This window comes from Lonchura striata, chromosome 6 (genome assembly GCF_050655825.1).
Source record: "Lonchura striata isolate lonStrDom1 chromosome 6, ASM5065582v1, whole genome shotgun sequence".
Taxonomy (NCBI): Eukaryota; Metazoa; Chordata; class Aves; order Passeriformes; family Estrildidae; genus Lonchura; species Lonchura striata.
The window spans coordinates 22,730,696-22,858,895 of record NC_140708.1 but is presented as its reverse complement, the minus strand read 5'-3'; the positions used below and the strand labels follow the sequence as shown (position 1 = coordinate 22,858,895).

General features: G+C 40.1%; 7 protein-coding genes across 22 annotated transcripts; 2 read left to right on the top strand and 5 right to left on the bottom strand.

The window, feature by feature from the left end:
- Positions 1-11,065: 11,065 nt before the first annotated feature.
- Positions 11,066-24,616, bottom strand: NPY4R2 (neuropeptide Y receptor Y4-2). Its single transcript, XM_021539993.3, has 2 exons — positions 24,406-24,616; positions 11,066-18,853 (listed from the first exon to the last, which is right to left on the bottom strand). Exon 2 carries the CDS (start codon positions 18,735-18,737, stop codon positions 17,604-17,606), a length of 1,134 nt encoding a protein of 377 aa, XP_021395668.1. The 5' UTR covers positions 18,738-18,853; positions 24,406-24,616; the 3' UTR covers positions 11,066-17,603.
- A 13,792-nt stretch (positions 24,617-38,408) lies between these two features.
- Positions 38,409-42,226, bottom strand: LOC116183117 (beta-microseminoprotein-like). Its single transcript, XM_021539035.4, has 4 exons — positions 42,067-42,226; positions 40,940-41,048; positions 39,607-39,712; positions 38,409-38,900 (listed from the first exon to the last, which is right to left on the bottom strand). Exons 1-4 carry the CDS (start codon positions 42,067-42,069, stop codon positions 38,771-38,773), a joined length of 348 nt encoding a protein of 115 aa, XP_021394710.2. The 5' UTR covers positions 42,070-42,226; the 3' UTR covers positions 38,409-38,770.
- Positions 42,227-47,701: 5,475 nt separating this feature from the next.
- On the bottom strand, positions 47,702-57,045 carry LOC144246602 (beta-microseminoprotein-like). The gene is made up of 5 exons (XM_077784621.2): positions 55,403-57,045; positions 50,021-50,580; positions 49,254-49,353; positions 48,760-48,862; positions 47,702-48,607 (listed from the first exon to the last, which is right to left on the bottom strand). Exons 2-5 carry the CDS (start codon positions 50,021-50,023, stop codon positions 48,475-48,477), a joined length of 339 nt encoding a protein of 112 aa, XP_077640747.2. The 5' UTR covers positions 50,024-50,580; positions 55,403-57,045; the 3' UTR covers positions 47,702-48,474.
- On the bottom strand, positions 53,069-55,003 carry LOC110475131 (beta-microseminoprotein). The gene is made up of 4 exons (XM_077784618.2): positions 54,851-55,003; positions 54,083-54,182; positions 53,587-53,689; positions 53,069-53,434 (listed from the first exon to the last, which is right to left on the bottom strand). The coding sequence occupies exons 1-4, from the start codon at positions 54,851-54,853 to the stop codon at positions 53,302-53,304; spliced, it is 339 nt and encodes a 112-aa protein (XP_077640744.2). The 5' UTR covers positions 54,854-55,003; the 3' UTR covers positions 53,069-53,301.
- A 128-nt stretch (positions 57,046-57,173) lies between the features above and the next one.
- On the bottom strand, positions 57,174-61,354 carry LOC146767051 (beta-microseminoprotein-like). Its single transcript, XM_085583636.1, has 4 exons — positions 61,203-61,354; positions 58,817-58,916; positions 58,397-58,499; positions 57,174-57,536 (listed from the first exon to the last, which is right to left on the bottom strand). Exons 1-4 carry the CDS (start codon positions 61,203-61,205, stop codon positions 57,407-57,409), a joined length of 336 nt encoding a protein of 111 aa, XP_085439762.1. The 5' UTR covers positions 61,206-61,354; the 3' UTR covers positions 57,174-57,406.
- Positions 61,355-67,658: 6,304 nt separating this feature from the next.
- WASHC2C (WASH complex subunit 2C) lies at positions 67,659-103,263 on the top strand. 6 transcript variants are annotated; one of them, XM_077784617.2, is made up of 30 exons: positions 67,659-67,794; positions 68,210-68,374; positions 69,859-69,924; positions 70,604-70,777; positions 71,441-71,534; positions 71,909-71,967; positions 72,734-72,781; positions 74,036-74,140; positions 74,405-74,492; positions 75,686-75,754; positions 76,120-76,232; positions 78,374-78,446; positions 79,198-79,254; positions 81,110-81,277; positions 81,905-82,038; positions 83,791-83,883; positions 84,391-84,495; positions 85,414-85,530; positions 86,935-87,098; positions 87,526-87,637; positions 88,379-88,564; positions 89,580-89,762; positions 91,412-91,540; positions 91,742-91,837; positions 93,877-93,993; positions 95,549-95,611; positions 96,292-96,504; positions 98,261-98,863; positions 99,487-99,661; positions 102,785-103,263. In XM_077784617.2, exons 2-30 carry the CDS (start codon positions 68,345-68,347, stop codon positions 102,919-102,921), a joined length of 3,771 nt encoding a protein of 1,256 aa, XP_077640743.2. In that variant the 5' UTR covers positions 67,659-67,794; positions 68,210-68,344; the 3' UTR covers positions 102,922-103,263. The 6 variants fall into 6 exon arrangements, with proteins under 6 accessions (XP_077640743.2, XP_077640739.2, XP_085438614.1 ...); XM_077784613.2 differs by having other exon boundaries at positions 67,659-67,835; XM_085582488.1 differs by lacking the exon at positions 79,198-79,254.
- A 2,657-nt stretch (positions 103,264-105,920) lies between these two features.
- ZFAND4 (zinc finger AN1-type containing 4) lies at positions 105,921-126,184 on the top strand. 11 transcript variants are annotated; one of them, XM_085582498.1, is made up of 11 exons: positions 105,931-106,061; positions 106,723-107,025; positions 108,005-108,127; positions 114,119-114,194; positions 114,278-114,345; positions 114,870-115,056; positions 118,931-119,078; positions 119,912-121,090; positions 121,703-121,757; positions 123,133-123,247; positions 125,293-126,184. In XM_085582498.1, the coding sequence occupies exons 2-11, from the start codon at positions 106,842-106,844 to the stop codon at positions 125,426-125,428; spliced, it is 2,271 nt and encodes a 756-aa protein (XP_085438624.1). In that variant the 5' UTR covers positions 105,931-106,061; positions 106,723-106,841; the 3' UTR covers positions 125,429-126,184. The 11 variants fall into 11 exon arrangements, with proteins under 11 accessions (XP_021394630.2, XP_085438617.1, XP_085438624.1 ...); XM_021538955.4 differs by lacking the exon at positions 108,005-108,127 and having other exon boundaries at positions 105,921-106,056; XM_085582491.1 differs by lacking the exons at positions 108,005-108,127; positions 125,293-126,184 and adding an exon at positions 123,949-124,350 and having other exon boundaries at positions 105,921-106,056.
- The last annotated feature ends 2,016 nt before the right edge of the window (positions 126,185-128,200 follow it).

Below are 128,200 nucleotides of genomic sequence, written 5' to 3'. Positions count from 1 at the left end.
AATTATATCAGACAAAAACTTAGAAGAACTGTGGCTTTGGGTTTTGGTGGAAGATAGGGTGAGTAATGTCTTTTTACATCAGCCACTAGGCATTGCAACTTTTTTCTGGTTTCCTGGTGAACTTTTTGCATGGTTCTAATGATAGGTCATAACTACTTCGTTGAATGTTTCAGTGACAGTAAACACAGCAAAAATAATTGTCTAGAATACATTGTTCCTTAAAACTCTCTTGCTAGTTTAGGAAAATTGTGGCTAGAAACTGTGGCATTTGGATGACCTCCCTTTTGCTGTTCTCCAGCTAATACTAACACTCCAATCTAGTATAAATAAAGGCAAACATTAGTGATAATAAACTCTCAAACTCAGTCACTGGTTTGTTTATAGCTAGGTTGGTACTTGAGGGATCCAGTGAAATTCAAAAGGCAATAAATTGAAACAAGCTCACTTGTTTTGGAGGCTGTTTATGAATCCTTTTAATTTGGTGTCATATTTATTTGGGGAAAACTAGATTATCCTATTCATTAGATGCTGTGGCCAGTGATGAATGGAACAACATTCCACATCAATGGCATTAATTGAATCCTCGCAAGCACAGATAATACCCCTGCAGGAAACAGGAGAAGATGGAAAAGTTCTCCAAAGTAGGTCTGCAAATACTGCAGGGACGAGGGAGCACTACTGGAGAGCCAAGATAGTTGGCAGCAGTTGAATGCCTTTCATTTTTATGTGAGACTACTTAAAGGGTGGTTACGCTCTTTGGGCATACAGTTAAAATTGATCTCCGTGGTGCTATGGGCACCACATATCTGACACAGGACCAAGGAGGGAGTACAGGTCTCCTAAGCTGCAGGCTTGTGCCATAACTAAAGATTTTGCCTCAGGGGAAATTTATTTCAGAGAGAAACATAATCAAAAAGACTGACAGGCCTTTCAGCAAAACTTGATTTAAATCTTGGGTTTGTAAAGATACCCTGATGATTTTCTCCTAGCTCACCAATAATACATGCTTGGGTCTGTTCAGGATTTCTCAGAAATGTGTCATTCTTCCAGGGAACATGTCCTATTGATAGAGCCATAAGCCACTGCCAATTAATCAGGGCATAATACACTGTTCAAAAAGGAGCATGAGCTTTTCATACCAGTCCTCTTTGATTCATGCCTCTGCTCTGATTCATGCCAGTCCTCTTTCAGATGAGCAGCTGTTTGATATGAGCAAATTACTTTGTTGCCCATGAAAGGTGAAAACCAGCCTGAGACATTGATGGGCTTTGGTGCAAAGAGAGTAGAATCTTCATCAAAATCTCAATTTCCTGCTTGCTTCCTATGGAAGAAGCTTTGCTCTCTCACATCTCAGTGGTACAAAGCAGTGAACAGTGGTAAACTAGGTTGAAGCAATAGTGCCTGGAATGTATGGGATCTCCCCAAGACCCCTGATATGACCTGTGAAGTCCCTGTATTACTGATGCATCCTTCCCATCACTGATGTGCTTCCAGTCAACAGGCAAGGGGCAGGTGTCCTCAGCAGTGTGTGCACCTGAACAGTTCTCCTGGGAAATTCAGGAACAGTAGTTGGAGGCATTTTTCCTAAAGATTCTGATCACATATCCCAAACAATCTTGCTGGTAAAAGAAGAGCAGGAGGGCAGCACATGTCAGGAATGATGATTACTGATGCTTAAAAAAGGAGGTACCAGAATAGGCCACTGGGAACAGTGGTCACTCTGAGCTCTCCCACAGCATGTCTTCTGCCACAGGCAGAGGGCTGGAAGGCAGAAAGCAGTACCTCATTTTACTGAAGCAGAAACACTGGGGAGTGACCAGTTCAGGGTCAGCAGTGGAACAGCTGGGCTTAGGATGCAGTTCATCAGAGACCCAGACAAATCACCCACTTGACAGCTCCACGTCTTCTCACTGCTTGTGCTGGGCTATATATTTTTTCTGACCTGCACTCTCAATATTGCAGACCTAAGAAAGTGATCTCAGCCAAGGTCCCAAAGAGGTTCAAGCAGTAATATCCAGAGAGGGAGTAACAGGGGCATCTATAAAACTAACCATTTCAGAGCACTAATTTCATCAGCAAGCTAAATGCAAATATTGTATCTAAGAACATTTCCAGCCATCTGCAGGAAGGGAATGTCACAGTGCTTGAAAGGCATCTTGTATTTATGATTGTGTCTTGCTGATACATAAATCTGCACAATGAATTTTGGATGTCATTATGATAATCATGCAGAAGAAACGGACCTTGCTTGGGAGATATTTACACACCACCTTTATTGTGGTATCTCAATAATTCCTTGTGTGTGTAAAATCCTGCTACATTTCACCTCTGTTTTTGAATCTTGAACTGAGTGAATACAGAGACTATTGCTAATCCCTACAGCAGGACTTGACTGTGCCTCTTTTCATATGGTAAAACTGTGATCCTGCAAGGAACAAAACTACTGGGTCCAAGGCTGATACTCTGCCAAATGTATTTCCTTCCTATTGTGGTTCCAGGTAAATATTTATAGTCTCAAACCACTTTCATCAGACTCACTCCTGAGGTGACCTGAGTGTCAAAGGGACCAAGAAAGGGTGTGTGTCTGTGTCCCATTCTGAGTAAGAACAGCAGCAATGTCAGGAAAGTGGAAGTTTGAGCTGTCCCTTTGCTCTCTGTATTCTGTGTAAATTGAAATTCTCCCTTCCTAGAGCTGGAGATTGTGACAGGCATCAGATCTGCTTTGCTGGAAGGTAAATAATTTTAATAAAATATACAGGGCAAGATTCACTATCGGGTACAGTTTGTTTTGGTTTTTGATGCTCCCTGAAACAAGCAATGATGTTTGATCTCTAAAGGAATCTACCACCCCATTGGATAGAGAATTTGCCCTTCAGTCTACTTGGAACCAGCTCTTGATGCTTGTTGCTCCTGGGAACCAAGTTTTGATGTTTTGACTGCCTCACATAACTCTAAACCATCTGTATCTGTAACCAATGCTTTTCAGAGATTTGCATGTAGTGAATAAATAAATTTAATTTGCTTACCTTTTTCCTCCTGTGAAAAGGTGACTTATAAGGACCTGACATGTGAAGCTACCTGATGAGGTGGGAATGTAACAAATAACATGCAAGCTCTCCCTTCCACTTACCTGTTAAATTGTTACATGTGTGCATAGAGACTGGAGGTTTTGTGAGTTGTGAGCCAAGGAACTTGGAATCTGACACCAGCACATATCCTACTTTGCAACAGCTAGCAGCCTTTTAAAGAGCAGCCAAAATTATTTTTAAAAATACATGTTTGTGAGTCAGTTTAATGAAGGACATTGTCTCACTAATCCTTGTTATGACACTTCCCTCACCTGATGATCAGTGGAAACATTATATTGTGAAGTCTTAAAAAATTTGTGCTGAGACTGACATCTTTCCAAGCATAACATTTCTGTCTTGAAGACAGGGTGAAGTTATTACATCCAGGCTTAAGGCTAAATAATCCCAGGGGTCAAGACTGAGTTTGCAATGTAATTCTTAAAATATTACCCATTTGCTTCTTCTAGAATAAACCATTTGAAGAAAACAGACTTCTGTTTCTTGATAATTTTAGCATGCAGCTATCAGTGAGACCTTGATCTTGTGTGTGAAGAGAACAGAAACCTTACCCCAGAAATAGCTTACTTTAGAAGCACTTATTAACATAACAGTCTGGACTCCAATCCTGATAGACTATTTGGACAGATTAAATGCCAGGACTGAGCACTATGGATTTCTGTCACAGCAGCAGGAGGATCAGGGTCCAATTTTCTGAAGGTGTATAAAGCAGGAAGAAAAATTTGCCTAGAATTATGAAGCTCTAACAGAAGTCTGTTAAAGAAAGGCCTGTTAAAGAAAACAGGCATTACCTTTTCTATTGTAATAATGAAAATGTTAGCTTTTGTCTGTCCTACAAGAGTGCTATTGATAGGACAATACTTTGACCTTTATACTGTGAGACAAAACACTGTTTGGAGAAAAAACCAGCAGATTCACCTGATTAGTGGACAGCATTCTTAAGGTTAATTCCAAATTATGAGGTTCCTTTGAAAACAAGATCCTGAGTGAAGGACAAAATTCTCAGCAGTCATGGAATCACTTAGCAGTTAAAATCTAAGCAGAACAGTAAGTGGAAAAGGACCACAATTTTGACAGAACAAGGGTCATTTGTAACACAGATGCCCTTGCTGTTTGTAGAAAAAACAACCTGCTTGTTCGTGCCTGAGCTCACAGTTCAGAATGCCTCAGTGAAATGAAGAATGAAATAACCTGCTGAGTGAACTTCAGGATGGTTCAAAATTGCTGAGACCTGGACAGGGATGGATCTTTGGCCCAGCTTCCCCCAGGATAATGAATTGGCAGAGTTTGCACAAGGGAATCCAGTTTCATTGACTCTGATGGTGCTCTGCTGCTTTGAAGCAGCTAAACATCTGCTTTTAATTTAACCAGATGTTAATTCCCTGAGGCTGGGCAAATCCTTACTGCCTGGAAATAGGCTTTTTTACATAAAACATTATTTTAGCCTCCCCTGCTGGGGTAGCTCCACTTCATCTGTTATAATCTTTGCCCTACATTCAGGATTGTTACAAGGTTTTATTATGGCTTGCAAAATACTCTGCTATGTTTCACCAAAAGTAGTTTTTCAATAACACTGATTGCAGTTTATTGTGGACACCTGGGTATAAAATCACCACCTGAAGTATCAGGCCATGGAATAATGTAACTTTGCGTAATTCTATCTTAGGTAACTGATTTAAGGATGATAGGAAGGGTCCCAGATGACTTCTCCTTGGTTTCTTTTTTTTTAAGGAGGTGGACATGAGACTGACAGGTAAGTTATTTGGGAAGATTAGTCTGAAAAGAAGCAGGGATAGCTGCCACATAGAAATTAGTTTAGCCTTTGCTACTGAAGTGCATTTCACCATGGTTGTTATTGTTGGAGATCTAACTAAAAGTTCTTTAATGTGTTGTTAATGTTCTGTTGATTTGGGTTTGGTTTTTTGGGGTTTTTTTTTGGTTGAGGTTGGTTTGGGGATTTTTTAGTACTCTATACTGAAACATTTGTTACTTATACAATTATTCATCTTGTGATCTGGAAACATCAAGGTGTATTTCTATATAAAAATGAAAATTTTCTGCTTTTACCTGAAGGGAACTGGAAGCAACTGTTGTGAGCTGTGTGAAGACTCATGTTAGTTCCTTAGCCTAGGCTAGTGATATCCTAGGGAATCTTGACTGCAGGTAGCTTCTGCAAATGTGTTAATTTTTTCTCTGTAATATGTCATTGAAGGACATATTAAGGTATGGCGAGTTAGTGACTTGGAGGCTGAAATAAAGGAAGGAGACTTCAATCAAGGCTGGAATTGAGATTGCAGCAGTCAGCTAGATATGACAACTACCTGGCAGCAGAGCACAGGACTTAAAGAGCTGGTCTATTATCTGTCATCTTCTAGAGAACCAGGTAAGTTTGTTTACTGGCTAAAAAGGCTTTTATTCTGCAAGGTTAACATGGTTAGAAGGTACCTCAGTGAAAGCCTTTCAGTTTCAAGTCCAGACTTAGCTTGTTTTTTGTCTTAACATTGCCCTTTTACCTCAACTGCTTTTTCTTTCTAATTTAATTTGCCTGGTGCAGGTACAAATGTCAATTGCATCCTGAACAGTGAAGCTCTTTTAATCATTTTTGGTTTATAGATTGGCTGTTTCTCTGGTGCTACTAATCTTACTTTGCAGCCTGTACTGGTTTCTGTAGATATTTCCTCAATGTGGGTCTCTGTGTTCTGCCTTACGTCCTTGTACAGAGTCACTCTTGGCAGTAATTGCAATTATTTTGCTCTACAACACATCCTCAGGTTGCATTTGCACTTCTGAGAGCAGACTTGTATTGGAAGCTTACTGTAATGCTGAGAGGACAACATGGTCATCCTCCTCCAGCAGTGCCAGCATCCCTTGGTTTCTTCAAAAGCACTATTGTGTTTTAAAATGGTAGCTCAGAAGTACCATAGATGGGCATCTCTCTTGATGTTGTGGAGAGCAGTACCTCAGTGCAGCTTGTGCACTTACCTTATACAAACTCTTGAGTTTATGCAAGGGCCAGATTCTGCTCCTCAACATTACAGTGTCTAGCATAAAAAATCTACGTCTCCACAATATTGAACTAATATTGAATCATTAATAACATAATATCTCTATGCCCTCTCTATAGCCCTCAAATGCTCAGACACAACTACAGCAGGACAATAAGGAAAGATGTAGAGTTGTTTTATGTACTTTCTGGAATAATGGTTTGTAGTGGTCTTCACCAATTTTCCTGTTCAGTGATAATTTACCCTGTGCTGATGACTGCTAACATTTATATTCATTCCGTTATTGTCAACTAACACTTAGGGGTATGGGTTTCATGTTAATTCCTTTTTTCTGCTCTTTTGTCATTAGGAAACCAAAAAAGGGTAATTTTAATAAGTAATTTTTTTTTATATTTGTTTATTCTACTCTTATTACTTACCAAGAATTACTCAACATCTTCTCTACAGTGCTGTGTAGGACAAACTAAAAATAATGAGGTTGTCCTACTCCAGTGTGATCAAGAGAAGAACTAAGCCAGACAAATACAATTAGGCAATCTGGAGCATGAACAGCATCCAAACCACACGATCGGAATTCCCTCTGGCACAGCAGTACTCAAAAAACATGCCATACATTCACAATAACTACAGAGGGTCAGGAGCTCAGCTTTACAGCTTGTTGGAGAAAACTGACTTTTCACTCTAGTACTTCTACCAGACTCTATTTGGCTTCTTGTTCTGCACTCTCCTTGGTATTTTAAGTTGATAAAAATTCCATTGTGGCAGTATAGGAATGAGATTCCTTTTTCAGAACTTAGAAGGCAAAAGTTCAATGTGGGGTACTTTTCCTCCGTTTAGTATGGAGCTTAAATATTTGTTAGAAGCTTCTATAAAACACCCTCTTTGGTGAACTTGTGATAATGGGAAGCAATTGTAAATACTGCAGCAATTCTGCTAAGATCAGTCAAAATACTTCATCCAAATTATATACTAAGTACCTTCTGCTTTATCATAACATTGTCTGCATTGTCAGTATGGGGCAGAATTTTTCATTTGTCTGCTCTGAAAGCCTGTCCAGTTCTACTGCACATTGTTAAACAGATGTTGCATTTCACCCAAGAGCTGGTTGTGTTTCAATACTGGATAAAGTGGTTCCTGTAAATAAGGCTTGCAAAATGCTTTCTGTCTGAGCAGAGCTATGGGCCAGTTTTTATTACATGCTATTATTATAATTATAGGATCTTTTGCTTAATCAGGATGTGCTTAATTAGGATAGCCATTTAATTGGGACATCTCCCAAGGAACCAATTTAGCTTAATGGTATTAGTACTATCTAAACAGGGCAGCTTAGGAAAAAAATTGCTTTTAAAAAATAAGACCCCATCAAAAGGAAAGATAACCTGATGTTTTGCTGGTCCAGTCCATTTCTCAAGGAGCTGCAGGGATGATCTCCTCAAAGTAACACAAGACAACCATAATCCTTTTGTTGTGAAAGTATCAGACGTGACCTTCACTCCTTCGATTGGCTTCCACCTCCTTTTCCCAGAATACTCCAGCAAATGAGACCCATGAACTTCATATTGTATCCAACAGGAAAAAAAATCTGCCAGATATAAATGGCAGAATGGAAATGCTGCCAGATGTTAATCTTGAAAGTGTTTGTAAGGATATGAAATAAAGAAACAAATAACAGGTTTTGAAAGGACAGTTGTTCAGATATTCCTAATAAAGCTGTTGGTCATTGAGGTGTTTTATTTATATTTTAGTAGAAAAAAAAATCTAATTGTTCTATCTTAGATTTTGGAGTTAGTATCATTGTGGTTACACATTCAACACTATCCAATGAGATGATTCCACTAAACAAAATCTACTGTTTTAAGGAAACAGAATCATGCAAGTTAGGTCTAAATTTCAATAAGTTCAAAGACAGTATATTTGGTAATAAAATTTAAAACTCCACAGTTGTCAGCAAGCTAGTGTGATCCTAGATAGGCAGTATGAGCCAGCTGCTGAACTAGGGCTGAATTCTCAAAGTCAAATACTAGTGAGAAGCTTGGACTGAAAGAAAGCTAAGTAGTGGACAGACTTCCAGTAGGTGTAAATCAGTCACATCTCATTGCAATTTCTGCAGACATTGCAATTGCTGCTGGTTTTCATGTGCTGAAGATTGTAGCTGGAGACAGTGAGATGAAGCAGAAATACAATTTGCCTGTGCACAATGGCAGCACTGGAACAGAGTTGGCCAGGGCAGTGATGGAATTTCCATCCATGCAGATATTAAAAACCCCATCCAAACATAGTCCTGAGTATCTTGCTTGTGGCAACCCTGCTTGAACTCAGGGGTTGGACAAGGTAGCATCAAAAGGTCCCTTCCCTCTTCAGCTGCTTTGTGTTTCTGTGAAGTTTCTGATAACAGGCCCCTCAGTATAGGTAAAGTACAAATCCGGACACTGTGCATTTCCTTAGGCAGAATGTTGACTTTGGTGGTAAAGCTCATCAAAGGAATTCCAGTCCCCAACATTCCCCTCTGCTTTTTTTATTGTATATAAAGTCACTGTTTCTTTATTTGTGATGATAAAATTCTTTATAGGGTCACTGATTAAGTGAATCAATGATAAGACAAAGTGAAAAATAACAAACCATAGTTTTAAAATAATATATTTTAAGTGTTATTTTTAAACACGTGCCAGTTCAGCTATGCAATTCCCAGCTCTGCTGGGCTGTACTGTCCCAGCACACAGGATAACGAACAAGTGAGTGAAGGGAAAGCTGAGAAGAGACTAACATGATGCCTAGATCCATGTGTAATTGCACACTGACTTTTGCTGTCTCTTGCAGAAAGCAGGACTATGTGTTATCTGATGTTAACTAACTGAAAAAATCAGACCTCTGTCTTTAGCTCACTGTACATATTGGGTGCTTTTCTTATGGAGATAGAGCATACAGAACCTTTGCTTTCTTTAGGTGCAGCTGAGGAGGCCTAATGGTTAACCAAATAAGAATTAAAATTGCATGAAAGCATATCTATCAAGTTCTGCAAAGGTAGGTGTTCCTCAGGGGCTAGCAGGTTCATTAGTACTACAGAGCCTGCAAGAAATAAACTCATTCAAACCAAGTTAATTATAAAATCAAGTGACTCCCCAAGAAGGAGAGTAATTTTAATTGTTCCAGTTGTGTGATTGCCCATACTTATTTAGGTCACCTTGTACATCCCCATATCTTTTCCAGTGCTCTTACCCCTGAGTCTATTCTGGATTGAACATACTGGAGCTGCAGTTTTTCAGAGATCTAGGTATGGCTAAGGTGGAAATGGATTATTGATTAGTGTTCTGGTGTAGGGCTGGGTTCAACAGCTGCTCAGGTACAAGCTCCCTGTGTGACTTTAGCATGTCACCTTGGAGCTGAATTTAATATTAGATTTAATGGAGCTTGAGCATCTACACTCCAAAAAGGATCCTCAAAGCTCTGCCTAACCTTAGACTTCTGCTTTGTGTCACTTGGGAATACTCTTGGTATTGTCACCACTGATGAGCCATTCACCTTCCCAGAACCTGCTGCTGCCTACAGAATGGGAGCTGCCCAGCCTGTGCCTCCCAAAACCCTGCTCCATCAGGTGTGCATCAGCAGCTTGGGCAAGGCCATGCCCTTCCCTGACTGGACTGCTGAGCAGCTGATGTGTAACCCCTTCCTCACTTCCTTGCACAGCTTCTGCAGCAGCAGAAAGCTGTAGCACACATAGGTGAGCAACATTATCACCCTGTGTCTTCAGGGCTCTGAAAAGAGAAAGGTAAGGCATGCACCTACTTAATTTGTTAGTGTATTCTGTTCTCAGAAGTTAGTTATCTGCACATCCCTGCTGTCTTGTGTGTCAAAAAGCAGGTCAGTGGCTGTGGCTGCACTGAGCCTGTGTGAATGTCCATGCATGTCCTTGTGGCATACAGGAAAACATCCAGTGGTGTCCAAGCTCATGTGCTCCTGTAGGTGGAAATTAAGAGTAGTTGCCTATACTTAGATTCTGTGTATCCTCATGGCACTGGGAGGCCTGGAGTTTATTGTAGGAGATAACTGCTGATGGCAGTTATTTACAATTGAAGCATATTAACAGAGGATGCAACACAGACATTCTTTCCTAACAAAGCAGTGATTTGAAAACCTCTATTAAAACAGTTGACAGTGTTTTCCTGAATGGATATTATAAATGCTATTAAAAAAAAAAAAAGTTTGATAAAGAATGGATGTTCCTGGAAGCTGGTACCACTTATTGACCCCATACCACTTATTGACCCCTTAGTAATTTGTATTTAGTTATAAAAGGATATATTAAACATTGTTTGCTCTTAGTATAAAATAGGTGATTGCTGCTGATAAGTGTGCTTAAAATAATCACCAGCATGGTTCTTTTCATTCCCTACCTTTAATAACAAACTATACAGACAAAAGTGAATGCAGCCAGTCAAGCTCATGGCTGAATCATAGCAACAGCATCAATTGATTTGTTTCCAAGTCTAAAAAAAAAACTAATAAAGAACTTTGCATGATCTCCTAGATACAAGAAGATTATGGTTAATGTCTTAAACCTGTCCTTTAAACTCAAATACTCTCTCTGTGTGCTCAGATGCTGCCTTCTAGCTCTTTCAGGTGAATTCTATTTATAAAAATTGATACTGAGTTAAGCTGGTTGAAACAAAGGCACGTTCCTCCTTATTAAACTAAAGAGAAGCTATCAGCAGCTCAGAACTGCCACCAGCCATACCATTTACCAGTCACAGCAGTGCACTCCTGTGTGCTTTGCAGTGTTTATCATTGCTGTTCCTTTCTGTTCTTTCTAGTGAAACTAATATGTTGACCTAGGAAGTACTGCACACTAGAAAATTTAACACCAAACCACTCTTCTTCCTCACATAATTTGAAGTAAACATTTTTTTTTACTTCATTCAACCTGTTTGCAAAACGAGGGACTATTTTGTCCTTGTTAGTTGTTTGAAATTTAAAAAAAAAACAAAACAAAACAATTTTCTTAAAGACCTATTTTTAAAATGCACTGTGTACATTTGTTCCAAGGCCCAGATCCTGAGAAACTGTGTGTTTATGATAGATCATTTGTACATTTTAATCCTGGAATGCTGTGCATATTGTAGTTCTAACCAATTGTGGTTTATGGAAAACTGATCAGTGAAAATGTTATGAGACACAAAACCTCAAATTGTCCTCGCTTAAACCTTAACCTTTGCAAATCTGTAATGTAATATATTCATTTTGCAGTACAAATAATTGAGCATGAGCTGGAGGGGTTTGTTTGCAAATACTTTGCCTGTTGCTCTAAATACAGGTAGAGCACTTCCTTTTGTTCCAGCCAAGTAATTCCTTGCTTCCTTCCCACAAACAATGAGATACTCCCTTATTTAGGAGTGTCTGTAAGCAACTCGCCCAGATGCTGAATGCAACTACAATGCCATGAAACTTTTCCTTGCTGCGCATGGGAAGCATTCATTCTCTCAAGAACCACCTTTCATAGACTACTTCTGAGGCAGAGGAGCTGTATTAGCAGTTTGTAGGTTTAGCAGAAGGTCCTTTTGTCTGCTCAAGGGGATGAGCTTGGCTGTGGGGAGGCTGTGCATGCCTGTGTGTTGTGTCATATGCAGCGTGGGGCTTGTGGAAATATGGGCTATTATGAAAGGACCTTGCGCAATGTGGGACCGTGTGGCTGCATTTCCCTGATGGATTTCAGCACACGCTGAATTTTAAATGGGACTGGTGGTATGATTTCATTTCACCAGTTCTAAAAACCTTTACCACAGTGCTAGTCAGCTTCTGCTATTTTTATAGCCTGGGATCCTTCCTAAAACATAGCCCTGGGGGTACGTGTGTGTTATGCTCCTGGAGCAGTCTGTGTATTTGTGAGTTTTAACAAAAGTCTTTGCTTGACTGTGTAAATTCCTTTGAGTTTAACATAGATGCTGAGAAGAACATAACTTTCCTGCATTTTTTAGCTCTCTACTGTGAATGCAGGGTCTTTCAGAAAGTGGTTATATTGGTATTTAGGACAACAGGAACTTTTCTACAATCTAGCTTTAATATAAAGAAATATATGGTGCATGTAATTAATTTTAGTCATTAAGTCGGCATATCAATCACATGAATCAATGCTCATTAGCTTACTAAAGGCATGGCATTGGACAAGTGCATTTTACATGCATCACCTTGTAGAAATAGAATCAAGACAAATACTTCTGAATGATGAAGGTATTTGCCCACTAGCTCCCAACAGGGAGGATTCATATTCCCATAGACTGGATAAGGGACACAGAAAATCATGAACTCAAGTTAATATATTCAAAGGACAGAATTTTTTATCAGTGAATTTAATAGTGAATTCTATTTTAAAGACTTACAGTGCAAGTTCCATGTTCTCTGTTAGCATACCTTTTGGCTGAAAATCCAGCTTTTTGCTGTCAGTTTGCATCTTGTGATATTCTTCTGAAAGTACTTATTCATATTACTATTATGCCGTCATTTTATGTGTATCATGGCTATTTTTTTAGTATTATCTCTGGTAATCTGTGTTGCAATTTCTATTGAACAAAATACTTCCTATCATATGTGATGAATCCTATGGCGCTATTTAACTGAGTATTGTTTTACCAAGGGGTGATGGGTGTCATCAACTAAAGTTCTATAAAGAAAAAAGAAAAGGTAGACATCTCTGGAATTAAATTTCAACACAGGTTTCCATCATAAAATCTCTGTGCTGCTACTGGGCTTTATATAAGCATTTACTGGAAGGACAACAAAACAATTCTGACTAAGGCCTAATGAGCATTGTCTGGCAGGAAAGGCATAGTACAGAAGTATAAATCTCAGGCTTATTCTACTTATGACTTCCTGAATTCAAATAAGTGACTTCATAGAACAAACTGAGAAAGGGAGGGAAGATCATACAGGCTCTGTGGATTTTGATGCTCGTACAGTACAAACCCAGATTACACATCAACAATTTACATTGAAATCAATACTGATATGAACATCAGGCCAGTGTTTGATGGATAAGAAACTTGAAGAGAATGGCCTGTAAACTGAAATGCCAGGTGATCTTGTGAGAAGACACTTGGGTCAAAGCAAAAGCATCTCTGAAGGGGTCCTCAGGGTATGACATCTTATTTCACAATAATCTCTCACTGAGTGTCAGTCCTCACATGTGTGTGCACTCTCTGTTTGCACACAGCAAACCCACACTGCAGATTGACTGATGGCTGTCACAACATTGCTGCCAGCCCCTGTGGCAGCTTATGCCACACGCCACCAGTGCAGGCAGACAGATACTGCTATTGCACTCTTCCTTGTGTATGCAAGTGTACTAAACCAAACCTGGTAACAGCATGATCTGCAGTTATTTCTAGTACCTTGGTTTACTTTCTGTCAAGCCAGGTAACCCAATCAGAGAAATTTACCAATACTTTTAACCCAGTCAAAGCATTTTATGAAGTTCAGTAAAATTTTGTTTAATGTCCCACATTGGTTTCCATCCTAGCAGTGACAGTTACTTTCTGGCTGTGCTTCTGGTTGGGGTTCAGGACACTGTACCACATAGGACCCAGCTTCCTGTGCAATCTGAAAAGTATGTGAAGATGATTTGAGCTCTGGCATCAGAATATTCCAATGTACCATGTTGAATTTTTGGTACTTGCCTGTCCCCCATTGTCAGCTGCACTGCACCATTGTCCTTTGGAATAATGTGTCAAATTATTAATCCTTCACACATCAGTGGTTCTTATCACACCATACAGTTTTTTTCTCTTGATAAACACTAGTTGAGGACTAAATCTTATGTATTTTATACTGTGGAGAGTCTTACATCATTTTACAGAAGAAGGCACAGAGAAGTAACACAGACAATATTACTTTATTTGTTATTATAAGATTTCCTGTAGTGTGCTATTTCTATCACACAATAAGTTGTTCTCTTGCTCTGAAAACCTTACTGACTTCTTATAATGTGCCACAAGAGGCAAGATTATGAACAACTTTTTTTAAAAAAGGCAGTGTAAGGTCTCAAAATTGTAGGAACTCATGATTTGCACAACTCCTGCCTATTTCTCCATCATTGCTTTTGTGACTCAGTAGCAGAGCTTTAGAGAGTATACCCAAAACAATCACTGTATACTATGGACACAAAAATGCTCAATGCTTCTTACACATTAACAGTACCTGTTATTTACAAATCGATAAGAGGTATGTAAGCTATTTCTGTTCTGTTACCTTCTGCTGGGACCAAAGAAACCTAGCCTCCCTTGGCTGCATAAAGCCTCAAAGTCACAAATAAAATGGCTCTATCAACTATGCAGGCATAATTGCACCCAGCCTTGTGACTTTGCCTTCAGAGGGAACAGGGAACAGTTGCTACAGAAGTTCTTAAAAAACTAACAGGGTAGTATCCTCTACTGCATCTGTGCACAGCAGCATAAGCCTTGGTGTATGCACAGAAGCTTGGTACAGGCAGCTTTCCTGTTACATATTCAGTCCTTTGGTACCTAGATATATTTATTTTTGTATGTTTTCTTTAAAGTTTATTTAGTTACTTAGGAAATTCTAGAGGTTGAAAAACATGTATCTCAAGATGTTAAGTAGATGGATAGACTGCAGCTGGTTGGGAGTTCTGAGGATCTGCATTTTTGCAGTTAGATGTATGGGTGCAGTTTGGTGGCTTTTAGTGTTTAAATCCTGTAGTTTATCAAGTCCAAAGTCAGTTAGCAATAAACAGTAGTTGACTCTGAACTTGACTCTTTGCTTAATCACGAGAGGAAAATAACATCCATTTGTGTTAGTGTAAAGTTGGATCTGCTTGCTTTATGTATCTACTTGTGTTCATGGAAACAAATGGCCACGTGAATTACAGTTAAACAGTGTCAGATCCCGCCCATGTTTCTACCCTTTACAGGAAGAACTTGGATCTGATGCACAATGCCAGTGCGCTGCTCTAGTGGCAGGTCTCTGCTATACTGTAAGCACTGTTCCAAAAGTTTTCACTTAGAATTAGTGACAAAGACAGGTTTATGGAAGTTCAAATGCTAAAAGTAATTGTGTTTCTGTTTAAGACACTGGTGTTTGAAAAGTTATATACTTAAGACCATGTATCAGGTAATTTTCTGTGTGTTTAGCAGACTATTCTTAAAATAGCTTTACAGACACCTTAGCTAAGTGCTGGAATTCTAACAAGTGCAAAAACTGGGCAGAATTGCTCAATTACTTAGATTGATTCTAAATACAAAACAATGGCAAAGTTGAAATAGTATTTAAGCCTTGAAGTAATAAAGCACAGTTTTGAGGTAACTCACGATGATTAGGAGGAGCTGCTGTATTTTGTGCTACTCAGCAGCCCATGGTGATTTCTGCTACAGTAGCAAATTTCAAGATGCATCTAATATAAGAGTCCTCTTATTCTGTATTTCTAGTAGACTCAATGTCCAGTCTAGAAATCACATTGCATGCAAACTAATCAAAAGAAACAACTTCTCAGCATGGCATAGCAAGTCACAAAGAAAATAAAAGAAAGCTGGAATCCATTTGAAAAGAGCAAAAATGTCTTACCACATAGTTGAGGAAGATATAAAGGGTAATCACACACAAAGTATCTTACTAAGATACAGAGGTTCTGGCCAGAATTAAAGGGTAGTACACAAGAATTCAAGGCCAAACTTCAAGTTTTACCACTGAAATCTGTGCACCCAGCTCATGGCAAGGGGTTAACTTTTATTTCTGCCAGCTGGGTTTATGATAGCTCTTGCTGCCTTATAACATAGGGGTTAGCTCTTGTCCTCAGATACTCTGCTCAGAATCCATATTCTTGTCAGTTCACAGCATGGGAGGAAGTCTTTTCCTCACCTATCTTTATACCAATTTGTCTAATTAGAGATCTGCCAACAATTTCTAGTTGTTTGCATAATTATACACTGGATATCTTCAGCTCCATGCAAACCTGCAGCAAGTAACCACTGCTTATCAGAGCATAAATCATGTTGAAATTACTTCAGCTGGCCACCTAGTCCAGTATTCTGCTAAGGTTAGTTTAGGAAATCAGGACAGAATATGCTTAAGTATTTCATTAGCATTGAGCTGGTTGATCTCCTTTTTGCACTTGCTACCTGTTGTGGTTTGGTTTTTTTTTGTTTGTTTGGTTTTTTTTTGTTTGTTTGTTTGTTTTTTGGTTTTTTTTTAATCTGTAGCTCAGTATGGCCTTCTCGGGCATGCCTTGGTTTCTCAGTAGTCACTGAGCAATTTCTCTGGCTCCAGAGGTTAAAAAGAGTTTATAGTTTGTAGGTTTCATAAACAAAGGCTACAAATAACACGCTGTGAAAAAACATGACCTTCATTTTACTGGAGCAATTGACAGTACTACCTATTTGGCTTGGCTTCAGCCTGACCTGGATTCCACCTGTGTATTTTCATTGACCTTCTATTGATTTGTTGGAATTTCAGATTCACTTGTGTTGCTGATGCCAGTGAGTGGGACTGATATCTTATATCGGGTTTTATTTTTTAAGAAAACTCTAATTCTCCATGCATATGCTTATTTCTTTGGAAGTGTAGCCACTCTGGAAACATGTGATTTCCACAAACAAGTTTTCATGCTCATTTTGACCTTCTGAATTGATACGTTGCAATTAAAGTAACAAGAAGATGCTGAAGCAGAATGTCATGTTACTACCAAGTCCTCCAACAACTCCTGTAATTTGGCCATCTTGTACCATCATGGCATGAAGTTTTAGCATTGCAGAGCTTGGTGATTGACAGCAGCGGGAACTGACTCATTTCTCACATGCTTTAAAATAGTTCTCAGTAACATCTCAATGCATTTTGAGTTTAATCCATCAAATAACATTTTCATTTGCTGCCATCCTTCATAAATGACTGTCTTCTTTACATACCAGCGTCATTGTTCCTTGATCCTACTTGCAGAGGCAATGACTATTCTCAAGCCTATGGCAGAGAGTGAAGTTTCATGGAAACAGGCAGTTGTTTTATATGAAGATCTGAAAGATTACTGTAACTTTATGGGCTGCGAGAGGTGGTAGATGAAATTGATATTTACATATCTCTGTTCTACTGGTGTGTCAGCTGTGCATAAAAATCTTACTAATACTGAAAAACTGAGAGAGACTTCTCCAACACTTTTGGCAGCCTGCAGTGATGAAACTGGAAATCTGGTTTTCTACTGCAGCCATGGTAGAGATATGAGTTTCACTGATGAACCTGTGTCAGTCTCTATGCAGCCACAGCTTAGCCACTGATCTTAGAGCAGCTGCTTATACATCAGCCCAGTCTCCTCAGTGTCTGTACGACCTCAGTAACACAAAGACTTGTGCACCACAGCAGCAACTGTGAACATTTACAACACTACTGGGCTTGTTCTTCCAAAACTCAGGTAGTGATGGCTTCCTGTTCACATCCCAGCTGTGGCATCACCAGTTGCTTCATATACCCGCAGGTAAAAATTGGTGTGTGGTGTCAGTGCACCTTCTGAAATATTTTCTGCTCATTAAATAGAATTGTGCCTGCAGTTCAACATCAGTGACCCCTTGGAAATTTCAGTCTGCATGGTGGATAAAGGCAAATGATCATATTCTTCCATTGAGGCAGTTACTGAATTATGCTGGCAGCTCAGAATCAGTGACTTCACTTCTTTTTTGAAGTTGCTGTTTAGGAAACCATAGATAACAGGGTTGACACAGGTAGAAGCCATAGCTACCAGGTGACACAATGAGAAGATCAGGTTGTGGTGGCAAGGCGAAATGATTTTGTAATTCCAGTCCACAATGGTGTTGAAAACATGCAGTGGTAGCCAGCAAACAGCAAAAGCAGCAACCATGGATGCTAGCAAAATGTTTATTCTTCTCAGCTGGACTGCTCGGTTGCTGTACTCGCTCTTCTCAAACATGTCCTTTCTCTTCTGCAGGCGTAAGTAGATACGCAGGTAGCAAAGGATAATGAAGAACAGAGGGATGCAATATTGCAAGAGGAGTAAAGTGGTAGTGTAGATAAGTTTGTGCTGCTCAGAAGGCCACGAGTTGATACATATTGCCTTATCAGTGGAAAAATTCATGAAGTGTGAGAGCTGCTCGTACAACTCATTAGACAAGATGGATGTGGTCAAAAAGGGTAGGGACATGAGACATGCTAAAGTCCAAATCACTCCAATTCCTAGGTAGGCTTGGGAGGTATTTGGCCTCCAGCCAGTCGGGTTTATGATGAGCTGGTGTCTTTCCAGAGCAATAAGGACAAGGGAAAGGATTGATACTGTCACAGTTGTGCACTGAGTGAAAGAGGTCATTTTGCACATGACTTCTCCAAATATCCAGTAGTCCATCATGGTGTAAACAACGGTGAAAGGCAGGCAGACAAGACACATAAACAAGTCTGAAATTATTAAGTTGGAAATTAGGATATTGGTGACATTTGCCTTTTCCTTCTGCCTGGCAATGACAGCAATCAGACAGATGTTTCCCACAATGCCCAGAACAGTCTCCAAGCTGTAAGAGGTGGCCAGAAAGACAGTAAGGTCGGTGATGTTCATGCACTGATTAGAAATGTTCATAGGAAAGCTTCGGCTTGAGCTCCAGTTCTTGTTGATCAGGAAATGAAAAATATCATTAACAGCCCTTGTCTTATTCATCTTGAATCCCAAAATATTTATCCAAAAGGGTGGCAGTCAAACAGAGTCTGAGTCTTCTGGAGCCAGCCTAAAAGTGTTATATCTGTTCTGTCTGGCTGTGGAAGGTCTGGGTATATCTGGAAAGAAAAAGAAAAAATATGTTTAGTTATGCTGCAAGAAATTAGTCAAAAGGGTAAAGAGGGAGACAGGGAAGCAAATGCCAGGGATTTTGTGTATATTCTGCAGCTCCCTCTTACATAGTTTATTAGATCATAAAATGGAGCCCTTTGCTAACTGTAGTATGAAAGTCTGTGCAAAGTCTATTGAATTATGACTATGTTTATTCATTGTGAGGTTGTCCCATGGATTTAAGGACATCTTAACTTCATTATTTCGCTCAGTGTGGTATCTTGAACATCACTAATGCAGCAGAGTAGTGCTACAAGAAAACCAGATCAAAACCCAACCAGGGTAAAATTGTGTGCAATTCTGGTTTTGCGAGGTTCTGATCCAAAACTGGACAGAGGACATTCTGAGTCTGCATTTACCTTCAGCTGTGCTAAATATCAATGTGCAAAGCAAGGCATATTAGGTACACAAAGCCAACATTAAAATACTTTCTGTGAAATGCATTTGTAATTGCAGCCAGAACTCACGTTTGTGCAAAACAATCACCATGCAAAAATTCAGGCTCATTCTCTGGAGGAATATCATGGGAAAATTTTTTAAAAGTCTAAAATAATTCAAAACAATTTCAACATTTCCCAGCTTCTATACAGCTGTGACAGGTCATGGGAACTGCAGTCCAAATTTCTTGCTTCCTCATTCCAGATGAACTCCAGTGCCCATGAAGCACTGATATCTCCTCTAATGTGACCATGACAGGGTTTATCAGAAATACAGTCCAGTTCCCTCATCTTGGCTTTAAAAGTGACTGATTTTGATAGTATCTTTTAATTCCTTCTGGGAAGATTTTTACTGATTCTTCCTCAGCATAATTTTGTCTTCTTTTTTTTTTTTTTTTTTTTTTTTACAAATTTGTTGTAAAAGCATGTTCTATCTGCTAGATAGTGTTCCTGCACAGACAGGTCTACTTCAAACTCACTGCTGCAAGCCATGAGCTGGGTCTTTCAGTGGGATTCAGGGAGCCAAACACATGGAGTTAATTGGTGCTGCATACTTTTGGAAGTCTCAGTCACAGAACTGCCTCGACTCTCCCAGATGACTCCTGTGAGCCATAGCAAAGGCTACTTTACAATCCTGACCCTCGAGTCCAAATCCTCTGTGTCCAGGAACCAAAGAAAAAAAATCTGACTGGTGGGAGCTCTCATCAGGCCAGAGGCAGTTCTGTGCTGTACAAGGGCTTGTAGTATGAAAAGTAAATAAATACTTGGGGAGTGACACTATTTAACCACTGCATGACACTTTCCTCAATGATTAAACATCGCTCAAGTTTGTGGGATGGTGAAAAATGTCTGAGATTCAGAAAAAAACAACTGATCATGGTATGAATACATAAAAAACATGGTATAGTGAGCTTAACACTTCAATTAAGTAGCATTTATTGCTAAACAATTGCATGCCTAAAGATAACCAGTACTGTACAAAAAGCACCTGCTATCCTATATCTTTTTCTTTGCCTTGTCTTCCCCATTATGAATTCTATTGTTTTCTAGAGATGTTACCTCTCAGGAACTAAAGAAATCAATAGTGTGCAGTAAATGAAAGGATGCTTTGGGATCATTGTTTGGGATCATGAACAAGTACAGTAAATTCTTTTATTCCTTTGCTAGACCTGTTGATCTATCTAACTTTATCTCTCTTTATCTTTCTGTCATCTATCCATATCCATCTGAGGTAGTAAAGACAGTCACACAAGCAAAATATAGTAGCCCTTTCTTTCTCACAGTCTTCATTTCCTCAGTAGTTTAAACTTAATTAAAGAGGGGCAAAGAAGATTTTCCAAATTGAGGATATAGACATGACTCCTTCTGTCCACTCATTTTTGTGTTGTTGCCGAATCCATGTGAACAGATTGATACATTTTCTGGAAGAAAAAGAAGCAGCAATGGTGATGTATGGATTCCATTTCCACATATGAGGAGGGTATGGTGGTCTGTGAGAAAACGGATATACAATGAAAAACCTTCAACCAGCCCCATTGTTTTTAATGATTGCTGGCCTGTGGAGATGCTGCAAGCAAAATAGAGCTAAGGGATGGGCAGCTTGCAATAATATTTTGTACCAGTCAGAAGAGATAAGTCCTGGCATTTGGACAGGACAAATAGATTTTGCTGTAAACAAAACACGTGAGCTTTTTACTATGGTCCCAGCCTCATGTCCTTAGCTACAGTATCCTCAACAACAAACACATGGTTCTCTTTTGTTGCTTCAAAAATATGAAAATATGTGCAGTTATTACAAACATCTGTGTCCACAGAGTAAGCCCTCTCAAGGGTCCCAGACACTTGCATATGCTGAAGCAACAGTGAGAACTAATAATGCTGAAGGAAAAAGGAAGGTGGTGGAGCCACCTGAAAAGCAGAAGCCAGATCCCACAGGTTTATTTCCAAGAGAAATACCAAAGACTGAGTGTGGCTGTGTGTTGGTCACCGATGGTAAGTGTGGTGGGGATAAAGAGCATCTCTGAATGTTCTGCAATGTGTCTTGTTGGATTAGGAGCTCCCTCTCTTCTAACACCTTGCATTCTGTGGTATCCCCCACCAGGTGACTGGCAGGCACTTCCTGGGCATTCACTCTTATGGTACTGCCCAGAGGTAAATAAGGAATTATCACCTTCTTGTCACAGCTAAGGGGACTGTGAGAGGGAGATGGGACATGAGTTGTTCACTGTCTCAAGGGAATCTGTGATGCACCATGAGGTGCTTTAAACCACCTGCCAACATGATGTCTTGGGAAAAGTCAGTGCATAGATCACCTATGTCTGTAGACCTCTTTAACTCTTGTTCTAGCAACCATAATGTAAAAAGCAGTCCCAGAAAAACAGAAAAAAATTATTGCAGTGACCTTACACCCATGCATCCTATCATGGTATCCTTGGGTGGCGGATCCTCAAGGGTAGTCACTCCCAAGTGATGTGTTTGGTTTTCAAGGTGTTTGGTTGCCGTTCAGTTTATTCTAAACCAAGAGCCAGTAAAAAGCAAGGTGTGCATATTCTGTTTAGACATTTGAATCAAAGGTGAGCTAATACAGCGAATCACCAGTGCAGTGGGAACAAGGGTCTTAGTTGCCTCATTGTATTGAAGGTTTGTTATTACTGCAGAAAACATACCAATGAGATTATGGTCTAAGAGAAAAACAGCTTTTTTTCCCCAGAAAGTGAAGCAATATTTATTTGGCTTGTACGAGTAAGAAGTATATCTCCTAAATCTGTTTGTTGAGGGAGAAAGATTTTTGCCTGTTTTTTGCTCATTTGTCTTTAAAGAAGAAAGAGGAATCCTGTTCAGTACTCTTAATGAATATTGGGAAAGAGTTCAATAACAAAAACTAAGATGTTTATGAGAGTTTCTTCTCTACTTAATGCAGAATGAGACAGCTTCTCTAAAAAGCATCACAAAAATCTGCAACAAATTAACAGGATACAGAAGGAAGAAAACAATGAATATTCAGAATTAATCTTAGTCTAAGTTCAATTCCCCACATACATCTTTTGTAGACATTTATCACTCTTCTATTTGTGTTGGAAGCAAGGAAGAAGAACAGGCAAAATTTGCAGGGTTTGTCATGGACAGCCTTCTAAAGTAACAAATATCACTCAGCTTATCTCAAAAAAAAAGAAACCAAATTATCACTTGTCAGCTCAAAAGTCTTGCCCCAGAGCATTATCCTGTAACCCCCAGAAAAATTCATTAAAGGAAAGGGAATTCTGCATAAATGAGTCAGGGAAGAAAATAAAACCCTCAGTTTCAAGGAGACTACTAGACCCTAAGTGGCTTCAAGAAGTTAATGCATGACTGCTCTTTTGAGAAACCTCTGGACTCAAAGACATCCTATGAAAACCCCTAGAAAAACTTTTTTCCTGGAGGTAGGATAAAGCAGGGGACTGCTACAGATGCTGGTTCTAGTGCCCACTGGAAAAGGGTGGGTCATTTTTGCAAAGCTGATCGTGATCATCCACTGCCTGTAATCAAATAACAGTCTCCATAGTTGTGATGGACAGTGGAAGCCAATTTCCACATCAGACATTAGTCAAAGAAAAAAACATGCTTGCAGTGTCTGGCTTCATTATCTGGTACTTAGAAGCTCTTGCTTATCTACCTCAGTTGCTCAAACAACTGGCATTCTGAGAGAAACAATTCCTAAAGACATGCAGTGATTGTATTATTTATTTAAGGAGTTGCAGCAATTACTGGGAGTAAAGCTACCTGTTGTCTGCTAGGAAGAAATAAAAATAACAAAATAAAAATAAAAAAGGAGCAATGGAAAGGTTCAACAGATTACCAGAATTTATAGTACAGGTATTAACTGAGGTAGTGGGGACTGACTGACAGTGGTATCCCCTTTTGGCTGCCAATGACAATATCTCAGTAAAGCAGATTTGGCCTGTTTAGCCTTACATACTAAAGAAAAGTTAAAAATCACTTGGCTGTTATTAGCCAAGCTTCCCAGGAAAGCAACACTTAACTAGAAGAGGAAACATGTCACTGAGTTTGCAAAGACATCCCATAACAGTGTTAAATCCATGAGGGACCCAATACAGTGAAAGTTAATGATGGTCTCTTCGCCTCTTTTTAGCTTTTTATTGAAAAAATATTGGGAGAAACTATCTTAGGTCATTAAAAAAGCTATACAGGATAAAAAATTCTAGAACCTGCATAATTAGGGTATAGAAAAACTTGTGCATATTAACATGTTACAAGTCTATAACATAAATATCAAGGAAAAGGAATTATTTTTCCCCCCTCTCAAATCTGCATGTTTTCTGAGGGGAAACATCTGCATGTTTTCTAAGCTTTTGGAGTTTATGAAATTTTGTTATGAGTTAATCTTCTCTGATCCTGTAGAAAACAGGGAAGTTTTACAAAAGCATTTACTCCAACTTTTTATTTTCTGGTTAAATTCATAACAACCGTACCAAAGACATGGAGCCAGTTCACAAAGGTAAAATGTGAATAGCAAATCAGCAGACTGGAGAATGGTAGTTAGTCCCAGATTTCTTAAGAGTAATGGCCTTTGTGACATGTTTGCTACCCAAGACAAAAAAATATATATTTTTACACAGGTGATCTTTACCAAAGCAAGTGGTGAATCTATAAAACATTGCAATGGTCACCTCAGCAGACAGTCAGTCAGGATATCTGGAGAGTGATGTGTTTTATCCTGCCTGCATCTGCATTGTTTGTGTGATGACCAAGAAATCTCAGGGACTAGGAGATAAGAAATGTTTTCCAGCGATCAGAGGCACCCAGGAAGGTTCTTTCTGTCACACCACAGGGTGGCAGTGAGCACACTGAAATGCAAAGGCCCCCAAGAAGCTGCCATGTCCCTCCTGCACCCCAAAAGGTTGCAAAGCTTTGCTCAGTAGATACAAGGGCTGGGCCTTTCATGACAAGTCAGTCTTCATTTATCAAACATAATCACCTGCTTTTTTAACAATAACAGGTGATAACTATAGTAAAGAGATGTGAGCTCCTGACAATCTGATATAGATAATTTAGAAAATCCTTACCAGTTACTGATGGAGAGAATCGCTGCTGGTGGTGCACATTTCTGTTCTGGGAGAAAGCAGAAATGTTGTAAGAGTGAAGTAAGATCTTTTGTGCCCTTGCAATCCAGGAGAGAAGCCGTGCTGGTTGTTTCTGTAGGTAATTTGGATGGCATCTCTCTCCCTCTCCCCCTTTCTATCCGCCCTCTGTCCTTCCCTCCCTTCAATTTAGCCAATGAATTCTGCCTTATGATTATGGTCTGACTTTAAAGTTCTGGCTCCCTCTGCTGTTGTATAAATATACAAATTCTAGGGGTACTTGAGCAGAATAACAATTTCAGAAAAGAGCTGTGTAGTATCTGGAGCACAGCATGCCCCCGTGCTGCACATGAGTGTGATCTCAAGTGAAAACAAAGAGACAAAATACAGACATAGAGCCTAAACCTGTTCTCCTTGCTGAGGCAAGATTTCTGTAGGGCTCCAAAGAGAATTTTGCCTCATACTAAGGAGGCCAGTACCAGTTTTCTCAGATTTCCCATTCCATCACAGACAGATACTGAAATTTTCTTTTAGAAGGGTGCACACTAAAGTCCTTAGATTCTGAATGGGGAAGAGACACACTGTTACACAGGAAAAGAACTCAGAAATTAAAGACCACTGAGAAAGGTGGAAATAAAGTGGAGAAAGGGGTTTGTAGAAGTGCCAGATTTCTGTGTTTTGTTTTTTTTTTTTTTCCAGGTTAAAGCCAAGGTGGAAATCAGAGTTGCAAATTTTTTCTCTTGCATTGGGAAAATACACAAACAGAATATTTCCAACAGCTATACCAGAATAACCTAATTTTGGTCTTTATATAAAAATGGTTTTAAGCTATAGTCAGCTATGTAATTAGTCCAGTGGCTAATGCTGTTCTGGAGCCTTTCTTAAGTTGTGATAATCAGTGGTAGCAAAAGTGTATTTTTATTTGTAGGCATGTAGTATGTTAACAGAAATAAAAAGTATCAATATTAAAATAAGTGCAAGCTCATGTGAACTAAACTAACAGTGAAGACAGTTTTTCATTTGTACTGTACTTTTTCCTCTAATTTTTTCTGGTAACAGCTATTACAGATGTGATCTACTTCAAGAGCTTAGGGGACAGCTTTTCTCATTAGAGAAATAAGCAAAGCAGAAGTAGGGATATAGAGTGTTTTGGCATTTCTTATGTCTTATGGTGCAGAGAAGCATAGACCTGGAATATATATAATGAATGGTGTAAACTGGACAGTTGTCCACAGTTAATGATTTTTAAATCAGGGGTTGCTTCAGCTGCTTCTTATTTTGTGTTATTTTTTTTTCCCCAGCCTCCTTTTCAGAGGCTTTGTTTACCAGCTAGTTTAAACCAGCAACCCATATCCCAACATTTCCCCTTCACCCAGGCACCCCTGGAGATGCACTTTCCGATCTGGTGATGGGAAAGGACATGCAGGCTGTGCTCAGCATGAGAAAGCATCACCCACACAGATCTCGAGCTTCTGGCCAGCTTTGCAGGAAGTAAAAGATTCTTCCTATCTTACTGGAGACAGAGAAGCTGAAATTATTTATTTGGCTGGCTTGTACACTTCTGTTTCTTCCTTAATTTATTTATCGTATGTTTATTTGTACTGCTGTTCAAAGCATTAAAGAAAGGGGAGGAAAACCATTAGGAAACAGACAGGCCTTTTTCTGAGGGATATTTGGATTTGCAAAGCTGTTCTTCTGTTCCCCTCAGCTGCAGCATTCCTTAACCAGCCATGCCTCCACACCTTCCAAACATTTAAAGATATATTGCACAACTTTTATTCTCTCAATTCAGACTTTTGGGCAGAGTTTGCAAACTAGCAAATAAACATCTGCTCTCTTTTTAAAGTCAGTAGAGGACAGCTATATCATGGTTCCTGAAACACTGCTTGGGTCTCTGCTGCCCAGGGACCAGGAAACAACTTAGTCACCCATATCGTGCTATGGCATCTGGGATGTGACAGATTTTTGGATGAACTTCTCTAGCAAGATCCTGTCCATTCTGGTGAGGTGAAAGGGGCTGCATTAGAGTCCTGCTACACACATGCTCTTTCCATATCGCATCCAAATTGCAGGATGAAAATGCTCACTATTCATATAAGAGCAGCACTTAAGTCATTCCAAACCTGCAGACATTTGTCGATCTGGGACTTACACTCAGTGGCTGCTGTTGCATGTAAGCCAAGAGGTGCAATGGGGCTGGAGCTGCCAAGAAGCAGCTGTCCAGACTGTAGCACAGAGAGGGCAGTACTGCAGTTACCCTGGAGTGAGAACAGCAGCAGCAAGACAAAGATGCTGACGCAAATTTCCTCAGGTGGATCTGGGCTCAGCACCTCGCTAAAAGGGGTTCTGGTACTTGAGCTGGCTGGTTTGTATCTGGCCATGGCTGAGTTCCCAGTGGGAGCTATTGAACAATAGTCTGTAGAGAGAATCCGTGAGGATCCCAGCCCATTAAGACTTGAGAAATGAACAAGAATATTTGTATGAGGGTGCATAATAAAGGAAATTCCACATTGGGAAGCAGTGTGGAAGTACTGTAGTGCCAGCTATTGCTAGTTAAGTGCTGTCAGTGGACCAGTCCCATTTGTTGTTGAAAGTGTAGCTGGCATGGCATGGGGCTGTCTTAGTTCCTAGAGAGCAATAAGAAGTCTTGTTCCCAATCTCCACCCACAGCACATGCTCCTGTTATGAGAAGGTATTGAAGAGCTGTCCTGCTTGCACTGCAGCTGGTTACAAAACCAGTAGGACTCCATGGAGACAGCACCTTTCAAAGGGGTACAGGTGCATGAAGAAATAGTCCTCTCTGCTCTGGCCAAATAACTCCTTCCTGCAAGTGGTTATGGTGACAGCAAGGTCTCTACCAACCAGCATTGGGTGCAATTGAGCATTTCCCTGCAGTGACAGGATTGTCACTGACAGCAGTGGGATTAAAGCTGCTCTCTGGATGCTTTGAGGGTCTCCTCCAGCAATCCTGTGTCAGATCTTCAGCCATATCAGCCTTCCTTAAAGGAGTCCTGATACTCTGTCTCCTTCTTTCCTCTGAGCATGAAATTTCAGAGGCCAATTCTGCTACAGTACATTTAGCAAATCTAATTGTGTTCCAGCATCTGGAGTTCTGCTCTCTCTGGCACTGCTAAACAGTGAGCAAACAATATCCATAAAGAATAGTACTAGGCACTTGATGACAAAAGCATGTGGAGAAAATGTACTATGGAACAGTACATAGTCCATGTGTATACTAAGTTTATTAGGGCTACCTGGCATCCTTGTAGATATTTTACAGAAGTTTGGTTTGGCTTCATTTTGTGAGAATCTCTACTTCTTTCTGAAGCAGAATTGCTATTTCAACCATTATCAGCCATTCTCAATTTGTTCGTAACCTTCATTCCATGGGGGGGAGCTATGAAACTGATGTATCTTCACATGAATTTTTCTGAGCTGCTTAAATGATGTTCAGAGAAGTAAGCCTATTACTAGGTGTCCCTAGACAGGCTCTTATAAATGAATCTAGCATTTAGGAAGCAGATATCATAACCCCTTTATATATATATATATATATATATATATATCTGTATCTACATCTACCTCCATAAATACACACACACACATATATATATAACTGAATTAGATCCTCTGAGTCAACCTCCTCAAGTAGAGAAGTGAGGGCCCCTCTGACATCTATTCCTCCCAGACTGGTCATAGCCAGATGCAGGGATGTCCATGGCATTGGTCCCAAGAAGGCACAGGGGGATATCATCAAAGGGAGCTGTTTTTTCTTCTAACTGTCCCTGAGCTCCAAAAATTTAAAAAGAGGAATTGTGTTTCTCATTTTACCTGCTTTCTGAAATCACCTTCTTGACTGCCATAGATGGGTTTTTACTGATAATTGGCAACTGTTTTCCTTACATGCAGGTTTTCTGCTTGTATGTTCTCAGCACCACACTTTAAATAGACCATGTGATTGTGGTTTTCCACAGCAGATATTGAAAGAAGTTGTTGTTTGCATCAGATGAAATATTTAACTGTAATACACTTCAGGAAGGTAGAGGAAAGGCAGATGAGGAAAAGCACTATGACGTTAGTGTTGAATAAACTTAACACACTCAAATTATTTGTCTGGGTCTTTTAAGCTGTACAGCACTCTTTATAATTGCTCTTAATATTGTATAAATAGATTTTATAGGATATTTCTCATAGTAACTACTTTTATGGACTTTGCACCAGGTACAGTGTAATGCCTGAAGTCTACAGGCTAAACATGATTTATAGTCTAGGTTTCCTATAAAAACAGCTTTCATGGGGTTGTTTGTCAGTGGACTTTGATCTAGGCAAGATTATTGCAGGAAATTCTACCCTGGTATGGAAGGCTACAGAGCTATTTATATGGCACTTTTTTGCAGGATGTTGGACTCTCAGGCATGGGATTGCCATTTTTGTAATGTACCAGTCATCTCCAGGAGAATATGTTCCCTTGTGCATCTGCATTAATGGATTGACCTACACAGGGCACCAAGGTGAGGGGAGGATTTCAAGGGGTTGTGTTTCTGGTTTGTTTCATCCCATTCTTCTAGTACACATGTCATTGGGTGAATGTCAATAAGTGTAATAGCATAATGAGTCCATGTGTCTGACAATTTATATAATGCCTGTTACTTTGAAAGCTAGATGATTTCCAAACCAATAATTAGATTTACAAACATTTATAGACACCATGAATTCTTCTGTTTTCAAGGAGACCAATCAGTGACTACAGTGATTTAATGTATGAGAAAATGTATTTAACTCTGGATCCCAACAGGAAAAAAGCCTATGGTAGTTTGGTTACACAAATGTGTGTAAGACAAACCAACTAGCATCAGAAATGAAATAGATATGGCGCAATTAGAGCTGTGAAAGGCACGAGGCAAACTCATTTCTCTTGAAACCATGCTGCTTGCTGATGCAGAGCGTATTCAGCTTCTGGGATAGGTGTGAAAGAGGAGAAATGCATCATGTGGTCTTATCCAATTCCATTGTAGACTTTGCAATTTATCTCAGGATTAGTCTTCTTCACCACGCGGATGGAACAGCTTTTCTTATGGAATAGGCCAACACAGTTCACCCTGTCATACTTCTTGGGGACTACAACCCTGTAATTGAGAAAGACAAAGAGAAAATAGGCAGCTGAGGCATGGTTTGAGAAGGATACTCACTGAGCTACATCCTGTAGCAACCATGGATTGACTTGGCCTGTGGATATACATAACAAGTACTATGGGCTATGATAGGAGGAATACAGAGCCCAGATTGTGCCTGTTAACAGATGAAGTGATTTCCCAATGTTTGTTCTTGTTTAAATGCAATTCTCCCTAGTCATTCTCTTAAAGATTAGTATAAATTCCCACACAAAGGCAAAATACAAATTAATTCTGTCTTCCCCAATCAAACTAAAACTTTCTTGATAATAAAAACAATTTACAGCATGCTGAATCATTTCAGCATGAATGATTCCCAGCTGGGCCTCTTCTCAGCACAGGCCAACTTCCTCCCTCTTCTGGCTGAGAAAAGCTGGGAATATTTTCCTCCAAAAGTTCCTTGGAGTGTAGTCTTCCTCACGGATCACTTATGGGGCTCTTTCTCTGTGGGAGGATGGATTGCAGGAGAATACAGATAGTGCTGAAGACAACTTGCCCCTGAGGAGTTGCAGCTGTGCTAATTACCCAAGAGTAGGAACAGGCCTGCCCTTAATAGATCACAGCTATGTCCAATAAGGATGGTCCAACAGGGATGGGTGTTAAAAAAGAGGAGAATTGGAGTCAGTTGGCTGCTGCTGTGAGGAGCAAGGGTTTGGTGGTCATGCTAGGGATAGAAAGGGTTAGTATGTGCTGCTAGGGACAGAAAGGATTAGACAGTTGTGATAGGGAAGGAAGAAGTCAGACAGCTGTGCAGAAGAAAGAAAAGAAGTCAGTGTTGCAAGAAGCTACCTGTGAGAACTCTCAGAGATAAGGTATGAAAGTCTTACAGTGGAATGATAAATTGATGGTCAGTTGATTGGTGTCAAGCACCGATGCCAACAATTGGTGGCCTATAGGGGGATGGATCCTGACATTTCTCGAACCTCCCCACCACCCTTAAAAAAAGTATTTTTCTAGTCTCCTGGGGAGATAATCAGTTTACATCACTATTCTGGAAGACACAGCTCTGCTTGATGAGATGCTGTTATCCATAGGCAGAAACACACAAGAAAGCAAATTATTAGTATGTATGTCCTGTTTTGATAAGGAGGAAATTTGGGATCTTGACAGAATGGCAAGGATGTTAGAATATCTGAATAGATGGATCTGCTTGCAGGCAGGTCAGTGTTTGGTGCAGAGCTGCAGAAACCCACAGGTTCCTGTTTTGTGGGGTGTTTAGGTATCTGGAGACAAGCTGATGAATAGAAAGAGCAAGAAAACAGAGGCTAAGGGGAACCACATACCCAGTTACTACCAGAATCAAAAGTAGGACTAGGTGATTAGGAAGAGCTGTGTACTGGGAACACCCTGTGTTTCATTATGTTTTTTCCCCAAAAAGTATGTGTGATTGACTGATTATTCTGCTGGCCATGATTAGAGCTAACTGGGAAACAGGAAAAGGAGTTTCGGTCTCATGAGTATGACATGTCACTATATTCTTTCAATGAGGTTTTGTGAGTCTGAATATATCAATCAGTTTCTGAATAAACAAACAATAATTCTGGTAAACTTACAAGCTACAGCAAGTCATCGCACCCATCTTACACCTGCACTGGAAACAATCTTCATTCTTCCACACCGCACCAAAAACATAGAGGTTTCTGTCTGACAGGCACCCTGAATGAACACACCAGAAAATAATGGTCAGTAAATCAACAGATGTAGACCACAGTCTTATATTTGTGGAAATCAAAGCACTGATTTCTGTAGATTCACACTGGGGAAGAGCCTAACCTGTGCTTTGCCCAAAAGGTAGCCTGTCTTTGCTCCTGCAGTGTGCGTGAGCATGTGACACAGTATGATCAAATGTTGCAACCAACATAGCAGATGTGTATTATTCTGCTGTTGCGATGCATCTGAAAAACACCTTCGCTTATGGCTACAGGAGAATATTTCTGCCCTGTTTTGTATGCAGCACACAGGTTTGATTTTATTTTCTCACCCCTTCCTCCTCCCCAGTTCTTTACCTTGTGCTACTAAACCCTATTTAAACAACAGCTGTGATGTCTTTGCTTTGATTATAGTGTCAGATGCCCCCTTCAGATTAATCAATGCTGCTTAAAAGTTCATGGGCTTTCGCCACATAGGCAAGTACCTCAGTCATACATCAGCCCAGAGTGTAATTATGGAATCTGTCAGTCCAGAGATACCTCTGGGTGGTTGATTCCTGAGTAAGCAGCTGTTTGGATCATTCCTCAGCAAAGAGCATGCTATTCCAACATTTCTAAGGAAAAAAACCCTTTACATCTCTGAATTAATGTTTCAGGGATGTCTAATATATTTGCCATTCTTACCATATTTTCTGGCTGGTCTAAGGTAACAGCGAGCAGGAATACACAGAGTTCTTGAGAAGAGAAGGATCAAGCAAAAAACAAGCAAGTATTTCTAGAAAGAAAACAAGGATCTTTTATTAAAATTAAGTGGGTTTTTTCAAAGGTCTAGCACAGAGTTATGGATGAGTCCTACTATTCCAAATAAAATCAAATTTAACAATACTTCTAGTGTAAAAATATTACATAGATACACACACACAAAGCTGATAACTTACCATACTTGCATGGGCTGGTCACATATAATAATGAGTAGTGTCGATTTATATACAGTGAGGAAACAATGGTCAGTGCAAAGGGATGGTGCATGTGTTCCCAATGGACGCTCTAACCTGTTCCGATCATCGATCAGAAGGTGGCACCTCAAAAAGTCTTGCATAGGCTCATTTTGGGCACTGGCATACTTTGACATCTTGAACTCCATTGTGCTGGTGTAAATCTGAAGAAACTCCAGTAGATACACTGGTTGCTCTGCATCAGCACTGGTGTCAGTGGAGAATCTGACCACCAGAAAGCAGTGCCTCCAGAACTGGCAGGCCATCAAGGACCAGTGGGGACAGGACACTATTGTTCAACTGACCTGCTGTGAGGAGGTACAGGACAGGTAATTCATTCAGTGCAGTGGTGTGGAAAGTCCAGTGTTCTCAGCCTGATTTATTATATTTTCAATTATTTTATACAAGACATATTACATCCATATTTAGCATTAGCAGCCTTGCAGGAACTAGCTGTAGCTATGTGTCTCTCAGCTGTTGAAGCAAAGCCAGGCCTGGGGACTAGAGGCAGATCAGCTTGATGAGGTAGCACTTTTCTGGCAGCAAAAATGAGATGAGATGTGTATTGTCTCAGTCCAGAAGCAATGCTAAGGACTGAGGAAGGCAAAGAAAGAAAAAGTTACAGTTTTATTTCACTGTATGCATGTCCTGCCTCAAACACAGCTGGAATCAGACACCAAAAGCAGTGTGTTTCTGCAACAGTAAAATGAGGGCATTTCCTTCAATATATATCTTACCATAGGTGTCCAGGTCTTTGTGACATTAGACTGTTAAAACACACAGTATATGAGGCTGCCTCTCAGAACCAGCCAGAAAAATTGGGACATATCACTGTGGCTGCAGGGATTCACAGCTTTACTGCATTGGAGCATAGACATAACAAGTTTCAAAAGTTGCCAGAGCATTCCCAGCCTAATGAGTTGCATTAATTCCATTGGCATGGCTCTTTTAGCACACCTGGCTTTAATTAGGCACTTGATTGGTATGCCTGAACTCATTAGCTTCCACTGATTGACAAACAGCTAGAGGAAACAAAGCTGCACTGAAAGGGCTTTTGGGACAGAGGGGGAAATGGCAGAACAAGTGTGGTCTCCTGAGGGATTTGGAGTCAAGTAACAGTTGAGGAGGAGGTGGCCACTGTTTGTTGTGACAGGACATCTGAATCATTCTTTATTTATTTGCATGAACTTACCAAGAGATTTTAGAGCTCCTGTTGTACCTTACTTTTAGCTTTGCAGTACAGCTCTCAAGTTTTGTGTTAACCTTATGATTTTGGTAGATCGTGCCCTCTGTGTGCAGTTCTGCTGCAGGAAATGGTTATGTCTAATGAAGTGCTTTGAGGAAATACTCTCTCTGATAGTTTTTAAATAAATGAGTTTCTCTTTGATGGGAATTATCTGCTCAAAGTAACTTGTTAGCAAAGGCAACAAGGTGAAAGCATAACAAAGCTCTTATACAAATTTGGTTTTATTTTAATTGAAACTAATTTATTAGGGTCTAGTATAGCAAAAGGCCAGAAATACTTCTTCTCTGTCCCTGCTATAATTCTTGATAAATCTTGTGCTGTATCTTGAAGAGAAATAACTGTTACAGTGGATAATATCTCCAATAAGAATATAATTGCAGGAAAATGTAATAAGCAATTCTGACTTGAAGAGCATGGTGGGTTCCAAATCATTCTCTTAATTAAAATTATTTTTTAGTTAGTTAGTTATCCTTCTCTCCTTGGAGAGAAATTAACTGTATTAATAACTTTCATATAATTGTTGGTCTTTCTCAGATAGGCAAATACATTTATATGTAAAAAATATACATATAAAATAGGAAACTGAAGTGTGACTGAGGCTATTGCTTCCAGAGGTGCCTGGTTAGCCTTACCTCTACCTCCTGAAACTGAAGTGTATATTAAAGTGTTCTGTGTGCACTGTGTCCCACTGTGTCCTAAAAAAAAAAAGAAAAAAAAAGGACAGCTTAAAGCATCTTGGATGAATTGAGAATAAAAACCCAAATGCTTATGGAAGCCTGAAACATTGACATTGAGTGAGTTGTCTGTGGGATCTGGAGCAAAGACTGAGCCTGATTCTGTTCACCTTCTTGCTGGACATTTCCTCTTGAGACAAACAAGATTTTCCATGTCAAAAGATTAAAACAAGGGGGAGAGAGGATTCTCTGATGTGCAGTTGTAAATGAAGTCGTTTTCTGGGGCTGCTTTGTTAAGCACAGATCCTCTTTTAAGGGTAGGATAAGTTCTCTCAGTCTAGGAGCAGGCTGAGTACCTCAAGACACAGTGACTATGTCAGTTTGCTGCTTTCCCTCTGTACCTTCTCCCTTGAGCTCGGTTGTGCTAGAAGTGCTTGAAGCCCAGTTCTAGATACACTGACTTAAGTCAAACAACTTCCTTTACTGGCTTGTGGGGGAACAGCAACAGTTAATGTGCCTCCCCTGCTTGTGTTCCGTGAAGCAAGGAGAGGAACATCCAGCACCTCCTTTCCCCATTTGTCTCGCTCCTGCATCTGTCCGGGCAGTTGCCAAAGTAAACTGGTCAAATCATGGAATGGTTTGGCTAAAACAGGGACTTGGAGCCAAGCCAAAGAGGCAATTCTGTCCTGGGAAGATTTTGACAATTAGAAGGATCCTGTGTTTTCTGAGGAGAGGCCTGGAGCTGGAGGGACTGGGCTGTGATTCCCCCGTGAATCAGAGGGGTGGTGAGATGGTGGCTCCATATCACCGAGGCTCTGACTAGGGTCAACTCTATAACTTTATTACAACTTGCCCACATTGAAAACATTTCTTCTGAAGACTTTAATGGCTTTAGACATGATCTACTGGATGTCTATTACCTTACCCTGTGTTTTAAAACTACATCTATGTATTATTTAATTACTAAACATTATGGTGGGCCTCAAAATTGGGTTAAAGTACAAAAAGAAATTTGACCTGACCTCAAAACAGTTTGTGTTAATCTGTTTTAGAGAAGTTAATAAAGGAAACTAATATTCCTGCTGGTTCTGACAACTGTCTGACTCCATTTTTAGCTAATCTCATGGGAGTGAGTCATTAGATAGGACCCTACACCTAGTCCTCATGCAGCTCCTGGGAAATCAAATGAAATTTATTATTTTCCCAAAAACTACCTGTATGAACTGGCACTTTTCAGTGAGAAGATGGTCTGCTATTTATTTGGGGTGCTGCAGCAGCAGTCTGGCCACCACTTGTGCTGTCTTCCCTCTGTAAATAGGATTCAAGATTGACTTCCTGATGCTTTTACGTTATGCAAAAAGCACAGTGCAGTTTATCAGCAATCGTTAATGGAGATCTACTGGAATCATTGGCTGTGCAAAAGCACTGAAGCCCTGGAGAAGTGTAAAGAGCATGGGTCAGTGCTTGAGACCTGAGATAAATAAAATGTGAAAACAAAATTTTGAGTTATGGAGAAAAAGGTTAAAGTAACCCAAGCTTGCTGTGTGTTTTAGATCGGTCATATGACTTGTGTGTTCTACAGTTTCATGTATATACCCCTCATAAAGCATATCAATTCCAATCAGTTTCACCCTTAAATAAACCAAGGGAACATGCACACAACATTGGATTTTAATAGAAACTTTCAGGCTTTGAAAAGGTGCTAATGCAAATTTTCCTGCATACCAACAGAAGAGTTAACTAAGAGCAAAGTAAATAAGCAAAATTCTAATGAATTGAATTTCTCTGAGATTTTAAAATTGGCATAGAACAGAATGTGAACTGAAAATCTATGGCTTCCTTGGTATGCACAATGCAAATGAGATATGCGCTTTCCTTGTTTAAGTTGGATTTTCATTCAAGATCAGGGCAAAAATCTTATTGGACACAAAATATGAATGGGTACAAAGTCATTAAGCTTCAAGTGATAAGCATTGTTTAATAGGAAAACTTGCATCAGATTTATATGTGTGTTCTGGTGTTTGATTTAAAAGCTTTGGTAGGCTAAGCACTGGATTTCATTTCTCAAATAAGAACACCTTTCTAATATTTAAAAGGCTTGCCTTAAAAAGACTTACTGGAAGAGGAAGGCCAGCTATCCAAAACTGCCTCCCCTTCTAGCAGGGAAGGTGTGCACTTTTAGGAGATAAAAGGGAAATTTAGGGTGAAGAGAGCACACAACCTGTTCTGCTCTACCTGGGATTTGCCCCTCAAGGTTCTGCAGAGCCTTCTAAACCTTTAAACTGACAGGATGGTGGAGGAAACTTCCCTGTGAGTATTTTCTTTCCACTTCGTGAATCTAGTGGTGTTATGTTCTAAAAGTTTTGAGGCTAGGGGATGTATTCTTTGTATGGCACTGTAGCTGTGAATGCTGAAGTAGAGAAATATCAGGGCAAAACAACTTGGCAAAAGTGGGAAGTTCAAAGCAGAATTTTGTATGCTCTGTTTGTTCTTCCAGGTTTGAGGGTTTTATTGTCTTCCCATAGCTAGACTCCTTGCTAGAGAAGGGAGCCAGGTCCCTGCTGTGCTTCTGGTGTTCCAAAACTAGATGCAATAGGTAAAATCATCTGTTTCCATGTTGAAACTTGGAGCAGAAGAGAGAGCAGAGTGCTCTATGCGGTGTCTTGGGTTAGGCAGGAAATGAACCTCTCCTATTTTGTCGTAGTAAACGGGTAGATCCACATCAAAGAGGACTTGGCAGATGGTGGAGAAAGGTGCTTGGGTGGATTTAAAATGTGATTAAATAGCTCTGGATTGTATAGGAGTGCTGCTTCAGGCTGGCTTTTCTGGAATTTGGGTTCATCTGTCTAGTCAGCCTTAAAAAAGGAAAGTAAATCTTTGGTCACAACTTACTTATGCCTGGATGCTCTCTATAGAATTTCCTTACGACTGCACCTGGAAGTCTGTTGCAGACAGAAAGATGTCTATAGAATGGTTTGGGTTGGAAGGGACCTTTAGAGGTCATCTAGTCCAACCCTCCTGCCAAGAGCAGGGACACCTTCCACTAAACCAGATTTTTCCAAGCCTTGTCCATCCTGGCCTAAAACACTTCCAAGGATGGTGCATCCACAGGTTCTCTGAGCAACCTGTTCCAGTGTCTCTCTATTCTCATATTAAAGAATTTCTCCCTTATTTCTAATCTGAATGTACCCTGCTGTGTTTTAAAACCTTTACCCCTTGTCTTATCACTACCTTCCCTGGTAAAACATCTCTCTCTGTCCACACTGCTCCCCTTTCTGTGTCACCTCCTCTGGTGAAAATTAGAAAGAGCAATCTTACAGTTTCAATGCACCAGGATGGAGTAGTTCCTCAGAAATTATTTTCGAGTCCTGCAGCCTCAAGCCTGAACTGTTGGAGTCTGTGCTAGGCATGGTGTCATTAGAAGATGCCTTCAATTATGCTTTATCATAGAACAGGCTTGCAAAGGGTAGTAAACAGGTTCACTGCCCAGCTGCGGTGGGGACAGTGTCTCCCAGCAATGTCACTGAATGTGGATAGAATCACAGAACTGCAAGGATTCAAAGGGACCTCTGGAGATACTTGGTAAATCATGAAGTTAAAGCAAATACAAGCTGAGGTTTGCCTTTACCCTGCAGACTGCAGGACTGGGCACTGCTCATGAAGTATATGCTCATTCTGTAATTTGAAACTACAAGCTATGGAGGCATTGACACACTTTCTGAAATAGAACATGGAGATGTAGGATGCTCATAGTCATGTGTGGAAATTGAATAAATGTGCTATAAAGATTATGAAGCTGTGGTCCAAAGGAGAGCTCATACTGGCAAGTGTTCCTCTCTCAGTTACTGTCTGTGGATTTGCTGAGCTGCTTCCCTGTCTGAGTCCAGTACAAATCAGCCATTCTATGCAGCCACAATGCTGCCCATAGCCCAATTAAAAGCCTTTCATTTTTAAAGGGTTAATCTGAATAAAAGACTCTTTTTTTCACTCAAAGCTCAGGCAGATGATTGGGTCTGCTATGCTCTTGGTGTAATAGAAGAATAGCACTGGGTTACACTGGATAGCTGTAGATCTTGCAGTCCATAGGTTAGGCTCCAGGAAGCCATAAAGGACAAAAGTTAATAGTCTAAGATGTTACAGAAAATAGAGCATTCAGAAAAGATTTTCAAGTAGCTTTTCATTTTTACCCGTTGTTTGTGGAATTTTTAAGTCTTTTGGTTTTCATCCTTAAAGAAGAAAATAAGTCACATGAATTTCTGATGCTTTATTTGATTTTATTTTAGCTTTAAGATACAGGTTTGTATAGATTATAGAATATGCTTCTTGGCACTGGAACATGACCAGAGAAGAACACAGATTAGCAGCTACTGGGAATGCTTTAAAATGTCACCTTTAATGTCTGACCTCAAGGAAGGAACAGGTCGGTTCTTTGTTCATGGTGAAGCACAAGGCAGGGAAACCAAGGGAAATTTTTGTGAGTAGATACTCAGTTTCATTATATGTTGGGCTTTATGAATAGATTTCACTTAACTGTTGCATTTTAAGTGTTTTTAAATTTGTGAGAGAACCATTAGAACAATAAAAAGAAATATTCCCTCAATCCACCATTCTTCTGTTACCCCACCCATGAATGGACAGGACATTCTTTTGAGTGATCATCTTTCTCCACTACTTTATAAGAGCAAGTCTCCTTGTTGAAAATGCTTTCACATTTCTCTTCATCATAGTCAACTGGTCTCATATAGCTGTGGTTGGGAAAAGAAAAAGAGGTGATGAGACCAAGAAATAAGAAGCTTCCACTTCAGGTGGTATCTGCACCTTTGATATGAAGAGGCTGTACTGAAGAGACTTTTGGGAGCAGAAAAGGGAACTTGCACAAAGGTCCTAGCTCGAATGTTACCTAGCCTGCTGTGTAAGCAGGATGAAGGGAGGGTTGTAGTTTTCTGGTCTGATTTACACCCAAGGGATGTTTGTTGTGCTTATTTGCTATTCCAATATCACTGCTTCTTCTCTTCATCCATGGTATGGAATTAATATTGCATGAGTAGTTGGGTATCACTATGGGAAAAATTACAACCAAGGTACCTTGAGCTGCTTCTCAGAGGAAAGTGAGGCAATGTGTGGCTTTGGGAAGATCTGAACTAGGATCAATAGAAATTTCTGAGAGTGTTCTCTCTTGAATCAATAACTTGCCTGATGTTTTAGCTCTGAGAAGAATTAAATTCTCCTTTTATTTTAAATCAATAATTATTTGTTAAATACAACCTCTGTTTTTCAGAAGAATTTCTTGCATGTTCAGTGAGGATGGTGTTGGATTAATGCATAACTTTGTCATAGGACATGAGTGGGAGAAGGATTGTTGTAATTTCTCAGGAACTCCTGTGTGAAGGGAAGTATTTTGTGTTGTATCACGGCAGCAGAGGAAAAATCCCACTGCTGCTCTGAGCTCACCTAGTGCAGCAGCCAATTCCAGTCTGGGAACAGGAGCAATCATTGCAGTCCTCAGTCCTCCAGTGGGAATCAAATTCATGGACATTTCCTTCCTCGTCGAGGCAGCCTGAAAATGTAGTGTATCAGCAACTTTCAGTGTCAGACCATTGCACTAACAACTGTTGCATGTACAAAATGGGTGGGATCTTTGCTGGCTTTTTGCATTAGCATCCCTATCTGCCAAACTCAGAGGTTCCCCAACAGAGTAGGGTGTGCTACCCTAATGCATGGAGAAGAGAGACCTGTGTCCTTCTGTCTCCTGAGGTTCTTAGCAGGTAAGGGGCTTCCTGGAGTAGTTAATCTTCAAGTATGGAATTTGAAGAACCTAGCAGAAAGACAATTAGACATGGACCTGGCCAGAATTAAAAAAGGGTTTGACTTTCCTATTAACACCATCTCTTGTTGATGCCTCCTTTAAAGCAAAACTACATCCTATCAAAAAGCTTCTCCCAGTCCTCAGCTGCAGGAAGAAAGCAAATGCTGGATGTAAAGTTCCTGTTCAACAGCCACAGAATAGACCATAGGCCTCCTAAATAACTGATCTGGAAAGCAGAATCTTATGAGAGCAGAACAAGAGAGAGTGGTGAGGCTTCTAGGTTGTGTCTTTGCCTATAAATGTTCTTTACTTTGGTGATGTTAAGTCATTTCTTCAAGTAGTAGCACCTTCTTTCCCAGGTAAAGCTGTATTTTAGACCACTTAGGGTTTTTTTTTTTTTGCATATTGGCACACATCAACTCTTGTTGTGTTGATAGCATGCTTTTCTTTTGGGAAATTTTTCCTGCAGCTCCACTCATCTGTAGACTGACAGACTAGCTGTGTTCAGGAAGGGCAGATGCAGACTCAAGGGATGCAGCCATTCTGCTTTTAGGAATTTGCTTTGGGATACAAAAACAAGACGCGAGTAAACTTTGTGGTGCTGAATCTGAATTTTGTAACAAGTCTGTTTCCTGTTTTATACTGACTACATACACACACAGGTCCTTCTCCCTTCTCTGATTTCTAGATGTGATTCCATAGTGAAAATATGAGTTAGTACTTCATGCAGATGACTAAACAAAAACTGTGCTACTTCCCTGGAAAAAGATAATTTGTAATTTGGTCTGTGTTCAGCTCCCCAAATAACTTGTTCTTTTAATAACATATTGCTCTCTACACCCCATTTCCTTCCCGTTTCCCTTTGATTCCTCTCCACTGTTTCCACTTATTTCTAAATTGTGATGAATTGCACAGAATGGACAAATCAAGCAGTGATTCTGATTATGTCTGTCAAGTTGAGGGCAGTTGACTTCTTACCTACAACAACACCATTAGACATCCCTGGCTCGAATGGCAAAAAGACACAAGAAGCATCAGACAGTGGCGTGCTGATGGCAAGAGCAAGAAGGCAGACCAAGATGGTGTTCTGAACAAGAAAACAATTCATATCAATCCTTCAGTAACTATTAAGATGTCTTGGTGGTAAATAACAGGAAAATACATTGTGGTTTCAAATTAAAATCCATTTGTCTTTTGCTGTTTAGATGCTTTAACACACTCATCAGGAATATGAAACCATTTTGAAGAAGCAGATGCAGAGCATCACATGGGAGGGGAAAAAATGTCTGTCTTTCCAGGTTTTTAAAATCAAGCATTGACTGCCAGACCCAGCTACTGCTTGTGAAAAATGCGTGTTCTATTCCTTTCCATTACCCATTACATTTTCTAGTCTTTTTTTTCTCTATAGGCTCAGTCCCCAGCTGTTTTTTCCACTAACCTCACAGTTGCAAAAACTTCTTTACTGCAGTCTGAAGAACTACAGAATGTTTCACCCTAATATTGAAGGATTAGCAACAAATGAAATAACTTTAGGTGAAGTTAAATACTCAAGCCTTGGCTCTGTATCTTACTTGCAGATGTCACTTACAACCTAGATAATTCGATATTCTGTGACCATGGTTAGTGAGTTTTTTCTGAAAATTCAGCTGAAGTTTCAATATTAGTTTGAAATGTTTGAAGGGCAAGAGAAGCAAGGTAGACCAGGAATAAAAATCACATACACATACTGTATGCAAGTGTGTCGTTTTAGAGTAGGACTGGTGACTTATAAAAAGAAGTCACTCCTGACAGATAAGAGGAGAAAAATTTAGCATTTTATTTTGCAGAAGTGAGGTTAAAACTCAGAAAACTGCAACAGAGTGACAAAGGAGTAAAAATCAAGATACCTTTTTTTTAGTTCAGCAGTGTTCAGATGTTATCCAGACTTTTCATTCCAAGTTCTTACCTGCCTTTGACTCTCTTTGACTCTTGCTCTCATAACACAGAATTTGTACATTCTCCAAGTTTCTTAATGTGCCAAGTACTGAGATAAATCCAACAGAAACTCCTTTAAAATCTATAGCAACATACCATGTTATTTTACAGTACAAGATGTAAGGACTCACCATTCTTGCAGAATTATGAGACTTCCCGAAGGGAGATGGCCTGTACAAAGCTCATCTTCTCAGAGACCTTATATAGAGAGGGAATTTGTGGTAACAGCCCTTGAGCAAACTGACCACGATGGCTAACACCAATGAAGTTTCTGTGGAATGACTTCATGGGGTGGACATTAAGATGAGGTGATTACTCACAGGAAGAAAGGTTTGTTCTAACAGACAAACCTGTTTTCCTATTTCTGGAGAAACAGGTGTGGCTTTTGTGCCACACCAGAGTTGGGAGGCAGTTACAAGGAAGCACTTTTCAAACCCAGAAGGAGTATTTAGCACTTGTCCTGAGAAAACCATTAGAGACATGATGGTTGCCAATCACAACAAAATTGCATGCTTAGTTTCAACCATCTAGGGTTTAAAACATGGGTCTAAGATACCATTATCTTCCTTCTTCAGCTTTTCATCATGTACAAGATCCATATGCTCATGTTTTCTATGAAGAAATAGGCATATATTTGGCATATATTTTATTTTTTAATTCTTATAGCCAGTGAGAAACTGTTCCTTTTCTGCAGAGGCTGGATATGTCAGGGGCAGACACACTTTCCAAGGACAATAATTTGATAGCAAAGAGGTCCAGTATGGTCCTTTTTGCTTAGCTTTCACCTACTAGGTTCAAGTATTTCAAACTTTGTGGCTCTTCTTGGTGATGAAGTTTATCCCTTATTACCAGAGCTGCACAGGTTGCAATACCTAAATTAATAACTCTGACTGCATAATTGTGGTGATTTCTTGTGTGGTTTTGGGAGTAGAGGCTGAACTCCAAGTCTACTCCACATCTTCTACTCAAACTCCAGAGTTGAAAGGTAGCTCAGGAAGTCCACGAGAGAAGGCTAGAATTAGTGCAATGCAGGTCACAGTGAGACCACTACTTCCAGTGACATCTCAGCTGGCTTTCAACTCAGTAAGTTGGGTAAATTGGTTTTTCTTTGGTTACTAGACTATCGCTTTTCAGGATGACAGAAGAGATTGTGCTTGCAGGTTTTTGATAAAGCTGTGACAATCAGCTTGTCTGTAGTAAGTTAGACTTGGCAGTGCTCACTTATGCCCTGCCTTGAAATGGAGGATAACTACCATATCCCTGACTCCTAATCAGTGGACATATCAGCCCTGGGAATTTCTTGAAATCAACAGTCCACATATCCCCTTTGAATCTCTCAGAAATATGTATGAAACCAATTGAACAGCATTGTGGTTTGGGATACTGTTGGTGTTTCAGACCATGTTCATTTTCCAATTAAAGGAGAGGGAGAAAGGCACTGCAAGATAGTGAAGTACTACACCCTGATCCTAGGCCAAAGCTGCCTTTTGTGCTGGTTGCAGTCAAGATGGAGAGAGTTCACAGTCTGCCTTCTCACATCCTGCTCCTGTGCTGCCTGACCTAATTGGTGAACATCTGTGAGATGCCTAAGCTGTGCCCCAGCTTTTCAAGCTGGCTCTTTGTAACTTTTAGGTATTGAGAAGTAACAATTTCCTCTCGGCTGATGATGCTGTGGGAAGCAGCATAGAATCCTGTTCAAGGTATTGGCTCCTCCATGTCCTCAGTGGCGATCTGGAACAAATGTTCCATGATATTTTGGAAAAAAAGACCATCAAATTGCACTGCATTTATTCTAAAATTACTGAGCTATTAAAAAAAATTAATAGCTTCTTGTGTGTTACATACTTGACATGCAATATTTTGATTCTCAGGCACCCTGCAGCAGTTCTTATATGTGAATAAAAATTACCAGTCAGGTGGAAATTTGTGATGCATATGTACTGGAATGAACCTTAGGGAATTTGTCACAGCCAAAATGAAAGAATACACAACTTTCTGGGTTGGTGTTAAGTGACAAAGGATGCACTTGTTGCTCAGCTCTGAAAACACTAAATATCCAACCAACATGCTTGTGTATTTCCTTTCTCAGCCTTCCAGACTACCCAGCTGCACCCAGTGCAGGACCTCCTCCTGCTTTCTAGGTGCAAGATATGCAAAGAACTATGCAAGCTATGGAGGGAACTTGCTAACAGTTTTCTTTGGACCACAGCAGAGAGTGACCTGCCTAAGCCTGAGCAGTGTTAAGGGACAATGAAGAAGCCTTTTTGCATGATCTGTGAATTCAAAGGAACCCAACAAAATGCTATGGTGCTGAAAACACTTACAGCAGCAAACTCTATGAGGATAGTCCATTCATGTATTGAGTATTTGGATCCTTTGTGACCCACATAACATCACATTTCTTCATATTGTTTGTGTACAGGATGATAGGTGCCTTGTGTGGGTGGGGAACAAGTTTGTTTAACAGAGATTTGTTGAAATCTTATGTTGGCCTCCCAACTGGTTAATTTCTTACTAAAAACATTCTAAGAAAATCATTGCTCTGCCTATTTCTGTGCCTTCTTTCCACTTATTCTGGTGGATAGAATATCCTCTTTCTTTCTAAGGCAGAAAGAAATCTTGGAGACTTTCTGGAAGATTTACCATGCTATTTTACTCTGGTCCTTCTTCAGCTGGAGTTTTTGGTTACATCTGGATAACAACAGAGATAATCTGAGTAATGCAAGATGACCAACTCATTTTGTTCTTGCCTGTTTTAGTGCAAGGCAATCAACAGAGAGAAATACAGCATGATTTCAGAGCAGTTATTAAAACAGCCCAATAATCTAGCTAATATCTATGGACAATTCAAAGCTAGGAGAGGTGTGCTGAAATGAAAGCAGTCCAAGAACTTTTTTCTTAGACCAGCATTTCAGTACTACTCTCACATTCTTGAGAGGAATCAAGAATGTGAGATTTCTGTGTGGGAGAGTAAATGCAGAACCCATTACAACAGTTTGTGTATCCAGTCACTTAATCCAGTAGTTTATCATTGCTATTAGAGGGGAAGAACAAGAGGAAGCATGAGACATTTCAGCTCACAGATCATAAGTAAACATGATTTTACAAATAAACTCTTCTACGTATAATGTACATTGGCTTTACTTTATTAAAGTCTGTCCCATTTGTGTGTGAGAAAGGACAACTGTGTTAAGGAAAGGCACATGCAAACACTGGAATATACAGTGTACTGTTTACACAAGATCATATGGTAAAGGTGGGGACATATTTTGGTGGGGACACTTTTCTTAAGTCTAAGGTTCATATACCTGCAAACCTCAAAGCCTAGGCCCTCAGATCTCTCCCAGGACAGGAATTATCAAAGAATTGTACTAATTTTATAGCAAGGTACACAGGCAGTGTGAGTGATTTGTCCCAGGTAACAGAGGACAGTAACAGAGCAGTAACCTGCTCTCTCCCAGGTGGCAGAGCAGAAACTTGAATTGAGACCTCAATTCAACATGGGGAGACCCAAGCTTGAGACAATAATATAATTTCTTCTCTGAACTGAACACACCTGCCTTCTTCCATGTGTAGCCAAGTCCCCATCCATGAGTCCAATTTCAGTTTTAATTCAATGCAGTTTCAGTGGGATGAGAAACACCTTATTTTTTATCTTGGTGCAAATGTATTTTTAAAACGTGATAATTTCTCAGCTAGCCTGAAAAATCCTATCAGATCATGATCCCAGGAAAGAGGATCAGTGCTAAGCAAGGGACATTGAGACAGACAAAAAGATCTATAGGGACAATCACAGATACCAGACCAAGCTTGCAATGAGGACACCTCCATCTCTGAAGTGTGGGTAGAACTGAGGGAGATGGCCACAGATGCTGTACCAGCAAGAACAAAAGTCCAGAGGCAGTAAATCAAAATGAATAGGAGTGGCAGATTTGGCAAAAAAGGTATCTCCAGCTTATGGGAAAAGCTAAATATCCTGTACTTCTACCTTCTGTCTCAAGATGTGTAGTAAAAAAAAAAGTCTTAGAAATCTTCAGTGAACCAGAAAAATGACAGAAAAGTTTATTCCACAAATTCAAAAAACTGCTGTGATTCCAAACACAGCTTTTTATCTTTACCTGCAGCTGATTAAGCAAATAAAGAGCATATGTCTGTAAAAAGACTTTCTGTAGAGCCGTGACTTAAGGAATTAGCTATAGGAAGGGTGGCAGGTTGGAGCATTGCTGTAGTTCTGTAGTTCTGTCCACTAGTGCCTCTGCTTTTGTGGAACTTACAAGGTGCAACAGTGGACACTGCTCTGGCCACACTGGCATTGAGAGCATGCCTTTGGTCCTCCAAGTGGTAGAAAATTATCTGCTCTTATGTCTTGAACACAAGCTGCCCATGTGTACACAAAATGAAAGAAGGCTTAATTTCAATTTCATACTTCAGCATCCTTTGTGTTTATTTCTGGGGAAATTCAGTTAATTTTGTGTATATCCCACCTACACTATACTTCAGTTCTATTAAGAGAGCATGAGCTTTTTTCCATTTTTAGAACTGTAAATTGCTGATTTCATGAAGACTAAATGCCATGGTTGGAAGTTATTGCTGCAGGACTCGGACTGGGATGGTGAAGGCAACCACAGAATTCTTCAGCCAAATCCAAAGGATATCTTGGCTTTTGGGACCTCTTCTCTTTTTTCTTTTCTGTTTTCCTCTGTAATGTAAAAAATCCTGCTTCCTGCCATTTCTTGTCCCACACCCTTCCTGTCTGATTGAGAGGGGCAGGAAATAGAACAGAACACCATGAGAGATTTTGTGACTTGCATCTCTGGCAGGTTTCACCAGAATTATACTTAGGCTGTTTAGTTTGTAATAATGTATGCACTATGCAGTCATGTGAAGAAGTAAGCCCAGGAAACCCTGCTCTAAAACCCCCACAATGTCTTAGAATAATTCTTGAAAGTAATTTATCACTTTCTGAGAGCAAACTTGAGCTAGGAGAATTGCTTTCCCTCTCCTTGAGAAAGCAAAAAGGAATGGCCACCTGAAAAGGGGTAGAAAATACAACAAATTTCATGTAATTTTTTTTCATAAAATGACAGCTAGCATTTTATTTTTGAAATACTTAGAATGTGAAATATGCTTTAGATTAAATATGTGGTATTGCCATGATTCTCTGATCATATAGGTGTCAACAGATTGAATTTGAGTGCTATAAAATCTTAAATTCTAGAAGACTTTAGAAGCTGACGATAATGGATTGTTTCTAAGAAGCTTTTGTATGGTATAACCTGTGGATATGAAAATGGGAAAAACTTGTCCTCCAGTGTTTTACCAACATAAAAATATTTCTCCTTTGGGGAGGAAGTTCTGATGGGATTTCTGAGGAAGTTACCAAAATTCAACAACTTTTTCTTTAGTCTCATTGCTGTGACGAATGGAAAACAGAAGTAGTACCTCTCTCTTTCTGCCTTACACAATTCATTAATTTTTGGTGGTACATAAATAATAAAAAAAATTCATAACAGAGGATGAGTGATGTATTAGTCTGCTTTCCTGCACATGGATAATCTCATGAATAAAAAGTCCCAAACCAGTAAAAATAACCTGTGCAAATGTTCTTGAGCATTTCCCCACTCTGAGCAAGGGAGGTTAAAGACTCCCGAGTTTCATTGCTAAATTAGTTTTATTTAGAGGGGAAAAAAAAGGGAAGCTTCAATACTGGCAGCTACTATGATAATAGAAAAACCAATATAATTGGACACTGAGACTAAAAAAATATCTTTTTGAAAACATTTATATGCAATTTCTGGGTCTCAGTGAACACAGTCTATTCTCTGGAGCCTATGAGACAAGGCTCTACATTTCCTTGGCCTCGTAAACCCATCAGAATTCATTTTCTTTCTTGTCCAGTGTCAGCTCTTGTTTATGCTGAGCTGTTCAGATTCTGCTTTAAGTACAAGTGGTGGAGGTGGTACTTTTGCAGTGGAAGATGGGCTTTCCCACCCACAGATAACTTCTGGAAGAATGTGATAATCACAAAAATGTGCTGGTTCCTCCCAGTCCCAGAACCATAAAAAATATATTCTCAAGAGATTCAAAGCCTGTGATAAATTTCTTGTTTTGGTCATTAATTTACACTTCTGCTGGTGCTGTCAACAAATCAAAAATCTTCTTGCACTGAGAAAGTCATCTTCATCTGTAAGAAAACTGGCACCAGATTCTACAGAAATTCTTGGGACCTTAAATACAGATTGAACAAAGGAAACTAGTAGAATAAAATCCTACTTAATTTAAAAGTTAAAAAAACATCTGTAAATCACTTATAAGAAAAAGTCTTAACTAAAATTAAGAACATGAATATGACCTTTTAATAGAAATGTGACACTCTGATTATGCATCTTGTATGCTGAATTAGGACAATTAGGAGGTTAAAAATGAGATACTGAAGTGCTCACTTTTATGAGATTTTCCGTATCATCATGCTTCTCTGTGATGGCAAAGCATCTGAAGGAAGGAGAGGAATTCCTCAGTGCAGAGGTTTGGAGCAGGTGTTAGCCTGCACGGGAATAGCCAGAACGACACGGCTTGGTGGGGTCATCCTTCTGCACCACATCATAGTCACAGCGCTCCTTGTTGAACACCAGTTTACACTCATTTTCATTGTAAGAAATGGTATTATAAGAGCTGTCAGTGGCAAAGAGAAGGCAAATGTTAGCTTGAGAGCTTTCACTAGTTCTGTGACATGGGTGAGAAGAGGCTCTCTGCCTTTTATCCCCAGCAATGGAAAGCTGTGGTCATCCTACAGGCAGTGATGATACCAAGAAGTTCAAACTTACAGGGTACAGCATTCCATTCCACTTTCGTGGCAGTAGCATTGGAAGCAATCTTCTGTCCTCTCAATGTGTCCAAAGGGATACAGTTTTCCTTTCCTCATACAGCCTGCATAAGACAGCAGGAAAACAGAACAGGTTCTTTTAGCCTCCACCTAAACGCAGAAGAGTTTAAAAAATATTTCAGTTTTTCTGAAAATATAATTCCAGGCAATAATAAAGTACAAGGAATTGGGCTTTATCAACTCCTGAATAAGCTCCATGTGCTGGAATAGCAGTAGCAACCTACCACCAATTGCAATAACATTGCTGCAACCATACGCAGCCCAGGGGAAGAACTTTTTCCCCTCCTTTTGGCATATTTGGCTGCTGGAGTTCCCTATTTGTGTTTTTCCAACATCTTCCCCCTCCCTTCCTGTATTTTGAGCCCTTCCTGGCAGCTCCACATAGAGCCAAGTTACCACAGAGCAATCAGGTCAGAGGATCTTCCTTGTTTCTACCTCTGTAGGGCCACCCTGGTTCTCGATCTGAAGTAATGCAGTTTGCATCGCTCAGGGTCACTGTGATGCCCATTGCAACAAGGAAAGCCAGAAAGCTCTTCTGTAGAGAGAAAGAAGGAAATGGTAATTTCTCCCCTGTTTATGAATCAACATCTGCTGCCTCCTCTGTAGAACCTATGCCATTCCTGAGATGCTCATCAAACGTACTTCTTGATGTATGTGCCTTTGGGATTATGTGAGCACAAATTACAGGAGAACCAGGCCATAGGACTTTGTCAGTCTATCATTACTTAACTGTTGATCTAGATTCTGCAAACACCTTTGGAGGCTTGAAGAGCTAGAACAGGACACAATTTGAGGAATCAAAAGTGAAGAACAGAAATTAATACATGCATAACTTATACACACTTTTGTCTTTGTAAAATGACAGTATTTTAAACTGTACTTCAGATTTACAAGTTTTAAAAGCATGGTCCTGAATGATTGCAAAACTCACAAACATTTCTGAGGAAAGGGTAACAGTAAATGAAAGATTAAGAGCTATCTGTACAGTTTCTTGCAAAGAATTACAATGCAAAGAATACAATTCAAAGTAATCGTCACACAGGTGTCTTCCTGTCTTTCCATCTTACAGGTTTGAAATATGGTATACCCACATTTAAAATGTGTAACTAGATGATTCTCTTCAATGTTGCAGTTTTAAAGCAAATACCTATCTGTATCCCCATTACAAAAAACCCCAAAACTAATCTAAACCTTTGACTTACCATTGTGGGGTGTTTGGCTTCCAAAGAGCTTTAAGTTTCCAGAGAAAGCTGAAGTTCTTTATGTGGAATCAGAGAGCAAATATTTTATGCTGCCTTTATGTTGTGCAATTCAAATCTAGGTGGAGGGGGGAAAGCCTGCTCAATGCAAATGCAGTTATTTTGTAATACTCAAAGAAATCTGTGAAATTTTTCCAGCTGGCAATGAGAAAAATGTTTGGTTTTGTAGAGCACTGACCTGGGTAAATTGCTGAGTCCAGAACTTTGCATTCCTTGGAAGCATTATGATTAAAAGAACTGCCTTTCTGATGGAATACAAATATTGATAGCTAAGCTGTAGACAGTATTATCCAGCTAGGTGATTTTTAGGTGGGGCAGAAATGCATGCAAAATCCTGTCTGCTATCAGGGGGCTGGAACATGCTGGGTAGTGCATTAGGTGTTAATAGCAATTGGAGCTTTTGCCAGATCTTTGCATACTCACTTTTAGTGCTGTGGTGTGCACTGAAAGATAACCAAAGGTGCTTGGCCACTACCAGGATCAAAACCCCTTAATATTGAGACCTCAGCCTGAGCTGGATCCCATTACAACATCTCTCTCATCTCCACTATAATAAGAGATATGGTAATAAGCTAATTTTCATTAATTTTACGAAGTGTGGGAACTCAAAATGTCTCTCAGACATTTTTAGAGGTTCCAGGCTGTGGTCAGACGCAGTCTGGACCCCGGCAGGCAGCTGGATTTAGCTGTGATTTTGAGTTTGAACCATGGAATGAATTACCAACTTTGAAGTTGGAACAAGCAGTCACAAAATGCTAGATAGTATAACAAATGCAGTCACAAAGTAGAGGGAAAAATTTTTTGGTAGTGTACAGGGGGGTTTTAGTGCATGTACAGGGGGGTTTTTACTTTGTACATGGGGGTCAGAAGTTCTAAGATGGAGGAAAGTGGGCTGAACCCATCCTTCTTCTTTCTTCTTCCTTACCTCCATGTTCTTGGTGATGTTGGCACTCACAGATTGGTTTAGAATAGAAAAACACTTGGCAACGTAGGTAATAGGTATTGGGGAATAATTGTAAACATGTTATACGTAATATATCTTATAAAAGACAGCAGCAGCCCTGGGCGGGGAGAGAGAAGAAGAAGACACCAGACAGTGAGGGTGTCAGGAGTGTGTGCCTCTCCGCCTGGGCCACTGACCAAAGGGCCGCAGCCCGAGAACCTAATCTGTTAGATAACTAGCAATAAATCATCTTGAGACCGAACAAGAAGAGACTGCGGAGTTTTTCTTTGGGAACAGGGGTTGGAGGAGAAGCTCTACCACCACACGAGACCCCAAACCAATCCCGGGGTTCTCACAAGGAGGAATCTTTTGTCACTTAAATTGTGACTCTTTGCTAGTGAAAAAATCTGGAATTCTGAAATACTTCAGTTTCATATGACACAGTTCCAGGCTACAACAAGCTGGATATTAATCTTGATGTCTGCACATCTCAATGCTTCAAATTAAAAAGTAATCCATTAGGAAACTCCTAGTTTTGTTATTCATTATAGTCTTTGGTTTTAGAAATGAAATTGTAATAAACCCATAAATTCTGAAAGCCATATTTTCTCAAGGAGCAGTTCTGTGAGCTACTTAGTTAGGAAGTCTTCTCCATGCTAAAAATAGTACTTCCCTCAGAAGCTGTGGCTGTTTTTTCCTCCAAGCAGGAACATTCCTTCAGGTGCATCAGCTGAGGCTGTGTTATGTGTAATTTTTACATGAAGCACAAAAGCAGAAAAGTCATTCAGGACAAGTTTCAAAACTGTTCCTCTCCTGCAGAACACAAAAACCTTTCAGGCAAAACTCACCCTAGAACATTAGGTAACGGGAGAATGTTTGTTTTCACATGCTCGATTTAGTGGAGTGATAGGATGGAACCAGTGAATGGGAGTCAAGATTTTAATATGGAATTTGTGAATGTCTATAATGGAAAAAGCTGAGCTGACTCTTTATTCTGGCCCCTCACATTTTTCATCTTTATATGAAGCAGTTGTACAGAAACACAGAGCTATTGACTGATATCCAGCCTGCAGTACAGAGAACTTTAAATGGTGAAGTATGCAATACCAATGCCTGCAAAATACCAGGATTTTTCCCCCAAACCAAGGTGTGATACTTGCAGGTCTTAGAAACCTTTGAAAAAAGTTCATAAGCAAATTACCAAAGCCAGAGGAAATACACCACGTTAAATCTTTCTGATTTTAACAATGGTTCACAGAGTTTGAGACAGATTGTCTTGTGAAGGAAATACCCCTGCTGAATAAATGCAGAGGCAGCATTTAACAGGGTTTTGTTGTCTGGTCTCATATATGTGGGCAGATTTAGGACACTAGGCATTGCCAGGGGGGAGATTTGATTTCCAAGCCCTGCTTTGAAGCTGAACTTCATTTCCCTATGGATGTGGGCAATAGTTGTACTGAAGAGAGAGAAGATGCCTGCATTATTAGTACCTCAAACTCTGCTGCCATGAGGAAGCATGTCTCCAGGGGCTGATCTGGATCTCTTTTTCAGAGTGTACAAGAACCACTAAAGCAGCACAGTGTGTGCAGACTTTCAGGATCAGGGCTTGGCAGAGGACAAGCCAGAGTACCAGAATTTAAAGTTTAACATTGCTTTACTTCAGGTCTGGTCAGAGTGGGCAATGGACATGAACAGTCACTGCCAATGTTGGGTGATGACATTGATGAAAATAAGGGAAAAATGGGAGAAAGAGGATGATGATCTCTCATCCTCACTTACTTTTCTGACGTGTTAGCAGCACAGGTCTTACCGAAAGTTCATGCATCCTAAATTGGAGCCATTTTACTGCATGTCCCAAATAGAGCATCACTTCAGAATGGTAATGGATTTTGACAACTGGCTAGAAGAGAACCTGTAAAGCATGACAGTGGCTTCTGCCAGGGTACTGGTGCACAGTGTGTCAGGGTAGAGAGCCAAATGCATTTCTTTCCCAAAGAAAGTATCATTTCCCATGTCACTGCAGAAAACAAAACATCAATATGAAGCACTTATGGATGTTTCATCACAATTTATTATAGTCAACAAATGCAGTAATGACACAAATGAGACATTCTATCTGATTATACATCTTGTATGCTGAATTAGGCCAATTAGGAGGTTAAAAATGAGATACTAAAGTGCTCACTTTTATGAGATTTTCCGTATCATCATGCTTCTCTGTGATGGCAAAGCATCTGAAGGAAGGAGAGGAATTCCTCAGTGCAGAGGTTTGGAGCAGGTGTTAGCCTGCACGGGAATAGTCGAAACTACATGGCTTGGTGGGGTCGTCCTTCTGCACCACATCATAATCACAGAGCTCTTTGTTGAACACCAGTTTACACTCATTTTCATTGTAAGAAATGGTATTATAAGAGCTGTCAGTGGCAAAGAGAAGGCAAATGTTAGCTTGAGAGCTTTCACTAGTTCTGTGACATGGGTGAGAAGAGGCTCTCTGCCTTTTATCCCCAGCAATGGAAAGCTGTGGTCATCCTACAGGCAGTGATGATACCAAGAAGTTCAAACTTACAGGGTACAGCATTCCATTCCACTTTCGTGGCAGTAGCATTGGAAGCAATCTTCTGTCCTCTCAATATATCCAAGGGGATACACTTTTCCATCCCTCATACAGCCTGCATAAGACAGCAGGAAAACAGAACAGATTCTTTTAGCCTCCACCTAAACGCGGAAGAGTTTGAAAATAATTTCAGTTTTTCTGAAAATATAATTCCAGGCAATAATAAAGTACAAGGAATTGGGCTTTACTCTATCAACTCCTGAATAAGCTCCATGTGCTGGAATAGCAGTAGCAACCTACCACCAATTGCAATAACATTGCTGCAACCATACGCAGCCCAGGGGAAGACTTTTTTCCCCTTCTTTGGCACATTGCTGCTGGAGTTCCCTATTTGTGTTTTTCCAACATCTTCCCCCTCCCTTCCTGTATTTTGAGCCCTTCCTGGCAGCTCCACATAGAGCCAAGTTACCACAGAGCAATCAGGTCAGAGGATCTTCCTTGTTTCTACCTCTGTAGGGCCACCCTGGTTCTCGATCTGAAGTAAAGCAGCTTGCATCGCTCAGGGTCACTGTGATGCCCATTGCAACAAGGAAAGCCAGAAAGCTCTTCTGTAGAGAGAAAGAAGGAAATGGTAATTTCTCCCCTGTTTATGAATCAACATCTGCTGCCTCCTCTGTAGAACCTATGCCATTCCTGAGATGCTCATCAAACGTACTTCTTGATGTATGTGCCTTTGGGATTACGTGAGCACAAATTACAGGAGAACCAGGCCATAGGACTTTGTCAGTCTATCATTACTTAACTGTTGATCTAGATTCTGCAAACACCTTTGGAGGCTTGAAGAGCTAGAACAGGACACAATTTGAGGAATCAAAGGTGAAGAACAGAAAAAAATACATGCATAACTTATACACATTTTTTTTCTTTGTAAAATGACAGTATTTTAAACTGTACTTCAGATTTACAAGTTTTAAAAGCATGGTCCTGAATGTTTGCAAAACTCACAAACATTTCTGAGGAAAGGGTAACAGTAAATGAAAGATTAAGAGCTATCTGTACAGTTTCTTGCAAAGAATTACAATGCAAAGAATACAATTCAAAGTAATCGTCACACAGGTGTCTTTCTGTCTTTCCATCTTACAGGTTTGAAATACGGTATACCCACATTTAAAATGTGTGACTAGATGATTCTCTTCAATGTTGCAGTTTTAAAGCAAATACCTATCTGTATCCCCATTCCAAAAAACCCCAAAACTAATCTAAACCTTTGACTTACCATTGTGGGGTGTTTGGCTTCCAAAGAGCTTTAAGTTTCCAGAGAAAGCTGAAGTTCTTTATGTGGAATCAGAGAGCAAATATTTTATGCTGCCTTTATGTTGTGCAATTCAAATCTAGGTGGAGGTGGAAAAGCCTGCTCAATAAAAATGCAGTTATTTTGTAATACGCAAAGAAATCTGTGAAATTTTTCCAGCTGGCAATGAGAAAAATGTTTGGTTTTGTAGAGCACTGACCTGGGTAAATTGCTGAGTCCAGAACTTTGCATTCCTTGGAAGCATTATGATTAAAAGAACTGCCTTTCTGATGGAATACAAATATTGATAGCTAAGCTGTAGACAGTATTATCCAGCTAGGTGATTTTTAGGTGGGGCAGAAATGCATGCAAAATCCTGTCTGCTATCAGGGGGCTGGAACATGCTGGGTAGTGCATTAGGTGTTAATAGCAAATGGAGCTTTTGCCAGATCTTTGCATACTCACTTTTAGTGCTGTGGTGTGCACTGAAAGATAACCAAAGGTACTTGGCCACTACCAGGATCAAAACCCCTTAACCTCAGCTGGAGCTGGATCCCATTACAACATCTCTCTCGTCTCCACTATAATAAGGTAATAAACTAATTTTCATGAATTTTAGGAGGAATCTTTTGTCACTTAAATTGTGACTCTTTGCTAGTGAAAAAATCTGGAATTCTGAAATACTTCAGTTTCATATGACACAGTTCCAGGCTACAACAAGCTGGATATTAATCTTGATGTCTGCACATCTCAATGCTTCAAATTAAAAAGTAATCCATTAGGAAACTCCTAGTTTTGTTATTCATTATAGTCTTTGGTTTTAGAAATGAAATTGTAATAAACCCATAAATTCTGAAAGCCATATTTTCTCAAGGAGCAGTTCTGTGAGCTACTTAGTTAGGAAGTCTTCTCCATGCTAAAAATAGTACTTCCCTCAGAAGCTGTGGCTGTTTTTTCCTCCAAGCAGGAACATTCCTTCAGGTGCATCAGCTGAGGCTGTGTTATGTGTAATTTTTACATGAAGCACAAAAGCAGAAAAGTCATTCAGGACAAGTTTCAAAACTGTTCCTCTCCTGCAGAACACAAAAACCTTTCAGGCAAAACTCACCCTAGAACATTAGGTAACGGGAGAATGTTTGTTTTCACATGCTCGATTTAGTGGAGTGATAGGATGGAACCAGTGAATGGGAGTCAAGATTTTAATATGGAATTTGTGAATGTCTATAATGGAAAAAGCTGAGCTGACTCTTTATTCTGGCCCCTCACATTTTTCATCTTTATATGAAGCAGTTGTACAGAAACACAGAGCTATTGACTGATATCCAGCCTGCAGTACAGAGAACTTTAAATGGTGAAGTATGCAATACCAATGCCTGCAAAATACCAGGATTTTTCCCCCAAACCAAGGTGTGATACTTGCAGGTCTTAGAAACCTTTGAAAAAAGTTCATAAGCAAATTACCAAAGCCAGAGGAAATACACCACGTTAAATCTTTCTGATTTTAACAATGGTTCACAGAGTTTGAGACAGATTGTCTTGTGAAGGAAATACCCCTGCTGAATAAATGCAGAGGCAGCATTTAACAGGGTTTTGTTGTCTGGTCTCATATATGTGGGCAGATTTAGGACACTAGGCATTGCCAGGGGGGAGATTTGATTTCCAAGCCCTGCTTTGAAGCTGAACTTCATTTCCCTATGGATGTGGGCAATAGTTGTACTGAAGAGAGAGAAGATGCCTGCATTATTAGTACCTCAAACTCTGCTGCCATGAGGAAGCATGTCTCCAGGGGCTGATCTGGATCTCTTTTTCAGAGTGTACAAGAACCACTAAAGCAGCACAGTGTGTGCAGACTTTCAGGATCAGGGCTTGGCAGAGGACAAGCCAGAGTACCAGAATTTAAAGTTTAACATTGCTTTACTTCAGGTCTGGTCAGAGTGGGCAATGGACATGAACAGTCACTGCCAATGTTGGGTGATGACATTGATGAAAATAAGGGAAAAATGGGAGAAAGAGGATGATGATCTCTCATCCTCACTTACTTTTCTGACGTGTTAGCAGCACAGGTCTTACCGAAAGTTCATGCATCCTAAATTGGAGCCATTTTACTGCATGTCCCAAATAGAGCATCACTTCAGAATGGTAATGGATTTTGACAACTGGCTAGAAGAGAACCTGTAAAGCATGACAGTGGCTTCTGCCAGGGTACTGGTGCACAGTGTGTCAGGGTAGAGAGCCAAATGCATTTCTTTCCCAAAGAAAGTATCATTTCCCATGTCACTGCAGAAAACAAAACATCAATATGAAGCACTTATGGATGTTTCATCACAATTTATTATAGTCAACAAATGCAGTAATGACACAAATGAGACATTCTATCTGATTATACATCTTGTATGCTGAATTAGGCCAATTAGGAGGTTAAAAATGAGATACTAAAGTGCTCACTTTTATGAGATTTTCTGTATCATCATGCTTCTCTGTGATGGCAAAGCATCTGAAGGAAGGAGAGGAATTCCTCAGTGCAGAGGTTTGGAGCAGGTGTTAGCCCACACGGGAATAGACAAAACACTCCTTTGAGGGGTCGTCCTTCTGCACCACATCATAGTCACAGCGCTCCTTGTTGAAAACTACTTTACATTTCTTTTCATCGAAAGCAACAGGAGTGTGAGTGCTGTCATTGGCAAAGAGAAAGGAAATGTTTTCTTGAGAGCAATAGAAGTGTCAATACTTTAGTGATTATAGTTTGAACTACTGCTGAGTAAGAGAGGTCTGAAACTTTGGCTAAGGGCAGCTGAGCTAGCTTGAGTAGCACACAGCTGCAGCTTCCAGAGCCTGAAATGATGCCCTGTGCACTGCACTGTGAAGATGTTCCAGGATGCTCAGGACTAGCAAAGGTATTTCTATCATAGCACTTTGCAGTGACATAAGCATGGTTTTGGCATCTTTTCTCTTTTTTCCTTTAATTTTCATTACTTCCAGTTTGCATAGGATGTGGTGGCTGCTCCCTGATTGACTGTGCCACCTAAATTAAGACAAGGATCATCACTGAGGTATTTTCGGCCTTTGAGAAAGCAGGAGGAGGAAAGGAGAGTGCTGGAGAAATACTTCAGAGCAAAGCCTTGTCATTCTATGTTTGGCATGTTAACTGGTGAAAAGCATTTCAGGAAAGGGATCCAGATCATCATAGGCTCTTTAGGGAAACTTCACTTAACTCACTCCTCCCTACCCCCACTTTCTCAGCTAATGAAAGACAGCTGCAGTGAAAGAGGGTTCACAAGTTCCTTAAAAATTTAAGGCAAACACCAGCTGGATGTGCCTGGAAAGGCTGAGTCCACTCCCAGTCAGCAGAAAATGAGCTAAGGCAAACACAGCTAAGCACCCAAACAATCAAGAGCTATAAGTGGCTTTCACTAACTCTGTGACATGGGTGAGAAAAGGCTCTCTCCTGCCCTTACAAACCCATTTATCCCCAGCAATGGAAAACTGTGGTCATTCTACAGGCAGTGATGGGACCAAGAATTTCAAACTTACAGAGAACAGCATGACACTCCATCTTCGCTGCAGTTGCATGTGTAGCAATCTTCTGTCCTCTCAATGTGTCCAAAGGGATACAGTTTTCCATTTATCATACAGCCTGCATAAGACAGCAGCAAACCAGAACATGTTCCTTAGGCCTCCACCTAAAAAGGAGGTGTCATCTCCTGAATAAGCTCCATGTGCTGGAATAGCAGTAGCAACCTACCACCAATTGCAATAACATTGCTGCAGCCATACGCAGCCCAGGGGAAGACTTTCTTTTTCCCCTCCTTTTGGCATATTGCTGCTGGAGTTCCCTATATGTGTTTTTCCAATGTCTTCCCCCACCCTTGTATTTTGAGCCCTTCCTGGCAGCTCCACATAGGGCCAAGTTATCACAGAGCAATCAGGTCAGAGGACCTTCCTTGTTCTTACCATTTTTGGCCTCCTCTGGCTTGTGAATTTTCCTCCAGCAGTCTGCATCACTCAGGGTCACTATGATGCCCATTGTGACAAGGAATGCCAGAAAGCTCTTCTGTAAAAGAAACACAGAGCTTGTGCCATGCATTTTAATCCACATTGATTAGCTCTCTTTTCAAAAGCTGTCATTGAACCTGAAGCAAAATTAGAAGTAGCCTTATATGTACATGAAAATAGTGGAAATGTACACTTGAGTGTACTATTACTTGCACTAAAATGCAGTACTCCCTGCATTTTTCATTTAGGTGGGGAGATACAAAATGGCATGATATTACCGTGTCAGCAGTATCACTCCCTGCAAAATAGTTTCTAGAAATCACACAAAACTTCAATAGTAGTATAAACTTGAAAGCCCTGCCAAGCTCTTGTCAGTGCTTTATTTATTGCCTTTGAGTCAGCTTTAGCTATTTCTCTAGCAAATCTTTGTTGAGCATCCCACTGCTTCCCTTCTGGGTACAGCAATTGCTTCACATTTTGCAATGGAGAGGAGATCTCAGATCTAAATCTATTCCAGTAGGTTTTTTGACACAGGTAGCTGATCAGGGGAGAGAGAGATAAATGTGTGTCTTTAGGCAAAATTTGAATGCTGTACATTGTACTTAGCATCACCTGAGCCATCCATGCAGACACAGGCTGGGATTTGACACAGGACACACCTCCTTTTTTTCTAGTGGGGACAACAGCTAAGCATCAGTAAGAGGCCTTCAGATATGTCCCCTGTGGCCTGCTGAAAATCCAGAACTTTTTTTTGAAAAAGCCTGCATGACTTTGTAATGATTGTTTTACTGGAGTAGAGGGACTAGAGAAGCAGGAGAGAGCACAGGTTTATTTTAATGGGTTGCTCCAGCTGAATAACTGAAAGGAAAAGTTTTGCAATAGCCAGAGGCTGAGAAGCAGTGGAGGAAATTATTTAAATTTTCTTAATAGCACTTGCAGACTAACAGGAAAGGATTTGAAATGAGTAGATCTTTCCAAGTTACTGTTCTGAATTTCAGAAGATATTGGTGAGACTGTTGCTGTTTGAAACTGGGTTTAAAGCAGCAGCGAGAGTCTTGGTTTACTTGAATCACAATGCCATAAGATATTGAAAGATTATAAGTCTCAGGAAGAAGGTGAGCCAAGGAGAAACTCCTCTGTCTGCTCTGGAAAAAAATTGATATTTTAATCCTTGATGTCCTGCTTTGTTATGGGACTGAGTGATATTTAAGAAATAGTGAAAGGAAGGAAGAGGGTTTATGGAGTGGTCTGGGAAGGGTGTAATGCTTCATTTTCATTGTGGTTCTGTGATGTGGAGTTCCTGAGGCTTTAGGCTACAACAGAGACAATTGTCATGCTGAGCACCAAGGCCAGAATGAAAGAAGTTAAAGACTGAAACTCCTAAAATGTGCTATTCCATGGTGCCTGCATCAGGTGTTTGCAACAACAGAGATACCCCATGCCATGTCACTCAAGTCTTTATAGAAAATACAAAAATCCTTCATGTGTTGTGCTGTCTTCTGTTAATATTTTATCCCTTCTTCCCTCCAACATTTTCCTTATCAGGCTACTCCTGGAAATGCCAGTCACATGAGCTTGGGCATGCTCTTCTCACTAAAGATCAAAGTTTAGAACCTTCCACCAAAACTAAAGAGAAACATAAGGGGAAGTCTGTGGTGTTCAGTGAGGAGTCTGAATGTGCTTTAGGCTGCAACAAGCAAATGATTTGTCAGCTAAGTAACAGAAACTTGGCAATAAAGCTTAAACAGAGAAAGAAGGAAATGGTAATTTCTCCCCTGTTTATGAATCAACATCTATTATAGAAACTGCTGCCTCCTCTGTAGAACCTATGCCATTCCTGAGATGCTCATCAAACGTACTTCTTGATGTCTGTGCCTTTGGGATTACGTGAGCACAAATTACAGGAGAACCAGGCCATAGGACTTTGTCAGTCTATTTATCATTACCTAACTGTTGATTTAGATTCTGCAAACACCTTTGGAGGCTTGAAGAGCTAGAACAGGACACAATTTGAGGAATCAAAAGTGAAGAACAGAAAAAATACATGGACAAAATATACACACTTTTTTTCTTTGTAAAATGACAGTATTTTAAACTGTACTTCAGATTTACAAGTTTTAAAAGCATGGTCGTGAATGATTGCAAAACTCTGAATGTTTTCACAAATATTTCTGAGGAAAGGATAACAGCCGGTGAAAGACTAAGAGATTTCTTGCAAAGAATTACAATGCAAAGAATACAATTCACAGTAATCTTCACAGAAGAGTCTTCCTGTTTTAAAGCAAATACCTATCTGTATCCCCATTACAAAAAACCCCAAACCTAATCTAAACCTTTGACTTACCATTGTGGGGTGTTTGGCTTCCAAAGAGCTTTAAGTTTCCAGAGAAAGCTGAAGTTCTTTATGTGGAATCAGAGAGCAAATATTTTATGCTGCCTTTATGTTGTGCAATTCAAATCTAGGTGGAGGGGGGAAAGCCTGCTCAATGCAAATGCAGTTATTTTGTAATACTCAAAGAAATCTGTGAAATTTTTCCAGCTGGCAATGAGAAAAATGTTTGGTTTTGTAGAGCACTGACCTGGGTAAATTGCTGAGTCCAGAACTTTGCATTCCTTGGAAGCATTATGATTAAAAGAACTGCCTTTCTGATGGAATACAAATATTGATAGCTAAGCTGTAGACAGTATTATCCAGCTAGGTGATTTTTAGGTGGGGCAGAAATGCATGCAAAATCCTGTCTGCTATCAGGGGGCTGGAACATGCTGGGTAGTGCATTAGGTGTTAATAGCAAATGGAGCTTTTGCCAGATCTTTGCATACTCACTGTTAGTGCTGTGGTGTGCACTGAAAGATAACCAAAGGTGCTTGGCCACTACCAGGATCAAAACCCCTTAATATTGAGACCTCAGCTGGAGCTGGATCCCATTACAACATCTCTTTCTCCTCCACCAAAAGAAAAAATTCTCCTCATATCAAAACCCTGCTATTACTCCTGTGGAACTGTTCCGTCTTTAACCTGATTAATTATAGTAGAGTATGTGATCTCTTTTAAATATTCACTTTCCCAAGAAGTGATAAACTTCAGAGTTTTGATCACATACTCTGTTTTCTCTTGCTCCAACAACCTCTTTTCAGAAAGCACTATCCACTTATCCATTTAAAATGCTTCATTACAGATACAGCCAAACAATTTGAAACTCATTCCTGTCGAAGGCCTATCATCGTCTGCAGGAAATTTAGCCTATAATTATAAGGTTTAGAGACTGAAAAAATAAGCTGAATCATTTGGGACTTTTTTTAAAGAGTAAATTAAATACATAGTTATATGCTTTTTAATCGTGGCAAGAAAAATTGTCATTTTTTCCTATGCACTATGTATTGCTGCATACTGTAATAACTTATGTGACCCAAAGAATTCAGCAGGAGCAAAAGAAATTAAAGTACATCACAACAGAATTCCATGACCTCCATGGAGGATATGCTAAAGCTGAAGTCTGTGCAGGTTTGATAATTCTTCAGTAAGAAAGACATAATTGATGAAAAGTTCCTAAGCATTCAATTGTCCGACTAAACACCTGGCTTTTTGGGGTTTTTTTTTCTGATACAGTTACTACATTTTAAAACTTCATTTTAGTGAGTGTCATATTTTCATTGAAAAAAATCAGTAAATATCCTTTCACATCCTTTGCTTCTGAATGGTACTTTATCATCCTGCTCTTCCTCTTGTCCATGTTTACAGAATATTGAATCAGCTTACAACTTTTCTCACCTGAGAATAGCAATTTTCATCTTCAGTTCTGTAGCACAAATTTATTTTCATTCATGCCACCCATCTCTGCACAGTCTCCAACCTGACAGTATCTCATTTCAAATATGAATATAAAACAAGGTATAAAAGCATGAAAGCATTGTGGGAACAACCTCAGATACTTTGAAGGACATGATGCCTTTCCTGTATATGTATCCAGACTCCTCATCAGCTGTCTTAAGCACCACATTGTTCTAGATAGAAGACACTTGCTTTCCATCCCTAATTCTTCTCAGGGTCACTGTTGTTAATACAAGTTTTATGCTTTACAGAGTTGTTAAAAAATCCTATTCCTCCAAAATGAAAAAGACCGCAAAAAACTATCTAAAGCATGAACTAAGTAAACACAGTTTATTTCACCATTAAGACGACCAGACTTATTTTTTTATTTGGCACATTAATTATCGTTTACAAACTCTATCAGCGATGATTGTGTATCTTTCCTCTTGATATAAGGCTTTCATACAAATTTAAAGAAACTATGTGATGTGCACCATCCTGTGTCTTGTACCACTGTAAAAGCATTCCCATCCTTTCACCTGCTGTGTGCAGGCTTTGCTACCACCAGGTCACCATGGGCTGAACAGGAAATTTTGTGCCAGTTCTTTTATGGCTTTTTGATAGAGACCTCAAAGCAAGACTGGTTTTGCTTTCAAGGGACTTGTTAGACACAATACCTCATTCTTCTGCCAATGACTTCTTGACAAAGACGCTGGGGCCCTGCCAGCTGTGCTTCAGACTGTCTGCTGTAGGCTGACAGTTCTGGGTGCTTTTCAACCTCCTGCCTGAGGATACACAGATCTTGCTTTAAAAGAATTTGGTCCCTTCCTATCTTAGATCTGGATACATCTCCAGTGAATTCCTCTTTTCAATACACTCTTTTCCCCTTCCATAGCACTGCACTAATTTCACCAGAGCATGCAGAGTTCTTAACAGGGAATTATAGGAAAGATGAAGAGGGCAGTGACAGGACAAGGAGTTATGATTCTAAAGTGTAAGAGGTCATGTTTAGAATTGTTATTATAAAGAAATTATTTACTTTACTGTGAGGGTGGTCAGACACTGGCACAGGTGGCCTAGAGAACTTGCCCCAACCCTGGAAGTGTTTAAGGCCTGGCTGGATGGATCTTTGAAGAACCTGGCCTAGTGGAAGGTGTCCCTGCCAAAGGCTGGAGGTTGGAACTAGATGATCTTTAAGGTCCTTTCCAACTCAAACCATTCTATGATCTGATGCTCCTACTTTCCATCAAAAAAGCTAGTGTCCTTGTAGTGGATTCAGTGACTCAGTGAGAGAATAATTTTTTTGCAAAGTTCACTCCTGATTCTATAGAACTTGCATACATCATGCAGGTAAATGTTTGCACATTAAGTCACGCAGATAACTAAACCGCCAATATGAAACACAATCTTCAGCTGAAATAGGTTTGAACCTATTAAAGACAGCTGGAAAACTCCCCTTAACTTCTGCAGCCTTCAGACTAGATCTTAGGGATTGGGTCAAGCAAAGCACTAATGTATATCCTTAATTTGTGCCCTCTGGATAGTTCCATTGCCTGCAGTGGAGCCACTCTTTGTTCTCAAGCACATATTTGGTGAAAGGCTTTCCTGGGTCTAACTTGGGACATCAATTCACAGCCATCCTGATTCTATCTTGCTTTATCAACTATGATACCTCAATTAATATGAGAAGTTTAATTTCTTAATCTGTTTACAAAAGTGGGAGCATAGCACTATTTCATCAGTCCTATGAGTTTCAAAGTTTTGCGAAAGACTAAAGTAGAAAACCATGGGAGTGTGACCCAGGACTTTTTTTATTTCTTCATTCTGATGCTGACTTGATGCATGATTTTGGGTGGCTCTCTTAAGTGTGTCAGAGATTTCAAGTTTTGGAGCTTATGACCTAGAGGAATTCAGAAACCAAAGACAACACAGAAGTCAAGTTTCCCTATTCCTGACATAGTAGGAATTCCTACACCTCACCAAGGATCTCCAGAGTAATAATGCCTGTTCTGTAAGCCCATGATTTTACCACCAGACATGAACTTTCCAGATCAAAGAACGATCAAACCTCGAACCAATGAAGTCATGAGAGCTGTGGGCTCTGTTTTTCTCCCTCAATTTCTAGTTACCTGAACTGAATTTATCAGACTGGCTAATTTTTTACTGCTTGCCCAGCTTATTGCAGTAAATAATTTTAATTAATATAGCAAGGTCTTTTTAGGTGGCATGGGCAATCATAGTTGCTTATTTCTTAGGAGTTATAATTAATTATTTATAGGAAGCCTGATATTTAATTCCCTGAAATGAATAAATACACTAATAGGCAAACAGTGTGTTCTGTTATTGCATTAAACAGCAATGAACACCAAGCAGAGGGAGAAGTTCTTCTGGAGATTTCAGGCTCCTGTGCTGGTACAGTAACAGCACATGTACTTACTTCTAGCTATGGGTACTCCTTTCTACACTGCACCAGAGTCTGAGGCATCTTCAGGCCCTGACATCGCTTGTCACCCCCAAGACTTTTTGCAGCCTGCAGATAATGCAGGTGCTGGGACTATCTCTTGGAGAATGAGGAATTCTGGAAATTGCAGGGCTTGAACAACCACACCTCTCTGCCTCTATACCAAGACATCCAGCACTACTGAGCAGCAGAGCCAAGGAGTAGCCAGGGAAATGAAGAACAATGCACAAATTATATTTGGATTCTTTCCCATGGAATGCAGAAGCTTAACTTCTAATCGTAATTTGACTTTTATGTTTGCATCCTGTTCTAAGGTTATAAAAACATGTTTACTTTCTTTTAGATATTGGGAAAGCTCGCTGTGGTATTCTCTTTACCTTGTAAATATTTGTGAATTTAACCAAGTGATAAGGCATGGCTTCATGGGTGTCAGAGACCTCAGCCCTGTACAGTCTTACATGTTCTGATTCTTAATCTGCAGATTAGTCCCTGATGATATATGTGATTTTTGATACCTTTATGTCACATAATCACTTAGAGAGTTCTGAGGGGAATTGAAAATCCCCTTTGTGATTTTTCTTGCTGCTTTTCTCTAAACTTTAAATGGAACCTGTCTAAATTTCTCTCTAAAAGGAATTTTAGTATGAAATGTTTTTTGTAACCCTGTTTGTAATGTTTAGGACAGAACTCTTAGAAAGCAGATTTTTGTTGTGCCAGTCTCTGAGCCACTCTTGGCTCAGAGACTGGTGTATCACAAATGAACAGGTTCCTCTAGGAACAATTCAGGTTCTTTGTAGCTGTCATGCTGGGTTTTTTAAGGAAACCAGTCTGCAAGATCCCCAGACCTGAAGCTACCCAATGCTAAGACCTGACATTTTGCAGCATCAGTGTAAAAAGAGTACACAGATGTCATGTTTTGTAATGCACATATTTCTGTGAAAGTAGAGCTTTGCATTATCAACAAAGGGGATTCACATGTCAGTGAATATAGAAAGTAGCTAAAGGCAAGCTTTTCTGGTTGATGAATGTTGTGAAGGAAGAAACTACAGCAAAGTACTAAAAGACTTTGAGAATAATTTTATATTTATGTTTAGATTTACGTTAAACTAGCCTAGACTAGTATTTTTCTATTTGTCCTTTGTTAGTTCCGGTTGTATTATCAGGATATTAAAATTCTTTCAATTCTACTAGGTTTGAAGGTCTGAGCCGTTCAGTAATGGTGTCTTGTCACAGAATTACAAAAAAATAGAGTTGAAAGGAATATTATGATACTTTGCTTTTAGAAGTTTCTATGTCCCTTACCTAGCAATGTATTTCCAGGATCAGAATGTAGCCATTAGATCAATATGTAAGAACTTGGAGATCTTGCATGTTTTTCTTTTTTGAGAACCCAAGTAAGATCAATCAGTGCCCTGGTTCCCCATGAGTGGTATCAATGTAGTCAAGTGCCATAAATAAACTCCATGTGCTAATATGAAGGTCTGATTATTGCCAATGGATTATTTAGTTACCACCTGGAAGAACAGGTTATTTTATTGTCATTTCCTTTCTCATGAGGTCGCTTGTAATAATGACCGTATGAAATACCATATAACAAGGCTTTTTAATCCGTTGGAAAAAATTAGCAAGAAAAGGGGAAGTTAGTGAGGGTGCTTAACCTCAAAAGACCTAGGGATAATTTAATTCTAGTTTGGCAATTTACACTGTGTATTTGTTCGTGTGTGTTTTCTTCTAGCAAATCCAGGAATTCTGGCACGGGTTTATTAAGGCTCATAGTTATAAAACTAAGGAGATTTTACTTGGCTCACGGTAAGCCTTGCAGTTACTTCAGTGAGAAAAATAAGAGGAAAGGGTCCCTTTTTACTCGTAAGCCTAGGCATCAGCAGAGCCGGGTGCGGCGCCGCAGCGGGGAATGATGTGCAGCAGTCCCTCCTGCTGTCCGCAGGGCGCGCCGCGCCCGTGTCCCTCGCAAGGCACGTCCTGCCCCTCCGGGATGGGGTCACAGCCTGCACCGCCGCCGGAGCCACCGCCCGCCGCCTCCCTCCTGCCGCGGGATCCCCGCGGCCAGGGAAGGAAGGGACGGCACGGCACGGGACGCGGTGGTTGGCACGGGACGGGACGGAACGCGGAGGGATGGGAGGGGACGGGACGGGACGGGACGGGACGCGGTGGGATGGGAGGGGACAGGACGGGGACAGGACGGGACGCGGTGGGCTGGCACGGCCCGGCCCGGCCCGGGACGCGGTGGGATGGGAGGGGACAGGACCGGGACGGAACGCGGAGGGATGGGAGGGGACGGGACGGGACGCGGTGGGACGGGACGGGACGGGACGGGACGGGACGGGACGGGACGGGACGCGGTGGGATGGGACGGGACGGGACGGGACGCGGTGGGACGGGACGGGACGGGACGCGGTGGCTCCGCCCAGCCGCCCGCGCGCGCCGCCGGGCGCCCCCTGGCGGGCAGCGGCGCGCGGGCGGGGCGGTCACGTGCGGCGCTCAGCTGACCGCGGGGAGCGGCGGCGCCGCCCGGGCGCAGCGGCGGGGCCGGGCCGGGAGCGGCGCCAGCGGCGGGCCCGCTGCTCACTGGCCTTCTCCCGAAGATGAACGGGGACGTGGCGGAGCCGGCGCCGCTGTGGGAGCGGCCCTGGTCGCTGGACGAGATCCGTAAGAGCAGCCAGAGCTGGTCCTTGGCCTCGGACGCCGGGGTGAGCGGTGCGGCCGGGGCCGGCCTGACCCGGCACCGGAGGGGTGCGGGGCCGCGGCCTGCCCGGGGCTCGGGGCCGTGTGCGGGGCGGTGCTGGCCGGCGGGAAGAACGCGGTCCCGGGCCCGGCGGCTCTCTCGTTGCTTTAACCCCCCGGTCCGGGCAGGAAAACTGAAATGAGGGCTAGCTCGAACGGAGATGTAGAACGAGGTGGCTGAGACTCGGTCCTGTGTGTTTGTGTGGGAGTGTTTCGGTCTAATGTGCGTGTGTTTTGGTCCTCAGTTGAAGTGTGTGATCAGTTCTGCCTGTCTAACAAACGGTGCCAAAAGGAAAAAGATTGGATGCTAACTATTGCTTTCCTTTGTTGTTGTCAATAGCTTTTGCATTTTCTGCAAGAATTCTCACAGCAAACCATTTCCAGGACACACGAAATTAAAAAACAGGTGGATGGATTGATCAGTGAAACAAAAGCTACAGACTGTCGCCTTCATAATGTCTTCAATGACTTTCTTATGTTGTCCAATACGCAATTCATAGAGAATGTGAGTACGTTGTAGTACAACATCAAACTTGTACTTCAAACCTTGTCATTGTCTCTTAATGTAGTGTGGAGAAGTGTTTTAGCTTTCTGGTAAGTCTGATGATGATTTAGGAATGAAATGCCTTTTAATTACGTTTTGTTAAAAGATATCCTGGTTCCCTTGTGAGTGATGCACTCTCCAATACTGGCAGGTTCCCTTTGCCTTTTCAGTGATACCTTCCGTCCTTGCTAATACATGACCTGGAGGTCAGAGTTGTGGGTTTAGGGCTATGAATGAGTTGGGAATTCTGGGATGTCTTGATTTATCTTTACAAGTTGCATTTGTCTGCACTTAACCTGTCTAAATATGAGGAATGTTATACAATCCTGTAAATTTGCCTAATGGTGTTATTTTATTCTAAAAGCATTTGGTATAAGCTGTTGACCTGCAGGCAGTTGTCCCTTCATGTGGTCATGACAAGCATATTTTCTGGTTAATGTTGCCACTTTACAGATATCTCTATGTTGAAAGATAAAGCTTAACTTGAAAGCCTGTTGCAACATTGTATAAGTGGAAGAATGTGTCTAAATAAGATGGAGAGCTTTAATAGTATTTCTGATTTTTGGAGGGTTTTTAGCACGGTGAGTTTTATCAAGTGTTTTGTTTTGATCAGCATTTGTTCAGGCCATACATGACTCATCATGGCATTATTATTGGAAGGATGGTGGCAGAGGTAAAGATGGAAAACTGAATTTATATTCTGCGGTTTTTTGGTGGTAGTGGGTTTTTTCAGTGCTACAGTGTCTTTTCTGACCTTGGCTGTTCAGCATAATGATTCTGCTGAGAACAGTTTGTACCAAATGTTTTAAATCTCATGTGCTTAGAGCTGTTTGTTCCCAAATTATGGTGCACAGAAATAGGTCTTAATTTCTGATTCTCATTTTAGTTAGTGAGAGATCTGTCTCTTCCCAAGGGGATAACTGCAGCTGTTCTTGAGATTTGGATTTAGGTTTGCAGGTTCCATGGAGACCTTTTATTCCCTTTTTTCTTCTTGTAGCTGGTGCTATAAAAGAGTGCTCAAAGAGCTGGATGTGAGGGATCATCACAACAAACTGAAGGTTGAGGGTTCTTGTGAACCCTCTCTGTGAGTATGGAAGGAAAGCTACAAAATGACAGAAAACTAAAGGGAAGTAGACAGCCTCTAAGTAAACTAGAGGTTTCACTCTGAAGGTGTCTAGAACAGCTTTACATTGGGAAGGTTAAAACAGGGCATTTTTTATCATGTCCAGGTTAGTCTGATAGCAGACTTGAATTACCTCAGTTGCATTGAGAGGCTGCCAATGGTACCTTCACTACCAATGCTTGAAGGTACTTCTTTTTTTTAATGTGTAATGAACTAATGTGTAATTTATTATATATTAATGGTGTATTTTGTGGTGGTACCCATGGTTTAGCTCTTCTAGTAGTATTGTTCTTACATGAATTAATTTTGCTTGACTTTTCAGAGAGTATATGATGAAGAAGTGGAAGAGTCTATTCCCAAAGCTGATGTTGGAGACAAAACAGAGCAGGTAGTTAACTTCAGCTGCCTTGAGTGCTGTCAGTATGTTTGCAGCCATTTTCTACCTTCTCATTTTCAAACTTGCTTTGCTTACATTTACAGTTTACAAACCAAACTCCTCCCTTTCTCCTTGAAGTCTCTTGTTGGATAGTGTATGTCACTCAGCCATAAAGTTGACAGTGATTTTGGAGGCTCCTACAGTGTGTGATCGTCTGTTAGGGCCTCCCCAAGCTCAGTACAGTATCCAGCAGATAAGACATATGCATTGATTTTTCAAGTGGTTATGCATGTTTTTTCAGCAAGAGGACTAAGGCCTTGGGCAACCTTACTGGATTCACAGGTAGTAAACTGGAGAAGCAAAATCTGACTGAAATAATTCCTAGGAATAAGTAGTCAGATATATATATATATATATATGAAATCTAGATGTATTATACCATTAATGTCCCCATAATAGTTTAGGAGCACAAGTAAAACAAAATTGCGCTTTTGTGGATGTTTAGAACATCTCTGTTTCTGGAACGATGAAAATGAATTGAGTAAAAAACAAAAATTTTGATTGCCCTTCTAATGCAAGAAGTAAAAAAGCTTTCATTGTGCTAATTTGAAATTGACATTTTGTATGTGTGTTGTGGTAAGACTGAGTCTTAAGCAAAATGTAATGAGCATGTGTTTTTCTGTTATTAAAGGAAAAGACCCGAGAACAGAAAGAAGCTGATCTAATCCCTAAAATTCAAGAAGCAGTGAATTATGGATTGCAGGTTCTGGACAGTGCATTTGAACAGCTAGACATCAAAGCAGGGAACTCTGACTCAGAAGAGGAAGAAAGTAATGAAAGAGTGGAACTGATACTTGAGCCAAAGGTACAGAGGCCTGTTCTTGCTGGGTTTGTTTTGCTTTCTTGGATTTGCTCTTTGCTTCTGTCAGCTGTGTTACTGCCTTAGTGTAAAATTGATGTTACCTAAACCTGTTAGCTAAAAAGAGGATTTCATGACTGCATCTGAAGACGTGCTCTCTGCTCAGCTCCTCCTTTTATAACCTGCCTGTCTTGCAGTTAGGTTAGCATTAAAGTATGGCATCCTAAAGGAAGTTAGTTTAATAGAGTGAACTTTGAAGGGGGAAGCCTCAGTTCTGTGTGGGAGTGGGACATAAGAATCTCATGCATTTTAGGTACAAGACATATCTTTATGGGTGGTTTTTACAATGCCAGTAATTAAAAATCCAAGGTCCAGGTTTGGGGATAAGACTCATGCCTGTAGGTCTTTGCAAGGATATTCTTCTGTTAGATGTAGGAGAAACATATTGGGACTACACAAATAGAAGTAGCCACTTTGTTTGACAGTGTTGAGAGGAGTAAACCTCAGCTAGCCCGCTCACCTGTATGTTGACTTTAAGCATATGTTGGGTGGAACTCTAAACAAGCTTGTATCTTCCTTGAGTTAAAACAAGGGATGTAAGACTTCTCTTTGTCAGCCATGTAGGGCTGTTCAAAGATGTCAGAAAGACCTGATGTTGTTTCTTTCCAGGATCTCTACATTGACAGACCCTTACCTTACTTGATTGGCTCTCAGCAGTTCATGGAACAGGATGATGTTGGCCTCGGAGATCTCTCTAGTGAAGGTATGTGCTGGCATGACCTTTTATTTCCATACAAGCAATTAGTTCCTAATCCAAGATTTCTGACTGTTTTAAATCACTGCTTTGGTTATCCTGTATACTGTTCTTGCATGGTTAGATGCAGGCTGTAATTAGCTGGGGAAAAAGATGTTCATCATGGTGTAACAACCACATTTCCAGTATACAAAGCAGTAACTTCTTAGTTACTTGTGTTTTGTGTATTAGAAATGCAAAGTGTTAAAATTTCATCAGTTTTCAAAGCTCTTTTCAGACCACTCTCAACCCACTAGAATTTTAGTTTTCTTCACAGTCTTTAGACTGTGGTGTCTATATTGTTCTGTGTCTGATGTTAACTTTTTTGTTTCCATTTACATTAGAAGGATCAGTAGATAGTGATCGAGGAAGTGTAATTGACAGTGAAGAGAAGGATGAGGAGGTAAGTGGCAAGTACCAGCTGCTTTGCACAAGCATTCCTTTCCTGTGAGGCCACTAACTACCTTCCATTTTGATGTTGGCTCTCAAGATAATACTGCATGATGTTTTTTCCATGTGTTGGTTGGGATAAATATACTTTGTTATTGTTCTTATGTAGTGGTTTCTTTAGCTTTCCAGAGGAACATTTATGTGATATTTACTCTAGCTGTTATTAATGTAGAATACTTCAAACTGAAGTGTTTTGTTGCACTCTAATTTAATTTGTGAAGCAAATCAGATTCTTATCAAGAATTGCATTTATGGAGAACAAATGTGTTGTGAATTACAGTTACAAAGAATGGGATGGAGACTAACAGGAACAAATTTAAAGCTTTAAGTAATGCATCTCTAGGCTTTGCTTCATAAATCTGCTGCATTGGAATATCAGTTTCTGATATGTTTTGCTTGCTTTGGCTGGGATGTCTCTGCTTTGTAACTCTGCTATGGAAGCAATCCCTTTCTCCTGAGGTGTTTGCTTTTGGTATCTTTGTTCACTTAAAGGGAAATCCCTTTTGAGTTACTTGGATGCAGTCACAATGGAGCCTGCTGACTTTCTAGTGAGCTCATGTCGTAAAGATGGTCAGCAGTGGGAAAACAATTTCTTGGTCAGATCGTGGTGAGGAATCTGAATGTCCAAACTTCAGCAAGTCCAGAGTTTCTGAACCCTCTCCCTTAACCACTGGATGAAGTAATGTGTGATACTTGTTTCTGGGTTTCTTATGTTACAGGAATCAGATGATGAATTTGGAAACCCTAGTGAAGATGACCATAAGACGGTATGGTTAAACACTCTGAGACATACCTGAAAGACTTCACATTTGTGACACAGTGAGCATGCATGAAAGAGATGAGAGCTCTAGACAGTTGATTATTAGCAACTTTGTGAAGTCTGATTTTTATAACTTTTTATGGGAAGGTCCTGGGCAGATGGCACCATGTTCTGAAAATGAACCTGGGTTGAGATTACAGACATGCTTGCAAGCTGCCATTAAATACAGAGCCTATGTGGGATGGCATTGCCTGATACGTGTTTTCCTCAGGAATAACTTGGGAGACATGAGAGTTCAAAGAATCTACCCCAGGAAAACTAGGCTTCTGTGGGTTTGTTTGGTTTATAATTAAAAATCTAATCCTGCTGTGCAGGAGGCAAGGAACAGTGCAGTTTGAGTGTTACATGGAATCAAAGATGTGAACAGGATTAGATATTTGAACAGTATATCCATTTGGATTATGAATGAGAAGGAAAGAGAAATAATGAGATGGAAAAATTCAATCCTGACTTTAGTAATTGGTTTTAGAAGAACGAATCTTTCCCATATTTAGGTGTGCCTCTGCAAAAGACTTTTAGGTGGGGATCCTCAATCTGGCATGATTTAATGTCAAAAGAGCAATGTTGCAAAAAACAGCCCTTATTTAATCTACTTATTAATAAAACAGTGTTGCAAAAACACTGAGATGTTAGTTTAAGCTGACCTTCATAGGGTAGCTTTGTATGCCTGATGTATTTTAAGATGAGCAAGTATCTTTGGGTTGTTGGTGATTTAGTTCAGTTCTGGGTGCTTGCCTGTGCCACCCCCCAGCTCTCGTCCAGTTCACGTATCTTTTTCACCCTCTTATTGACATGACTGAAACCAGGATGTGAGCATGTAGTGTCTCTCTTTCTGCTGTCCACCCTAAGGACAGAGCCAGATGATCAAGGGGACACTGAGGAACACTTAACACAGTGTTCCTGTTAAGACTAAATGCCAGATCTTTAGTTTGTGTATGGTAGTGATACACGCCTTGCGAGGGGAGCCTTTGTGTGCTCAGTTGCAGCATTCGGTAACACAGCACAGGGTTGGGGTGTGCTAGAGAATGCAGCAGCTTGCTTGGAACTAGAAGCACTCCTTCTTACCTTTCAAAAGCTGTGAAGTACTTCAAATTGGCTCTAAGGTCCTAACATTTCTGTAGGCTTGATTTGAATATTTTATCCAAGCAGATGTAATTTTGTGCTTGTCTTGTATGCAAACAGGATATTAATTGTTTTTTAGAGGATAGCCCAGATGAGTGATGAAGATGATGATGATGGCTGTGATCTCTTTGACTCAGAAAAAGAGGAGGACGAGGAAGGAGACTTAGATGAAAGCACAAAGCCTGTGAGTGATTGCTTCCTTCCTTATAAAGCAAGGTGACATTGAAAACTATGTGTTCATCAGAACTAGAAATTCTGAGAATTTTTTTTATTCTTGATGTATACCTAATCAGTGCTTTCTTAGCAGAAAGCTGTGTTGCTTCTTCTGAGGGCTTCAGGCAAAGTCTAGACAAGATATGTACAAGTGAGGCTATAGAATGCAGTATTTATAATTGCAATTGCATAAAGTTGCTAACTGGATCTGCTGTTATTTGTCCCCGCCACTCAGAAAAAGAAGAGGCCAACATCGTTTGCAGATGAGCTGGCAGCCCGAATCAAAGGAGAAGTGCCAGTCAGACAGGATGAAGAGTGTTCGTGTGAGTTATCTCTCAAGTTTTGAAAAGTGTTTGTGCAGTAATGGGGGACTTGTGAAAGTGTGGGACAAGAGATTATGGCTTACTGTTCATGAAGTTACACAGATCTATTACTTGAACATGTATTAGGTAAAAGCATGATAAGAGGAATTGCAGAAACTATTTTGTGCTCTGACTAATTCTTTTCCCATAACTCAGAGGACTGAAATGGAATTCACTGAGAGTTATAGTGGGAAAAACATTGCTTTCAGGTCACTTTCAAAACACACAATATTGGAAATGTTTACTTTCCAATCTGATTCTCCCTCTGCATGTATGACCACATGTGCTTTCTCCTGTTTCAAGTAAGTTTGTGGAAGCTATTGGTCACTTTGGTTTTTCTGTGAGCTCTACAGTAGAAAACATCTCAAGCAGTAGATTGGGGTTTGCATGTGGTGTGAATTGTTTGTTTTCTTTGTGGCTGAAATATACTGTTTTGAGGAAGTGTTCCTTGCTACTATCACTCACCATAGTTTAGACTAAATAATGCATTTACTTTTGGGTTGCTTTCAAAGGCAGAGATGTGTCAAGTATTTAGTCTTGTAGCAAAGCAGAAGTTGAAAATAGCTAGCTGAAGTTGAGTTGGCAAGTGCTTGTGAGGCTGCTGTTGACCTGTAATATTTAGAAGAGGAACAGACAAGAGCTGTGTGTGTGTTCTTGCACAGTTCAAACAATCAAACTAGGTCTGTTGATATAAAGAGTATAAAACCTACCAACTTAACCTGTTCAGTTACAGGGAATTCTTCCAGTCATTGAAGTAACCTTGTAAGGCCAGAGGAAATAAAACTCTGCCTTTGCTTTTGGTAGCTGAATGAAGACAATAATAAATCTGGAGCCATTTGAGATGCTTGGAGGTTCTGCAAAGGTGTGGAACCTGTACTGTCTGGAATGCTGTATTGCTTTCTGACATCTCAGGTGACACTAGGCTGCATGTGGACAATTGTGTTGAGCCCCTAGTGCCTGAGAGAATGATTCCATTATAATTTTAGGTACTAATTTTAGAAACTATATTTCATAGATTTGATTCATTAGGCTGATTCATATGAGAGCACAGAGATCAGCTTGGTTTGCTATTTTTTAGGTTCTTTTTGCCATAGATAGATCTTCAAGTGTACGTAAAGGTGGACTAGTTTTTCATTGAAACTTTCTTCTTAAAGCCCTGTCATCAGAGACCAAAACAAGGAAAACCCCAAAAGAGAAGAAGGAAGTTAGAGTTCCATTGGCTGGTAGGATCTCCTCCTCTCTTATTTTTGAATTTTGGGCTGGATTGTAAGATAACACCTAAGAAATTGTGGCTTTGCTATAAAAGCTGGGTGGGATATCAATGAGCATCCTTCAAGATGAATGTGTAAACAAATCTAGGTTGTGATGTGCATGTAAACAAGGCTGGAAATACACGTAGTGAGAGTTCTTCTTTTAATGTGGCTTTCTGCAGCAACTGCACAACCCAGTCCGTCTTCAGCAGCTTCTCTCCATGTCATGTTTATGAGAGCAGATGGAACCAAAGCTGTTCTTATTTTTGGTTGTCTCTAATTGCCTTTCCTGAAACTTTATCAGCCTTACCAAAGCTTGTGTCTCTTGTACTTCCTAGATGAAGATGATGACATCTTCAAGCCTCCTAAACTGACTGATGAGGACTTCACACCGTTTGGTTCAAGGGGTGGCCTCTTCAGTGGTGGAACAGGCCTCTTTGATGATGAAGAGGTGAGACTGCTGCAGATTGTAGTAATGGAGTGTTTCTCCCCTTTAAAAAACAAAACAAAAGATCCCTGAATATTCCCACTTCTGGAAGATAGAGAGGACAAACAGAATTTTGTTGCTTGGTAATCAATTGTTATGGAATAGCATAGCTTTCCAGTGGGGAAGAACTACACAAGTGACATACTTATGATCCCATTGGTACAATGTCCTCTCCTCTGCAGTACTACTGCTGAGAGATGCAGGTGTGGTTCCAGCTCTATATTAGACAGGTTCTGATTCCAGGAGAGCTTGATTGGCTCCTTACTTTTAGCTCTGGTGGTAAACAAAATGCCATCCAGTTTGTTTATTTTAAATCAACAGATTTCTATTAAAATGCCTGTGAAAAATACTGAATTTTGTCATTCTCTGATTCTGGGAGAAGTGTAAAAGAAGGAGAACCCTGAATGATGCCATTCACACTTTATCTTTCACATACCATTGTAGATAGTGCTGCTGCTGAGTTGCTCTCTTTCTGTGCTGTTAAAAGTTTTCTATTGCAGTTATGCTGTGTTGTTTCATCCAGTTATTGTACAAATCCTGGGATACTTATGTTGGCAAGAAATGTTCACTTTAAGTTTACTCTTGTACTAACTAGAGCTGACTTGAGGAAGAAATGGCATGAAGTACATTTCTGACCATATTTTACCACTGTGCATGTGAAAGGGTGTAGAAACCTGATGTCAGGTCTTAAGATTTAAGAATAAAAGCAAATTATTGCCTCTGATGCAGCTGATATTGGTGACAGTCGAGCTTAGTCCAGAACAGTAGTCAAATTGTTGCATATGTGGGATGTTGTCTTCATTGTTGCAGCTATAATAAACGTTGGGTGTTCCTTGGAGGCAAGGAGGTATTAGACTGAAATTTGGAAGGGGGCCTCATGTTTCTCAAGTTTACCATGCCCAATCTACTAGAACATACCCAACAAGCACTGAACAGGGGCATCGTGTGTAGGGAGGGGGATAGTTCTCTGCAATGCTTTCCATTCTAACACAGCCTTTATTGAAAAAAATATTCTATTTTTTTTTAAGTGGCAGACAATAGCTTAAAAAGAATATTTTAAAAAAATCTGATAGTGCAAGCCAGGTTTGTGTCAGTGCAAATTTGAATGAAGCCGTCACTGAGTACCTCTTGGTGACTTACTACTCAGACTGCTTTCCTCATCTGTGTAGACACAGGACAGCCAAGCAGATCTGTCTGTGATTGTTGCCTGCCTGCATACACCTGGTCTTGGTTTTCTGTTGTCTGAGGTTAATCATCTCGGAAGGTGACTTAGCTTCACTTTACTTGTGCATTGGAGGAGGCTGCGCTGTACCAGGAGGCAGACACAGCAGGGCAACAGGCAGATAATAACTGACATGGCAATTGATCACTGACACCTTTGTCACACCCCTGTGCTCCCATACTCTTTCTGAAGTGTTTTGTCTTCTTTCTACAGAGTTTTATACAAACATGATGTATTTTGAGTCTCCAGGTAGTCAGCCCCTAGTACCAAGTTCTCATAAGAGGGAGGCTTTCAAGAAATTAAGTGGTCAATACTCAAAAAAATCTGTCAGTTTCCTGGAAATCCATGCTGTGATTGTTGGAGATTACTACAGGGCACTGCAGCCTGAACACAGGAACAACTGTGGGAGTGTCCTGCAATGCTTTTAAGCTGTAATATTTTTCCCTGCACATGTTTTATCCACATGAAGTTCAGGAGTATTTTTATGCTTGTCCTGGCCTGAATTTTTCCCTCAAACTTTACTATATAAAATTCAGTAGGAAAGCTTAGAAGGGTGTAATCAGGACCTAACCAGCTGTAGATTAATTAGTGAGTCCTTGAAGATGTGCAGATAAAAGGTCATTCCTTCTCTTCAGCAGACAGAAGTCATCAGTTAATTAAATTTTAGAAGAGTGCTGCTTTTCTGAATCTATACACTCAAGTTAACGCTTAAGTGCCTAGGTTTAAGTCTGTATTTGCAGACATTCTTTTGAGAAGGGAGTGGTGATTACCTCCTCTGTCTTTGCTTAGAAGTGAACAATCAATATGGAAAAATCAGCATCTGTAATTTCCTACAAAAACAAATTCACCATTTCCCCCTGTTTGCATTTTCATCTATGAGCAGAGTGATCTTTTTGCTGAAGTACCAAAAGGAGAAGAATCAAAAGAGAGAGAGGAGCAAGTCCCAATAAGTGAAGGTAAGAACCAACAGTTGCCTCCTGTAGTCTTGTCTATGCTGTAATTTATTACTGCTAGCAGGTAGACTTCCAAACTGGAAAGCCTGGTGTAGCAGTTGCAGGGCAAGTCTCTTCTCACCAGTCTTAATAGAGAATAGCTGTGTTGAATTTTACATGTGTTTGTTTGCTATGATGTGTTACACACACCTGCTCTCCTAGAGCTGGAAGGATGTCCTTACTGCTGTTGGCAGAGCTCTCTGTGTGTGCTGGGTTCCTGATTCTCAAGTGTACTTTGCAGGATACAGTTGTGGGTTTGAGGGGAGCAGAGATTTCTTCTTGCAGATTAATTCACATGAGTATTCCACTAGGTGCATATCTAGACCCTTAAGGACTCTGAGCACACATGCTGTATTTGAAGAATTTTCAGATACGTTTGGGAGACTAAGCCCTTTTGTTTTGAATGTATTGTATTGAAGTGATTTTGAGTGTGTGAATGTGAACTGTTGTAAATAATGCTGTATGTAAACATGTAATGTGTTTATTAGCTTCAGTATAGTGGAGCTGTTCTGTGGAGTTTAAATTGAAAAAAATAGACTGTTACATATATTTGCAAAAGCCTAAAAGTTCAAGAAGAATGTATTAAGAGCTATGAGCTGTTAAGAAATAAAAAAGCAGCTCAGACAACTTCTTGAATTCTTGTTTCTGTGGTAAAGTTCTGAAGGCTTTGACAGCATAAGTGCATCCATTTGTATTGTACTTCCTATGATTTCAGCATCCTCTACAAAGTCCTTAAAGAAAGTTCCTGCAGGTGCAGTATTTCTATTTCCAGGTATGATTTATTCAATAGCCAGTTGCTTCATGCACAAAATGCTCTTTTCTTTAAAACCTACTGCTGAGGTTTTAAAGAAAAAACTATCCAAATACAGCAGCAGTGCATTGCTTGAACACATGCTTAATGACAAATACAGATGCTTCTACCATGCTAAGCCTAAACTCCAGCATGTTTTATGGATAATCAAAGATTCTGGAGAAGCTCTGAAGGTAGGTGTCACTGATGGCAGACATTAGCAACTGTCAGCTTCAAGTGTTGTGCTCTGACCTTTAAGAATGTGTGTCACTTCCGCTGATACTATGCAGCTTAATTCTGCCGTGTGTGCAGTCACGTCTTCCACCTGTAGCCTGAGAAGGAACTGCATTTTGATCTTTTGCATTTTAACATATTGCATTGAGTTAGCAGAAGAACAGTTTAAACATCAAGTTCCTATGTTAAGACCAATCTTGTTTTTCTGGTTTTGATTCAGAGGATCTCCATACATGGGGAAGAACCAGATCTATAACTTGGAGCTAAAAGTAAAAAAGAATTGTACTAAGATCTCTGTTTCTTATCAGAATCCAAGCTGATCAGTGAAAATAAATGTCACCAGTTGTTTTTGAATTTACTGACAAAGATTGCTGTCAGTGTGCAGGCTCCTCGCTTGATTGAGGTACCTGAATTTTAAGTTTTGGCCTTTCTTAATCAAAGTCTATGTTAAGACTGGCTTCAGTTAACCAAGACCTCAGCCAGCATAATTTTTAGAGTAGGAAGTGCACAAATACAGAGTCAAAGATCTGTGTCAACAACGGGATTTCTACATAATTGTAACACTCAGTAGCAGAGTTTAAAATAGCAGATTGATGTGTGGGATTTTTTTATCCTTTCTTCGTTCTTGTAGGTAGTGTTGTATATGCAGTGAGTTTAGTCTTTAGTTGCTCCCTCTCAATGACTTGTAGATAGGCTTAAGTCACCAGAGAAAAGCCACAATTGAGGCTCCTTTGCTATTCCACTGAACTGTTTAGGAACTCAGTAATCTTTAATAAGTAACCAAATTTTGTGGCTGTATTCCTGTCAATCCTGAGGCACTTTATGATTGCGTAATACACTTTTTTTAATAAGAACCTGCAGCTGATCAAAATTTATTCAGTCTGCTGACTTCACCAAATAGCAGCTTGTCTACTTTCTGCCAAACTTTCATTCAAGTATCTCCCCACCTCTGTCTAATTTCCAAGCATCTACACATGAGAAGCCAAAAGACAGGCTTAGACCTTTAGGAGTGTTTGCAGATGATCAGGCACTTGGCACTGGGGCTGGACATTTCCCCAGCAGAGGCAGAAGGAGCAGCTGCTCTGGCTGGCTCTAGTGAATCGCTGCTGTATCTGCTGTGCGCAGGGATCTCCCAGCCTCGTGCCGCAGTACGGCTGCTGGGCTCGCGTGGCACATGTGGCTCCTGGGATGAACTCAGTCACCCATCCTTCCCTCTCCCCAAGCACCTTACCACTTTTATTGGGTCACAGTGGTGCAGTGTACTAGTTAGTGGAGTAGGATTCTGGTTTGGGAAGTCCATAGGGGCAACAGTGTGGGAGTACTGAGTCTCCTAGCTTCAATACAGAGCCTGGCTGCTTATCCTAGGGAAGATGAGCAGGTTTGAGAAGGAAGTGGCTGCAGTGAGATTGAGGGGCTGTCTGTGACTTTGCTTTACCAGAATGTGTCTAGCTAATGCTTTTGATGTGGCACTGTTGCAGGAGCGCTTTAAAAGTTGCTGAGATGGAAACTGTACCTGATGTTACTTACTATGGCACAAATTCAGCTTTTTGGTAACTCTGGTAATGTTATTTTGATTTTTATTCTGCCCCCATCTGACATGCAGGAGGAAGTGATGTGTTTAGTTCCACTGTAACTGGGGAAAAAGACAAGAAATCTGCAGCACAGAGCACAGGAAAAACTCCTAAACAATCTGGGAAAGTTGTTCTGTTTGATAATGATGATGATGATGATGACTTCTTTGTGGAAGCAACTAAAAAGCCTCCAGATCCAGGTACCGCTAAACATTTGTTGCTTAAGACTAAACACTGAAGTGTTTAATATTTGTATTTTGATTTTCATCAAAATTGAAACTGGTAGGAACCCATGGTTTACAAAATTCAAACCTTCATCACTGCAATTTCTACTTGGGTTTTGAGGGCTTTTGGTTTTCATTGATTTTTGGTGTTCTGTTGTAGATGATTTTTTTGTCATTGGTATTTCTTTTCATCAGAGTGGTGTGGAGCTAGTTTGTTTGTACATGCTCTCCCCTGACTTCTCTCTAAGGATGCTCCTTCTACCACTACAGCAGTATCTAGACTTGAATCAGGGAATTGATACAGGCTTTATTCACACAGCCTTTAATTTTTGTGCCCAGCATTCCCTATTAGCAAGGTCTAGCTGCTGCCTGTGCTAAGCCAATACAAAACACTGCCTTTAGAGGTGCCAGCTGGCTCAGCTGCTTGACTGTATTCTGTCACCAGTGCTTTCAGGTAAGTGGTGTTTCACTTTGGGAGCTTGTCGGGCTTTTTCTCTCAAGGACTGATGTTGATCATCATTAAACAGTATGGCATCTTTTGAAACTCTTATTTGCTCTTGTTCTGTATTGCTCATTCCCTGTTGGTTTTGTCTCTTTATGTAGTCAAGTCCACAGCTGACCTATTTGATGATGATGAAGAAGGTGACTTATTCAAGGAGAAACCTGCCATTCCTTCTGTGGTTGCTGGCACAACTAAAGAAATGGAAAGCCATAGAGAAGCAATAATGGAAAAAAAGGTAATGGCATATAAATGGATTGTTTGGCTGAGGTTTTAGGAAAGGTTTCTTAGTGGAGTTGAAGCAGTCTTTCCATACACAACACTATGAAAGTGGCATATTTATGGAATAGGACTAGGTTGATAGGGTCTTCCATAATTTAGGACTTCAGTGGTCCTTAAATGCCTTTTGCCTTTTAAACTTGAGGTTTATTTGGGGTTTTTTTTTGTGTGGGCAGTGATTTAAAGAATCTTATTAAGGCAGGATTGAAATGAGAGCAAAATGAGAAGCCTCTGACAATCAAAAATGTTTATGAATTTCATGGCTGAAATGAAGCCAGCTGAGTTACAAACCTTTGGTGTCACAGTTCTGTGCTGCAGAAACTGTCTGCTCTTACACCAGCCACTGACAGCAACTTAACTGGTAATGCAGAGTGTATTGTGTGTATTATGGGAGAGGAGGGTGAGTGTCACACTTCTGCCTAAGCATATACAAAACTTGGAGTGTTTAGAAAACTGTTTTTCAGCTGAAAGCTCCTCTAAATTGTAGAAAGCTCTGAACATGATACTGAGCACATACATATGTATGTGAGAGAGTTACGAGAACCTCCTAATACCCACTCCACTTTCAGAACAGTACCGTCAGGAAAGTAGTAATGCTCTTTGTTTCTATAGTAGATACTGTATATACTTAATTTATACATTCTGTCCAATGAGTATTTGAACATAATTAGCTGCAGTGACTCTTCTGCCCTCTGAACTGAGAAGTACAGTGCTGGGGATGTCTAATGCAAATTCCATGTTGTCCTATGAGAAGCACCTGAGCACAGGGGCCAAAACCAGCTTTTATTTCTGCTGCAGTGCAAGAATATCCATGGTCAGTGAAGCAGGAGCAGTGAAAGGGATCTCACAGCTCTGGGCTTTCCTGGCAGAGGATGAGAACTGATTCATCATTACCCCTCCTGCTCAGTCAGGAAGAGAGGGCTGTTTTATATTCCCAGCTTTATGACAGTAGTGCTTGGGTCTGGGATCATTCTAAGTTTAATGGCAATATAGCTGGTAGCAGGCTAGGGCTGTGCTGTGATAATGCAGGAAATGATGACTAGCACAAACTGCCCTTGTCCTTTGTGAAACACAGCTTGTTAAAAGAAACATTTTCCCTTAGCTTCTGAGGCCTGGCATGAGTTGCTGCATACATTCTTCTGCTGAGAAGGATGGTGTGGCAGAGAGGAGGCCTGTAGTAAGACCTGCAAGTCACTTGTGCATAGCACATGAGTTTTGGACTTCAGCCCACATGTGGCAAGCTTGGGTTCTCTCCCTTCAGCTGCTAGGATTTTGCCATAAGCATGCCTCTTAGCAGGGAATCTGTCATGGTTTAGGAAAGGTACTTTCCAGTTTAGTGCCCCCACTGCAACCACGCTGTTGCTCACTCCTGGCACCCCTCTCTCCCTGGGGAGGTCTAAAGAGGGGATTTGGAGGCACAAAAGGTAATGATCAGGGAAAGCAAACAGAAACAACAGCAATACTGAGGACAGAAGGTACAAAAAAGAGGCAAATGATTCTGCTGCCTCTGCCACGCTGAGCAGACTCAGAGAGAGCACTTCTCCCTGGAAGACACTCCCTTCCCCCTGTGCCTAGCAATGACATGAGGTGGTATAAAATAACTTCTGGATCCTGGCCACAACCCATCCTGGCTTCTACAAAAAAATGTCATAGGTGTGCCAGCCTTACTGAATCTAAATGGGTGCTGATGCAGTCTATTTTTGTCCTAAAGGGTCAACCATCTTCAGGTGAGGATTTCAAGCCTTTATCTGAAACACCTCCAAGAAAACAGAGGGGCCTTTTCTCTGATGAGGAAGATACTGAAGTGAGTATTTATTTAAGAAATCCCTACAGAAAATCCTTAAAGAAATCCTTGGGATCTCAGTCATCCTGACTTCAGTCCACTTGTATTTGGTGATTCTTTATGCATTTTGTAGGATTGGGAAATCTGACATCCATGCACATCCTTCCAGCTGTTCTGAAAGTTCCTTCTTGCTCCAAGAGTGAAAGCCGATTGTTTTCCCTGTCTTTAGGGAGTAAAACATTAGTGGTACACACAGGCATAAATTAAAAGCCTGAAGACAGGAAGGAGCAGCAAATTAAGAGTTAAAGACTGCATATGTTTCATTTTGGCTTTCAGCTAGCAATTAACCTACAAAGATGATGAAAATCCCACTGCAGTTGCAAGTGATTGGTACATCAGATAAGGCATCTACTACTTCATAAACATTCTAAACATTTTTTTTTTATAAGGAAAAACACAAATGTCCCCTTTAGAGTTCTTAAACATATGGCCTTGTTTTGCAAAGTGACATTTCTTTGATTTGCATAGGATTTGTTTTCATCAAGTAAACCTGTGAAGTCCAAAGCTACATCTCTCACCACCAGCAGGTCCACGACAAAAGCTCCCCTTTCCTTGTTTGATGATGATGAAGAGGTAAGTACCACTTCTGATACTGCCTGTGTGGGGGAACCCACCTGCACAGGCTGTTGCAAATGCAACAGGAAATATTCAGAAATTTACAACTTTGAGCTTGTAAATGGAGCACTAAATTGATCTTGCATTGTGCAGTAGTTTGAGCATGTCGACAGCACTGTGGAGGAGAGTGGGAGTGGGGAGTCTTGCAAGTTCTTGATGTCTTTTAAGTAGCTTGCAGTCAGTGACTCTGGACCTAAACATGAAGGCTATTATCCCTCTGATTGATAGGACTAGAGAACACTGCGCAGTAGAACAAATATGAGCTTAAAGAAGCTGTTTTATCCTAAACCTGTGGTATCTGTCACATGGATGACATCTTGCTTCTCTTGTTATGGCTGTTCAATTCTTTTCCTCAGTCTTCAGTGTGTAAGAATCGTGAATGCTAGTATGGAAACTGAGGTCAGCACAAATTTGTGCAAGAAACCTTAAAAAAATTGAATTAGGGTGTACTTTTTAAAATCTTTTTACCTAGTGGTAGTTGTTCAGCTCACCTAATGCCTGTCTTCAGAATAGGATTTGTTCTTCATTTCATTATATGGGTTAGAAACAGTGCCCAATTGTGTTGGCTGCTGTGCTTCAGAATTGCTGAGTGATGGTTTTTGGCTGTTGATCACATCTTGTGGTGGAGAATCTGTGAGCCAGAACCAGGCTGTGTACTTACAGGCTTCTGGTCTATCAAATGCTGTATTGTAGAATTCATTGTACCAGAATATGGTGTTAAACTTGAAATTGTCTTCAAAATCACCATTTCTTTATCAAATTACATTAGAAGTGGATGACAACAGTATCTTATGTGCTGATGATTTTTCAATGAGCTTTTCATTGTGGCTTTGGCTTTTGATTTTTTTATAATACTATATTTTATTTTGTTTTAAGGATCTCTTTGGTGTGGGACCAGCCAAGAAGCACCAGGAAAAGACCCCAGAAGAGAGAGCAAAACAGTCAGGACCTCTCAAGAAAGCTTCCTGCTTATTGTTCAGCAGTGATGAGGAGGTACTGAGGAGTGAGATTTGGTTGAAAGTGGTTACTGGGCTTTATGCTGAACAAAGCATAAAACTTTTGAGAAGGGAACCACAGACCAACTCTGCTGTGTCCACATGCCATGCCTGCCCCAGTCCTTTGATTGGTTTGCAGCTAAGGAGGCTGATCCTTGATCCAAATTTTCACAGGATCTAGGTAATAAAAGTCATATGGAAGAAAAAAATCAATATTTTCAATGTAATTTATAGACGGTTTGATAGCAAATGAAGACTTTTGCCAACAAATCTGACTTAAAACACTAAAAGAGAAAAATAAGTTTGTTCTTGCTGCTTTAAATTCTGTAAGGAAAGTTTAGCAGTTCTAGATAGATATGTGTTGAGGTTTTCTTTGTTTTGAGGTGGGTTTCTTTTGTACGTGGTTTTGTTTATTGGAATTTTTATTTGCTTAAATTTTGGTAGTTTTTTTTCTTTGTTTGGCTGTTCTGGTTTTTTAAATCTAGGGATGGGAAAATGATACATAAATAATTAGGCTTCCCATAGAGCAGCTCTCTTCTAGGGATAGGCTAGGTTTGTTCTCCATCTTAAATGAAAGCCAGAGACACTAAAGTAAATTAAAAACTTAAAAGCTTGTCTGTAAACCTCTGAATTAGCTCATATGAATAGGATCCAGACTCTTCTTAATCCTCCTATCTCTCAAAATTACTCTGTTGCATAGACTTTATTGCTTGTCCTCTAATTGCTTGTTTAGTAGGTAACAGTAATATCTTTAGATGCATTTTTATCTTACTTTAGAATAAACCCAAGTTCAGATTTTGTCATGCCTGTAGTCCCTTTCACAAAGAGGAGAAACAAAAGTGGGAAACTAGGTAAAACAACTTGAAATGCTGGGAATAGCAAAACAAACAAGGGGATAAGTATCTTGTTTGGTGTGTAGGCTTGAATAAATGGTAGATACGGGAGGAGGTGGGTGCCTGGGGAGAAGTGCTGTGAAGGAAATAAGTGGAGCATTGAGCACTCTAGTAAAGAGGTGTCTTGGGTGTATATGTGGTGGGTGTTTTCTCTTTCTTCTTGTTTTTTCCCATTCATCAAACTTTGCTAACTATTGAAGTGGCTCCAATGAGGTTCTACTGAGTGACCCTACTCTTGTGACACTGCAGTTGACACTGACCTCAGTTGTCAAGAGCAGCTGTAACAAAATGTGTGTACTGTATTTTGCTGGATTAATACTGTGTGCCAAAAGGTGACCAAGCCCTTTGCAAAGCCTGAGCAATGTCAGATTACAGTGGCTAAAATGCAGGCAGCTAAGTAAACTAGTAGAGAGGTGAAAGGACTGCCAAGATGATTAAGCGTTCCTTATAAAGAAGATTGCAAAGTGGCTTTGACCAAGACAAAAGAAAACTTGTTCCTTCTTTTTAAGGAACAATGGAATGTCTCCAAGCCAGCTAAACTTCCTTCTGAAGATGGCCGAAAAGAAGACCCTGCAAAACCAGCTAGCACTGTCAGTCAGGCTAAAGATGTGAAGACAACAAGCCTCTTTGAGGAAGAGGATGAGGAGGATTTATTTGCAATCACTAAAGAGAGGTGACAGTCCTGGGAGGGGAGTGGGGAGGCGTTTATTCAGAACAACCCTTCCAAAACTAGATGGACCCAGGCATATTGCAAGTGTTGGTTCCTGGTACTGTTGCTGAGGAGGAAGTAGGGGGATGTGAGTAGGAAGGGGCAGTGCTGGGCTCTTTTGTGTATGTGGTGGGTCATTCTCTTTGCCACCACTGAACTGGCCTGTCCATTTCTATGCCAGTGATATAAAATCCTCTTGGCCTTTTTTTATCTCCACTTCTGCAGAAAGCTGTGTAGACAAGAAAGTGTGTGCTAGATTTGTTGGGACAGTGAGGAAGCAGAGTGCTGTATCTGGGAACACTGGTTGCAAATGATAGTCCTAAGTGATGCTTTTAAATAGATGCAGTGCATGGCCTCTGAATCTTCCACTTTCTTGCCTCTCTCACTGCAGCCAAAGAAAGCCACAGAAGCCATCACTTTTATTTGAAGATGATAATATTAATGGAGAATCATTCTTCAGCTCCCAGTCAATGCTACTTCCTTCAGCTGCTAAGGCTGCAGAGGTAACTCCCCATTCTTTTAAAACTAACATGGAACACTTAGTTATTTTACAGACTATCTTTGTTGTTAGGTTCTGAATATAAGTCTAATTAATTTTACACAATGGTAGCTCGAGCAAATTTGGAATGGGAACAGGGAAAACTGAACTCTTACATCTACACTCTTACTACTATTAGGCTAATAGAGACTTAACATTTTCTTGACCACTTAATCTAAATTTGTTTGGTTTATGCTAAAAACTCTTCCTAAGGATGTTCTGAAAGCTCTCAACCATTAAATAACACTAAAAGAAACTAACAGCTTACTGCTGACTCAGTAGCCAGAGTTAACCTTTCATGTTAAGATGATTGAGATGTGTAAATAAGCTTGTTACTGGCCCTCCCTATTGTGTGCTCATGCTATCCTCTGTCTTACAAGCTTAGGCTCTTATGTACTGCCTGTCTCGTTGTGCTTTGGAATTGAGGGTATGAGATGCAAGGGTTTAATAGAGCTGTATCTGTAGTGGGGATTCCTGTCCGTGTGCTTCCTGGCACTCTTCAACCAGATTGAAAAACTCATAATACTGGAAATTAAAAGTCACAAACCAGGCTGTCCCATAGGAGGAAAGTAGGAGAAGTCAAGTATGTTGCCAGTGTCCTAGACCTGTGCAGTAGGCAAACTGAGACTCTGCTATCCCACAGCAGCATACACTTTTTATATATAACCACCAATTCTGTGTTGCCAGCATTCTCCTAATTTTGCAGGAGAAAGTAAAACCAGCACAAGCACCACGTACCTTTAATGAAGAAGAAAAGGAGGAAAAGGAAGATCTGCCAGATGGAACAATGAAGTCTAACCAGGTAGAAGATACATTGTGGTGTTCAGAAGAGCCTGGAGCAGCTCCTGTGCCTCGAGGAACAGATGTTGCAGGGCAGCAAACAAAGGAAAAAGTGAGGAATTTTCTTATATTAGCCTGAAGTTTGGTAAAGATTCAGTTAAAAAAAACCCCACAATCAAATAGTGCTGCTCTGGCACAGAAATATTTTTCTGGAGGAAAGAGTTCCTCTGTCTCCATTTAGCAAAATCACTTGTCAGTCAAACAGCAAATTGATTAAATGGCATTAAAAAGTTGTTTCCTAACTGATGTGATTGAGAAGGATTGGGGCAGAGGAGGGAAGGAGGAAGGAGGTAGGCAGAATCTGTTTCTGTTTTCCCTCCAGAGTGGGTTGAGTATTCCATGAACAAAGCTTTCCCTTACGACATAGCCTGTATTAATATATAGATTTTTCTGCAAGCTCAGTAACCTTGTTTCACCATAATGTGTGATGTTTTATAAAGTGTGAGTGTTATTATGGCCTTCAGGATTGTGAATTTCTGCTGGGCAATACTGTTAACAGTATTGATGAGTATTGAGTGTATTATTGCAGAGGCTTCAGCAGAGCTGATCTTGGGCATAGTCTTACTGAGTGATTGTTGAGGAATTACTAGCTGATGAATTTCCATTGTAGTTCTTACTCTTCACAGTTTTCCTGAGCACAGTTAAGGTTCTGGTAGTGCTGTTCACTCTAAAGTATCCGAGGTGGTATGAGCTAGGTAACTCAGAGATAGTGGCAAAGCTGGTTAGTGCAGCCTTGTGGCCCTCATGCAACCTGACATAGAGATGAGGAGAAAACTTTATGCAGGAAGCTGCTTATCAGTAGTGCCACGGGGTAGGGTACAGAAGGAAACTTGTCTTCCTTTCAGAGCTGAAATGTGTGTTCTTTATCAACTGTCTCTTGCTAACCTGCATATTGATATTCTGTCTGCTTGGGAAAAATTAGTTGAATGCAGTTGCCTGCTTGGTAATGATTGCAGAACTCTGACCACTGGTGGTATTTAACCAAGAAAGCTTAGCAGGGTTTTTGGGCAAACCTGAAATAAATAACAGGCTGGTGTGTTGATTTTTTTTTTTTTTTTTTGGTGGAGCCTTTTGCAGTAATATCTTCAGAGCCAGCTGACAATTCAGATCTGTTTTCAACATCACCACCAGCTCTGGACAAAGATGTGAAAAGCCAAGCTAAGAAAGTGTTAAGCTTATTTGAGGAGGAAGAAGAAGAGAGACTGGAAGATGATGATGGCATAAAAAATGCACAGAAAGGAGTTGTTGTGGTGAGTGTAAGGAAGTTCTTGAAGACTGAGAAATGGTATTTCCATCTCTGCTTTTCTAGGCAAGGTTTAGTTTACATTTCCCTCTCTTCATGTCATGCAGGCTGATGTTTCTCAATTTCTAACCTTCCAGATTCTTGGGTGAGAAATTATTCCTGCTCTTCCTTGTGATCCAGAATTCTTTTGTAAATTTTCCTGCCTCACTAACTTGAAAGCATTTTGCTACATATTAATATGAAAAGAAATTCTATACAGATTTTTCGGTGCAGCTACTTGATTTTTGCTTTACAGAACTGACTCTTCAGTTACTCCTCAAGGTCAAAGACACTAGGAAGTAAAAGAATGTGGAGTTTTAGACCTTGTGGTCTAAAAATTCTCATATAGTCGTCACAAAGTGATTAAGGTGCCGAAATGCAAAAATCAGAATGGTAATTTATGAACTTAACCTTTTTGACAGGCAAATCTGAAAGGTGCTACTACTTTTCTGGCGTATTTCAACTTAATATGTGTTTTGTGTGTGGATAATTCTAGATGTGCATTACATTTTCACATATCTGGGCATAAACAGCAGTGCTAGTGCACTAAAAATGTGACCTGACTTTTGATATGAAATTAAAGTTGGTGCGGGGAACGAAAAAAAAAGAAATTACAGGAGTAAGAATCATAGGAGAGGGTGTATGGATGAAAAATGGTGTACTGGAAATTAAACTTAGGCAGCCCTTTGGGGTTCTTGGAGACTTAAATAGGAATGGGTAGAATCAGGCTTTACTCTTAGAATGACCACTCTGGCTCCCTGGATTTTGTGTGTGGTATTTTGGTACTGGACATTCAGTCACACTCTGAAGAAGCATCCTTTAATTTGGGTTGTTTTAATAGAGACAGATTAGTGGTAAAACACAGATATGGGCCTTTACCTGGACATTGGAGTTGGGCCTTTGCCTTTGCATCTGGGTGCCTGCAATGACCACGATCATACAAAGGCATTGTTTTTGGTGTTGAAGCTGACACTCATTACTCTGACAGGTAATGGAGGACTTAAGGGTGATATGTGTAACTTCAGTCTTCCCCACAGCAGCAAATTTGAAAGTACAAATTCTTGCCAAAGGCAGTAAGTTCTTTTCTTCCATGGGAGTATTTGCTTGCTTTCACAGGAGAACAGGGAGTCTAGCAACAATAATAGTTTCACAAGCATTTTGTTAAAAAAAAAAAGTATTTTTTTATTCTTATTTGAAAATGTTGCTTAGGAAGATAACCAAGAGATTATCTTCCTTTCACTACTATGTCCTGCATCCTTAGCTAAAATTTTTGAGGCATAAAAGTCTTACTGGAATACAAACCTTACTGTACAGTCGTGATAACATACTGAACTTTTTTGTTTTTTATTTTCCTTTTGAAGGAAGCTTTAGAAGTAAGTAGTAGCACTGGATCTTGGATCAGCAGACACAGATATTGTGGCAAATGTCTTCTCATTAAATTGAACTCTAAATACAAATATTTATATTGTAATAACCAGCAATTACAGCTGTATTTTTGTTACCAGTACAGGGCTGTAGTGTAGCCTCAGGGGAATTGTAACCTGTCTTATGATGAGGCAAATAGGTCCACACAATAAGAAGCTCCCTCTGTGAGGAAGTTTTCTGCTCTGCTTCCAGGCTTCTGAGAAAAGTACTCGGCCCAAAAGCACTGGGGTCTTTCAAGACGAAGAGCTTCTCTTCAGTCACAAACTTCAGAAGGACAATGACCCAGATGTTGACCTCTTTGCCAGCCCCAAGAAGTCAATGGTGAGATCAAAGCCCACCTCTGAACCTCCTGTTTAAAAACAGTCTTTGAAGTGTTCAGTGTACTGATGTTCTTTGTTTGGACAGATTAGAAGTCACTGATTTCCAGGGAGAGCCAAATGCTAATGTCAGTTATTCTAGCATCATGGGCTGAAAAAGATGTGCTTTGGATCTGTGACATATCTTTATCTTTTGTTTCTTTAGTCTGCAAACCGTATCCTGAAGCCATCACCTGGAGGAAGCCTTTTTGGGGATGATGATGAGGATGATCTCTTCAGTACTGCTAAAACAAACATTCCGGTACCTGTTTCTCTACTGTAAATGGCTTATATAGAAAGAAGTGTAGGGAAAGGATTTTCTCCATTTGTATACCCACAAGAAATTTAATGACTTTTCAAATCTTTTTGAGAGAACAGAAAAGGTCATTGTGACCCTGAAGACATAGGGAGCAAACAGATGCATTGGCTGTCCCAATGTTATGATGAAAGAATTAGATTCTATTTATTTTTGTGTACGCCTGGGACCGATTTCGGTGTAAGAGGGCACACCTGAGCAGAAATCATAGTAGTTTGTTTTGTTTAATTGCTTGACTTGCTAATATTACTTCCCTGTGCTTTATGCATAACTGATGAGCCATGCTCTGAGAGTTGTGTAATTCAAGTTTCTGCATGTTGGTTTGATCACAGGTAATGGTGCAGTGTTAAAATTCTCATGGTCACCCAATTGCTTTTAAAGGATGAGTAGGTGCAGTAATGAACTAGACTGTTACATGTGGTCTGAGGTCAAAGTCCTAACATAAATTTTCAACTGCTACTTTTAGATACAATTATCTTAATTAAACTGAAACTAACTTTTACTTTAGACTATATTTATGTCTATAGCTGGGTGTTAGGCTAGAAAACTGGCAATAGTTCTTGAAAACAGTTTTGAGGACTCTGGACAGAGTGGTCTTAAGTAATTAGTGCTTGGGAGACTGTATATGAAACCTGGTTGCTTGAAAACATAAAAATAGCATTGTCCCTTAGCTGGCGCTGTGCTTTTATTTTCTCTGCTGTTGATGAGGAAATAGGCATGCATTTAAAGTTTATTGAAACTCATTAGTAACTGTTAGCACAGACAGCAAAGGTTGAGGTAGACTAAAGGAATGGAGGAATGGAAGGCCCCTGGTTTGCAGAGCCACAGGTTAATGCCTATTGTTATAGTCAGTTGATGTTGGCAAGATGCCAGACACTCACCAAAGCCCCTCTTTCACTCCCCTTTGCAGCTGGACAGGGAGAGAAAATATAACAGAGTTATATTTTATATAAATTAGTTGAGATAAGGACTGGGAGAGATCACTCACAAAATACTGACAAGGGCAAAACAGATTTGAATTAGAGATATTAATTGAATTTATTTCTAGCAAAATCAGAGTGGAATAATGAGAAGAAAAATAAGACCTTAAAAACACCTTTCCCCCATCTGTCTCTCCTTCCTAACTCCACCTCCTCTCCCCGCTGCTGCAGGGAAATGGGAGTTTAGGTCTGTTCATCACACCTTGTTTCTGCCACTGCTCAGAGAGGAGTCCTTCCCCTGGTCCAGCATGGGGTCCTTCCCACAGAAGACAGTTCTCCATGAACTTCCCAGCCTACGTCCATCCCACAGGGTCATTCTTCCATGGGGTGCAGTCCTTTGGGCATAGCCTGTGCTGACCTGGGTCCACCACAGGGTAACAAGTCCTGCCAGGAGACCTGCTCCAGTGTGGGCTCCTCTCCCATGGTTCTGCAGGTCCCTGCCAGGACCCAGGCCTCCTATGGGTTCCCAGCCTCCTCTCAGGTACACACCTACTCTGGCTGGGTCTCCACCACAGGCTGCAGGGGAATCTCACCTCTGGTTCCTGGGGCACCTTTTCTCCCTCCTGCACTGTCCTTGGTGTCTGCTGGGCTGTTCCTCTACTGTGTTCTCACCCCACTCTTTTCTGGCTGCAATTACATCTGTAAAATAACATTTTTTCTTCTTAAATATGTTATAACAGAGGGCTTACCACTGTTCCCGATTGGCTCAGCCTTGGCCAGCAGCCATCTTTGGAACCACCAGGCATTGGCACTGCTAGACATGGGAAAAGCTTCTACCAGTTTCTCACAAAATCCACCCCTGTAGCTCCCCACCACTGCTACCAAAACCATGCCATGCAAACTAAATACAACTATGCACAGCAGGATCACAAGATGTGGCCAGTTTTATGTTCAGTTAAAAGCAAGATTTAAAAAATTTTTGCTTATGTTCTTTTGGGGTTTTGTTTTTTGAATCTGCACACCATGCTTTAACTCCATGTTGACTTGTGCCCATAATGCTTTCAGAAAATGGCTGAGAAGAAAACTCTTCAGACCAGCGTTGGCCCTTCCTCAGTGAGCAGTAATCTAGAAAATGCTTCAAGTGCCAAGCAAGATGAGACTCTGAAGGCAGCAACTACAGAGGCAAGTACTTAAATCTTGTTCCTTGAACAGCATGCAAAGAAAAAGGAGATGTATAATCCTTTTTAAGTGTCTTGGAAAGATGAAAAGTAATGCTTGAATTCACTGGCTGGCAGGCAGTAATGTGTGACCAAATTATTCTGCTTATCAGCATGTGCACTGTTAGTAGCCAGAAGTTTAAATGTTATTGATGTTTTATTCATTGTACACACACACTTCACTTTAAAAAGTGAAATGGCAGTGAAAAGCTACACCCTAAGCCCAGTTGTACTGAAAATGAGTTGTTTCTTCTCTGGAGTGCCAGTGTCTGTTGGGGTGAATGTGATCTTTAAAGGTAGCCTTTCTCAGAAAGGAGATCAGGGTGCACAGCCCAAATCTGTGTCAGTTGAGACTCCTATCTTGGAGTCTCTGTAGTGAGTAAACAAGACTCCTGTCATTAATCTTGCAAAATCAGGAGTCTCTGGGAGAGATTATCTGGACCAGAGTTCTGACCTGTGTCACACCAGAACTGCTTGATGGATTTTCATGTGTATGAGATTAGTTTAGGAGTTGTTTTTTCTCCACTGGGCTGAGGAACACAAAGCAGCATGCCTATAGAGCTAGTAATTAGCATGTCTTCCCTTTTTGTAAAGTTTCCTTGAAGTCTAGAACCAGGATTATCTTCCTGGTTTTTGTAGCTACTGACAGTCTGCTATAGGAATGGTTTCAGCCTGTCTGAGGTTAAGCTGAACACCAGATGCAGTTAAGTAGAGAAAATCTCGTCAGATACTAGGATTGTCATGCTCTCAAGCCCTTCAAACTAGCGTCCTAACTCTTGCAAACTCTGTTACTTCAGCCTAGCTGAAGGAGCTCTGCCTGCCCAGTCATACCAACAGCAATATTACCTAGCTCACAGAACCATGCAGATTACAAATTTGTGGAGAGCAAGCCCTGGGAAATGCACCTTAGCTGATTTGATTCATTCCTTGAGTCCTACAATTGACCCAAATCTTCAGATCAAGCAGCTGCTCTTGCTTGTTTAGCCTACTCTTCTTGTAGCACTACTGGCCTGTTTTTTTTTCAGAGGAACACTCACTTCTCTGAAGCTGTTTTCCTTGAATTCTGAACGGAACAATTTTGAAGCTCTCTTGGCTTCCATGTGGGCTTCATTGAATTCTGTAGCTGTTACCACCAGTTACAAAGAGAAAAGTTAGATCATTGCCTGGCAGTATGGCTTCAGAGGATTTTAGGGGACAGAATAAGGTAGCTGTCCTGATTTGATTTGACTAGTGGTAGCAGTGGCCTGGAGAAGATGGATGTTGTTCAGTTACTGTGGCAAAGTATAATAGTGGGTAGAAAGACAGGTGAATGAAATCTGGTAATGAAGATGGGGCTATGGCATGTGGGAAACTGAAAACTTAGTGACTATAGCTCTAATAGTAGAATGTGATAATAATAAGGTATCTTCAGGATAAATTGGTAAGCAATTAGCTGCTTTCTATATATATATTAAATTGAAAACTATGGTCTGGTTGATAACAGTTTGTCAACTTGTTTAATCCAATGTAATTTTGTGCAGAAATCTACAGGTCCTGTTCCCATTAAAACCAAAGAGCCTTCATCTCGGATTGGAAAGCTACAAGTAATTAACTTTACTGGCACTTTAACTTTCAAAAGAAAATCTTCCTTGCCTCACTGATAGCTTTCCCTGAAACAAAATCTTATTGCTTCCTTACCTTATTCTTGCGACATTATTTTTTTAAGATGGCATTTTTTTGATTGCTTTTTCTGTATTGCATGTTTAATATTATTTTCTCCTTCTGTTTCAGTCCTGACTCTAAGCAGCACTATTTACTTATGTTGGGGGGGCAGAGGGGTGGGGTCCTTTTTGAACTGCTATTTTTCTTAGCACTATTAAATATGTTTAGAGACTCTTAGGGGGGACTATGGTTATGTCTCTCTTTTGACACAAAATATATAATAACTGCCTGTATCACAGTACCATTTAAAGTCAGAAGCATTGTCTCCTCAGAAAGAATATTGAGCTATGTACATTGAGGTGTTTGGTCTGGTATAACTTGACCCTGCTGTTTCTGAAGCTCTTACACAGAATAATAGTGTTGACCACTCCACAGTTTTAGTGAGACAGAACTTGTGGGAGGCACAGAAGTTCTTAGGTCTGAGAAAAGCCAGGCACTTCAGAAGTAGAACTTGAATACCAAGATACACTAGTTCTTGCTGCTTCTCTGAGGCCATGCCTACTCTGGAGCAGTAGTAATGTGATCTCTTTTTGTGTGTATGTTTTTGTTGTCTGTTTTGTAGGCTAACTTAGCTATTAACCCTTCAGCCTTACTACCTGGTGCAATGCCTAAGGTTTCCAATGTCAAGTCCCCCTTACCAGTGCTGGACACTCCATTACATGAGCCCAAGGAGGCGCAGAACAGTGAAGCCTTCTCTGCTGCAGGAAGCAATGAAGAGCTTGGCGTAAGCTTTGATCAGCCCATGCAAGCAGACACCTTGCACAACGCCAATAAGGTAACCTTGGTATTTAGGATAAGAGGAAGGGGGATTAAAAACACAGTCTGTCCTCGTGCAGGAGTTTGTTTTGGTATGCAAGTTCTGCTAGCAATGTGGTTTATCTGAATCTAAATGGGAGTGTGAAAATCTAATCCCCTCTCACTTCCGTGGATCACTGAAGAGAAAGTCTAGCTTAGCACCTATACTTAGCTCAGTGAGGGGCTTATGCATATACTTGGTGCCTTTTAATTTGGGCCTTTTCCAAATACTAGATTTCCCTATTGGCTGAAGGCATGTTAGCATAACATATTGTCCTGTTCCAGGAGACACCAACCTAAAAAAATATTAAAAAGACATCTTGCTAGGCTAACTGTAAAACAGGTTACAGGTAGCTGCTTTGACAAGCTATCCAGAACACATCAACTGCTGTAGGCTGACCTTTACCTCCTCTGTGGATAAAAATGTCATGCTGTGCTGAACTGTAACTCCCAATTCTTTTTCAAAGAAAACTTTTGTTTTCACACAAAGGAAAACAAAAAGGAGTGTTACAGCTTTTGACATGGCAAATCTCTGCCTCCTGACAGACTTGTTTTTCACTCACACTTTCTACTTTATGGACTGCAAAAGGCATATTCTAATTAAAGAATAATGGTTCTGTAGTGTTTCTTTAAAAAAAATGGAAGTGTCAGCCATGTAGTTAAGATTTCATCTAGGTTCCTATGATTTTGTAAATCTGTGGGGTTTCCTAAGAGCAGCAGTGTAAGATAACTTAAAATCTTAAGTTAATTGAGTCTTCCTATAATGCTGATGAGGCTGTTCATTACTAGATGAGTAGCAGAGATGATGTGGCAAGATGCAGCAGCCACCAACAACCATGGCTGACATGACCCGTTACTGACAGATGGGTTTGAAGCTTGTACGTCAGCCTGGTGCATTACTGCGTAGGCATAGTTGTTGTCGATAGCAGCATGTTCCAAGAGACAAAGCTCTGTATTATGAAACTTTTAAATAGATAGGCCTGCAAAGAATAGACTGCCTGTAGCTGCATATTATCAACCTTGAATGTTCATTTTAGTGTAGTGATGTTGCATGTTTTTTACAGAAGTAATCTTAGGAGAAGCATCTTGGTAACTCTACAGTGAATGCTTTTTGTGGCTCAGGTTAGATGCTGTAATTTTGGCATATCATTGCTTCTTCAACCTTTCAGGTTGAGTGTAAATATATCCAGTCAAATGCAATTTTTCCAATGGCTGGAACAAAGCAACCTGCCCAGCATTCTGCCTGCCGTTTCAAAGAACAATGCATGAAGCAATTAACAAAAGGGAAGAGTTGTAGTGATCCATTTCTTACCCATGTAAATACTCCTGTCCATGTGGGATAGGGGAGAGGCTGTAATGGAAACTTGCCAGGGGGCTTCCTTAAAAGTGGCAAGTAACTGCAATAGGTTATACATAAAATGAAATTGCGTGGAAAATATAATTAGTCATGGCTTGAACTGCACTGTAAAAGCCCCTAGATTAGCAAGATAACAGTCTGACTAAGGTATTACCTAAAGCCAAGGAGCTAGAGTGGCTTGCTGACCTGTTGTGACTCTTATTTGCGAATGCTATTGCTTTTGTACACCAGTTCCACTGCTGTGGAATGACTAAGGGCAGCAAATGAGAAATCCTGGGTTACATTTCTAAATATTTCTCCAAACTGTTCCAAGCTTGAATGTCCTGTGGGGCTTTTTCCTTGTGTATGACACTGCTTTGCTTTTCCTCCTTCCTTGCAGACCAGGATCAGGGTCCCAGGGAAGCGCAGACCCCCTAGCAGAATGGCACGCCGTCTGGCTGCCCAAGAGGCTGAAGTGAGCGAGAAGATGGACGCTACTAAAGAGTCACAATTCTCTCTACCAAAACAAACGTCAGTAGTAGTGAACAGAAAGGAGCCTCTTGATGTTGAAGCAGAGTCTAAGGAAAATGGCTTTCACTCTAGCTTGTCACTACCAGCTCACAGCAGTGTTTTGTCTGCTGATACAAACAAACTCCTTCCTCCAGAATCCACAGAAAATGGGGATGATCTGTTTGAGTCTGAAGACCTTTTTGCAAGCAGCTCGACATCCAGACCAGCTGCACAATCAAAATTGAAGGAGGAAATGCCAGACAGTATGGATAACAAACCCATAAAGGGCAGGGAAAAAAAGCCTGATCTGGGTGATCAGGATATCAATGATCTCTTCCAGCCTGTACAACAAAAGTCTTCAACTAAAAGTAGCCCTATACCTTTTTTGGAGGAAGAGGAAGATTCTCTCTTCACCTCTCAAAAAACTGGAAAAAAGGAGTTAAAATCTGCTGTCCGCCAAGCAGCTGACCCTACTGCCCAAGATATCTTTGAGGTAATGGCTGAACCTGCCACATTGTTTTTTGTTCCCCAGCTCCGTATGTAGATGTCTCTAATTTAGGCTTAATGGAGGCTGCTGAATAGGATGGGGTATGCAGGATAAGGGAGTGAAGTAAACTCTCAGTCCTGCTTCACTGCTGGGATATAGAAACTCTTTGGTTGTTCAGTCCCTAACTAGTAGCAGTAGTTTAAAAGATGGAACCTTAACACAGAGCAGTCATGTGCTGAATGTGCTGTGACAACTTTACCTTTTTCAGAATAAGAAGGTATTTGGTTCTTATTTGTTAACTGTCCAATTCCCAGTAACTAATTAACACTTTAAAAAAAGGAATAAAATTGGTGGGCTGGGCACTTGATACAGGCCTCTGTGTGCTGTACTTGACCTGTGTACAATCCACTACTAAGGCACTTCTGCCAAGTCCCCCATGAGGAAAAGGGTCTCAAACTTCTTGCTAGTAAGGTTGGCAAAGACCTCTCAGATCGCTGAGTTCAACCTTTGTCTGATAAGCCCAGGAAACCCAAATCTTCTAAACACCTCAGCTGCTGTATTCAGGTAATTTGACTATTCTCTTGGAGTGTGTTGTGTATTGATGAGATCTTCCTATATTTTTCTCCAAGGATGATATATTTGCTACTGAAGCAATTAAGCCAGTGACCAAAATGAAAGAGAAAATGCCAGAGACAAACCTGTTTGATGATAACATTGATATTTTTGCGGATCTAACTGCAAAACCAAAAGAAAAGAAGACCAAAAAGAAGGTGGAACAAAAATCCATATTTGATGATGATATGGGTAAGTGTATGTATAAGCAAAATCTTGCTGCTAGTCTTGTAATATTGTCCTGAGTTACATGCATCTAAGATGTTTTATAACCCTCTGCTTTCTTTTACTTTTCAACTTCTCTGAAATCTCTGTTCATCTTTGGATTTTACCCTTGGATGAGAACTTTCTAGATTTGTAGAACTAGCATGGCATTAAAGTGGTTTAGGACAGAGTATAAAATTGTTCTGAGAAAATGTTAAATTCCTGTAGGGAATTACTTCAGACAAGTTTCTAAGAGATTCATCTCATGTTGTTATGGCTCTGAGACAGATTCTGTATTTCAATCTGCACAGCTTTATGTATTGTACTTCCAGTAAGTTACTGATACAAACAAACTAGCATCTCTGTCCATCCCACCTTCACTATTGTGTTAACTACCTTGAAGCCCATAAGCTTTTGTTTACATTCATGTATTCAGGACAATTTACAGATATTACAGCTGAAACCAAATGTTTGCTATGTAAAATTTGTTGAAAAAACAGCAAGTAGTAATGTGAAATGAGGCACAAAGCCTGCTTCTTTCTTCTCCATCAGCAGAGATGCTGAAAGTAATGTGATTCTCAGCTGTGTCTGTTCTCAGGCTCTTCATGTTCATAGCTCTTTGAGATGGAATGTTTTTCTTTTCTAAGACAAAATTTTTCTCTAGCTTTGGTTCTTGTCAAGTCTTCATTCCCTCTGACTTAGTCTAATTGAACCTGACGTACCACTGTTTTACTTGGACTGCTGCTGAGTACTCTAGCCTGATGGTTGAAGTCTGTAAATGTGCTAGAAAACTTGCTGGAGAATGAGCATTTTGAGATTTCAAAATCTTCTTGATAGATATAAAAAATAAGACTTAAAGGTTTGTTAGGAAGGTATTTGAAATACATATTGGATGATTTTTTTTTAATCTTGTTTCAGTAATTTACGTTTTTTCATGTAGTCTATAGTAAGTGAAAGAATTTGCCAAGCAGTTACCCCTTCCAAATATTCAACAGAAAAATCTGAACTGAATGTTGGAAAAAACCAGTTGTAGAATGCCACTTGAAAATGATCCACAACAGAACCTGTTGTTTGTACTATCACTTTTGACGTCATATCTGGTGCTAGAGCTTTGTGTTTGATGCCACAGCTGATCTTGATGCCTTGCATCTAAAGCACCCACATCTGCTAGACTTCATCTTCCTGTAGAGTGGTGACTGTTCAGTGGTACAGGCATAGGTATGCAGCTCCTTAGGGCCCATGGAGCTCCAGAACACCAACAGGCATGAGGGAGATGCCTGAAGGTGAGGATGTTCCGCAGTAGAGTTGTGGAACTGGGACTTGCCTACGTTTCGCATTAAGGGCTGGCTTAAGTGATTGTGGCAGCACTTTTACAGAGCTGTATGTTGTTGTCTTAGGAGAACCTTTCTGCTGCAAATGAAACAGTAAATTTCAGCTGCAGTTTGAGGGGTGTGAAGGCGGCAGGCTGTTTTCTTTTGCCCTACCATACCTTTCAGTCACTAGAGTCCTTAATCACCTCATAGCTGATGTCACCCCTGCCTATCCTCAAAATGGTGACTGATCTTCCTTGCACTCTGACAAATACTGTTTTCCCTGTTGTGTTCTTTAAGCCTCTATAAAAAATGGGAGTGATACCTCTACTGCTTATGGCAGTCACTGTACTGCCCCTCTTCTGTAAAGCTAATCCATGTGATAGCTTCTTGCTTTGGAGTGATGCCAGTAGGGGATTACTCTGTTTTGCTTTCCTTCTAAACTGCTCTTGTGCTGAAATGTGGTCCTGGATTATTCCTGCGTAATCCCTATGATCAGCACAGTACCAGTCACATGCTGATTTTGAAATAGTAAGAAGAGGCAGGGATACACATTTTGATAGGCCACATTGTGCTTGACCTCTGCTCAAGTTTAGGCTACATGCTGAAGATTGAAATATTAGTTTTATACTCTGGACTAGTAATTACATAATATTCTGAGTTGGAAGGGACCCACAAAGATCATCAAGTCCAGCTCTTACATGAATGGTCCATACAGGGATCAAACCCACAGCCTTGGTGTTATTAGAACCATGCTCTGACTCAATGGCTATATTAACCTCTATATAACACCCATGTTTTCTTAATAGGCATTCAAGACCAATTATGTGCTATTTGCACTGGCCTTGTGAATCACTAGTGACCCTCCTATCTAAGTCTTGTAATTTTTTGGTTTTATACTCTCAACTGCATAATCTGAATATCCTAACTTTCTTAGTTTAGAGTACAAGATACGCTATTGTGTACACTTGGGAAACCTCATGGCAACCCCTCAGCATGTGTATGGTAGCAGCTTCATCTCTTTCATGAACATACAAGCAGTTCTGCAAGAACTGCAGGACTGTGAGCTCTGCAGCTGACACAGGCTATCTGTGTTGGATGATTTCATTTCTACGTATTGTTGTCCTCTGCCTTAATGGGAGTGTGCTATTTTTCCACTTTGTGATCCTAGTTATTCACAACAGATATGCTTGTATTGAGGAAGGTGGTGGGAGACCTTGATTCTAGACTGTAGACAGACTTCTTGAATATTTATCAGGATGGTGGTTATAGCTGTCTACCTCCTTGCATTTTAGTAGTGGTCTGTTCTCAGGGGATTTATATCATTTTCTTACTGTGCTGTAGATTAGGCTCATGGTTAGTGAATATCACCACAGTAGTTGCTAGCAACTACCATCTTTTCCTCTTCTGATTTTTTTAGCAACAAGCTCACAGCTCTTGGATCTCTCAAGTTTCTCAGACATTATTGTTCTAGATAAGAGGGATGTTATCTGGGACTTTCATGATAGAATTTATTGTGGAGCTTTAATTTATTAGTACTTTAAAAATGCTTGTAAGAGTCTGAACATGTTAGAAAATACAAGTATTACGCTGTCTACTAAGAAGAAGAAAAAAAATCTTAACAGCTAACAGCTCCCACGTATGTCCCTACAAATGCATCCAGAATTGTAAGTAGCAGGAAAGCATTTATCACAGAATGTCCTTGGCAGTCACTGCTGTGTGATGGAGTCTCTTGTATACAATGTTGCTTCTGTTTAGTAGTCACTTCTCATTAAAATCTAATTTTTGTTCCACTTTTTAGATGATATATTCTCTAGCAGCCAAGTCAAGATACCTGCTCCTAAAACCAGATCTTCCCAAGCAGCCTCAGAACCAAAATCTGAAAGCAAGATCCTGAGCACCTTTGATGACCCGCTGAATGCCTTTGGAGGCCAGTAGTCAAGGGGATGTGTTGCAGAGAAGCAGCCTTCCTTAGCCCTGTCCAGCACTAATACTCTGGATTCTCTAATTCAGTAGAACTGGAATGAGATGGAAATGGATATTTAAATGAGATTACCCATTTTAAATGGTTAGTATTCTTTTGTGTTAGTCTAACTCTGCTAAATTATATATTTTTTAAAAAATACAGTAACCTTCTGCTATCATGTTTCCATGATGCCGAGATGAATACAGCCTGTGCAATACCTGCAATGAAGTAATCTATTATATAAAGTATAGTTTGTTTTATTGAACAGATCTATAGATAATTGATAAATAGTAAATGGAGTCTGTTAAACTTGATCTGTCTGTACCTCTTAGTTTCCTCTTTACCTCTTGCTCAGAGCGTGTGCATCGTGACTTGAAAGCTACCAAAACCACTACTATGCCTTGTCTGGGTCAGCTGCCACCTACTGAGCTAATGGGAGGGTAAGGCTGGGTTCAGTACCAGTTACAGCTTCTCTTACAGAATGAAGCAGTTAGCAAATCTCAGAGTAGGACTTGTTACCAGCTCTACTGGGGTGTTTCATATAGGCAGTTAATGTGGGCTATAAAAATAACAACAGCTAATGCTTCTCTGCCAGGAAGAGTGTGTTACTAATGAGCACCAAGTGGTGCATGAAGACAGCAGAAACCTAACAGTGTCTTCTGTTCAAGTTGTAGGCCATTAAATGAGATTTTTCACCTGCATGGAGCTGCCAGTGTTTTGCAAGTAATAGTTTTCACAAAGTCCCATCTGTGCAGAGTACGCTTGGTCTCATCCAGGCAGACAAGCCTGTGCACATACTTTATGGAAAGACTCTTTTGTGCCTAAAGGCTTGCTGTCTGCTTTCCCTTCTCCTCCATAGCACAGTGTAAGCTATACAGGAGGTTGCTACTCTGGAATCCCTCTAACTGTGGAATGTATTTGGTCTAACTTTGCTTCCTGTATTTTCTAGAGTCCCTTCTGAAACAGCCATTAACAATACTTGATACCCAGTGGTAGACACTTGCTCTCCTGCATGCATACAAGCAGAGGAAATACCTAAATGCAGGAAAATCAAATGTTTATTATCCAAGCGACTGCTTGCAATTCTGACTAGATTCACTGCTTTTGTGATAGTGTCTGTATTATCTCAGACTCTAAAGACTGTTCTGCTGTGAATTTAAAGCATATGCTCAGAGGACTTCTCTGAGATCAACTCCCACTTGCACTGAAGCGCTCATTCTGAGATTCTGAGACATCTGGTTCGTCTCTTGTTTCTCAAGCTGAATTTCCTTTATCAGGCACAGTAAATACTACAGCTAAAATATCTAGCATTAATGAGGGTAAAGCAGGAGGAAAGGTTGGAAGGAATAAAGGAGAAACATGATGTATTAATTTGCACCATAGGTGGGCCTGGCAATGATTCATGTTAAGTGGGGGGGAAGCTGAGAGTAGCAGCTTGAAAGAGTGTGGGGGCTATTTGAAAATGGGTGTTTGCAGTGAAAGCACTTGAACTTTATTTATAGGCATTACATCTGCTGCATATGCCTCATACGTGATTTGGACTGCTTCTTTACTCCTTTCTTCTGTGCTTAGAAGGGCTTCAAAGATAAGATGATGAAGAAAAAGATGGTGAATTTTTCTGTTTCTTATCTGTATCTTATTGGCCCTTCACATTAATAACTTCTATTAAAAGAGTGCTGTTCACAAGCTAAGAACCCTAAGGGCCAAAAGCTCTTGGAGTAAGAAAAAACAAGTCCCTGCCTTAATGTTTTTTAAACTTTCATGTGAAAGCTCAGCAGAGAAAAGCTCTTAATAGTGTATGATATAGATGATATAGATATGTATTGATAGATATATAATGAAATAGATCAGAACCTTTGTTCCCACCTCGTCTTTCTAAACTGGAAGATGGAGAGTGTGTGCCTTTCCTCATGTCTCTTCACATGTGAAAATGAGGTCTAGGCCCTTCACTTCCGGGAGGGCTTGGTCTAAGGGATGACTTTTTGAACTGGGTTTTGGCTAGATGGTTTGGTTTTGGGTTCTGTGGTTTTTCGGTGACTTGGGGGTTTTTGTTATGTGGGTTTACTTTTCAGGTTTCGTTTTGTTTTTTTTTTTTGATTTTTCTGTAAATTTAATAAACTAAACTAGAGCTGCATACTTCTGGGAAGGGCAGAGCTGAAGGCTCAGTATTACAGCATCCAGAAGCTCTGATGGTTCATACCTGCTACGTGCTTCTCAAAAGCCGCAGTTTTAACTGGGCCTGAAACCTAACAGTGAGTCAGGGTAGGTCTTGTGTATTTTAAAACCTAAATGGAAAGTAAAGTGGTTAATGTTATTAGCACCTGCTAAGAGGATAAGCTTGTTTTCCCTAGCCTGTGATCATCGAGGGGCCCCGCTGCTTCTGGAGCTTGCCCTGGCCCACCTCACGGTGAAACGGGAGCACAATCGAGCGCTGACCTTCAGAGAAGGTGCCCCCAAGCCAGGGGGGAATGTTCGTGTCCTGGGTGGGAGCACGGGACGAGCCGCCGGAGCCACCTCAGCGCTCCTCTGCCCCGGCCGCCGCCCGGCCCCGCCGCACTCCGCGTCCCAAGAGGCAGCGCGGCCGCCGCCGCCATCACGTGTCCACCGGCAGCGCTGGGGGCGTTGCACAGACGCACAGAGCGGTTTGGGGCAGAAGGGGCCTGGAAGCCCATCCCGTTCCCCCCGGCCCTGAGCAGGGACACCTCCCACAGGAGCGGGCTGCCCGAATCCCCGTCCAGCCCGGCCTCCACCACCCCCGGGAATGGGGAAGTGTATCCGGGTCCCTCCCTGCGCACGCGCTGCCGCCCCGCCTCCTAACGACCACAACAAGCGGCCCGGCGGGCGCCCGCCCCTGAGGCGCCGAGAGCTCCGCCCCCTGCGGGCGCTGATTGGCCGAGGTTCGTGAGAGCGGCCGTCCCATTGGCCCGCGGGAGGAGCTGTCACAGGGCGGGGAGCGCGGGGGCTGCCGGGCGGCACCTCCCAGTCCTGCCCCCGGCGGCTCGGGCTGCGCTCCCGGTCCGCGCGTCCCGCCGGGCCCGGCCGGCTCCGGCAGCTGCGGCGGGGGGACAGGGACCGTGTCTCCCCCCGAGCGGGCCCGGCGGCGGCAGGTGAGGTGAGACCCCACCGTCGCTCGGCGGGTTCCGGGCCCTCTGGAGCGCCGCTCCTGCGGGTACCGTGCGGCGGCAGCGCCGAGGGCGGCGGGCAGGGGGCCGCGCTCCGCCGGCGAGGCTCGCGGCCCGGCAGGAAGCGGGGCCGGGGCGGCGGTGGCGGGGCCCGCGGCCAGCCCGGGGAGCGGGGCCGCCCCGGGGCGCGGCGGGGACGGGGCGGCTGCTCGCCGTCCTTTGTTCCTGGGCGCTCCGCTGGGCTGCCGGGCTCCGGCCCCGGCCCCGCTGCGGCCATGGACGCCGCTGACGGGAGCACGGCTGAGCTGCCTCCTCCAACTGCCTTTCCCAAGCCCGGAGCAGTCCCCGCTCTTACGCCGTTCTGGAGGTTTTCTCTTGCTCTGACACTGCGGAGGGCTCAGCTCTCGTCAGGAGGCATTGGGCGTCTGGTTGTCATGTCGCTTGTGGAAACAAAAATAACAAAGGTAGTAGGTTGCTTCTGGAATGCTGACTGGGACTAGAGCCCTAAAACTACAACATTGGTAATATAATTTATGGTTATCTTGCCCTACCACGGTAATAACTTCGTGTTTCTTAACAACAAAATTAATTTAAATTCTCTTTAGCATTTACGTTTAGATGTTGTCAGAACTATATTTGTTTGCTTTATAGGTGAAAAATCCTAAAGATGAGCAGCAATGCACTACACATGTCTTCAAAGCTGCCTTGGCTAGAAGTGGAATGTAGTTTCCTGACAGATCTTCTTACAACGAAGTTGTAAATCCGTTCTAATGGCCAACAAGAAAGAGCCTCCTTTTTTTAATAAAGATAATATGGGACCATTTCACTACAAACTTCCTTTCTATGAAACTATGGAGCTCTTCATTGAAACGCTTACAGGAACCTGCTTTGAACTGCGAGTGTCCCCCTTTGAAACAGTTATTTCTGTGAAAGCTAAAATTCAAAGACTGGAAGGTACTATTCTCTCTTATTTCAGTGTAAACTTTATCACTTTAGAAGAAGTCCTGTTTTAAAAAGCATAATTACTAAAATCAAACCAGAAAACTTAAATGTCATGGGTAGTAATATGTATAAAAACTAGGTGCACAGGTTTAATTGAAGCTGAGTAGTTTTTCTTTGTGTTTTCTATAAGTTCATGGCTTAGGCTTCACTGCAATTGGTATGTTTGCTCTTCTGGTGGGTTGTTTGGTTTTTTGTTTCTATGTACAATTATTAAGGTCAGTTGTAAAAAGTTTGTGGATTCTCTGACCCAAGTTGTTTGTTAACTAGCAAGGTTATAAATTTGAGGCATGCAATACATGTATATTGTAACTGAGCATACTTTAGATTGCTACTATGTTTGCTGCTGATTAGGTTAGTCAGTTTATGTTTTTTTTATGATACTGCAGTCACAAGAGTAACTGCAGTGCAGGCAAATCCCAAAGGCAGCTTTAAGTTACTGAATTGAATTTTGTTTAGATGAGTGATCTTTTGCTGGTAGACATCTGGCTGGGTGTTGCTTTGTCTTAAAGGGATAAACTTGACATGCTTTGCAAAGTGAAAATCTCCTTTAAGTTATGAGGCCAGTACTGATGCTAATGCAAGAATGAGTGTACGTTAGTCCCCTCTTACCTCTTTTGCACTATGGTGAGGGTGAGCTTGCACGAAAGAATGTGATTTGAAATATTTATATATTCATAGTAGAAGTATTGCATCCTCTATCATCTTCTTTCACTTTGGAGGGGTTAAAGAGCTGTACAGCTGCAGAAGCCGAGAGTATCAGAGTTGCTAATTTTAAGGAGAGGGATCCTCTCCTTCCCTAGTATACATGTATGTGTTTTTCGTCCTTCTGTCTGTGTGGAACCCATCCTCTGAGAGACGTAACATAATGCTGTAGACTGGAATCTAGGATACTCTCCTCCTCTTATGGAAATCTGCTCTGGTGGATGGAAAGAAGCCCAGACAGCTGGCACAAATCTTAAAGCACACAAGCATTGCAGCAACAGAGAGGACTATTTACTGGAAAGATGCACACAGCAGAAGCTCCACTGTGCAGATGACCAGATCTTACATCCGTGTAGGTACAGCAGTGCAGCTCTGTGGGGGGGGCTTTCGTTTGCTGTGGACAAGGCTGTAATTAATCAAAAGTCAGATAATGTGTCAAGATGCTCCCAGAGGCTAGAGGTGAAACAAGAAAAGGAAAGGGGTTTTCCTACCTATAATTGAATACAGGTGTAGGAGACATGGGTGGAATGATGATTGACAGTGAATGAAAAGGTAGCATAGGTAGTAGAGAAGAGAAGGCAGGCTATCTGGGCAGTATCAACGGTGCTTTAAATGATGCATTAAGAGATCAGTGGGAGGTGTGAGGAAGAGGGATTTGAATTCCTTGTAGTCCAAAATGTGAGACTGTGAATAGCCATACTCAGTTATACCTACAGCTTACAAAAGTAGCCTCATTTCTTATTAGAAGAACGGCTCAGTAATTAAGTTACAATAATGCTTATCTGGAATTTTGTTTGCATGTTATAGTTTTTAGGATGGTAAAGTAATTATGGCTTGGCTGCCTTCTGTATTGAATTAATAATAAGTAAATTTCATTAAACATGGAAGATGAGTTCACTGGTGCTTATCATTGAATTGTCAGCAGTCAGTTAAAATACTTTGTACTCCATAGCAGAGTTAAAATAAATGTACTGTTCTGATTAATGCTTTATGGAAGGCAGAATGAAAACAAATGGATCAATTATGTGTGGACGAAACAGATACACAATGACAAATTTAAAAATTTTATGTTGCATTTGGGTTTGCTATTGCATGTAAAATAACAATTAACAATTTTTCAGTGACAAAGTTCCTATTATACTGCATAAGTTCAAGCAGTAAATCACCCAGATGGAGCAAAAATTCAGAAGTAATTTTGTTGTGATTTAGCATAGGAAGGATAAAGCTTACATCTGTTCCTGCTGCAGGTTTTCACTTTTTATTATTGTATCATGTCAGCTTTTGGGGGATGTGAATCTCTCTTATTTAAGCTGCACTTGTGGTTGGAGAATGCCTCCTACAGTTCTGGAAGACTACATTAGGACCCCAGTTGTGCATATTTTCTACATTTGGATGTTGAGGATAATAGTATATAAGCAAAAAAAAAAAAAAAAAGATGTTTTGAAAAAGTGAGCTGTGACCTGAAAGCTCCAAGAAAAAAATCTAGAATTGTGTCAGAAGTTAACAAATTGTTGAAATATTATCAATGGCTGTAATTATAAGAGGCTAATAATAAAATTAAAACAAGACAAATTGATCTTTGTCAACAGCTGGAAAATCAATAGCTGTAGACTGTCTTCACCATAATAAAAAAGCATAATATGGATGGCATGTTAGGAATTTTGTCTACTTCAGCTACTGTTTGTCATTCTTGATGCCTGCTAGTGATCTGATATGGAAAGGCTTTGTTTAGACAGCTGTACTAGACTTTGGTACCTTACTAAGAAAGAGCTCCATGTTTCCAGCTATGTGTTTTCAGTGGTTTTAGTCAGTAAAGAATATACCTAAAACTTACAGGTTTTAATGCATCTGAAATTTCAGTGCAAGTCTTGTACTCATAAATTTAAATTATACGATATCTGATGTGTGTTTGGATCAGATCCAGGCATTTGTCCTCAGATATGTACTATGTGAAGTAAGCAGGAGATTTGTTGTAGTGTTGATTTTGGAGCCTCGGGTAAATCACTCCTAGTCTCAGATTCACTGACTGAGCCCTTTAAAATGGTTCACCTGGGAAGAAATAGCTTTCTTTGTCTCTACTGGTGGCATAAAAGCTGGAATACACACACAGTGCTACTTACTCCATTGGTTTTACTTGTTAATCAGTGTTGATGGACATGGATAGGATGATATCTGAATTTCAAAGTGGCATGAAAGACTGAGCAGCTTTAACATGGGTAGTGCTTAAAAAAATGAACATTTCATTGAAAGACGAAGTAATGGGGTTTTTAAATTGAGCTCTCTTTGCTTTCTCCATTGCACAAGTCATTGTAGCTGCTGGGATGGGCAGAGTTTAGTATTCATTTGGAAACACCAATTATTACAGTGTTTTACGGACAGAGAATTTGGGTAGCATATTTGTAGTAGTGGTTAATTAATCTGTTAAATAACTATAGATAATAACTGTAATGTTTGTGGGGAAAGATAGGGTTGAGTCTCAAGGGAGGAGGTGGGCTTTGGATTTGGTAGTGGTGGTATTATTGTTGTTAGCTTGCAGGAATTAATTTGAATTCTTTGGTATAGAATGTTAGGGTATTCATTTATGTAGTTAGCTTTAAAATAAAAACCAACTTGTTAATGGTTTGTTAGGTGAGTACTTGCAACTGATTTTTATACATAATGTATGTGGAAACATTGACCTTTTTAGATGAAAATTTAGATGTTCTCTTTTGCTTGTATTATTATAAAGGGGGAAATGAGAACTAGCTTTCAGAACACATCTTGATTTCAGTGTTCAGTAGGTGTTCCCTTGTGTTCAGCAGGGAAAGACAGATGCAGCAGTAATTTTGTTGTGTATGTGTGTACTCAGTTCATTGTGTGAGTTATTTTCCTGTAGTCTTTTTGCTGTCATTATTTTGCTGCCTGTGTATGTTTATGTGTGAAACTGCCTGCCAGCAGCTTCAAATTAAATAAAAGAAACTGGAAGAATGTCAAGCAGACTTCATATGGATGCTGTAATTTCTTTTAATATTCTGTGAATTCAGAGTATGTCATAGTGATATTTATTACTATTTGCCTTAGAGAAAATAGCTGTACTTCTGCCAGGACTGGTGTACGTGGATTGCACAAGTGTCATGAATTTTTAATGGAACTGATCCTGCTTTTTTCTGTTTGCTACTTCTCCCCTACATCTTCTATTTGCTTTATGATTTGCCTGTTTACTGAGCTGATAGAGAAGTTCGTGAAGCATTTTTTAAGTTTGTGCCTTGTCTGAGCTGGAGAAACATTTCTGTGAGTGCAAGACTGCTCATAGTGGATGGCTGCCAGAGCAGCATCTGGAGTCTGTAAAGTAAGGTCACCTTTGTCAGGAAATTTTGTTGGCCTGCATTCAGGTACTGGTGATTTGCTGTCTTTAGTCTGTTTTTAGTGAGTCCCTTCGACAGAGGAGGTCAGTACTGACTCCATTTACTCTGCCATAGTTACTGTCACTCAAGTGAAAGCTGGGGGTTTAACAATTAGGAAAGCGCTCCTGCCACTAACCTCTTACTAATGTAGCCAGTTTGTACAGGAAATAAGACTTGTCAGCCAGCTTCTCTGTAAACAGAGGCTCTATCAATTTCAACACTGAATGAAAGATAAGTGCAGTTTGAATTTTGACAGTGGTGTTTTTAAACATAGAACTTTATGCCCACAACATAAAATCAAGAGGTTTTTTGAAATCTACAGGGTTTTTAATTTTTTTCTCCCTGTGTCAAAATTGACAATATCAGTTTCTGTGGTGAACCTACTTACCATGTCAAAAAGAAGAGTAAGGGAGGGAAGCTTAAGGCTGTATATGATATGCTGATTCAGAGACAGGATAGGGTAGCTGCTTCTCTCCTCTCTTTTTCCCATTTTAGTTGGTCACATTGGCAGTGCACCTGCAGCCATTTCAATAGGTAGTCTGCAGAGTCTGTCCTCCTGTAGCATCACCTGGACAGCTCATTCCCATTTGAACATTGAGATGTAGCTTATTGCCTTGCTTACTTCTCAGTACTGATTCGGGGCAGGCCAGTGATACCATCATGTGCTGCTTATGGAGAGGGTATAGTGGGTGGCTATCTCACAGTTCTCATTATGGTTGGCAGTTGTACATAATGATCTCATGTGCAAATGTCTCCTCAAGAAATCCTTACTGTAATCCAGAAAAGGGATGACTGATGAATATTTTGCTGCCTCTGAAGCTATAAAGCACAGACTATTTCCTTAGTGTATAAATACAGAATTCTAAGAAAGCAGTATAAAAGGGAATAAGTAATAAAGATGTGTCTGCTTCCAATTACAGCAGAGTATCCTCTTTTCATCTGTTCATTTCATCAAAAATACATTGTCATTGTTGAATGAGCAAAACCATGTTTCACTCCAGTACTGCCAGCTGCAAGCCAGCCTTTTTAACAAACACTCTCTCAGTTTATCAAAGTAATTGGAAATTGCTCCTTGGAGGCTGCTGAAACCATAACAAATGCAGACAGTAATAAGATTGTTTGTAATCAGAAGAGTGCAAAACAACACAAAAAACTTTAGTGGAGACTCACTGGCTATTGCCAGCTTGTTCTTTTGCTTACACTGCTGTCTTGAAACATAACCAATAACCAGCTATTAAATAGCCAGCAGTGTAGTAGTAATTATGTTAGTCTACTGTATGAACATACTCTTCTTATAAATGTCCTGTGGACTTCAGAGGATATAAGATTCCTGTTCAGTGCAGTCAGGAGGAGTAAAGTTGTGTTGGTTCGTCAGAACAGGGAAGATCTGGATATGAGCTGGGGTGAGAAGAGGAAATTGTCATCTTCTTTAAAGCCTAAAGAAAAACAATGACAGTTCCTCCAAAGTGCACTCCCCCTTCTGCACAGGGATGTCTCCTGCTTGCCTGTTAATTGTGCTTGGACTTTGATCCCCTCTTCTTCCTTGCCATTGATGGGTATTGGGAGCTTTGTGCCCTTCCTCTGCCTAGCAAGGGACTACTTTGCTGATCCCTACTACAGCTTGCTAAGCATTCTCACAAGCCTTCAAAAGCTTGGATGTTTTTGGGAACTATCTTAAAGACCCTGATCTTTGTGTTCCCCTCCTGCCAGAGGTATTTAGGGAAGTCTTACTGTGTAGCACTGCCACTTACATTTCCTTTTAAGTATCTGAACATATAATGAATAAAAATATAAGATAACATTATTTTAATGTAATCTTTAGGAAAATACATTTATAGAGTTTGGTTTTTAGTATGAGAAATAGTGTTTAGAACTTCTTGAAAAAGTAGTTCTTGATCTTTATAGATATAGATTTTAATTAACATTTCTCATGAATGTACAGTGAGATCTTAATTACCTGGGTTTCACTAGACAAATTTAGCAACTTCCTTGTGATGCTGGAGGGATTTTTTTTTTTTTTTGGGGGGGTGGTCTGAGATGTCTCATCATTTCGTAACTTTTTATTCTATCCAAAATTTGGAATGTGGTAGCATTCCAGTAAAGTGTATGAAGGTCTCAAGTTGTACTTTTGTTTATTATCTTTAATGTTTATTACATCTGTATCTAACTGAGTTGACTATGCAGGCAAAAATTGTGTAGAATTTGGATTCTATTTGTATAGAACACAGATTTTTAAAAAGAACAAGTATTCAGTATGCTTACTTTCTTTTAACAAAAAATAGCCAAATCATCCCAGAACTTGGGCTGAAAGTGAGTATTACTGGATGTTAGTAATAACATTCTGATGGCTTGAAAAAACACCCAGAAAAAGTGTTTGTAGGATGAGGTTTAATTAACTGCTATGGTACTGAACTGTACATACCAACTTTGAGGTCCCAAATCAAGCAGAGATAAGAACAGATTTGGACTTCTCACTGCTGTAATAGAGCTGGCACCAGTCGCCTTAATGTGATTGTCTGTACTGTGAGTAATACAAAATACCAGTCTCTGATTAAATTATTCAGCAGTTTTGTAGGTAGAGTTTTATCCTGTTTTTCCCATCAGTAGACATAAAGCCCTGAAGTTCAGATAACATGAAAAAAACCTCCCTTATCTGATGACTGGAAAAAACAAGTATTCAGTAAACCTGAAGCAGCTGAACACTTCTACACACTCTCTGCTGAGCCAAAAGGTTGAACTTTGTGTGTGAGCTAAAGCCTTCTGAAAATCTTTGGTTTTAATAACTATATGGAGGTTGGATGTCATGGCTGAAGACTGCTCAAGTGGCTGTCCTTGTCTTGCTTCTTCTTTCTCCTGTGATCCAGTTTCAGTCTATCAGCCCCAGACTCTTCAAAAATCAAAACTTCCCTGAAGTCTTCTTGCCAAGCCTTAAGTTATTTGTTTGTGGTTTTTTTGTTTAGGTATTCCTGTCTCTCAGCAGCACTTAATTTGGAATAATATGGAACTGAAGGATGACTATTGTTTGGATGATTATAAGTAAGTGTAGTAAAAAATTGTTTCTAAATTGTTAGCATGAACAACAGAAAATGCTATAAAAGTTTGTTTGTTATTATTTCCAGCATTTCAGAAGGCTGCACTCTGAAGTTAGTTCTGGCTATGCGAGGTGGACCTGTTAACACCAGAAGAGGTAGGTGTTAAGGAAGTTAAAGATAGTGATTTTCATGCAACATCTTATAACTGTAAAGAGCTTCTCTTAGGTAAGCATTTTAGACAATGAGATTTCAGTTCCAAATTAATTGGAAAAATACTTAACAAAAATGGAAGATTTTTTTCCCCCATCTTCTCTTAGCATATCAAGTGCACTTTGTTCACTCTTAAATTAAGTATATTTGTCTGTACAGAATTGTCAAGTCATAAAATCAGCAATTCTTCACTTGAAGAAAAAATTATCCTGGAATGTCATTATACAAATACTTTTTAGAATATGGTCAGTAAGAATCAGGCATTGCTACAGTTTATCGGACGATAAACTTGGTTATGTGGATCATCTTTACAGGAGTGAAAGTGAAGAAATTCCCTTGATAATATTCACTTGGGAAAAAACATATATTCTAGCTTGGGAATTCCTGTTATTATCTGAGCTGAGTTCTCAGAGGTGATCAAAAGAACAATAATACTGTGGTTTTATTTTGGATTTTTTAATCTTTTTAGTTCCTTTGAAAGATCCTATCAGGGAAATGGCTGAATACATGGATCCTGCTAGAGACAAGATCTGGGAGAAAGGGCCATCCAACAAACAAGTCACCTTCTTAGTGTATCGCGAAGGAGATCGCTTGAATTTCTTCCGTGTGGTTGACCGCGGCGATGGCACTTTAACACCACTATCTGAGTCTTTGAGGTAAAGTTGGTTTTAATCTTTATATTATTCTTCAAAAGTGGGTTGCTGTGTAATTTTCAGCTGTATTTGTTGGTTTTATCAGAAGCATATCTGGCATATTGAAAGAATTATTCCCTAAAGGCTATTAAATTGTTGTAACTTTCTAACAGCACAGGAGTGCTTTGTGGTCAGTGGTTGTGCTGATGGATCTCATGTCACTGTGCAATAATATAGTGAGATAAAAATGACTTCATACTTCAGGCAATTCTCAACATTCCAGCCCTTTCTGAAAAGGAACATGTTGTAGGAGAGTCAAATAAATGTTTTATTAGGTATTAAAAACTTATTTTAAGTACTTTCTCTAACATCTTAAGGCATTTAATTTTGTAAATACATCCAGATTTTGGATGTAATTAGGCCTCAGGTTAGCTACTGTTGAGATACCAAGCTTGTGTCAATTGCTGTCAGAATCCAGTGATCTTATAATCAGAAGGACAGATGTATCACTTTACCTACTACACTGTAGTTGTATTTGCAATTTTACAATTTACAAAGTTTGGTAGTTTTTTTCCTAAAACTATCAAAATGGATACCTATTTAAAATTCTTGCATTCTGTTTTTATACTGCAGCTTTTGGGTAGGTACTTTCATCATCTCAAGAACTTCATATTTGTACGGCTGTAAGAAAAGGAGTCCCTTTTCTGGGAACTAGCTGTGTTTTCTCCAAGGCTAAGGCTCAAGCTGCTTTAAGTGACTATTCTTGTTTCTGTTTGCAAAGGGAAAGCAAGAGCTTTGTGCCAGGTTTATATTGTTTGTATTCAGAGTGATACTACTCTTAAAAATTTTTATAAAACATCCATACTTAAAAACCACTGACAGAAAGAAATACCAAAGCTGAATTCCCACATTGTTATATAAAGTAGAAAGACCTGGTGTTTGATATACAAGGAAGAGAAAAGATACAAATATTTTAGATCTGTGATTTTTCTTTCAGCCTTTGTACTCTTTCAGTAAAAAGCCACATATGGTATTATTTGAAATAGGTTTAAAAAAGCATAATTGGTTAAGAACTGAGAGCCTGTCTGCTGCATTGGGCTAGATACACTTCTGGAAAGATGAGCAGACTGATGTAATACTTGTTCTTCCTGTTACCACCTTGTTCCTATTTAACTTCTGGCTCCAGTAAACATTGAAACCCATTCACAAAGCTGGGACTGTGGATGCTATACTGTGAGTTAGTGCAAGGAGTTATCATAAGGAGCTTGAAATTTTATTTTTCATTTTCTCTGGTATCTGCGTACATGTTGAAATTTTAGTGTGTGTGTTAATTTTTTTTTTTTCCATTTAAAACTAGTATAGACAGTGGTCTGAAAGTTTTTGTACTTTCCCATGGGGTAATCCTAATGTACAGATTTACTAGTAATTTTACTGAGATTGGCTAAATATTGCAAATGGGAGGAATAAAACACACTCATTTGGCTCTTGCAAGGTACCTGGGTAAGCCTTTCAAAACACAGCAGCACATAGGGCTTAAGAAATGTGCTGGTGCTGGTCAAGTGAATCAGTTGGGTTGGAAGCCACTTGAGTTGAAAACTTTCAGCTTGAGTTGTTTCTGTTTTTCTGTGCTTTCTATGGGAGTTCACTTATTAGCTTTTCTAGTAAGGCAGATAGTAATTTGGAGGGGAAGGAAATCCTAATTCCTGAGTTTGTTACCATGGCTGGGTGAGACTGTGGGAAATCGAAAAAGCAGCAAAGGGAGGAGAGAATGGAAGCAAGTCAGACCTTTTTGTTTGATCTTTATGGAGTAAAGCTGTGGGTCATTCTGAATACTACTGAAAACTACTAGTTTCCCATGCTGACAGGTGTGTTCATATATGTGGGTATATTGGTGACTAAGCATTTTGAAGCACGTGTTTATCATCCTTTTTCACATTGCTGATACCCGGAGCAGAATTTGACTGAAATTTAGAAATGAGACGTTGGTTTTTATAGTTCTCCAGATAATTTTATTTTATCTGTGCTTGAGTTACTGGTTAAAACTTGACAAAAGTATAAATGCATACAGTGATCATTGTATCTGGGTTAGAAGAGAATTGAAGCTGTGGTGAAGGACTGGCAGACAACGGGTGCCAGAAGGGTTTCAAAGGTAATAATTTTTGAGACATGCATTTTACAAGGAAGAGCTCTAGAATGTTGACACCTATGGACAAAGTAAATATAAAATTTACTCATTGTAAAATGGGCTGAAAATATCATTAATATCAAATGTCCCTGTCCAACTTCTTTAATCTTACAATCACACTAAAGCAAACAAAAAATCCTTTTGTCATGCTTTTTTTTTTTTTTTTTTTTTTTTTGGTATGCATTTTTGGTGTCCTATTTGTCAGAAAATGGAACAAAAAGATAACATTTATTTTTGCATTAAAAAAAAAAGTCAAAAACCAACCAAACATGAGACATACCACTTTGCTTTCTATCCTTACCTAGCAGGAAGGAACGTTCAACAAACTCTTTTTACTTGGTGATGTAAACCTTTGTAAAGATAAAATCTTGAGGTTTTTTTTTTAGTGTTGGGTTTTTACCAGGAGAAATATGAATATGTAATATATATGCTGACTGTTCCCATATGGAATTGCTCAGGTTTTGGTAAGAAATGTCTGGTCTATTTTGTTGACTCTTGGTTTGAGTTTGCTGCTGTCTTGCTCTTCACACTGTCTCCCAGCTGTGCTGCCTTTGGAATTTTATTACATTTTTAGGAACTGGATTTGGAGAGTCAGTGCAAAAAATGCTGGCTCTAAAAGCAGCAGAGTATTTCCAAGAATCAGGTAAGATGCCAGCTGTAATTAGTGACGTTTTCTTTTTGGTACTGACTTCCACATGACTTATAGTTCTTCCTTGATCTCTTCTGGAGAGTAGAAATTTAAGCTAAATCTACTAAGACATTTGTACAAACACAGGGAAATTAAGGGAATTGCCTGCTTGTCGCGATTTCTAGATGCCGACAGTGTAATGGAAGAGCTAAAACTCTCTTTAAAATGTATTACCTACAGTGTTGAAAATGTATCAGTTTGTAATGAATTGGACAATCCTAATGGTTCTTTCATTTCAGTGTCAGATGTTGAACGTGTTACTGATCAATGCTTCATTGCTTCATAGGAAAAACAAGTTAGATGCTGATTTTTAAAACCTTGAGGTTTGGCATTCTGTTAGGTTGCGGAATGGAAAAAGGAAATGTCATGCTATAAACTTCCAGTGACTACTGACTTAAAATATTTTGTCTTGGGACTAGCAATTCTAATTATTTATTTTTTTTTTTCCAAATGTGAGACTCTTTTGAATTTTGGAAACCTAAACTGATCTTTTTTTTTTTCTTTTTTTTTTTTCTTTTTTTTTTTTTTTTATTTTGAAAGGGAGAAATAGAATATCACATCCACATGGGTGACCCCTCCATTTCCATTTATGGTGAGAACACCCCTCGGGATGGATAGAAATTTGGACTTTTCCTTCCATGACAGTGTCTGGTTAATTGGAAAACTGATCAGCTTGTTGTCTGAGTCACACACTTAACAGCTTTGGCCATATCTTCAGGAGACATTTGTGGAACTGGATATCCCCTCTGTGGGGAAAATATATAGTGAGTGTGAACCAACTGTATATGATATAACAACTTCCCAGAAGCGTGGCTGTGTGCAGATTTCAGCAACATCATTTTGCCCTAATAAGGGATGCTTATATGGATAAATGGATTTGAAATATTGTTGCATACAGTTTTACATAATGTTTTGTCAACAGATCAACTACGGATATGACTTCCTAGTTGTGAGAATACTCTACATTGAAAATGTAATTAAATTACTTCACAAGAGGATGAATACAAACTTTCTTTTATTTTCAGCGGTGGTTCAGTTTATAATATATATGCTGATGATGAAGATGAGACAGAGGCATCACCTTCTGGCCAACAGATTCTTGAGAATTCAATTACTATGAACAAAATGAAACTGCTCAAGGCAAAGATGGAGAACATGAATCTGAGTAAAAAGGTGAAATTGTGATTTTAATTTTTTCTGTCATAAAATGGCATGGGCTTTCCTTGTGCTGCCTTTTCTAAAAAGTAGATCAGATTCTCTGCCATATTGGGAAGTCAATTATCATGGATAGATGATTTCTCAACTATTGGTTATGTAAATAGTATTGTATAAACATTCTGCTGAAGGGCATTGGCATTCCTCGGACCTACCTGCCTTCATTCAAAGAATTCATTACTAGTTCTGGATTTATTTGTAAGGGTAGATTTTTTGGGTAGGTGGGTGGATTTTGTGGGTTTTTTTGTTTGGATTTTTTTCATCCAATACTTTTAAATAGCATTGTTTTGCAGTATTGCTCTGGTAAATGTCAGTGTTTCTCTTAAAATGAAATTTCATTAGATGTACTGTAACTGAAAAGCCTGTAAAGTGAAATATGGGAATGATACTATCTTGAAAATAAAACTTTAAACTGGTGCTCGCATGTGACTAGGTTACCTAAATGTAACATGAAGAGATGATGCTTCCTTACATTTTTTGTTGTGTTTGAGACCTGAAGCTCCTCTGGATAACTTGATGGTATTCTGGCTTCTTTTTTCTGTTTCTCTGATATATCACCTATTTATTGAAAACATTTCCTGATTATAATCTTTGATTTTATTACTCAGATGTTGGGGTGAAGTCTTGATGGCTAGTAACATACGAGGGAGTAGAAAGAAGGATGTGGCCTTACACTGTCTGAATTCTCAGAATATATTTTCAGTCAGGTCTTTGGAGTGCAACTGGAATTCAAATACTAATTGTTGTTGTATCTGTGATTTTTGACTTTGGTTGGGCTTTTTTTTTAATAGCCTAAGAAAACTGTCAAGGTGAAGCCTCGCCCTCCCATGACTCCTCGACCATCGAGTGGCTCAGTGGCTGCTGCCCGTCACCGCTTTCTCAGAGTGCTGCCCCACATCGGACAGTCGTGCCTACCTCCTCCTGGGAATTTGCATCAGTCAGAATCTCCCCAAAACGCGCTTTCTGCACTGGCTACTTTGGCCACTACTGGTAGAACAATGCCATCCACAGCTAATCACTTCCTTAAGGAAGATGACACTTGGCAGAGCAGCTCTTGGTCTCAGCCAGTCAATAGCATCAGGTTACCACCGAAAATATCTCGTGTTGAACTAGAAAATGCAATGCTACCTACAAATAGTATTCTGACTCCTGTTTCATCCCTGCCTGCAAATTCAGAAAAAGCACCTGAAAATGCGACCTCAGCAAGTGAGGAGGATGCTGTTTTGTTTCCAAATCTAACGAATGTGGAACTATATGGAAGAGAAGAAGAACATCTACCTGAACCAGATGCTTTTGCTTTTTTAGCAGAAGGAAGTACTGCTGAACAATGTAGTGAGATATATGACATAGGAAATGTGAACCCAGAGCTTGAACTGCCTGATGGAGACAAAGATTCTAAGGTTGTAGAGCAGCATAGAAAACCTATTGGCAAAGTGCTGAGCACTGCAGCAATGGAGACTGGTCTTCTCAGTACTCGTGAATTAAATCCTCAGAAAAATCTGCTTTTGTCTCCCCTGCGGTATTCAGCGCAAGTGGCACATCACAGTACTCTGAAACCACAAGCACAGCCCAGATGCTTTGAGGCTGGTAACTTGAGATCTACGGCCTCCCCAAATGTGCTTCGATCGGTAGAAGTACACAGTATAGCAGACTCCTCTTTTTCTAGGACCACTCAATTTTGTAGTGTCAAAGTAGAGTCACTTGGCAAAAGACCTGATGTAATTTCTAAAGCAGAGGCTAGGGACATCACAGATGTGGCTAGCAAGGCATCCAAAGAACCTGCGAGTTCTGTAAGTAACTTAGGATTTCTGGCTTCGTTGGCCCGAAGCACAAACAGGGAAAGTTTACAGAGTTCCTGTGGGACTGACAGGTTTCGGACTTCTGGTATTGCACTACCTACAAGCCTGCAGCATTTTCAGGAAGAAAGCTTTAGAAAAACTTCTCCAAATGAAGCTGCGGAATATATTCTAGTGAGTATACACATGTCCAAAGAAATCAGTTTTCCTGTTTCTGTGATACTGATGTTACAAAACAACTGTGTATGTGTGTTTTGTGTCTTGTCAGGAGAGGCAGATGGACTGTGGGAGGAGTATTTAAATGCCTGATTGTCTTAAACTGTTTTCTGAATGGCTGATGGTATCTAAACTGCCTGTTTATCTAAACAAGTCCTAGAAGTAATTTTTCATTAAGATTAAAGTGATTGTTCAGTTCACAACTGAAATTATGAGTTACTGTAGTGATAGTTATGAGTGTGTGTGTCATCTGGCTTCTGCTTCTCACTAATTATCATTTGCTCTAAAGTGTGCCCAGTGACTGGCACCATGTATGCCAAGCTTCTGCTCTCTAATGTACTTTGTTGTTTCGGTGTATTTTGAAGTGTGGGGAGATTTATTAAATAGCCATTGAGGGTAAGGCTTTATGTTCCAGAATTGTAACTTTGTGTACAGAAGTTGTCTTGGACTCTTTGTGGGTAGATTGATAAAACGTTGATATCAAATAAACTGATAGCAGACTACCTACATTTCCATTTAACTTCATCTGCTAGTAATTTCCTTGTCAATATATATTTTTTTTTTTTTTAGTCTGCGCATGGGCTTGGAGTGAATGGAAGTATGGCAGCTGTAGGGAAAAGAGTAGGTAAGTAAAATATGATAATTAAAAATGACTCTTTAATCTTTCCTGATTCATCACACATACAGAGGACAAAAATAATCAAAAATAATCTGTCTTTGTAAGGCATAACTTCTAGAGTCCTTGCTGTATTACACTTCTATATCATGGTTAATCTTTTAATATTTTAAGCAATTCTTAAACAAGGAGATGGCATCCTGATCTAGATGGCAATCCAGATCCAGATGGATTATACCTGCAACTCTTCCTTAGCTTTTTTAATACTTAGTGAATCCTGCACATCATTTGTAGATCTAAATGTGAGTGTCTGTGCTGAAGTTTCCAAATTATCAGTTTTGCCAATACTTCTGTGACTGCTTCTGAAATTGTGTGCTTTTAGACGATGAAATTGTTAGCATGGACAAGTGTTGCTTGGAAATGTCAATGCTAAATAGGAATGGGGTGGGAGTGGTTGGTAGTGATGATGGGTGAAGTGTATTGACCGCCTGGTGCTACTATTGAGTGTAGTCTGCTGCATTTCAACTAAGAAATGACTGTTGGGATTAAAGGTGTGCTGGCCAAAAAATACTTGGGAATTCATGAGATAACTTTTTGGTAACATCCTGACAATATAGCAGTAGAAACACTAAAAGAATGTTTGAGAGGATGCATTGTTCCAGATGCGGGAAATGTGCTTAAGCAAGTTGTGGAGAAAGAACTTACTTCCACAGAGGGAAGTGGGGGGGAGAAGAAGAAAGGAGAATCCTTTTCGTTACGTGATCTCCAGTTAATAAAGCAACAGCCAAGAATTACATGACAAAAAGTAAAAATAAAGTAAATTTTTAAGTGTAGAAATTTTAGAAACATCTGCAAAGTGTCTAATGTAACTATATAGCTAACTAGAGGCCTGTAGTCTAATAATATACTTTCCTTGGAATTATAGAGTACCAGCAAGATTTTAAAATGTTGCAGTACTTATTTGGCAAACCAGTATACTAAATATATTGCATGTTAGGTACTTGATTGCCCAGTTGATTCTTTGTAAAGCCACTGTGCACAGTGCTTTCCCAGTGACAGTCTGTATTCATTTTACACCTGGGAAGACCATTAAGAGATGTGTTTCTTGATTTTTCTGTAACTTCTTGCTTACGTGAACTTTTAAGGGGTGTTCAAAATAACAGTTCTGTGCATTGTGATGACTCTTCCAAAGGTGTTCATAGGCTTGAATTGTGTTTCCTGTTTTGGCTTTCAGGGTTTATTTTTCCCTTCTCCTTTTAGACATTGGGGTTCTCACCTGAAGTATCCTAAGAAATGCAAAATAATCTGTGTTTCAAAAGATAACATTTTACTAATTTGTGAATAAGTTAAAATGTCTTTCCCATCCTTCTATATCTGAAAACAGGTGAAGCAACCCATCTTCCACCTGTGAATGGCTTAATTCAAGCAAAAAAGAAAATTTCAAAGCACTGCTTTCTTTGTGGCAAGAAAACTGGATTGGCAACCAGCTATGAGTGCAGGTAGGCTGAGTATATAACTAGCTGTTACTTAAAATTGATAGCTGAGTTAACCAAAAAGTTTTCTTTGCTATATGGTATTCTTTAAGCATAGCAAATCAAAAGGCAACCTTCAAAAAAGTTGCAATTCTCAGTTCAGCAAAACTGCAGCAAAACTCGGGAATGTTGCCCCTCTTCTGCTCTTGAGGTGTATGTTCTTCTGGGAAGGTCAAGAAATAGAAGGTAACAGAATGGAAGATACCAGGAAATTAACGAGATAACGAAAATCAATGACACTTCATACTGGTTGGAGAAGAACTTTCTACAGATACATGTTCTGTGAAGTTTCTCATCAGTAATGATACCTTTAAAACTTGAGGAACAAGCATATTTGGTGTAGTTTCTCAGAAATGTCCCTCAGATTTCTCCCTATTGTAGCACATCTTCAGAGTTTGTTAATTTATACAAATGTGTGTTCAACAAATTCGTGATGTGTGTTCTGCTTTTTGCAAGACTTCAGTTACCTTTGAGCATTTAGAGCATCTTCAACACAGAACACCAGAGTGCTGATCCCCCAGATTATTACTTCTAGACAACACTGTGAGACCTGGTGCTTGGTGGTGGTCTTCAGAAACTGTAAAAAAAAAAAAAAAATCCCCAGACAGACAAAAAAAACCTCCAAAGAGATGAAAAAACCTGAACAACAGTATTTTTTTTTCCACCAGGTATTTTTTTCTTAGTATAGTTTCCTATGAGCTAGTCAGTGTTGGGAACTGCTGCACTTTGAGGGCTGCATTTGGAGCTGATCTTGGTTCATGCCAACAACAGCAAAGTGAAAAAGAGCTTCTGCCATTGGGGAATCATACAGAGAATTTCAGGGTGAGGAATTATCTCCTTACTGAATCTTCAGTCTCTGATTTTGAAACAGTTTTGGACACTGCTCACTTTCCTGATGAGCAAATAGCTGCAAGCTCTTCTAAAATTAACTAAGCAGCATACTTAAGATTAAAAATTAAGGGGGTAATGGCTCATCTCCAAGAATAGCATTTGTTTTGGTTTCAAAAGGAGCAACCATAGGACATAGTAGAAAGCAAGGTAAACTAAATAGAGAATACAGTCATATGAGAAAAGTTGTGATTATGGGGCCAAGAACAAAAGAAAAGCAAATCTATTTCCAGGCACACAGAGCGTCAGGTACAGCTGCAGTGTTTATTATGAACCCAGATAAATAAATAGGGGATTATAATGTAATAGTTTGATGGCTAATGCTTAATCCATTTCAACAGAATTCTGATTTTGAGTGGTGTCAGTGTTTTACTGTCAAGAAACATCTCTATCAAATAATCAAGCAACAGGACACCTGTATGGGTCTCCAAATAAAGCACTTTTTCAGATCACATACAACATCCAAAGTATACTTTTCTCCTGGTAAGACTCTTAGCTGCAGAACTGTCAAGTTTGAAGCAAAATTCCGGATCTTACCTCATCAAAATTGCAACTGATACTGGGTAGATGAATGCTTTTGAAGTCCTCCAGGAAGTTATGTTCCCTCTAGTTTGTCTGATGTCTTAACAGCTGACTAAATCTGTATTTATTAATCTTAAATTGAGTTTATGCCAGGCAGAAGTTGAGCTGAAAACAACTGTTGTGATTGTCTGAGTGATGATGTGATTTTGAATTGAAATGCATTATATGGATTTTACCTGAGGGAATTGCTGTCCATGGTTTTGTCCTCTGAATTCTACTGACTAATATTGTGTGAGGTCCTTAAAAAAGAAAAAAGGTAAAACAAAGCTCAATTTACGAGTGTGTTTGATCCTAACTAGCTGGTTCCTGGAGTACTGATCTTGCTTATCTTCCCAGCTGAAGAGACTGTTGGGTCAAAACTAAAACATTCAGTGTGAAAAACGGAATTCTGTGTACCCCACCAGTTAATGTTATCAGTCAAGGATGATAACTATTCAAACAGCTCTGTCATTTAAGACATGATTAAGGAAAATGGCTCCCAGAATGTCAGAGCATCAAAAGCTTTGAAAAGCTTGTAACTTGTAATATTCTTGATTCTTCAGATGTGGAAACAACTTCTGTGCAACACACCGCTATGCAGAGACTCACACTTGCACCTACGACTACAAGAGTGCGGGACGGAGGTATTTACAGGAGACCAATCCCATTATTAGTGCACCAAAGCTTCCCAAAATTTGACATGGTTGTGCTGCATGTGGCCACTCTGCTGTTGAAGAATTGTATTGAACTGAGAGAAGCACTTGCTTAAACTGCATAATTTTGCCATGCCATGCTCCGTATTTAAAGATTTGCCAAGTAACAAAAGCACATGAGGATGCATCGAAGAATAATGTGAACACTACTGCAGTTAAAACTTTTCTTCTTGAGTGAATGAAAGGTTAAAAATTAGTTTCTGAAAACTTACACTATGATTTAACTGTTACTGCACGTGTTGTGTTTTACATTTGGAAAAGCTATTTCACTAGACAAGTCTTTAAAGATGCACTTTACTAACTTTACTGTATAACCAGAGTTGAGGGGGTGTTGTAATGAGGGTGTCATGTAATGTCTTCTGTACTCTTGTTTTTGTCCATTGTGTGGTATCTTCTAAGTTATTTCACTAGAAAGATCCTCCTCCCTCCCCTTTCTTCAAACAGCCTGTTTTGATATTTTTAGGGGATAGTGTGTTCCACCCCGTTTCATTCTGATTGATATTTGTACATTGTGTGTCCATTCTGAAAATTACATATCATCTTAATCACATTTTCTTAAAATAATGCTGTTTATATGACAAGTTTGTTTTTAAATAGGTTCCCTGTTTGTTGCCATTAAATATAAGAAACAACTTATTTTAACTTTTTTTGTAATCCTAGATTTTTTTAAGACTTCACAACTTGCTTTGTTAAGATGTTGAATGCTGTTACTGGAAGAAATTCTAATAAATATTAAATTTTATTTTTGCTTGTGCTGTCATAAATGCACAAAATAACTTCCCTCTTACAGTGTGTTCCTAAATTAAAAGCTGGGCTCTGTTGGGAGGGTATATTTATTTTATTTTTTTTCTTTTTTTTGTTTTTTTGCACAAGCACTGGCTCATATCTGTTCATACTGAAGATGATGGGAGGAATTCCAACCGGCTTCATTAGGAATAGTGTGACCAACACTTTGTGCTTTAAATAAACCTGAAGTCTTATAGGTGTACTAGCAAAGGAATGAGACACTTCTAATGATTATGTAGCCTCTGCAGAATCTGCTGTTGGAGGAATATACCTACTAAAATACTTTTCTTCTTTCCTTCCTTTAATGCTTGTGAAATATTTTATAAACATAAGTTGCATGAAGTGTTCCAGTATAAAGAGATTAATAAAAAGCCTACGACAAACCACCAAAACAAAATAAATGTCCCACATTTTATCTAGGTAATCAAATGTCATTGTCCGTGTCTTGTCAAAGTCCTCAGCTACTTGGTTGTGGTAGTAAAATGATCTGTGCTGCATTCCAATCAAAGCGTAGCAGCTGTGTGAGAATGACAGTCAAAAGATGGATAAAAAACAAGAAAGATGATCACTGAAAGAGGAAGAAGTAACTTGAAGAATCTCATCCTTGAAGGAAATCCATTTTGCGTAGTCCACTTCAAACTTCTTAAACTTGAAGTTTTCAGAGTGATGAGCTTGGAAAAAAATGTTTGCAATCGTTCTTTTGGGCATTGATAAGATAAAAATGTCATTCCATGTGCGTGACTTCTGTGCTTGTTATTGCTGGAGGAAGTTTCCCTGACAGGACGAACGTGTTGTGACTGAGCCATGCTACGTACCATGAACTGCCTGGAGATTTTTTTTCATCTCCAGCATGGGACAGTGTTTGATGCCAAAGGAAAAGAATAAGCAACGTGACAAATACACAAGTGTTTTCACAACAATGACACACAGCTCAGCAACATTCTAAAGATGGAGGTATTGCACTTTTTGTAGGTACAGTAGGGATTTGGTAAGAAGTGGAATTAAAATACTGTGGTCTGTGATCACTTAATCTGATTTTGCATAATTGTCAGTAAATTGTTTTGCAGTCTATTGGAATAGCCATACTCAAATTTTAGTACAGCTACTTAAGAGATACGTGGTAGGAAGTCTCTGAGTCACATCTCAATTTTGACTCTCCCTTTCTGCATAAGTATAATGAAGTGCACAACAATGCTTTTCTGGAATAATGTGATTTTCCTGTGTATAGCTTCTCATAGTTTTTTTTATACCTCATTTTCATTATACTAAATACCAATACTTCTTGTTCAGAACTCCACTGGTTTTCTTCCCACAAAGTGGGAATTAATTAATTTTCAACCAGTAGTACAGCCACAAGAGCACTTTAATTTGAAATTAACTGTTTCAGTCATTCATTCAGATGCTATTGGCCTTTACCAAGTCCTGTGTTAGTTTCTGTTATGGATTAATTATTGTTTACTGCGTAAACTTTGCATAAATGATTTGGGGTTTGAGTATTAGTGTACCATGTTGCTATGCATCTGCTGAACACAAATGTTTAGCTTTTATCTGCTCATGTAATTAGATTATTGTATTACAAAGAGTTTACATACTGGAAGCTGAACAGTTACTTTGGTGTGTGATCTTCTTACCTTCCTGCCAAATTGTTTTGCTTGTTTCTTTTATGCTTGAGGACTTATGAGGCAAAACCTGGCTGGTCTCTTATTGAATGATCTCCAGGATTCTTGTGTCAAATTGATAGGCACCACAGAGGTATCAGAAATGGTTTTGGATCTTGTATTAAATACTTCTTCCTCTGGAATGAATCTCTAGAAGCCCATGTTGATAAAAATCTGTCTGCTTGCAATTTCTGTCTATTCAGTTTGCAGTCCCCTGGGATGTAATTGCAGTGATGCCTTCTGCTCACAGTCTTCAGTTGTAGACAAGGCCAGAATTGTTAATTCATACTACAAAATACAAAATTAATTTTTCT

What these genes read in the sequence shown, in the direction of transcription:
- NPY4R2 (XM_021539993.3), bottom strand. Translation starts at nt 18,737, where the DNA reads ATGAATAAGACAAGGGCTGTTAATGATATTTTTCATTTCCTGATCAAC.
- LOC116183117 (XM_021539035.4), bottom strand. An exon ending in GTCTAATGGTGTTGTTGTAG is followed by an intron (nt 39,713 to 40,939) that starts GTAAGAAGTCAA and finishes CTACATTTTCAG; the next exon opens with GCTGCCTCGACGAGGAAGGA. An exon ending in GGAATTGGCTGCTGCACTAG is followed by an intron (nt 38,901 to 39,606) that starts GTGAGCTCAGAG and finishes TCCCAACCACAG; the next exon opens with CTATATGAGACCAGTTGACT.
- LOC144246602 (XM_077784621.2), bottom strand. An exon ending in ACCAGGGTGGCCCTACAGAG is followed by an intron (nt 48,863 to 49,253) that starts GTAGAAACAAGG and finishes TGTCTTATGCAG; the next exon opens with GCTGTATGAGGAAAGGAAAA. An exon ending in GGAATGGAATGCTGTACCCT is followed by an intron (nt 48,608 to 48,759) that starts GTAAGTTTGAAC and finishes TGCCACTGACAG; the next exon opens with CTCTTATAATACCATTTCTT.
- LOC110475131 (XM_077784618.2), bottom strand. An exon ending in ACCAGGGTGGCCCTACAGAG is followed by an intron (nt 53,690 to 54,082) that starts GTAGAAACAAGG and finishes TGTCTTATGCAG; the next exon opens with GCTGTATGAGGGATGGAAAA. An exon ending in GGAATGGAATGCTGTACCCT is followed by an intron (nt 53,435 to 53,586) that starts GTAAGTTTGAAC and finishes TGCCACTGACAG; the next exon opens with CTCTTATAATACCATTTCTT.
- LOC146767051 (XM_085583636.1), bottom strand. An exon ending in GCCAGAGGAGGCCAAAAATG is followed by an intron (nt 58,500 to 58,816) that starts GTAAGAACAAGG and finishes TGTCTTATGCAG; the next exon opens with GCTGTATGATAAATGGAAAA. An exon ending in GGAGTGTCATGCTGTTCTCT is followed by an intron (nt 57,537 to 58,396) that starts GTAAGTTTGAAA and finishes TGCCAATGACAG; the next exon opens with CACTCACACTCCTGTTGCTT.
- WASHC2C (XM_077784613.2), top strand. Translation starts at nt 67,731, where the DNA reads ATGAACGGGGACGTGGCGGAGCCGGCGCCGCTGTGGGAGCGGCCCTGG. An exon ending in CCTTGGCCTCGGACGCCGGG is followed by an intron (nt 67,836 to 68,209) that starts GTGAGCGGTGCG and finishes TGTTGTCAATAG; the next exon opens with CTTTTGCATTTTCTGCAAGA. An exon ending in CCTTGCACAACGCCAATAAG is followed by an intron (nt 96,505 to 98,260) that starts GTAACCTTGGTA and finishes CCTTCCTTGCAG; the next exon opens with ACCAGGATCAGGGTCCCAGG.
- ZFAND4 (XM_085582491.1), top strand. Translation starts at nt 106,842, where the DNA reads ATGGCCAACAAGAAAGAGCCTCCTTTTTTTAATAAAGATAATATGGGA. An exon ending in AAGCTGCGGAATATATTCTA is followed by an intron (nt 121,091 to 121,702) that starts GTGAGTATACAC and finishes TTTTTTTTTTAG; the next exon opens with TCTGCGCATGGGCTTGGAGT. An exon ending in AGCTGTAGGGAAAAGAGTAG is followed by an intron (nt 121,758 to 123,132) that starts GTAAGTAAAATA and finishes ATCTGAAAACAG; the next exon opens with GTGAAGCAACCCATCTTCCA.